Source organism: Saccostrea cucullata, unplaced genomic scaffold (genome assembly GCF_032062105.1).
Source record: "Saccostrea cucullata isolate Sc308-1 unplaced genomic scaffold, CSIRO_AGI_Scuc_v1 ctg3710, whole genome shotgun sequence".
Lineage (NCBI taxonomy): Eukaryota > Metazoa > Mollusca > Bivalvia > Ostreida > Ostreidae > Saccostrea > Saccostrea cuccullata.
Genome location: NW_026926020.1, coordinates 1 through 105,292, shown reverse-complemented (window position 1 = coordinate 105,292; position 105,292 = coordinate 1). Strand labels below are relative to the sequence as shown.

General features: G+C 34.3%; 4 protein-coding genes, 2 long non-coding RNA genes and 1 pseudogene across 6 annotated transcripts; 4 read left to right on the top strand and 3 right to left on the bottom strand.

Moving 5' to 3' along the window:
• Nucleotides 1-10,794: 10,794 nt before the first annotated feature.
• On the bottom strand, nucleotides 10,795-14,234 carry LOC134270403 (fibroleukin-like; the record flags this gene model as incomplete). The annotated part of the gene is made up of 5 exons (XM_062752633.1): nucleotides 14,231-14,234; nucleotides 13,714-13,847; nucleotides 13,440-13,536; nucleotides 12,606-12,773; nucleotides 10,795-11,036 (listed from the first exon to the last, which is right to left on the bottom strand). Coding segments are annotated over exons 1-5 (645 nt in total), but the record flags the coding sequence as incomplete, so codon positions are not given.
• Nucleotides 14,235-27,058: 12,824 nt separating this feature from the next.
• On the top strand, nucleotides 27,059-29,378 carry LOC134270401 (uncharacterized; annotated as a pseudogene).
• Nucleotides 29,379-36,461: 7,083 nt separating this feature from the next.
• Nucleotides 36,462-37,943, top strand: LOC134270400 (uncharacterized). Its single transcript, XM_062752632.1, has one exon. It carries the CDS (start codon nucleotides 36,462-36,464, stop codon nucleotides 37,941-37,943), a length of 1,482 nt encoding a protein of 493 aa, XP_062608616.1.
• Nucleotides 37,944-39,313: 1,370 nt separating this feature from the next.
• On the top strand, nucleotides 39,314-40,623 carry LOC134270406 (uncharacterized). The gene is made up of 2 exons (XR_009992816.1): nucleotides 39,314-39,713; nucleotides 40,324-40,623. It is a non-coding gene; the product is annotated as an uncharacterized LOC134270406 (long non-coding RNA).
• A 3,733-nt stretch (nucleotides 40,624-44,356) lies between these two features.
• On the top strand, nucleotides 44,357-67,113 carry LOC134270405 (uncharacterized). Its single transcript, XM_062752634.1, has 17 exons — nucleotides 44,357-44,647; nucleotides 45,681-45,725; nucleotides 45,843-45,905; nucleotides 47,067-47,185; nucleotides 47,854-48,134; nucleotides 53,684-53,722; nucleotides 54,124-54,174; nucleotides 54,316-54,372; nucleotides 55,084-55,137; nucleotides 56,070-56,105; nucleotides 56,641-56,694; nucleotides 58,948-59,001; nucleotides 59,107-59,142; nucleotides 60,037-60,066; nucleotides 65,000-65,125; nucleotides 66,268-66,447; nucleotides 67,050-67,113. The coding sequence occupies exons 5-17, from the start codon at nucleotides 48,129-48,131 to the stop codon at nucleotides 67,098-67,100; spliced, it is 774 nt and encodes a 257-aa protein (XP_062608618.1). The 5' UTR covers nucleotides 44,357-44,647; nucleotides 45,681-45,725; nucleotides 45,843-45,905; nucleotides 47,067-47,185; nucleotides 47,854-48,128; the 3' UTR covers nucleotides 67,101-67,113.
• A 7,916-nt stretch (nucleotides 67,114-75,029) lies between these two features.
• On the bottom strand, nucleotides 75,030-79,795 carry LOC134270404 (uncharacterized). The gene is made up of 4 exons (XR_009992815.1): nucleotides 79,774-79,795; nucleotides 79,087-79,152; nucleotides 77,696-77,861; nucleotides 75,030-75,621 (listed from the first exon to the last, which is right to left on the bottom strand). It is a non-coding gene; the product is annotated as an uncharacterized LOC134270404 (long non-coding RNA).
• Nucleotides 79,796-85,813: 6,018 nt separating this feature from the next.
• On the bottom strand, nucleotides 85,814-91,392 carry LOC134270408 (fibroleukin-like). The gene is made up of 5 exons (XM_062752635.1): nucleotides 91,260-91,392; nucleotides 87,615-87,745; nucleotides 87,366-87,462; nucleotides 86,421-86,588; nucleotides 85,814-86,070 (listed from the first exon to the last, which is right to left on the bottom strand). Exons 1-5 carry the CDS (start codon nucleotides 91,354-91,356, stop codon nucleotides 85,814-85,816), a joined length of 750 nt encoding a protein of 249 aa, XP_062608619.1. The 5' UTR covers nucleotides 91,357-91,392.
• Between the last annotated feature and the right edge of the window lie 13,900 nt (nucleotides 91,393-105,292).

Sequence of the window (105,292 nt, the reverse complement as noted above, 5' to 3'; positions counted from 1 at the left end):
TCGTAGAATAGCGGGAAAACATTGTATGATAGGAACGTATTTTATTGGAAATGCCTGTTTATGGTAGGTGTGGCCAAAGGAAGGCCAATGAGAAGGTGGTATTTTGTGAGGTGTTGGATCATTCTAAGCCAGTGCTCCGCAGAACACACACGTGTTTTTGTTTATATCTATATTCAAATTAATACGTTGATATATGTAATATATTATATATATATATATATATATAAGTAATATTGTCATATATTTTGATTCTGCTTTATTGTACATGTACATAAACGGTGTTTATGCATACCAAGTACTGCTCCGAATGCACGTCCGGCCTTCTCCCTTGAGGCATTATTTACATAGCGACGGACACAGGTTTTCCATAGTTACTCGTCTATGGTTTTTTCCTGGGCGGTTTTTAATGTCTTTGATAGGGGTATAATGCATAGCATGTAACGCATAGTTAACCAAAACATTGCAGTACTTCATTGATCACATACACAATAATGTATGCCTGTTTGTTATGAATTGTTATTAAATAAATGCCAGCTGCTCCCACTAAGCTAGCCTGGCTTACAGCTTAAGTGTTGTATTATTTGAGGTGTAGTCTGTCAAATAATGAGTGAAGATTATACACATTTAGAATTACAGGTAGAAACTTCTATAAAATTCTAGGTCATTACATTCTGACTTATTCGAGAGACTAATTCTTGAGTATTCATTCTCGTAACATACAGAACATTCTAGATTATACATGTAGATGTATCATCATCCAAATTCTAGAAAATACATTTAAATTGCGATAGTTCTCAACAACTGATGTTGAATACATAATTTAGAGATCAGTTAAAATTATCTAAATGACCAAAGGTATATGAAGCCACGTCTGACATAAGGGACGATTATATATACACTAAAGAACTCATTCAATTTTATTTCATGTAATTTTATTGCTGAAGAATTTTTTTTTCCTGATTAGAGATGTGCAACAAAGTTCCTTGAAAGTGAATTTTATGTTAAAGGAAGCTTTTACTGTGAATTCAATTTAACGGCTTCTACATTCTCCTTTGAAGTGAATTGCAGTAAAGATCGTCATTTTAAAGAAGACTAAAGTTTGTATTAATAATTTAACTTTTTAATACCATTGCCACATCATTCGAAATGTAAAGCAAAATGCAAGAATATTCTATTTCGCTTAGCTGAATGTATTCATTCAACGACTTATGCAGTCGGGAGCAATTTCTGATAACTTGTGTAGAAAACAAAGGGCGTACGCAGGGTACTTTTGATGTGGACGCCCAAGTAGGCAGGGTGATAAAAACGTACATATATCGCTAATGGGTCCCAAGGGGGCGAAACCAGAAGGCTTAAACATAAAATTCCTTGATAAATATTTGATATTTAATTACCGAAATCACTTAACGCAGTTAATTGCTTTTATCTTTTATCATTATTTTTAATGATAAATATTTGATATTTAATTACCGAAATCACTTAACGAAGTTGATTGCTTCTATAGCAAATTCTCTTCTATCATAAACAAACTAATTCAGAGAATTTGTGTCCCCCGCTTAAGGAAAAAGTAAAACATGCGCAGTTCGGGGGGAGGAAGGGGAGGGGGGAGAGTTGGATCCCTCTCACTGAATTTGTAGAAAGACGGACGGACGGACAAACCCAAATTAATATCCCCCACTTTTCAAGCGGGGGACAAAAAGTTATCTCAGAACGGTATTTCTTTTGACTTCCTCTAAGTTGCATGACAACGAAAAACTAACTTCACAACGCATTTAATTTGAAAATGCAGCTATGTTAAGGCTTTCAGAAGCTTTGAATTGCATGTCCTTAAATTTTCAACTCTTTTTTTTTTTTTTTTTACATCAAAATACATACCATGAACGTTTATATTATTAAATTGCACAAAGGTAATTACGTGCCCCTCTTGGTCACGTGACTGTGATTGTTGAACATAAGAAACAACTTTTAGTTACACTTTTTACTTATAATAAATACTGTATTCTTGTATTCCAGAAAGTGCTTTGGATTAATCACATTATCAGTAGTGTTAATGACACTGCTCGGTCGTCCTAAGACGACCAATTTTACGACATAACCATCATCTACGCCAGATCTTCCTATCAGTCATCAGTCAAGTCAAATATTTAATGAAAATTTCATTTTAGGGTGTATTTCTCTCATCGTACAAATAAATATATATATATATAAGCAGAGCGCTAACAAGTCGATTCGAAGGAAGATTCATTAAGAGAAAATTCTCTTCTTATGTTTTTCACAAAAATTTTCAAGTACCCTTCAAGCTTTATTTAAGTGAGTTGAATAATCTAACCACGGTTAGTCTAGTTATGCACCCGGATCGAATGTTGCTTTTGTTCTGTTGTGTAAATGAATATACAAGTAAAATATGAAAGCTTAAGTGGACTTGAGTGAGAAGTACTGACTTTTACAGTTGTTGGTTTACTTTGGCATTTTAACCTGCATTTGATACAAAAACTTTTTAAATGATCAAATGTATAATCTTAGGGGCACTACATGTAACATGTGAAGACCGGGGAGGATGGTTGTCGTTTTCTTGAAGAACAACTTATTTGTGCTTTGAAATAACCCGTTATTTTCATTTTTATTTAATGTTAAGGCAAATATTTCATAAAAGAGCTTCCATACATTGTGCTAGTGTAACTAAAAGTCACCTTTTTTTGCAAAAGTCTAGTATAAACCGCTCAAAAGTTATGACCAATGTTAATTATTTTGTAAAGATGAAATTGAATTCAAGGTTAAGGTAAAGATCTCACCTGACAAAACGCACTCGAATTGTCCAAAAGGTTTGGGGATGCATTTTTCATTTATTTGACAGGGTGAACCTGCACACGACTCTGAGAGGACCTGATAATAATATATAAAGACAAATTAGATAATTCTTGTTGAACAAATGAAAAATAATGAAATAATGAACCTGAAAATAATTGACGAAAATTGAAATAATTCTTGTTCAACAAATGAAAAGAAATGAAATTCTTCAAATGTACATAGGAGTCAATCTAACTTCAACCATAAAATAAAACTAAATGGTTACGACAAGGGAAAAGGGTTCTGCCTTGACGTGTACCGTACAACTTCACTTCTTAATGACATTTGTGCCATCATCTTTTGTCATTGGAGCATTTAAATTAAAATTCTGAGTAATAAATACACAGGTTAAATTGGATTTTAGATGTTAGAGCCTCTGCTCTATGAGTCGCGAAATAAGGAATCGATCCTAGCTTTCGTCGTGGTTTCGAATCCCACTGTGGGACGTGGAGACCGATCCTACGGATGAGACCATGTAAACCGAGGTTTCGTGTCGCCTTAGGTGCTGATACGAAAAAGATCCCTTCCTGCTTAATTGCCCTATTGCCGAATACAGGACAAAATTTGTAGCTCTCCATCGGCAAGTGGCGGCGTCTCCATATACCGGCAAGTGGCGGTGTCTCCATATACGTGAAAAAATCTTGAGAGGGATATTTAACTGCAATCAGTCAATCCTCGATTAGAAAAAAGTAAATGGTAACAAGGAGAAATGGCGGTAGTGAGTTAACATTAACATCTGAATAACATAAGGGTCAAAAGCTGTTGATATGGGAGCAAATAAATGAATTATTGGTAAAAAGTACACACATTCGAACTGATTTTTTTTCTAAATGTTAATGTTAAACTTATACTTAACAACTAGTTTTAAATTGAATTTATTGATTATAATAGAATGCGGAGTGTAGCATAAGAAATACACTATAGTTTAAAAAAAAATGTTATCTATTGTATAAAGTGTAAATTTTAATATGGAATTCAACCTCCTTTTCTTCCCATTGTTATGTAAATTTTGAATATACCGGGTGGCAGTAAATACAAAATTTACAATATGACAGAAAACTAGTATATCTTGTATATACTGTCACCTGGTTAACTCAAAATTTACGATGACATTTTTACCTATACATATTGTTTAGAATGAGAATTAGAAAAAAAAAATATTTACCTCATCCCAGTTCTCTATGTCAGTGTATAACCAGCCCGAGGCTCGTATGTAAAGTTCTGGTTGAGTTATGTTTCTTCTAAAATTTATTTCACAGAAGTTTGCGCCTTTGTGATAATTGACCGATGTACACCTTTTGGTTCTGAGACACTCTTCTACACAATCCAGAAGGCTATAGTTCACGTAAGATTCTATCATGCTATAAAGAAGTCTGTAGCCATATTGTATGGACGAATAGCCAGCTGTCAAATCTCCATGGCAACATATAATAACTTTAAGGATAATAATAACAGTTTTTAGATGTTGGAAGATTTTCATGACTCCGGCTTAGTAAAATTAACGTTTTAAATTGTATACGCAAGTTCTTGCTAATAATCCTTTTGGTTGAAATGAAGCATTAAGCCTCTAGATTTTCTTCTTTCAAATGCAGTGTTTGAGGATTTCTCCATATAATTTATCACTAGTATTTAATCAATACTCACAATATAACATATTCATCAATAAGAATTAAATATATTAACATCACCTGGAGAGGAATATTTGAACTATTTCCACCATTCTCCAGGTAAGTTTAGACTAGACTGCGTACAATGTCACTATGAAATATTTACAATGACTTTCAACAATAAACAAAATATACCAATAAATCGAATATATTTCAAAGAAAGAAGTCTTTGATGACCTAGAGAAAGGACATGCTCATTAACGAATTTTATCTTATTCTAAACAGGAAAAAAATGTGTTTGTTAAACACTGATGCCCCCGTATGAGAACGTAGCGAAGGTTAAGCTTTCTCCAAAGCAGATCAAATATGCTGGTACCTAATGTAAGGCCTTCTAACAAGAAATGCAAATGTGAATTATAAAACCCTAGTACAACCTGTTTAATGTTTTGACCAAGGTTAGCGTTTATAAAGCTAGGACAAACCCCGGGTTCAAGGTCAAAAGTTCAAGGTTGTTGGTTTCTAAAGAAATACCTTGTATGCAAGATTACGTATGGGAAGTATGAAAGTGCTGGCCCTTGCCGTTTAAACGCTATGGCCAAGGTTAAAGTGTTTAAAAAGTAGGTCAAACTTCAAGGTAAAGGTTGTTGATATCCAATGAAAGGTCTTGTCAGAAGGATTAAATATGTGAAGAATAAAAGTTCCATCACTAACTGTTCAAAACTTATGGTCAAGGTTAAAATTTCTAAAAAGTAAGTCAAAGTCCAAGATGAAGGTCAAAGTTGTTGATATCCAATGAAAGGTTTTCTCACAAGCATGACATATGTGAAGCATGAAAGCCCTAGCACTTACCGTTCAAAAGTTATGGTTAAAGATTTTTCGTAAGTACGAAAAAGTCCAAGGTCAAAAAGGTCAAAGTTGTTGGTTTCAGATGAAAGGTCTTTCCACAAAAAATTGATATTTTGAAAAATGAATTTCCTAGTATCGTTTAAAAAAAGTCATGTCACAAGGATTAAATATGTAAAGTATGAAAGCACTAGCCATAAACTTTAAAAGTTATGGTCAAGGTTTGCTTTTAAAAAGTACTCTTGTTTTTGCTATCCACTAAAGGGTCATTCACAAGGATTGCATATGTGAAGTATGAGAGCCCTATCCCTTATCGTTCAAAAGTAATGGCCAATGTTAAAATCTTTTTCACAAGTACGGAAATCGTCAAGGTCAAAAGGTCAAGGTTGTTGGTATACAATGAAAGGTCTTCAAACAAATAATATATATGTGAAGTATAAATGTATTCAAAAGATATAGTCAAAGTAAAAGTTAAAAAAAATGTGTAAAAGTGGGTAAAACTCCAAGATCAAGGTCAAATATGGTGGTACCCAAAGAAAGGTATTTTCAGATGAAATACACTGTGAAATATGAAAGCCAAAGCTCCACTAAATCAAAAGTTGTGGGCAAGGTTAAATATTTTGCAAACAGACAAATGGAAAGAGAGACAGACAGACGGACGGACACGACAAAAAGTATATACCCCCAACACTTCTTTACGGGGGCATAAAAAGAATGATTATTTTAAAGAGAAGTGATATTTATATTTAGAACAGAAAATGACACACACACACACACTCTCTCTCTCTCTCTCTCTTCGGGCAGCAGGAAAGAAAACCACACAAAGCCGTCATGGTTAAACAAGTATTCACCTGGCAAGACTGGAATTCTATTCGGAAGAACTTAGTCCTCTGCCAGGTATTCAGAAGTACCATTACCTTACTTCCGTTTCAGCACCCTTAAACTTAGTGTTGTGAAACATATGGAGATAATGCTTTAGGTTCATATTTGATTTTAGTTGTGATTGAAAAATAAATGCAATGGTTTAAAAGTAGATCAGGATTATAACTTCTTTTCAGGCGGACCTTCTTCGGAGAGACTACTGTACCTTTACAAAAGACGTGAGGTTTTATGTAAAGGATCATTTATAACAGGCGACATGTCCCACTCTCACCGAGAAAAAGTTGACGAAGACGATGATGTCAATTACCTTTATTTATTTATTCCCGAATATAATTATTGGTTGATAGTAAGTAACATATTTTAACGTATATATAATATATAAGGAAATCGGTTATAAACTGGACTTTGATTTATTTGATGTTGCTGACTTTATATGAAAATGTATAAGTATACAGATCTTACGGAAATAAGGAAATAGATTTACTGATGGACAGGTCAAAATATTAAACCCCAGACAAACAAGATGCATGGGTTTAATCTAATATAAGAGTTATCTCCAAATCTCGATAAATTGACAATTGAAAGTTATGTTAAGTATCTTTTTCAAACGTCTACAACAGGTTATTAATTAAAGGTTTCTCTCGGGATACCTATAATAGAAAGTGGATCATTCAGACATCATGACTCCCGGTGGTAGGGCCGGGCCACAGCTAACGATCAAAGATTTAGATAGGAATATATAGGAAATATCTTACAGAAAATCTTCTCAAGAACCACTGGGCCAGGAAAGATGAAACTTAAAAAGACGTTAATGGTAACCTAACAATCAAGCAATATGATAAACGTGACTCTATAGTGAACAACCCCTACTTATGCAGCAATATCTACACTACCCGAGGATGTTTTCACATGTTTTATGTTTCCTGGTCCAGTGATTCTTGAAAAGATTTTCAAATGATTTTTCCTATATAATCCTATGTAAATGTTTGATAGTCAGTTGTGGCCCGGCCTTACAACCGCGGGTCACGATTTCAACAATCTTGAATCTACACTACCTGAGGATGCTTCCATAAAAGTTTCATTTTTACTGGCCCAGTGGTTATGGAGAAGATTTTTAAAAAATCCTAGATATTCCTATGTTAAACTTTGATCAGCCATTGTGGCCCCGACCTATTCCCGGGTTCATGATTTGTAGAAACTTGAATCTACACTACCTGAGGATGCTTCCACATGAGTCATTTTTTTCTTACCTGGCCAAGTGGTTCTGGAGAAGAATATCTTTCCTATATATTCCAATGTAAACCTGTGATCGGCCATTGTGGCCCCGCCCTACCCCCAGGGGTCATGATTTAAAAAAAAATGAATCTCACTACCTGAGGATGCTTTCACATGAGTTTCATCTTTCCTGGCCCAATGGTTCTGGAGAAGATTTTTAAGAGATGCCATTAATTTTTCATAAATTCATAATTATCTCCCCTTGGAAAAGGGCTTGGCCCTTCATTTTTGAACAAACATGAATTCCCTTCACCCAACGATACTTTGTGGCAAGTTTGGTTGAAATTTGCCCACTGGTTATTGAGAAGATGAAAATTTGAAAAAATTGCGACGACGACGACGGAAAAATTTTGATCAGAAAAGCTCACTTGCGCCTTTAGCTCAGGTGAGCTAAAAAGGTGTTGGAACATATTTCTAATCTTTGTGTGCTCCAGTTGAATGTTGTTTACAAGTTTGAGCTAAAAATAAAAGTGGCGTTACCTTGACATACAACAACACGATAGATACTACCTTTTTTCCGGCACTTATATTGTGCAGTTTTCTTAATTGCAATTTGTCATATCTCAGCTATATTCTCTGATTGCTACTGATGTCTTAAAAGAAGCACAACAATTTTACTCATTGAGTGAGTTACTTTACATGTTGATGTACAACACTGTAATCGACAGAAGATTTAATCTGCCTCTAGTGCGTTTCTCGATTTGCGTGAACAGAACTCTTTAGGTAAGGGAAACAACTATCCTCTTTTTTTGTGCAGGTTTGTCCATATCGCAGTTTTTTTTAAATTAAAAAACAAGAATAAAGTATTTTAATCTCAATTTTATTGAAAACACTTTAATAAGTACAGACAGTTATCAAGAACAAGATGTGTTTTGAAACACTGGTGCCTCCGTAGAGCCCGTAAAGCCATAGCCCCATTCACTTAATAGTAAGATGTAGGTTAAATTTGACGACAGGACAAAATATACCCCCGTATTCTTTTAACAGGGAAGGGGCATAAAAATTACACGAAATCGATTAAATCAAAGAAAATTGTGTCTCTTGCAATACAGATGTAAAAGGTTTCTTTCATGGGAAAAGTTCTGAGATCCTTAAGTTTATGAAGTCCTTTTTAATCATCATCTGTGAGTGAAAGAGTAAATATAAAATACCTCTAAAGTATGCATCTTAAGCCCGTGTCACATGCACTGTCACGATTTATAGCTACGATTCACTACGAATTCAAAAATCGCAGGAAATCGGGATTTATCGCAGAAGTACTCGTAGCATATCTTCCTTAATCGTTTTGGATCGCAGCCAATCGCCAAACTTGGCGATCGTTTTGAGCATGTTCAAAACAATCGTGGTCACAGCATGCTTTTTCAATTATTCGTAGACAATCGCACAGCATCCGCACTGCACTCGTACTCATATTCGTAGTAAATCTTCGAAGTTCGTGCGACATTCGCAGAACTCCGTAGTACTCGCGACACTGCGAGAGTCCTGTGAGTTATTTCGAGTGTCCTTCGAGTTTGTGCGAGTGTCTCTCGAGTTACTGCGAGTGTCCTACGAGATACTGTGTGTCTTCTTCGAATTGATAAGAACATAGTACGACTTTCCCGCGAATATGATACGAAAAAGGACGATTGATGGCAAGTGCTGTACGAAAACTGTGCGACTGAACTACGAGTTTATACGATGTAAGCAGACGGTGTCTGATGTTAACACTGTCGAAATCAAAATACTGCCTGAAATAAAAGGAAAGAAGCTTAGAAAAGTAAAATAAACTGAAAATACATGTTTGACAGAAACTATAAACGCCGTGTACAACCAGAAGTCTCTGTCGAGACTGTAGCTCTACTGGTTTGTACTTATCAAAAACCATTGCACTATTTTATGTATCTTTGTGTAGTCTACCTGTGTGCCAACTTATTTTGAAATCAAACTAGAACTGTAGAAGGAGTAGCGATTTTAAGGAATTTCACAGAAAATTCTATTTTTAGTAACCATGGCAACACCGTTCATCGAAATCAAAAACCGATGCACTATTCTATGTATCTTAGTGTAGTCTACTTGTGTGCCAAGTTATATTGAAATCAGACCAAAACTGTAGAAGGAGTAGCGTTTTAAAGGAATTTCACAGAAAATTCTATTTTTAGTAACCATGGCAACACCGTTCATCGAAATTAAAAACCGATGCACTATTCTATGTATCTTAGTTTAGTCTACTTTTGTGCCAAGTTATATTGAAATCAGACCAAAACTGTAGAAGGAGTAGCGTTTTAAAGGAATTTCACAGAAAATTCTATTTATAGTAACCATGGCAACATCGTTCATCGAAATTAAAAACCGATGCACTATTCTATGTTTCTTAGTGTAGTCCACTTGTGTGCCAAGTTATATTAAAATCAGACCAAAGCTGTAGAAGGAGTAGCGGTTTTAAGGAATTTCACAGAAAATTCTATTTTTAGTAACCATGGCAACACCGTTCATTGAAATTAAAAACCGATGCACTATTCTATGTATCTTAGTGTAGTCTACTTGTGTGCCAAGTTATATTGAAATCAGACTAAACTTGTAGGAGGAGTAGCGTTTTGAAAAAATGTTTACAGACAGACGGACAGACAGACAGACGCCGGACGCATTACTATAGCATAAGCTCTTCTGGTCTCTGACCAGTAGAGCTAATAAACACATGAAGAGATTGAACATAATCAAAAGTTCCACACTGTAGTTTTTACCATGATCAACTAACATAAATATGATGTTTAATGATTTCAGAAAAATCTCCCTTTACTTTAAATATGCATTCCATTACATGTATATTCGTAAGAAATCGCCATTTGTCGTAGGAATATCGTGTATGTAACGTGGCATATCGTAGTCCTACGTACGGGCATCGTATGTAACCACGTTTGATCCTTCATAATCGTAGAAATATCGTAACCAGTTCGTAACGCTGTCGCCTCAGATCGTACTTAAATCGTGCAAACCTCGTACTTTGTCGCACAGACATCGCGGACACATCGTTCTAACAGCAAAATATTCCACACGCTGTAGAAAAATCGCAAGACAAACCTGGCGATGAACGGCGATTTTCAATTTTTATTAATTCGTGGGTAATCGTAGCATAAATCGTGACAGTGTGACACGGCCTTTAGAGAGGGGATATCAAAGCAATCAAACGCCTTATATATGAAAAACTAAACGTTAAAAATACAAAGACACAGTGGTAAATCAGATTAAATAAGATCACCATTAAATAAATCATTCACGTTTTAAGTAATCTGCCACTTTGAATCATAAATATAAAAGAAAGTTAAATATCAAAACGGAATATAGTTACCTAACGACGTCTGACCATCATCACCGTGCCTTTCACAGATGTCCCATCCGTAATTTTAGGAGTCCAAGGCCAAACCCAATCTGTAGTTGACCAGAGCCCGTTCAGGAAGGCGTTGTAGCACCCATTAAACCACCAGCCTCCTTTATGCTTAGTAGCACAGTTACCATCAGAGTACCTGTCGTTATCTCTGTCGTACGTAGTAAAGTACATACCAGACAACCGAAAGTTGGAATATGCAGTAGTTAACATACTGTCACCTATTACATGTAAATTATAGAAAACCTAAGTAAATTTAAACAGCTTCATTATTCAAATAAATACGTATTATATTCTACTCTGTTATACATTTGTTCATCCATTATAAATTCTTGGCATCTGAGTTGAGCAATTATCCCACCTATGGAAAGAGACACATTTATGGTTTTCATAACAGTTGAATCGTTTCTTATTTTTTAAGTGATTTTTACAGCATCACAAATCAGTAAAATTGAACTCGGACAACAGACAGAAAGTCACCATAAAATAGCCCCTCCTTTTAAAGAAATCAACTCAGAGTCGAAAAGGAATTTTGCAGAGAGATCAAAATTAGAATACCATAGAAAGCTTACAATTTGTAAACAGTTTGCAAATTTTATTTCGCATCATTTACACCACAAGTTGTAAATTATAGGCCAATAAGGCATCCAATTTTTCATTGTATCAACTGTCTTTAAGTAGTGAACGTGTATGTCAAACAGATTCTTAGTTGTATGTCCGTGGCAATGCCAGGGAGGAAGATGTTTCATGGACAGGCTTGGACAAAGGATTAACGTCTGACAGGTCATTGGCGGCATGATTTTGAGTCCCTTACATATAGTCTAATGACAAGTTAAAATGTCAGCCAAGGAATTGTCAAAAAAGAGATGGTGCTTGTTTAGCATTTTAAGTACATGTGTTGTCTAAATGTCGCAATTTTGACACTTTCAAGTAGGTTTGTTAGAACGTATTATTCCGAAATGATCAAGATTTCTATCACTCAATTTTAGTTTACTGTAAAACCACATCGTAGTTAGAGCTTCTGCTCTAGAATCGCGGGGTAAGGCGTTAATCCTTACGTCGCGGGTTCGAATCCCATTGTGCGGCGTGGAGACTGGTTCTTCGAATGAAGTTGTAGGTGTTGTCACGAAAAAATCCCTCTTAGTTCCGAGTAAAGGACAAAATTTTTAGCTCTCCGCCAGTACGTCGTGGCGTCGTAATATGAGTGAAAAAAGCGAGGGACGTTAAACAACAATCAAAATAATTTTCTTCGAGTCATATTTTTAAGGTTGGAGGCAATAATTGTTAGTAGGAATTTGATAAATTTAAAATATTGCTGAGTTGTAGTATTTGAAATTTATAATATAACATATGTAAATCTTAATCAAATGTGTACATTAGCTCAACGTTTAAGTGTAAATAAAGATTTTTTTTGTAAACACGTTTTACCCTAATAAAAAATACTATAGAAAACTAGTTTACTACAGTTAACTATAGTACCAAAGTTAAAATTTGAATCATTGACTTACTATTAGAAAAACTTTGGAACTTTGATTTACTATAAAAAAAACTTTCAATTGGAACTTTGATTTCCTATGGTGAAAACTTTGGAACTTTGATTTGCTATACTAAAAACTTTGGAACTTTGATTTACTATAGATAACTATAGTAAAGGTTAGTTAACTATAGTTTACTATATACACACGCACAGCCTCTCGTTTATTGTCCTTCGTTTTATTTCTTTTTAATTTATACATTTATGTGACAAATTTGGTAATATATCTCACTCTGTCTAACATTCTGTCACATACCTAATGTTCCCCGTGCAGGTCCCGCCAGAAATAGTTTATAATTCTCTGTTTCGTTAGAAATGGCGAACTTTTCGTACAACTCATACAGACCTGTACCATCCTGGAGAGTGATGGAGACATAAAGGGACGAGTTGTTTCCCTTTGTTAACTGATGAATTACGTCATTTCCTGTATAAAGATCAGTCAATGTATTGCAAGGCACATTGTTTAAAAGTACATTTTTATAATATTCTTCCCAAATCAGATTATATTCTTTATCAATTTTATCCAATTACTGTGGACTCATCATTGTTCGTGGGGACCAATGTTTGCGGATTTCGTGTTTCACCCTAACCAACAAATTAACATCCCCACGAAGGTTAATTTTGTAAACTTAATTTCATTGAACCATTATATTTACGAGTAACCCGCGAAATTACATTTCCACCAACAGGTCAAATTTGGTAACAAACGAACACTGACCCCTATGAATTTAAATGATTCCACAGTAGCTGACCGGTTATGAGGGGAGTTCACCATACTCAACAGGACATTTATTTTATTCTCCCCTTTCCCTAAAAAAAACTCATTTTTACATTGACTTTTCGATTGTTATTATCATGGAGATGGACAGAACGCAAACATTGCAATGCCCTAAAGTAAAATTATCTTTTTTTTCTCACATTTATGATTAGGAACAAATTTGAGAATAACCAAAACATGTAAATACATGTATAAACCTGTTAAATTCTGGCCTTCATTTCCTTTGTTCAATTGATATGTTCCTAAGTGGATCATTTGACAAATACGACATTGGAATAATGAGCTAATTTAAATCAAAGTATTTATATTTACCGATCCAAACATTCTGTTCTGGTGAACCAAAACCAATCTTATAAGTCTCCCAGTCCTTGTTAAAGCTCAGGGATCCATCCACTCGTTTTTGTATAACCTTCCAAAAGGAAAAAAATATTTATTCCGTTACTTTTGTGACGAATATTTCTTTGATAAGTAAAATCAAGATTCTGATTGTGAATGTTTTTGCCCTTTATCAAATGTCCTGCAAAACTGAATGAGAGAATCTAATGAACATTTCTTTTGCCAGTTTTAAGACTTAATTCCTAGATACCGTCCATCCGCCTCCCATTGTGGTCATGTCACAGTACACACTGAGTGGACGGGGGTCGTTATCATTAGGATAAATCTGGTAAACACCGGAATCAGTGTGACCATTCTCACGGAGATCCTTACAATCAGCACGAACTGAAAGAGAAAATATACAGATTTAATGATCTAGAAATATATGAAAGTTTGAGAAAGAAGACCCCCCCCCCCCCTAAAAAAAAAAATTCCTATTCACTTTTTATATATAGCTACGATGGTTGTTCGTTAACTACTGTCATATCTTTTTTATTTAACATCATATGCTATCCAAATTTAGTAGAATATTTATCATCGAATCCAAATGATTTCTACTGAAATTTCTAAATTATCGTGATTAATTTCAAACCTATCCAGAAATGAAAACTGCAAAAATTGGATCGCGGAACAGGTCAAAATTAGTAATCCACAAACAACATACAGAATAAATATAGCAATGGCTGTATACAGAGTGCCGAGCGCATGGCGAAAGAACAGTTGGCTACCCATTTTTAATCGACTTAGTTCACCGTCTGAAACAATGTATATTTCAGTGTGAGAATTGGGATTCCCTATTGTGGCCCTACCCGACCCTCAGAGGTCGTGATTTGAATATTTCAAAATCTACACAACACCAGGAAGCTTACACAAAAGTTTCAGCTTTTCTGGACCAGTGGATGTTAAGAAGATTTTTTTAATTAAATGACCCCACCCGATTTTCGTATTTTCTTTGTAATTTCCCCCATGAAAAGGAGCTTACCCCTTTATTTCAACTTTCCTTCATCTAGGGATGCTTTGTACCAGGATTGGTTAAAATTGGCCCATTGATTCTTGAGAAGTTGAAAATGTGGAAAGTTAACAGACGGGCGGATGGAAATACAGACGGAAGGCGGACATTGGGTTATCAAAAAAGCTCACTTTCAGCTCAAGTGAGTTAAAAAAACGTCATTTTTAGTTGTGGTGTGGAAACATTACCAGGGTCTTAATGAGGAAGTTTTACATTGAAATATGAAGAAAAAAGTATCTTAAGGAAGTTCGGAATTCTAGTTTAAATTTTTAAGCCAACCCCTGTGGTGCTAAATTTGACTGATTTCAACTTTGTTCTTTCAGCCAATGTGCTCGGGTGAGTTATGCTGCTCATGGGCCTCTTGTTCTAGAAGTAAGCATATACATTTTGTATTCGATAAAGATCTTTAAAACTTTCTTTAAAACGACAAATTTTTTTCCCCCGAAACCTTGACAAACCAAGTCTGTTATCCAGGTCCCATTTTTATGGCACACGATTATTCCGGATCCTCGCTGTTCAAAGGAATCCAAGCATTTGATGTGGGTCCGTTTTCTTATTCCTATTCCGTCCCAGTCTTGTACACTCCACGTTGTATTTGTTTCTTTACTGACAGGGATCCCGCAATCTAAGACAATTTCTGTTAAATTTACTAATCAAAACATTAGGTATACCGAAAGAAGTAAGATTGATTAATTGTATGTTGTTTAGCGTCCCTCTTTTGAGAACCTTTTACTTATACGGAGACGCAGCCACTTGAACTACAAATTTCGTCCTATACTCGGCACTTGAGACTATTGAGTTGTGATGAATATATATCGTGCCAGGACGTATTGCGACACGGGACCTTGGTTTGTGTTCGGTCTCATCCGAATGATGGTCTCAACTTCCACAGTGGGATTTGAACGCGCGACGTAAGGATCGACTCATTTCTTTGCTAGTGACGCTCTTATCACACAGGTTACATTACTAAAATAAATAAAAGAATGATATGGAGATAGCGAACAGTATTCGATCTCAAAGTCCATAAAACGATACAAAACAAGAGCAGAGCAAACACGGACCTCCGAAACATCAAAGGTGGGATCAGGTGCCATGGAGGGTTGAGCATCCCCTGCTGACCGGTCACACCCGCCGTGTGCTCCTTGTCTTGATCTGGTCATAACGGAAAAATCCGTCGTCAATTCAGTGTACAAAAAATTGACTAACTATTAGTATGAAAAACGTCCGTCAGCATTTGACTCAATGATAAATTGTATTTGCTGACAAGATCATTGTATCGACCGTTAAACTTACGAAATGATGACTTTACACGAGTCTTATGATATTCTTGTTTAATCAACTTGCTTGTCAATAATTTACCTTGTTTTAGAAATTGTTCATACGTAGAACATGCTCTTGCGTATCGAATCAACTGAGATTTATATACTCCGTATGCAGGTGATAAAGGTATATTGCTGCATACGCGTCTTTTTCAAGTAAAATATCCATGTATGAAACAGATGTGTCAGACTATCTGGTATCTTTCATCTCAATAGGATATATCGTATCGACGTAGGAATGGAAATTACCATTGTTAATTGACATACGTCGTCGATATACATGTATCTAAAAGTCGAGTTGAAGGCCACGGCAAGCAAGTGTTTTCTTCTTTTCACGCATAAGATTTTGCACAAATTCTGCTTCATATGAATATAAAGATAGGTCTGCTAATAACGTAATGCAATTGGTACCCATGGGCATTCCAATAAATTGTTGGAATACCTGGTCTCCAAAAACTACTTAAATATTGTTAATCAGAAACTCAAGCATTTCTTAGATGTCAACTTCAGAGTACTAGTGTGTGCAATCACAATAAATTTTAACAAAATAATTTTGCAAATGATATTAAAAAGCCTGGACTTTAATTTATCGTGGGGAATGATTGTGTACAAAGTTGAAAAGTCATAAGTTTTAATTATTTTAAAAGGCGTTTTAATTGTGAATGAAACGTGACGAAATTGAGCAGCAAAGATGCTTAAAATGTATTAATAAAACCCTTCTTAAGAAAAGTTCATACATGTAGCCGCCATGAATGAGAACTTAACGAGAGACTTGTATCAGCCATATTTGGCAGTTAACGTTTCAGCTCAAGTCTGCCTGTGTGCTTTAAACATCTACCTCAATTTTTTTGATAATTGTTATAAATTAACGCTGTAAAGCTGCATAAGATCCTAAATAGATTCCCGTACCATTAGCACCTTTCGGTTGAGCGTTCTTTCCACTATCGGGGGGTCGTGAGTTCAAATCTCGGCCACGGCTGACCTTAGCCGATTGTAAATGGGTAGCAACTGTTCCTTCGCCATACGCTCTCCACCATTCTTCTGATGCGACCTTAAAGATCGAGGTCCTGTGTCACACCAGGCGTTTACACGATAAGGATCCCACACTGCTCAAGGACCCTTAAGGGCCGGGCAAAGGTGAAAATCTGAAGACTGTCACAATTATATGGTAACGTCTACATGAGCAACAATTCTCGAAAAGGACGTAAAACAACATATACTCTACCGTTCCAGTCGCCTGCGTGGCGCAGTGGTAAGAGCGTCTGATCAGAAGTCGCGTAGTAAGGAGTCTCTCCTTACGTCACGGGTTCGAATCCCACTGTGGGACGTAGATACCGGTCCTTCGGATGAGACCGTGTAAACAGTGGTCCCGTGTCGCAGTAGGTGCTGGCACGAAAAGGATCCCTCCCTGCGCAATGGCCCTGAGTGCCGAGTGCAGTACAAAATTTGCAGTTCTCCACAAGCACGTGGTGGCGTCTCCATTTGAGTGAAAAATTCTCGAGAGGGACGTTAAGCATTATACAATTAATCTATCGTTCCATCACCACCAGTGACGCAGGAATATGATTATTCGGTTTCACTGGTAGAACCATGGCCTGTTAAAATGAATATAGAGGGTAAAATAGGAAAGCCCTAGTACCAACTGTTCAAAATTCATGACCAGCTTTAAATTTCTTTTCAACATAAAGTTAAACTCTTTGTCAAAATTGTTGGTACAAAATAAAAGGTCTTGCATGTCTCACAATGAATACAAATTAAATTTTAAAGTTAATCAAAAGTGGGTCCTACTCCAAAGTAATGAGGTGAGATGTGTATTTACTCAAAAGAAATCTTACCACAAGGAATACACTTGTGAAACATGAAAGTGAAAGCTCCAACCAATCAACAAGATGTGTTCGTGAAACACTATGCCCTCGGCGGCAACAAAGTTCGAAAAAACTATCTTTAACATATAGGTCACAGTCAAGGTCACTAGGGCATTGACCTTGATGTCATTTGAAAGAACTTGATTAGTGGAGTATGCATTCTAAATATGAAGTCTCTATCTTATATGGTTTAAAACTTACGGCGAAGGTTAAAGTTTGCAGAAAAACTATTTTTAGCATATAGCCCACAGTCAAGGTCACAAGGTCATTGACCTTGGTGTCATTTGAAAGAGCTTAATAAGTGGAGTATGCATAAAAAGTATAAAATCTCAATCTTTCATGGTTCAAAATTTATGGCGAAGGATAAAGTAAACAAAGGTAAACAAACAAACAAACAAACAGACATACAGGACAAAAACAATATACGCTCCGGATCTATCGATGCGGGCGCATAAAAATTTAAGACCAAGGTTGTAGTTTAAATTAATGTCCCCGTATCTTCAATTACCCGGGCATAAAATTATAATCAAAACATACATCTATAAATTACATTTTTTTAATTTAACTTTCAGCTTGTTGTAAAAGACGATTTTTTTTATCTCACCTGACAAAACGCACTCGAATTTTCCAAAAGGTTTAGGGATGCATTTTTGGTTCCCTCTACAGGGTTGCCCTGCACACGACCCCGCGAGAACCTAAAATCATAAACCAGGTACATAAAAGACACATAATTCTTGATCAACAGATTAAAAAAATGAAATTTGAAATCAAACGTTAGTGACGAAAAATGAAGATAGTAAAGTTGATCAACAGATGAAAAAAATCAAATTATGAACCTGAAAATTGTTTGCAAAAACTGGAGATGATAATTGTTTAACAGAAGTAAAAATAGTGAAATTTTGCCCCCCCCCCCCCAAAAAAAACGTCTTAATTCTACGATAAAGAACAAATGGTTACTGCAAGGGAAAACGCATGGGAGCTTTTATCATAATAAATGAGTTGTAGATAAAATGTACGATCCTCTGTCTTTTGCCTAATAACCCATATACAAGGAATATAAACGGTTTAAATGTTCAATGCTAACCTTGTACATCTAGTTTTTAATAATTGAAATAATTGATTATCAATTAATGAGTACTATCGCATAAGAATTACACCCATAGATTTCTGGAGAAATTACTAATCATACATGTTTATCGTAAAGTGTTTATTTGAATATTGAAATTCAATCCACTTCTCTCACTCTTTCTCTCTTTTCATCTGCATTACGTCAAGGGTTCGAATCCCACTGTGGCACTTGGAGACCGGTCCCTCGGATGAGACCGTATAAACCGAAGTTCCGTGTCGCAGTAAGTGGTGGCTCGCAAAAAAACCTTCCATGCTAAATGGTCCTACATGTAAGTGCCGAGTATAGAACTCTCCACCGGAAAGTGGTGACGTCTCCGTATGATTTAAACATTCTCGAGAGGGCGTTAAACAGTACACAATCATTTTCATCTCTCTTTCTCGCTAGATAGAGACAACAAAGATATTTACCTCATCCCAGTTCTCTATGTCTCACTCCTCCTCTCTCTTTAGATAGAGAATACAAAGATATTTACCTTATCCCAGTCCTGGACGTCAGTGTATAACCAGCCCGCGGCTTGTCTGTAGAGTTTTTGATTATTTTCTTTTCTTCTAAAATTTATTTCACAGAAGTTTGCGCCTTTGTAATAATTTACCGATCTGCACCTTTTGGTTCTGAGACACTCTTCAACACAGTCCAGTATGCTATAGTTCACGTAAGATTCTATCATTCTATGGAGAAATCTGTAGCCATATTCTATGGAAGAATATCCAGTTTTCAAATCTCCATGGCAACATGAAATAACATCAAGGATCATAAAAACTGGTTTTAGATGCTGGAAGATTTTCATGATTCCTGTTTAATAAAATCAACGCTTTAAATGTCATACATGTTGTTATTACCAGTAATCTTCTCGGTGGATATTTAAAAGCATTAGGCCTTTAAATTTTCTTTTTGTCAAATAAAGTGTTCAACGATTTTGCACATTTAATTTATACCTAGTATTTAATCAATATTAACCATATCACATATTCATAAATAACAAACAGATATATATTGATCACCTGAAGAGGAGTGGTTTAAAGTATTTGCATCGTTCTCTCTTGGTTTGCTTTAAACTAGACTGCGTATAATGTCACAGTGGGCGTGCTTGATTGGTAGCTTAAATTTTCGGAATTGGCGGAATTACAATCAAGTTCGCCGGAATTAATTCCCGCTCAGTTTTATCAATCCCGTGTTGAGAGGTGGTGTGAAAGAAATTAAAGATGGCGACTACTGTGTACATTTGCCGAAAGTGCCGATTAAAACATGTATGCATTTTCCCCTGTATTTGGACCCTAATACGGTCCTATAGACCTATATTTGCAAATTAAAATCTAATATTGTCCTCATAATATAATTCAAATCATGTTAATACTTTTGTTTAACCCACTTACGAGCAGCACACAGCAAACATCGTGATATTCTATTCATCACAGCATTCAATCACACTCTCATCCTCCATTGCGTCTTACAATAAATCATTTAATTATAGCAAGAAATTCTTTATATGTCGTGCTTCAGCCAAATTGTGAACTAATTCCGATTCCAGTTTTACTTGATTAGTAGAATTTTTGGAACTCTCGGAATTGAAATCTGACTTTACAATCAAGCACATCCAATGAAATATTTACAACAGATCTGTTTACCTATATCGATGTTTTTCAGTAATTTTGATGAAATTTGTCCGTGAGATTTGGCATTTGCCAGTGAAATTTCATTTTTCATTGATTTTACCTATATTTATGAAGAAAGACTAATTCTCTGATTACTAAGTCACCCGCGTGGCGCAGTAGTTAGAGCGTCTGCTCTAGAGTCGCGAAGTAAGGATTTGATCCTTACATCGAGGGTTCGGATCCCACTTCTGATGTTTCGGAGGTCCATGTTTGCTCTGCTCATACTTTGTATTGTTTTATGGACTTTGTTATTGAATACTGTTCGTTATATCCATCTCCTTCTTCATCCCACTGTGAGACATGGGGACCGGTCCTTCGGATGAGACCCTACAAACCGAGGTCCCGTGTCGCAGTAGGTGCTGGCACGAAAAAGATCCCTCCCCGCTCTATGGAGTAGAAGACAAAGTTTGCAGTTCTCCGCCGGCAATTGATGGTGTCCATATGAGTGAAAGACTCGAGAGAGGGACGTTAAACAACCTACAATCAATCTGATAACTAAAACGAACATAACGAAAACTAACTGAGAAATTCCAAACAAATGTATTTCCGACTTCCGTATTTTCATTACATCAAAACGTAAGACGTATTTTGTACTAAAAATCCGTATAAAATACGGCAAAATTGTTAAGAGTAAACAGGTCTGTTACAATAACATGAAATCTTAAACGAAATTTAGAAAGATAGCGAATATACAAAAAAGAGCTCATTGAAGAGTTTCATGTTATATTAGAAGGAAATAACAAATTCAGAAGAATGACAAGTGAATTTAAAGGTTTTTCATATTGTTGTTGTTAAAGCCATTTTCCCTGTGCAAATTTAAAAAAGATTATTTACTTTAAAAGCTTGATTTTATGTTAATTTATGTACACTGTACCTCATATAAATTAACTATTTTAAATTGTTCACATTTTATTTAAGGAATGAGTCTAATTCTTGGCCATATTATCGAGTATAATCTGGTTTGGGTCAGTTTACGCTTTATAATCCGCGAAGCGGATTATAAAAATGCGTAAACTGACCCAAACCAGATTATACTCGATAATATGGCCAAGAATTAAAGTCATTCCTTATAATTTAATTTTAAAATAATTAAACAACTTTTGATGTTAAATTGTGTTGCTTTTTATAAGTTCAAATTTACCGCGCAATAATGCAATTAACCGTAGTAACGGAAGTGATTTGAAGCAAGGGGAGGTAATAACTGATACATAGATCTAGCTGCCATGATGTTTGTTTACATGAGGTAAGAACGAGTAATTGTTTAAAGTTGAAGGTACATTTATTAAATCTGGAATTTCCCATGGATTCCGAGGATTGGAAATGAGGGGATTGCATGGGTATGATGATTAAGCTGGTCGTCAGGGGGGTGTCTCCATACCAAACCAGTTTATACAAAATGTTTTGCGTTCCTTTTTGGAAATCAACCAATGAGAGGCGAGAATACAAACAAAATTAAATTATTCATGTATAAATTTAATAAATACGAGAAGTATCCGTGCCCCACTAACACGGTTAAGTAAAACATACCTGAGCTACATGTATCAGGCCATAGAATGGTAAAACAGAGAGTTGCACATTTCAAACTTTGTATTCAGAAGAAGAAGAGGTTCAACGGTCACCTGAGTATAAAACTGTAAAAAATTCATAGAAGTCAAGGGGGGAGGGTGTATTAGATTTTACAAGACTTACACCCTTTCACACATAGATGCTATAGGCCAAAATTACTAGAAAATGGTTCACTTGTTCCAGAGAGAAGCTGAACATGTTTAATTGATTATGTTGGACGACTGACGAAAACAAAGTGCAATAGATATTAAAACAAATGGCCTCGTTAGCTCTACTGGTCAGAGACCAGAAGAGCTTATGCGAAAGTAATGCGTCCGGCGTCCGTCCGTCTGTCTGTCTGTCTGTCCGTCTGTCTGTAAACAATTTTTCAAAATGCTACTCCTCCTACAGTTTTGGTCTAATTTCAATATAACTTGGCACACAAGTAGACTACACTAAGATACATAATTCTGTGTATCGGTTTTTGATTTCGATGAACGGTGTTGCCGTGGTTACTAAAAATAGAAATTTCTGTGAAATTCATTCAAAATGCTACTCCTCCTACAGTTTTGGTCTGATTTCAGTATAACTTGGCACACAAGTAGACTACACTAAGATACATAATTCTGTGTATCGGTTTTTGATTTCGATGAATGGTGTTGCCGTGGTTACTAAAAATAGAAATTTCTGTGAAATTCTTTCAAAATGCTACTGTTTTGATCTGATTTCAGTATAAGTTGGCAAACAAGTAGAATACACTAAGATACATAATTCTGTGTATCGGTTTTTGATTTCGATGAACGGTGTTGCCGTGGTTACTAAAAATAGAAATTTCTGTGAAATTCTTTCAAAATGCTACTCCTCCTACAGTTTTGGTCTGATTTCAGTATTACTTGGCACACAAGTAGAATACACTAAGTTACATAATTCTGTGTATCGGTTTTTGATTTCGATGAACAGTGTTGCCGTGGTTACTAAAAATAGAAATTTCTGTAAAATTCTTTCAAAATGCTACTCCTCCTACAGTTTTGGTCTGATTTCAGTATACCTTGGCACACAAGTAGACTACACTAAGATACATAATTCTGTGCATCGGTTTTTGATTTCGATGAAGGGTGTTGCCATGGTTACTAAAAAAAGAAATTTCTTTGAAATTCTTTCAAAATGCTACTCCTCCTACAGTTTTGGTCTGATTTCAGTATAAGTTGGCAAACAAGTAGACTACACTAAGATACATAATTCTGTGTATCGGTTTTTGATTTCAATGAATGGTGTTGTCGTGTTACTAAAAATAGAAATATCTGTAAAATTGTTTCAAAATGCTACTCCTCCTACAGATTTGGTCTGATTTCAATATAACTTGGCACACAAGTAGAATACTCTAAGATACATAGTTCTGTTTATTGAATTTTAATTTTGATGAACGGTGTTGCCGTGGTTACTAAAAATAGAAATGTCTGTAAAATTGTTTCAAAATGCTACTCCTCCTACAGTTTTGGTCTGATTTCAGTATAACTTGGCACACAAGTAGACTACACTAAGAACATAAAGAGACTTTATCAACGATCATTATTCTATTTAATGCTTTTTATAAAGTTTCAAATCCCAGCTGCTTAAGTACTTTCTCTTCCTTTGCTATAAGTTCAAACCAGTAGAGCTTCAGTCTCGACAGAGACTTCTGGTTTTTAATTAAGTCATGTGTGTTCTCATAAATAAAGGATCCAAAGTCTTTAAATTATACCTAAGAATATTGAAAATATTGCTTTGAAAGAGCATAAAAAAGAAATAAATTTCGTTAATGGGCACAAATATACGAAATTAAACAAAGGACAAAATAAAGGGACATTCCCATTTCATCAGTCATGCGAGTTCAAATTATTCTAGCTTAACTCTGTCGTTTATTTTTTGTTAGCTCCCGGATTTATTAATTATTAGTTTTATTAAAAATTGATAGCATCAATAACTCCAAAGGGAACGTTTAGGACGGGTGCTGAAGGATTTCCTGCTTTGTTTGACGCCTATGTTGCTCTAAACTATTTCCTCTCTTTAAAATAAATATTTTACAAGTTTTATATTGATTTCATCTTTTACATATAATTTGTATAAGCCATTTAATAAGAAAGTGTCTATGTTATATACCCTCCAGGGATAGAAAACAATCGGTTATTCCAGTTGAATGTCTTTTCAAAAATGCTGCTGATTATGAATTATGCATTGACATGATATTGCTCATACTTGTTGATAGAGAGAAGAGTTCAGAACAATCGATCGTCACTCTATTACATGTAACCAATGGTGGCATTTTTGTTTAAAGTTCAAACTTAATTCACTGAACAAAGTATATACAGAGTATAATCTTAATTCACTGAATGAAGTTATATATTGTGTCCAAAAATGGACAAGTCAGTAAAGGCTCATTGTTTCTGTAAAGTTAAAATAAAAAAAAATCTCATTTAAGCAATAAAATCAAACCATAAAGTTCGTGAACTGAGGCCATAAAATTAGTACTATGTAGATGAGCTTACAGAATTTGTATGGAACATAAAACAACAAAAAATAAAAGAAATGTTGAAAGTTTTAGCTTGATACGTTCATTATCTTCAAATTTATTATAATATAAAAACGACAATGTATCATCAACCGGCGCCGTCGCCGTTTAGTTTTGTGATGTCCGACAACGTCCTTGTTAGCTCTACTGGTCAGAGACCAGAAGAGCTTATGCGATAGTAATGCGTCCGTCGTCCATCCCTCTGTCTGTCTGTCTGTAAACAATCTTTCAAAATGCTACTCCTCCAACAGTTTTGGTCTGATTTCAATATAACTTTGCACACAAGTAGACTACACTAAGATACATAATTCTGTGTATCGGTTTTTGATTTTGATTAACGGTGTTGCCGTTGTTTCTAAAAATTGAAATTTCTGTGAAATTCTTTCAAAATGCTACTTCTCCTACAGTTTTGGTCTGATTTCAATATAACTTAGCACACAAGTAGACTACACTAAAATACATAATTCTGTTTATCGATTTTTGATTTCGATGACCGGTGTTGCCGTTGTTGCTAAAAATAGAAATTTCTGTGAAATTCTTTCAAAATGCTACTCCTCCTACAGTTTTGGTCTGATTTCAATATAACTTGGCACACGAGTAGACTACACTAAGAAACATAATTCTGTGTATCGGTTTTTGATTTCGATTAACGATGTTGCCGTTGTTACTAAAAATAGAAATTTCTATGAAATTCTTTCAAAATGCTACTCCTCCTACAGTTTTGGTCTGATTTCAATATAACTTGGCATACAAGTAGACTACACTAAGATACATAATTCTGTTTATCAGTTTTTGATTTCGATGAACGGTGTTGCCGTTGTTGCTAAAAATAGAAATTTCTGTGAAATTCTTTCAAAATGCTACTCCTCCTACAGTTTTGGTCTGATTTCAATATAACTTGGCACACAAGTAGACTACACCAAGATACGTAATTCTGTATATTGGTTTTGATTTCGATGAACGGTGTTGCCATGGTAACTAAAAATAGAAATTTCTGTAAAAAAATCTCAAAATGCTACTCCTCCTGCAGTTTAAGTCTGATTATAATATAATGTGGCATGCAAGTAGACTATACACAGAACATAAAGAGACTTAATCAAGGATTTATTCTTTTTATTGCTGTGGTAAAGTTTCAATTCCCAACTTCTTAAGAACTTTTCTCTTCCTTTGCTATAAGTACAAACCAGTAGAGCTTCAGTCTCGACAGAGACTTCTGGTTTTTCAAAAGATACTTCATCTATCTCATACACTTATTTTGATGAGATTCCCTGGAGCTGAGATAGGATTTAAACCCGTCTTGTTTATATGATTTTAAAATGTCATGAATAGCGGCTTTTTATGCATATAATATTGAAAATGGATTTATACAATGGGAGAGATCCTCGCTTGATTGTGCCTGCATATTTTGCTTTTTGGAGTTCAATATCTACAGCACATGATCAACGTCATTTTTGACGTGATTGATTTTTCACCTCTTGACTACAAATCGACATTAACTGTACACTACTCCTTTTCTCTCCGAATCTACATGTATTTGGCATTAAAAAAATGAATATTCTGGATGCATATTATTTCCCCGTAGCCAGTTTACACATTTCTTTGGTCTATATCATTTTTTTTCAAGGGCAAAACTTTACAGAATGTTGGAAAAAGACACCCCTCCCCCCTTTTGACGTCATTTTCAAGCAATGTTTGTTTGAGTACTCCATGTAAAATTTACGATAAAATTTTATGTAACTTCTAGAATGAGGTAAAAATTCCATATTTTATGATGGAACAATAGTATCCCAACACATACCTGAATTAACGGGATTTTTGGATGTCAAATGTTAATATTAAAATAGTTTTTGTTCTCAGTTACACTTAGGTTGAAAAAAAAACGTCGTTTGCGAGGTTGCGCCGCCTGGACATGACATTGCTTACGAAAACATTACTTTTATTAAAAAATTAAAATTCATGATTTGTGATTTATTCTACAGATAGAAAAGATAATGCTATCTAGGTATTTCAGAATTCATTGATGTACCTAAAGCAGTTTTAATTTTATGGCGCTACTTTACGAACTTTTTGATATCCCCTCGTATTCTAAGAGGAATTCATTTTAAAACAGGAAGAGCATTATGGTGACATTTTTCGGCATGAAGCTCGTGGCGTCAGGCAATAAAAAAAAGATAAGGAGAACGTGCTTGGAGTACTTTACATCTTCAAAAAATAGATTATATACTTGTAGAAGCCATCTCTTAACTTAAGAAGAAATAAACTTGCGTTACAATATATGGATTAAAAGCAAAAACTTTCAATTCTGCTTATGACTGCGTTTTCCATCGACAAAATGCCATTTTTATGATAACCAGTAGTCTCTGTCGAGACTAGCTCTACTGGTTTCTACTCATAAGGAAGAGAATAGTATCATTTGGTACTTAAAATTTTACAAAAGCAATAAATCGTAGCATAATAATCATTGATTAAGTCTCTTTTTTTGTGGCAAGATGGCAATGAGACTAGAACGGTAGGAGTAACTTTTAATAAAATTTTACAGAATTTTCAATTTTAGTTACCATGGCAACTTCAATCATCAAAATCCAAAACACAAAACTGATAATAATGTTTCTCAGTGTATTCTATTTGCATGCCAAATTATATAACTGTAGATTGTAACTGTAGGAGGAGTAGTATTTTTGAAAGTATTGCACAGAAATTTCTATTCTTAGTAACCACGCGACAGCTTTCATCGAAATCAAAAACACAGTTATGTATCTTGATAATGAATTTCGATCTGCAATTTCAATCCGATGCTTTCCCCATATCCGCGTCGAATTGGATCCGCCCATTTCATTGTCTATCACTGAATGTTTTGATTGTAACAGATAGAAATGACGTAAGCTGTATATTTCCAATTTTGCCAGTTAATGTTCCGCGGTCTTATATTTTCATGTATTTTTTCGAGATTTATGAATGATATCCAATAATTAACCATACATTTAACTTCTGCTCCTAAATGATTATTTACCTTTTAACGGTCCAAAAAGGGCCGTTTATGGAAGTGGACGTAAAAATGGGAATCTTTATAACCGATATTCAAAATCCAAGGAGGACAGTTTCGGACCATCGAAAGGTTAATGTAGTATCAATATGGGAGTATGATATATATATTGATTAATTATCGGAAACCATTATAAGAGCGTAAAGAAGCATAAACTACAAGAAATAATACATGAAACTACAAGAAATAATACCTGAAGTGAGCGACAAAAACTCGGCGGCGTAAATCGAAGGTTTTAACAATGCATGAATCTGTAGCTCTTTGCTTCAGCTGTCCGAATTTTTTCAAGCAGAGAGCTATAGTTCTGCAGCTATATTGAAATCAGACCAAAATCTGTTGTTTCAGATTCTTTGGCTTGTGAAAAATCATCCTTTCCGCAACAAAACAATCTTCCTGGATCCTTTCAAGAGGCGAGTCACTTGATATCACCACTTCTTATGCCTCTCCAGAAGTATGACGCATGTATCAATGACTGTGTATTGTACAGAGATACCAAAGGAAAACAATTTATGACTCTACAAAAGCTGTCCTGTGTGCAATGAACCACGTACGAAAAATGGAATTACACAGAAACGCTTTACATATATGCCAGCTGGACCGAGACTAAGTAGATGGTTTGGAACGACAAATTTGTGCAAATTGTTATATGTTAATGGAACTGTCAAAGACTTTACTGATGGGAAATACACATTTCTTGGTTTCAGTCCGGTGGAGTTTTTGAAGGAGTACCAGAATCCCTAGCAATCCCACTGTCCTTATTCACTGATGGTGTTAATCTAAACAAACACAAGACAAGTTAGAAATCTATGTGGCCAATTATATTAATATGGATAAACTTGCCGATTGACATTCGTCAACTTTTAGGCCCCATGTTACTGGTAGGAGTCATTCCAAGTGGAATCAAGGGATCTAAGCCAAAATCATTGGAACCATACCTTGAACTTTTAATCTATGAACTATTGTCATTGACAGAATTCACAGTGTACAATCAATATGAAGCTGCACCGGTCACAGTCAAAGTTGCCCTTCTACTGTTCTTGTGTGACATACCTGCATTCTCCAAATTGTTCCATCTCTCAGGCCATGGAGCTTTGAGGTCATGCCCTTACTGCACAGAAGCTGGACAACACTGTAAACACCTCCATAAAACAATCCACAGCTCAAATAGACGGTTTTTGCTTGCACACGATTCCCTCAGGACCGCAGATGACTTTGGAAGTGTTTAACAAAGGAAAAAGTCCACACCCTTGTTGCCAGAAAACGAGATACAATTTAGGGAGAAATATGACCGGAAACCAAATAACACTCAGAAATCAAAGTTGCAAAAGGAGACAGATCTGAAAAGAAAGTACTCATTGCTTCGTCTACCCTACCACAACCGCATGCAACAGATGCAACCTGATGCAATGCATACTCTAGCTGACTTTATTGACCATCTTTTTTATGCGCTAACTGGCAATCATAGTACAACAAAAGTCTAAAAATGTGAGCAGTCATTTGGAAGGTTCAGTGATGTGTTGAACTCGTTTCCTGACTCTGCTGTGATCAAAGACAACAGACCAACGATGAAGAAGAAGACGACAAAGGTTACATCTACAGAGATACCCCATAGTGTTCCTTGGTCACTTAGTAAAGAACAGATAAAAGAGGCGACAGAAGAGCTTCAGCAAACTGCTACACTGATGTTAAAGATATAACTCCAGGACCCTAACTTCTCTAAACCCTGGACACTGAGAACAATGAATTCCAATTTGAAGGAAAACTAAAAACATGTATATAAAACGCCCTATAATATTTGACAGAAATTAACATTCATCAGCCCTTGCAGACGACATAGCCTGCATCGCATTATCCTCAGGCGCTATACAAACATTTGGGTATACCCATCAGTTCTAATACGAAATCCAAATCTCGAATTTCTCACGCATGCTCCAAAGGATGGAAATCCTTCTATGCTTTGTCAGACCTAGATATATCCCGTGTTAATCACTCACCTATACCGATCAGTAGTATTACCATCTGTTCTCTACGGGTGTGAAACCTGTAACCACATGACTAAAGAAGACGTAAGACGTCTTAACACTTTCCAACATGGAATCTGCAACCAGATCTTTAACCTACCAAAACTTACAAGATCGGATATCTGCGAACAATACATGAACATTCTACCAATCAATGCAGAAATCGATACTAGGAAACTCCTCTTTTTAGGAAGACTTTGCCGGATGAACCCTGACGTCCCCCCTAAAAAGATTTTTACCTCACGCCTGTTCTCCTTTCTGTACCATTTAAGTGAGACCCAGATGGGCTTATACCTGATGTCCTACATCTTCTCCAGACTTTCTAAATACTTGGCTTTCAGATGGATCTTTTCCGTCATAATCTGCCTGGAAATCGACAGTGCGCTCATCTGTCTACAAGTACCAAACTCTTCAACGCATTGAACCGGATTTTTTCGCTTTAATACTGTTTTCTTCACATCCAATCCAATTCTTATGTGGCAATACACCGATTTTTTCAGTGAAATTTACTTTCAAGCTCGTAGCTTCCAAAACCCTACAGACCCCGATAACCTGTATGTTGTAAGGACGCATTATTACCAATGTATTCGCGCATGCTACCATATCGTGTCCGGTACTTACAACACAGCACTCCAATTGGTGGAACTCTTTGTCCAGGTCCTTTCCCGTAAATCTGGAAGCGGAAATCATCCGCCTGCCGGAGGGTGACCTTTTCCTAATACTCTTAGGAAAACAAACACTAACTGCACTTACTAAAACAGAAGAAAATGAATTCAAACCACATAGTGACGTCCTGTGCAGTCTACAATAGACTCCTTGCGTAACATAATTTAACAGCTTCCATCAATGAATTTGTTTAAAACTTTTTCATATATTCAAAATATATGAAAATATTTTCCTTTCGATTAATTCATTTCTTCTCATTGCATTTATGTACATATATATCTCTACTTTTTTGTAACTTATTTGTAGTACGTTTGATTCTATTCTCCGTAATGGAGGTAATAAAAGATGAATGCATGAATGTATGAAATTCAAATTACTCTTTACAGTACATGCCCTGTCCATAAATATCAATGAAAAATTCAAAGTGCAATTAATTGAACAATAATTAATTAATTAAATGGTGCCACTGAAGTATGTTTCTTTTCTATCAACTTCAATTGGACTTCAATTGGCGCGCTATGATCGTTGTTTCTCCGTTTTCGAAAAAGAGTAGACTCAGTGGGGCCGTCAAAGAAACTCGATAAATTTCAAAACCATTTATACAGTACTTAAATTCATACATGTACCGCCGTAGTATTGCTGAATTCAAAGTTTTACATAGGAATATATAGGAAAAATCTTTTAAAATCTTCTCAAGAACCACTGGGCCAGGAAAGATGAAACTCATGTGGAATCATCCTCAGGTAAGGTAAATTCCAAGTTTTTTTTTTCAAATCATGACCCCCGGGGGTGGGGTGGGCCAAAATGGCCAATCAAAGTTTTACATAGGAATATATAGGATTTTTTTAAAAAAATCTTCTTCTCAAGAACCACTGGGCCAGGAAAGATGAAACTCGTTTCGGATCATCCTCAAGTAGTGTAGATTCAAGTTTGTTCAAATCATGACCCCAGGGGTAGGGTGGGGCCAAAATGGCCGACCAAAGTTTTTCATAGGAATATATAGGGAAATCTTTTAAAATCATCTTTCAAGTACTTCAAAGTTATGATTAGTAATATTTATATGGAATCATAATGGTAGTGTAGATTCTAGTTCGTTCAAATCATGATCCCCTGGGGGGGGGGGGGGTTAAAAATTCAAGCCCCTCTCCCAACCTCAGTAAATCTTGAGTTCTGATCTAATATGTACTTTTTCCAAGACGATGTGCTCAGGCGAGCGCTTTGGCCCCTGGGCCTCTTGTCATGTCTTTTGATCAACTGCGCAGTGCGCACCCTACTCAGAGTACTCAAAATTTGAGGGCAAGTAGTATCTCGAGATGGATGGATAGATAGTATATTTATAAAGGTTGCAAATACAGAACAAAATTACACAAAAAAAGGGACTAGGTATAGAATCACGTCCATGTCCTTGGGTCTAGAAACATGCATCATTTTAATGCATGGCTAAGAGTTCTACCAAAATAAAACTGGAAACAACCACATGCTTTTACTTACTTCGAATTATCTGACGTTTTCACGCTTTTTTTACGATTTTGATATTTTGGCTGCTTAGAAAACGTCAGAAACGATGCCATTACAAAACTGAGGATCATGCATGCAAAATGTACTAATTAACCAGGCTAAAACATGAAGCTCTGAAACTTTCTACGAACCTAAATATGAATATCCAACCACATATTATATCTATAAAGATGAGAACCACGATGATCCGAAGTTCATTATTATCTACAAGGCTTCCTCACACAGTAAAGGCTACAGGCAATGCAGAAGATTGTTGGTCGAAGGCACAGGCCAAAAATATAATAAAGCTTTAAGACATTTTAAGTACGGCTTGATGAGCTGCTTACATCTGGTTTATGACAGGTCGTACTGTAAATGACTAATGAGATGTTTGCATTGGAATGTCAACCCCTGAGAGGCAGGAGGAAAACTTGTAATTTAACGTACTGAGACTGCGGACACTAGGGCTTGGGGTATTCAACCATTTAGTGTGAATATGGAATCCCTCGAACAACTTAACTATCATTTTTGAACACTAGAAGTTGATGTACATTGTAAATATTGAGTATTGTACATGCGTAGATGGGGAAGTGTTTGTTAAGGCAAAGTCGAGTTTGGTGTATGATGGATGTTCCTAAAACTGTCTGACACGATTGATTGTTTCTACATACTTTACTTATAAAACATATTTTGGTTTGTTTCGATCATATGTATTTACTTACTTACTTAGGTTTTCTGATTCAGGGACTGGTTGGTTCCTCTGCATTAGACTCTACATCGAATTCTTCTCCACTTCCGCATATTGTTGCTTTGAACAGGTCCAGTACAATCTCTTTATTTAGCTATATAGCTTTAAAAAGCTATATAGCTTAATAAAGCTATTACAAATAGCTTTATTTAGCTATTTCCTGAGTATAAAATAAAAAAAAAATCATTAAAAATCGAAAACTTGAAAGCGCATTCTGAGTTGTTGTCATGTTATACCAGGGACCTATATACTAACGGGATAGGCAACTTCTACAGTTTCCTTTGCCTCTTTCACGAAATCACGTAAGGCGCGAGAAGAGAAGATTTCCAGCGACGCCATATTGAATTTTTTAAAAACTAGTGCTTCATTTTCAACAATAACGTCCCGAAATTAAAAGTTACACCGCCAATTTAGTCAGGTAAGTGTTTTATTATCTTCATTGATTACCACTGATGATAATACAAACACCCGCGATAAGGTGTTTACACAGTAATTAAGATAAGCGGTCAGGCGTGGAGCCTCGTGGCTATGTTTACAAACACAGCAGGTGTTAAAGAGGCATCAAAGGGCAATTATAACGGAAGCTTGATCTTAACTAAAATACAGTATATTTCAGCAAATACTAGAAAGATATTGTGGAATGTTTCATGATTACCGTCATTAATTGGTCAATTTCTGCAAACCCAAAAGCGTAAATGGGGACCTCAAGATTTTTCATAAAACTTCATCATTTGGAAAGAAAATTAAAAATTTTCGATTTCGAAAGTGAAAATAAGTATTAAATGATGGATTTACGCAGGTAGGTTAAGGTTACAACCAAATATTCTTCTTGCCTATATGATATGACGTCATAGTAAGCTATATGACGTGAAGTTTAGAGATAACAATTTCTTATAATCGTTATCTAAGATTGATTTTAGGTCCTGAAAATTAATCAAAATATGCAGAGGCATAATACAAACAGAATTTTGTCGTTTCTGGGTCTCTGTAGTTATCACAGGGCTTAAATACCAAACCCGTGACGTCATAACTGTTGATCATGCAGTAGCAGAGTGAAAGTGAAACGTAACGAGAATTCCTGTAAACAAACACAAGAAATCGGAGTTTAAAAGCATTTAGAATGAATATCATGTGTGATTCATGTGGGAATAAAGCTTATGAATAAGGTATGGTAATATACTTCAACAATTTCTTCGTAAAATTAAAGCAGGGAGGATGTTTACTTGCCGATCAGCCTTTCCTCTGTCATTCGAAACAAATAAGATTCAAAAGTTCAACACTACGCAGCACACTTTGAAACTAAATTTTTGTTTCTATCTAAAGTTCTTATTCTATTGTTTATGGAAAGTGCTGCTAGAATCGTATGGTTTACGGGAATTAATGCATTTTTTCGATGTTATGAACAAAATATAAAAATTTTGGGAAGGTTTCGTCAGAAAGTGTTGAATAGTTATTTCTGTGAAAGGACAGTAGGATTCTAGCAGCACTTTTCATGGTACAGAGATGTTTTTACATAATCATTATTACAAATTGAAATTAATTATCCCCGGGGTAGTGTTGAACTTTTCACTTTTTCATAAAGGCATATTTTCTAATTATAGACGTCACGTGATGACGTCGTGGTGAAGTGCTTCATGTAGTATAAGTCCCATTGAAGTCTATAGAATACATAATTATAACAAAAGTTTTATGCTTGATCTTTCCGATTTATTAGTGTTACATAATTATAAAAAAAGTCTTAATTCGCCGAATTTTGGTCCATGTGCTGCCTTAACATACCCGCGTATTTAAAAAATTGAATCTTCAAATATTTTATTAGTCGAAAGAACAAGTCTCAAAGATGGGCATTTTTCTGTTGCAGCCATGTTTTTTTTAATGAGAATGCAATGCCAAGGTGGTCTTCGAAATTTTTCTTAAAACTTGAAGTATGATGCATTGAAGTGAAAGAAAACTGGGTCAAATTGAGCAAAAATGAACAAGGAATGGATTTTTGATAAAAGAACTAAAAAATGATTTGCTCAATATTTTGTAAATTGTGGTGAAAGTGATGAATATTCCAATATTATATAAGAATGTATGCCGAGGTGACCGTGGGATTTTTTTTTTCTTCTAAAAACTTAAGTATATTGCCCTAAAGTTAGAGAAAGTTGGATCAAATTGCACTTAAATAAGAAAAGGATGGATTTTTGCTAAAAAAAAATTCAGTAATAATTTTACAATAATTTGTAATTCATTATTTTAAGTGATCATAATTCCCCCAAAATTAAAGTTATATCTACATGTATAACATCATTGATTCATATGAAAAAAGATGTATTCCTTCAGATTTTTTCTCATGTTTATTTTTTTTTTTCAAGTTTAGTTCATCATGTTTGCCTCTTAATACATTCTGAATGAATACCAATGCAGAAATTTTATCAATGTTGTTGTTTATACATAAAGCATTGGTGTGTGCTAGATTTATAGATATTTTATTCTAGGCGTTACCAGTCCTTCAAAGAATTATAATACAGGTAGTCCATAAAATTTCCCTTCTTGACCCCCTTGCATATTTAATCTACCTGTAGAAACTCCCCAGGTAATACAACCAGCCAATCAAAATGAAGCATTTCTATATCAGGCATTACAGTTAAAATCACAAAAATATTGAATATGGGTTTTTTAAATTGACAATTAAAATGCTTTTTTGAAATAAAAAATTGTTGTAAGGTCCACAGAGATTGTGTTCATAAACCTCATAAACCTGTTACAACTTATCTCTAACCATTTACTTTGAAATAGGGGAAAATTTGACTTATTCTCTAATTATCATGAATTATGACATATAGCATAATATAGCAGGCCAGAAATTTTATTTTCTTTTGAAAACAAGGATAATTATAGCTTAGTACATATGTATATTACACCAGGGACATACCGGTACAAGTTTACTAACTAATACCCAGCTGGAACGAGCTATTGTAATAGATGGCACATTGACCTTGATAGGCTAAGTCTGTCATGTTGAAATTAAAAATGATCCTTTTGACAGATCCCAGTTTTTTTTTTTTTTTTTAGTTTTATTGCTACACTGGAGCAGATGAAAGATCTAATATTTTAATTAGATTGATCCCGACTTAAGCAGTTAAGAAATTTTGTGTGGTTTGCACTGTTTGTAAGGGTTGATTGTCTTAACAAAGGGCTTTAAATTTCTAAGAGAATTGCTTCAAAATAGACAGATAAAATTATTGTTTAAAAAAGATTTTTTATTTTAAAATAAGAAGTTTAAAACTGAATGTTGACGTTTAATAAATGAGCAGATCTAACATCTAAACATCTAAAATAGATTGATATTTGAGTACCGTTCTGTGTAGGGGGCTATATATATATATATATTTCTTTTTTTTGAAAATCAGACAAAAACTATATATATAATAAAATAAAAGTAAATGGAAAATTAATGAAAATTTGTATATAAAAAAGATTCATCCCTCCCTCTGTCCCTCCCTCCTGGGTCTAAAAAACCTCTAGGTGGCAATTCCAAACAAACATTTTTTAAAGGATGATCTTAAAGAAACATTTCAGGGGCGTAGCAACCGGGGGGGGGGGGGGTAGTATTAGAATGGGTACTAAGAGTAGTTGACACTGAGAAAAAGTTTACCTACCCCACCCCCCCCCCCCACGAAATAGGATTTTCGACTTTGGGCAACTTTTTTTGTTTTTGTTTTTTTTTTTGCTTGTCAATTTTTTCATGTAATTAAAAAAAATTTTTTCTCTGGCTGGCCCCCCCCCCCTCCCCCACTTTCAAAAACGATGCTACGCCACTGTATTTTATATGACTGAGCAGAGGGTTTATGAACCTTGAAGCTATTGTAAAATTATACCTATAAATAGAATTCTTAAAATCCTATATATAATGCAAGCATTTTTGTTTCAGAATGCCTAGAAAGCGGCGGATTTCTGTGATGCAGCAGAAAAAGTACCACTACCAGAGGGCCCGAGACGAACAATCCTATGTACAGTTGGAACACAATTATGTCCGAAGTCACAGTGATGCTCCCGAAACGGAAGGAGACAGATCCCCTCGCTCAGACTGTGAATTTGATGGTGAAGACTCAAGTGCAGAGGAAATGGACATAGACAATTTGGATTTGAATGCAGGCATTCTTGTGGGAGAAAGTGTTGAAGTTGAGACAGAGGAAGTGACAGATCCATTTGAAATTTTACGATATGAGTTGACTGAAAACGTGCCTTCCCCGTATATTATGGACTTCAATGAAAAGCAACACAGTATTGAAATTCTCCAGCTCTACAGACGGGAACACAACACAGCCGTGAAGTTATCTCTTGTGATCGGAAAAGACTGCCATGTTCAGCTGTATGTTCATCGGACATTAGTTCCTGAAACCCATGATTTTTGGAGTGAGCTTTCAACACACGTCCAAAGTGCAAGTGATGTTTTCAAGATACTGGAAAAGCTTTTAGAGTATGGAGTGTGCATTGGAAACCCAGATCCAGAATTTCAGGAATTGACACCAGTTGGGTGTGGAATCTCGAGTGCCTCATCACCAGAAATTTTAGCCTACCGTGAAGGTGACTTTTGTGCTGTCCAAGGGAATCTGTCTTATTCATCTACCATCAGATCTTCCCAGTATGCTATGCTTGTTCTTGGTGCTAGATGTCCTCAGTGTTCAAGTTATCGTCGACAGTTGAAGGCACGGGAAATCCGACAGGAAGAAAAACAGGAAAAGACATTATCTTTGAGCAGCACATATAAACATAAGGACATGAACAGGGATATGCTGTTAAAGAAGTTAGAGCAACAAAAGGAACAAATCAAGTCCATACAGCACACGATTGATAAGATGAGAAGAGACTGTGATAAGGAGATCATAAGAAATGGCATTTCTATGAATTCCATCCAAAATCAGGAGGTAGAAGATTTGATGGCTACCTGTGAGGAAGAGATGGTGGCAGCCTATCCCGACTGCAATTCATTTCAACGCCTCTTTTGGGAACAACAGAAAAAGGCTATCAAACATGGAACAAATGGTATGCGTTGGCATCCGACAATTATAAGATGGTGTCTCTACCTCAGGCAGAAGTCATCAAAAGCTTATGATGCTCTTCGAGACTCAGGATTCATCACACTGCCAAGTTCAAGGACTCTCTTTGATTACACTCATTATCTGACCAGTGCCCTTGGGTTCCAGCCAGATGTTGTCAAGTTATTACGCGAGGAGTGTGAAAAAAGAGAGATGTTCCAGGAGGAATGGAAGAGCTACACCGGCATTTTGTTTGATGAGATAAAGATCAAGGAAGATTTAGTGTACGACAAGCACTCAGGAGAAATCAAAGGCTATGTGAAGCTAGGGGACATAGGAGATCAACTCTGTGCGTTATTTAGAGAGAAATGTTAGCGGAGTTGCAGGAAACTCTAGTGTAGCCAAATGTATTCTTGTTCTGATGGTGCGTGGAATTACGAGTGACCTTAAGTTTCCATTCGCAGCTTTTGCTACGACAGGGATAACAGCAGATTTCTTATATCCCATCATTTGGAGGGCTGTTGAATTTTTGGAGACTGGTGAAAGTTAAGGTGCTCTTTCTTACCTGCGATGGAGCATCACCTAATAGAAGATTTTTTAATTTGCACAGAGTTCATGAGGATGGGATTGTCCATTTCACTCTAAATCCACATGACCTGTCAAGAAAAATCTTCTTTATATCAGATGTACCTCATTTGGTTAAAACAACAAGAAATTGCTTCAGCAACTCGAATTCCCACTCAAATACCAGGAAATTATGGAAGGATGGAAAAGACATATCATGGCTACATGTACTGAGGCATTATGAGGAACATTGCGAGAGTAATCTGTATTCCACCTGCAAGTGTGAATACTTATATTTGGACCATAGCTGACAGCTAATAAATACCTTGAATTCCACACAAAAGACAGGAATACCCAAACCACCTTCCTTACTCTCCTTCACTTGAAAGGCCCTATCTTCAATAAGCTTCTCCCTGCTCAAATGGTTATGCCAAGTATTATCTTTCCCAAAAAATTGTAGCTATTTGTAGGTACATGAATTATGAAGAAATCAATTATCTTACTCATTACTGTTCCTTTCAATTTTTGCAGAAATATCTTTAATATGAAACATATTTAATAAGATTTAAATGATGCTTCTCACTGTATAAAAATCTTGGTTTTTGACACACTTACCACTCAGTAAAAAGTTTTTAGATTCTCTCAAAAATACAATGAAAACTTCAGCCAGTAGAATCACGAACTGAGAGTCTGTCACTGTCTGTATATGCGATTCGAAGACTGACCCCCAAAAAATCAACAAACGAGACTTTGTCATTAACTTCAATCATAAAATAATCTATTTTTTACTTACATTTATGGTCTCAAACTCTTTAATTCACTAGTTTTCTTTTAATAAGACACCAACTGCCTTTTGTGGCTTTACTACGGCTATCAAAGCACATTTTTCGTCATTACGGGAAGCAGAATTCAGTCGCCAAATGTAAAACCAAACCGGAACGGACATTCGGAATTCCGAATTGTTTGTTTTTTTCAAAGACGAATTTCTTCGAAACCTACGCGCGCAGGTGACGTTAAACATAGTTTTAATTTTAAACAGCCTAAGTATACTTCACACTGTACACTGTACATGTGTGTACATATTCTATACATATTTATCCCTTTAAACAATGTTTTCATGTCTTAAACTATAAACATTTTATTCTATTTAATATAAACAGAAATTGGGTGCGGAAAAAAAGAAGTAGTGTAGACAGAAGCTGGGGGGGGGGGTAATATTTACAAATACTGTGTCATATGATACAATCAGCTATCAATCAGCTCTAAGACTAAAACAATCATATGTATTATGCCTAAATCAGGTTGTTACTGTTATCATTTCCCAAATAAGGTCAGAAAATATTTTTTTTTTTCATTTCTGTGTAATTAATAATAAATGAATGTAGAATCATCATGACCATTTCTAATGCTTCTGCTTAAATGTTTAATGAGCTCACTCAGCAGTGCACTTAGATATTGTACATGTATGTATGATGTATTGTGAGTTATGAAACATAAGTTAATCTTTTCATTTTATTCATTACAGAAAATGGATTGTCTGCACTCATGCGCCATCGCAGTACGAGGATTTCAACCTAAGAAGTATGTAATTGTATGATTTTATTTTTATCATGTATTTTTACATGTTCATTAAAGTACATAAACATCATTATCTGAGTTGACGTGACATGTCTGCAGTTACTCGGAACAAGTGATTTTCTTCTTTTAAAAATATTGAGAGTAAAACTGAAAGAAATGTTGAATTTTTCTGGTCATCATGTTGTAGTATCATAGATTTTCATATTCAAATTTCAAGACCAAAAAAAAAAAAACAAAAAAAAAACAAAAAAAAACATTAAATAGATAAATACAAGCAGAAAATAGAGAAAAGTCACTAAAACAAATTTATTCATGCTTGTTAGCAAGTTGACAAGATAAAATGAATTATAATGTACAAGTAAATTACATTAAATAAGATTTTTTTTTAATTTTATATGACTGAGGTTGCAGTATAAGATTTTATTTTTCATGACTTCTAAATGCATTACTTTTGGGAAAGGAAAAGGTGAAATTAAAACCAATTGTACATGAAATGTGAAAGATAGTCACAATCAAAAACATTTTAAACATGTTAAATGTGTATGAAATGTGTATGACAAAATTTACAATCAACATGCCTATAATTTCATTTTATGTTTTGTTTTTTTTTCAGGAAACCCTGCACATTTGCAGCTGTACAGAATGCAATTCATGCCATATGCTGTTAGAGTAAATGATGAAAGATGATCATACCAGTGTCACGGAGTCTTAAGTCTGAAATCATGGTGTTTTTATTAGGGAGATCAGTGTGTTTTCTGTGCATTGTTGACATTTGAAGAACTGTTCGATTTATGACCATCTCTCTGACAATAACTCTGACATTTGAATTTCAATTTGAGCGACGGTTAAGAAAGCCAAATTTTATGCATGTAAAACATTATACAAGTGTAATAAAAACAATGATAAACTTTAATTTAAACAAAGTTCATGTACATGTATCTGTGATCTTTGCATTGAAATTAATAAATGCTGTACATGGATACTTTTAATGACTGTCTCATGGTAATGGAATATTCAATTGTTAAACATTGTTGAAGAATCACCCTGAATAAAAATATTGTGAACTTGATAAAGTATTTTTCCTCATTTAAACACTGAATATTTTAAGATCAAATGTCAGGGTCAAATACAAAGTTTACTCAAGAATGTGTAATAAATGCTGTAAGTACTGTGAATTCTTATGCATGTTTTATAAGATCTAAGGAACATGTGTGGAGCATTTTAATATTTCTCAATCTGACACTGATTAACATTCAAGATCAAATGCCAAGGTCAAATATAAACTTGTTTTACTCAAGAATGAGTTATACATGTTAATAATGTGAATTCTGAATTTCTCATGCATGTTTTAAAAGATCTTAGAAACATGTGTGACCTCACTACAATATTTATTAATGTCAATCTGTCAACCAATATCAAATTTAGAAAATATATTCTATTGAACATTAAATTATTAATTTTTTACACATAAAAAAAAATGAAAATTGAAATACATTTGTACGGTGTTGAGCTGACCATAAACTGAGGAGAAACTGAAGTGAGATGAAAAAAATTAACAATTAGATTATCTTGAATTTAGCAACTATATATTTTGCATGTTTGAAAAATATCACATACAATAGATGATGAACTGAAATTTAAAAAAAGAATAAATTATGAATTTAAATTAAAAAAAATCATACAATTAATATTGATATTATTAGACAATTTCACATTTAAAATGTTTAATATGTGAAAGTCAAGATATTCTAGATCTACATTTGACTTGTCTGTTTGGTTTATGGTCTAGTCATATCTTCTTTTTCAGAATTGCATACAGAAAAACCTGTTACACAGGCACAGTTAGACTAGATCTATACATGTACATGCATGTTATTTTCATGGTGCTCAGCTTAGGAAAAAATAAGATTTTACCTGGAACATACATGTATACTTAAACATTATTACCATATAGGCACATGATTTTTAAAAATAATTAAATATTACACGTCGGACGCAAGTCGCGATCCCGGGTCTCACGATCATTGTTAGTAGGAAAATTAAAACACTAAGTATATTTTTCTTTAATTTTTCTGGTAGGCCAATTTCTTTAAATATGTTTGCAAAATCAGTATTTGTCCACGTGTAATTACGATCTGTTTGTTAACATTATTTTTTAACATGGTTATGATAACCGTAAATTTAATTTGTGCGGTCAGTCGGGAATTATGGAATGCCGATCTCGATTATTTTTCTCCATTAAAATATATAACATTTAAATGAATACCATAACTATATCTGATTTTATTTTCTGGTAATTCCCTTTTATCGTTTTGTCAAATTAATTCCTAAATATTAAAAAACTGAGAATTGCAGGATAGGATAGGATAGGATTAGACTGAAATCACAGGATAGGATTGTGGATGCAGGATTCACGATAGGATAGGATAGAATTGTCAACTTATAGGATAGCAGCACTGTATAACTATTGTATTTCTTCAGGCGAAATCAAGAACTCTTTTGCAGTCGTTTCGGATTTTTTATGCAAAATTTCTTAAGTTATAAGTAAAGGTTTTTACCGCCCTAACCTGACCTTCATTTTTGACCTACTTTTATAAAATTTAAACATTACTTTGAACTGGCCATAACCTTTGAACAAGAAGAGATTGGACTTTCATATTAAAACGTGTATCATGACATTTCAAAATAGTTATTTCTTCCTCAAAATTTTTAACTGAAAGAAGACGAGACTTTCATATTTGACACGTTCATTACCTGTGACAATATATTTCCGCGCATGCTATGATTTCTGACCCTTTGACCTTAACAATTGACCTCATTTATAAATTTCAACTTCGGTGTTTATTTCTAAATGACATATGTCATAAAAAATGTCAAATCACCCACAAAGGTACCGAAAGCGGGAGACCGCAATTCTTTGCATTTGCTTGTAATGTTTAAAAATCTGGAAAGCAAAATGACTGACGATTTGTTTTGAAACAGAAAGTATTCTAAAAAAAACACAGATAACAATTGCAAATTTGATATCTTGCCGATAAACTTGTTTGATGATCAATACATAGTGTATCTGGGAAGCTGAATAATCCCAATCAGAATCAGGCGTCGGAACCGGGTGGAGGGGGAGCTTGCAAAATAAACAATCCCTCGGATACAATGCAAATGAAAAATTATACAATACAAATGGAAAATATAGAATACAAATAAAAAATTATACAATACAAATGATTTTTTTACAATATAAATGAAAAATTATACAATACAAATGATTTTTTTACAATATAAATGAAAAATTATACAATGCAAATGAAAAATTATACATTGCAAATGAAAATTATACAATGCAATTGGAAAATATAGAACACAAATGAAAAATTATACAAATGGAAAATTATACAATACAAATGGAAAATTATAGAATACAAATAAAAAATATACAAAACAAATGGAAAATTATACAATGCAAATGGAAAATTATACAATACAAATGAATCATTATACAATACAAATAGAAAATTTTACAATACAAATGAAAAAGATCGAATATTGCAACGTTTGACTTCCCATAGTTTTCATGATGATGTATGGAAAGCCACAGGGGACCCCCAGGGTCAGGGTCTATATATTCTATAGTTTTAACCCTGGCCACCCTTGATTTCTACACTGGCCTACCCATGTTCGAAGCCATAAGGGACTCCCAGGGTAAGGGTCTATATATTCTATAGTTTTAACCCTGGCCACCCTTGATGTACACCCTGGCCGTCCACCCTGGCCTTCCCATGTATGTAATCTATAGTTTTAACCCTGGCCACCGATGATGTACACCCTGGTATTCCACCCTGGCCTTCCCATGCTTGCATCCTGGACCTCCAAGGGTCAGAGTCTATGTAATCTATAGTTTAACCCTGGCCATCCATGATGTACACCCTGGCCACCCTTGATGTACACCCTGGCCGTCCACCCTGGCCTTCCCATGTATGCAATCTATAGTTTTAACCCTGGCCATCCATGATGTACACCCTGGCCTTCCCATGCTTGCATCCTGGAACTCCCAGGGTCAGGGTCTTTTAACCCTGGCATGCCCAGGCTAACCCTGGCCGTCCACCCTAGCCTGGCCATGTTTACATCTTTAACCCTGACTGTCCACCCTAGCCTGGCCAATCCATGTTTGCAGCATGCCAATCCCATGCTAGCCTGGCTTGCGTACCTGGCAGTTTAAACCCTGGCATGCCCAGGCTAACCCTGGCCATGGCCAGGATTTCGGTTGACCTCGATCATTCCCAAGCTTCTACGAGATAACCAGCCAAGATTCCAAGAGATAGAGATTTGATTTGGCCAAGATTCCCTATGACGCAGATGCACAGGCATCAACATCGTGGTCGTCAGCCGGCAGCTTGTAAAGTGTAGTATAGTGTAGATTCGAGGTAAGTAATAATAATATATCAATTAATATTATTTCTTGTAAGTTTTAGTATAAATAACTTACAAATAAAATCAGGAATTCTTGTTATTTAATGGAAGTTATACGTGAAAACAGTTTATCTTATAAACTGAAGGGAGTCTCATGATCGAGGAAATTCGAATGAAATCTTCATTTTTTAGTGAACCTCAATTAAAATTTAAATTCATAACTATTGATTTTGTTTCCCCATAAAATTATACTTGGTATCAAAAGAGTTATTATAACTGTCAAAAGATTTATAAAATAATATTTTTCATGTTTTCTCCATGTTCTCTGTGATAAATCTTTTATATTTAGGAGATTGTATTTTTTTCTTTTATGTTTGGAGCTAAATAGGCATATTAAGAATCATATTTAGAAAATCTATTGTTTAGATAATTTGTATACTGTTGTAGAATGTTCTGCATAGAATGTGGTAGCCACCTTGGACCCCTCAACAAGTTCTGTGGGGAATGTGGTGCTGCTGTGAACAAAGAAAGTAAGTATGGGGTTTTAAAAATAACAGAATTTTCTTCTTTTTTTTAAATTGTTTTTTTAAAAATATTTATTTTTACTGTGTTTTTTTTTATTCATACATTGTCTTAATAGAGGATATCATTCTACATAAGGAGATGTTTCTGTTTGTACATTTGTACAAATAAATGTTTGAAAACATAGACAAATTTTTGAAATATGAAACAATTTGAATGTTATAGTTAAAAGATGAAATTTATGTACAGTAACTGGCATATGTACATGTACTACATTTTTTTCATGTCTGCATGCCGATCTATTCTTGAAGTTGAGTGCAATTGAAGTCGAGGGAAATTCAGTTATATAATTGATTATACCTCTACTTAGAAGGAGAGGGGTTAACTGTTTTGCCCTTGTGTGTCTGACCGTCTTTCTTTCTGTCTAGCGTCCGTCCATGTGTCTGTAGGTATTATTATAAATTTTTTATTGCAGAATTTTCAACTACTACGCATCGCAGATGCTTGAAATTTTAGCAGAATCTTTGCTGAGGCATGCCATATGATGGGATTAATTTTTGTGCAAATTCGATGTCTACTTCCTATTTATTCATGCATCTGTCCATACATTCAATACATAACAAATTTCAGTCACAGTTTTCTCAGCAACTGCTCATAGCAGATGCTTGAAATTTTAGCACATTTTTTGCTGATGGATGCAATTAAGTAGGAATTATTTTTGCACAAATCCAATATCAACTTTCTGTTTATCTGCCATCTGTGCGTCTGTCCATACAATACATAACAAAGTTTCGTCACAGTTTTCTCAACAACTATAATCATGGCATATCTTTGAAATTTTTGCACATTTTTTGCTGAGGCATGCCATATGGTGCTAATGTTGAAATGCAAATCCGATTCAACCTCCTGTTTATCTGTGTGTCTGTCCATACCTGGACTTGAGTATATTGGTCATTTATGGCTCACAGACTTCTTGTTTGTGGTCGATACTGATGGCTGAAAATGTATTAATGAAATGGAGATTCTAAAATTTCTTTTTAGGCAGGATTAAAGATACTCATCATGCAGTGAAAGTACTAAGTGAAGGTAATTTTTAAAGATATTATGTAGATAGCTAGATAAATGGATAGATAATGGGCGGATGGTTAGTATGTAATCTGTCCTCTTAGATTGTAGAAAAATTACTTATTTGATATCATTTAGAAACCAAACAGAAACCGGATGGAATGGAGTCCACAGGCCCTTCAAAAAGGATTGAAGATGAAGGTAAATAAATTATATACCGGTATTCAATTGTGGACATACAACTATTCTGATATACTAAACAACAATGTAGTAAATAGAATTGTGATAAACTATGGCACAGGTAAAGATTAAAACATGTTCTCACTTAAAATATCCATATGTGATTCAGAATCTACTGCTACTAAACATATGCTCAAATCATATATAGGACAAAATGTTTGCCATTTACACTTAGTTAATAGTTAGCAATATAGCTAAATGCCAGTGTATAGAAATCAGGAAATTAATATATTTATGTAATTTTTTACCCATAATTTACACTTATACATGTAAATATAAATGAACTAAAAAGACTAACGACTAATAGTGCATATGAAAGCTAGTATATTTATATATAACTGATTTTTAAATTGAAATTTTTTTTAAACTCACCTGAGATGAAAGCTTAAGTGAGTTTTTCTGATCACCCGTTGTCAGTCGTCCGTCTGTAAACTTTTCACATTTTCCACAGAACAACTTGGGAAGATTTATTATTGACCCCACAATATTTATGTTTTTTTCTTGATTATCTTCCCTTGTAAGGGGAATCGCCCTTCATTTCAACAATTGAATTCCTCTTCTATTCCTGGTAAAATTTAATCATATATCAGTAACAGTTATGATATAAATTCTAAATAAAAATAAATTTAAATTATCCTCACGTTTTCGCAGCGGGCATTGCGCTTCATGACCTATATACTGTCTGCATAACACATGCCATTAACAGAGGAATGGTGGAAATTCAGATTAGGAAAAAAATCTTAGTTTTTGGAAGTAAACAAGTGAAGTAGAATAGCAAAATGGATAAAATTATGGATATTTACAAATAATAGATGCATGCTGCATTGAAAATTACATTATTTTATTGAAGACATCACAATAGATCCGAGTACAATAAACTAATGATGATAAACCCTCACACAATCGGTTACACGGACCTATACCATAGCGAATTTCATAGGACATTCTATCAGTGTTGCCAGTAGGACCGATGATTTTTGGAAACTCTGCCAAATCGTGACCTCTGGGGGTAGAACAGGGCCACAATAAGTATTACAAGGGGGAAATATGATAAAGAACTGCATGGCTAGATTTACTCATGTGAGCTATGTCGCCCATGGGCCTCTTTTTATGTTAGTAAAGGTTTGAAGTCTAAATTAGAGTTTTTGAGGAGAAAATTCAATGCCAGCCAACAGAAAATGCATGCTCAAAGAAATGGCCATACCGCTTCTGCCATCACCAAAGAGATTGAGAAACCAGAGGTAAGGACTTCTGATTAAAGACGAATTACTTATATATTGTATACAAATGCTATTTCACCATTTTTATTGGCATCATCTGTCTATTAGATTGAAAAATACTTGAACCTTGTATTTTTTTGTGAATGGGTTTTGGTTCACAAAGCATCAGGTGAAGGGTAACAAAAATTATGAATTTCATGATCTTTGCCTATCTCGGTCCAGAGAAGTGGAACCAAAACCAATCATATTAATGCAGTCTTAGTGTTACCCTACCCTAACTACTGAAATTAATCTAGTCTTAGTGTTACCCTATTTATAAGACAGTGTAGATTCAAGTTTGTGCAAATGATAACCTCCATGGTAGGGTGGGGTAACAATGGGCGATCTGAGTTTTACATATAAATATATGAAGGAAAAGGCTCTAAAGATTTTGTTTTAAGAACAGCAAAGTTATGATTTGTCTTATTGATCTGAAAGCATCCTCAGGGAGAGTAGATCCAACCCTTTATAATAAAGATTTAAAAATCTGCTCAAAAACAGCAAATCCTTTATGGATACTGATAGGAAACATTTCAAAAATGTTAAATTCAAGCCCATGTGTAAACTTTTATATGCTGAATTTATTAGTGCCTTTTCCTCCCTACTTTAACCTTCTATTTTGAAAAAAAAAATACTTTATTGAACACCAGAAATTGGAAATACGTTTCCTGGATCAAAAAGAAAAAAAGAATCCAGAGATTGTTTAATGGGGGAGAGGCTTCCCTGATCTTGACAGTGGAGAGAGATTCTACCATGGAGGCTTGGTTGCAGTGCATAAGAAAGAAATTCAAGACAGCCTTCACCATGAAGCCTATGAGGCTTGAGAATAAAACCTATGTAGAATTACCGGAGGATCTGCAATTGGAAGAATTAAAGAGAAGATCGAAGGGGAAGAAGAAGTATTATGGGTTTTATGTGAAAATTCATGCCAGTAAGTGTGTTTGTGTATCCATGAATGCTAAATTTATAAGTTATTATTTTTATAGTAGAGTCCTCTGAATAGCAGACTATCTAGTAACTGTAGTTACTGCCTGCATGAGCAATGTTTTTCTTTGAATATTATAGTTACATGCCTTCAAAAAATTTAAACCCTTTGGACTTCTGGTTTCTCACAAGGTTGAACTTTGAAGCGGCCAATACAAACTTCCAAAGATCATTAGTCCTTCAGTTGAGAGATATTCATCATGGTACATGTATTACATATCATATCCAACTGGTAATGTCCAAGGGGTGTTTGAAAGAAATGGTTTGACTTAATTTTGAATACAAAAAAAAGTTATTGCTGTTGATCCAATCATGAATGTATTTAAACCTGAACTGTTCGGGGAGCAAAATTAAAACATCAAAGGGATTATATGAAACAAACACTATAAAGGCAGTAATGAACCCCAAATAAATGTTGATAAAAACATTTTGTTTATTTTTCCACAAGTGGTGACTGCAAATAGCAAAGAAATGCACACACTTTCTAGATCTGATAAGACAATGGCTTCAATAGCAAAGGCATGATATTACTTAAGATAATGAAATTAAATTTTTCTGTTGCATGTTCAATTAATGAATTCTAAGAGAAGCTATATCTCTGGTCTTATTTATATCTTTTTACAGCAATCATTTACCTGTATCCAGTTACATTTAATGTTAAAAGGTGGAAAGCACTTGTTTTAATTTCGATTTGTGCACGTAGAAAATTTAAGAATTTTTGCTACATACTTGGGACATTATTAGTTTGTAGTTGGAAAATGAAGTCAATACTTATTTAAGTTTCAAACAATTTTAATTACAGCACGAGGAAATGTTGTAAAAAATGTCATAAAAGTAAGAATTATTTAGTTCCAGTTGATTGATTTTTATTATACCCCCCGCAAACGAATTTTAAGGGGGATTCCACCATGTTCGTCCATCCGTCTGTCTGTAGATGAGGTTTTGTCCAGACTATAACTCAGAAACTATTGCAAGGATTTGTCTGAAAATTTGTACACATCTTATTCACCATATGAAGGTGTACACCTGATATTTTCATCTTGATTGGATGATTATATTGAATTTTATAGGTCTTTTATAATTTTTCTTTTGTGGTTTTGTGTAGACAGTTTCTCAGAAATATTGCAAGGATTTATCTGAAAAGAGCAAGAGCCATCTTATGCATAAAATGGCCCTGTACTTATATAAATTTATTATCACCCTCTTTCCCAATTCATATATCAAAAAAAGAAGTAGACACTTGGTGCTTTCATTTTCTATAGTAAGATTTCGTTTTGAGAATCCAGATATTGAAAAACAGGTTGGAGAAATTGCAATGTTCTTGAAATTTGCAGAAAACATGCATATTTGACTACCTTCAGCAAGGAATTAAAATATGAGCACAGCACACGATCCAAAAAATAAAACTTGTTTTTTGATCTTCAGAAATAGAGCTTTCATTATGTAATTGCATTTTTTGGATCAGAGGTTGTGCTCTATATGAAATATTAAAATGCTCCAACTTTAGGTCATTTTTAAAGGAATTTTCAGGATATGAGGAAAATGACGCATTTTATGATGTCATAATACATTGACTAGATGGGAAATTACGTCACAATTAATAGATACGTGGTCACCAACACTCCAAGTGATAAATACTGCATTTGCAACCTAAACCGAGCGGTTTGATTTTTCAGAAATTCTCAGGGCCAAATAAGGCCCAAAGTGGCTCTTGCTCTTTCTACACTTATTATTCACTTTATGATGGTGTGCACCTGGAATTTTCAACTTTAATTGTCCATTTTCCTGCATTTCACAGGTTTTATTTTTTAGTTTCATTGACTTTGGGCTCATGTATAAGGTTTGAGACATAGAATGTAGAATATCTGTACAAAAATGTGAACTACAGCTTAAAACTACTCATTAAAACTAAAAAAAAAAAAAAAAGAAACATCATCAAGTGCTAAAAACGGTTTTTACATTACACAGAAGATAATGTAAATTCATTTGTTTCTTGGGAATAATGACTGGATATGCATCCAGTTAAAGATAAATTAATGAGTTTGGTGTGGGAAGTTGTTGAGGCATCTCTTATCAAGATCTCCTTGGAATTCGGCACAAGAATTATCTCTCTTCTCTTATTCTCTTAATTGTCATTTATTGTCTTTCAAAATACTTCATTACTGGATGACCAGCTCTTCATTTTCAAAATGAATTCGATATAAAGTTATCAAGATTAATTTGATTTTGTATAATATGATTTTTTTTTCAACAATCAGTATGCATAGTGACACATTGCAATATATTTTTTTAATGCAGAAATAAAAAAAAATGTTACAATGGAATTACAATATAGTAGTATTTATGTTTCATTCATTAAAGAAACATGATGAACAATTATATTTCACTGCAAATCAATCTGATTAAAATTAGATCCTTTACGCTCCTTGTATTTTGTTATGTCGCTGTAAGAATCCTTACAGCGACTTAACAAAATACAAGGAGCGTAAAGGATCTAATTTTAATTAGATTGACTGCAAATTTTTGTTTGTAAATTGTGAACACCTCTAGATCCATAAAGTATTTTTGAATTGGCACCTTCTCTGAAAAACCCAGCTGGGGGTATTTGTCCCTATTGGACAGTTCTAGTTCGTTTTAACTTTATATTTATAAATAAAGGATGACTGCACTTAATGGCCTAGCTGCTAAATTAGTGATAGAATAAACTGTTGAAACAGACGTTTTTCTTTTAATTTTAGGAACCGGCAACTTCTAATCTATAACTCTACATAATTACAATGAATATCTATATGTATTTTAACAAGCTAATTCAGAGAATTCGTGTCCCCCGCTTAGGGAAAAAGTCGGCTCCCCCTGACTGAATTTGTAGAATTATTAAATGTATACATGTATACTGAAGGGAATAAAATACATGTATGTCAATATGCATATAAAGATTTGATTGCTTATTCTTTATTATGTGTATAGAAGATTTTTTCATATGGAATATTTATCACACTGTAGTGATGATTTTATAACCTCATAAATTTTTCATTTCACATGCTGAATACTATCATTCAGTAAAAAAAAAAAGTATTTAAAAAAAAAAAAAAAAAAAAAAGAACGATGCAACCGAGACTCGATCCCGGGCCCTCTCACATTTGAAGCGAGAGACATAACCACTAGACCACGGAGTCGCTTCACTCAGAATGAAGTATATGCAGAACTGAAGTCACATACATGTATATAATTCATGTTTTCATGTTCGGTATTCTCAAAATTTTACACAATCCATGGTGTTTGATTTATTTAGCCTTTATTAAACAGTTCTAATAGATGTAATAAGAACATAAAGTCCGCCGAGAATCTGTTTTATACGCAATAACTCTCCTCATACTTCTGCGCTAAAAATAGCGACATGTAATACTATAAATACTAATAAAACAAACGGGGCGGGGCACTTTGAGAGGGGCGAGAGAGGTCCTAGGGAGTTTTGGTATAAAATTACATTGCATAAGCTCAAAATCTTCCTGAAATATCGCCCGGAAATGATAGTGTTACACACAGACAGAATGTGTAAATTTACGACCTTGAACTTTGACCTTTTGACCTCAAAATCAATAGGGGTCTTCTTTAGGCCACAGGGAGTTGTTATGTAAAATTTCATTGCAATAGCTCAAATGGTTCTAGAGATATCGTGTGGAAACGAAAGTGTTTTAACAGACAGAATTTGCTTATTTATGACCTTGACCTTTGACCTTTTGACCTCAAAATCAATAGGGGTCTTCTTTAGTCCACAGGGAGTTGCTATGCTAAATTTCATTGCAAAAGCTCAAAGGGTTCTTGAGATATCGTGTGGAAACGAAAGCGTTACAGACAGACAGAAAGACGGACGGACGGACGGACAGACGGACGGACGGACAAACCCAAATTAATATCCCCCACTTTTCAAGCGGGGGACAAAAAGTAAAAATCTGTTTTCTAAGGCGGGGTCATCACAATTTCTCCAATCTTCAAATGTATACAACTTGAAAATATACAAAATTGATTGTGATGTGAAAGGAGCAGAATTGATGGGAGAAGACCCAAAACATTGCATTAATTAAGTTCAGTCATTCTTTTTCTGATCAAAGATTAAGTTTGTCGTGCTGGTGTCTATGTATATTGAATATTAATCTCTAATTAAAGTATTCATGATATCAATTATCCTCAGTTGAGAGTTTTAAAAATAAAATTACTAGTATGTAGTACATGTAGTTGTAAAATAAAATTCTTGCGGGTAAAAGGTGATATATATAATATTATTAGTTCTAATCCCTTAAGGTAAAAACACAGTGAATGCTTACCTTTTTATGTTAATTTGTTATTTTCTTTCATTTTTAATTTATTAAATACTTTGTTTTTATGATACACGATTTTGTGTGTACGAAGATTTTGGATTCATTCATTTGTTTAAATGAAATGTTTGTTTATGGATTCTTTCACATGTAGCTTGCAAAGAGTGGAATACTGTAAAATCACTTAAATTTGTGGGAGTTACATATTTGTTGTTTTCAATGTTGTTTTCAAGGTTTGAATGGACCCACGATTTCATGTTCATCACAAAATGCAGAATGACATTTATACAAAAAACTACTTATGAATTCATCCATGAAATCAAATCCACATGTACCCATATTTTTCTTCTCAAAGCACGAAAATTGGTACGAAAATGATTCAACACTTTAATTTTTAACCTCTTATGACCAGCATTTTTTATATTTTTAGGGTGAAAACCCGCCGCTCAAGAATTTTAGGGGGAAAAAAAAGAAAAAAAGATTTTTTTCTTTCCGATGTAAAAATTTGAGTCGGGATCGAGATTTCATATTATGTAGATCAGCAAAGTAGATAGCAGCAACATAGCTTGGTTTATTGAAATAATTATGTAAAGGAGTGCCATTCAAAAAGTTTTACCCGTTCAGAGAACAAATAAAATGCTGACGACTTTGTTGCACAAACACATGTTGGTGAGGTAATCATAAAATAGCATTTCTTCCAGGGTGTGCTGAAAATCTTTTTGATGCAGTGATCATTTTCAACTTTGAACTCATCTGAAAACATAATTCTTGAAAAAATCACTCGAAGAAATGTCTTTTTCTGTACAATTTCAATCAAAGCTCTGAAAGTTTTGGGACTATACAACAGTTACTCCTTGAATGAAATAACAAAGAAGTCCAGTTCCGGTTAACATGATAATAGGTTGATAATTATTCAGCACAATGTCAAGTACTAACACTCCTCAACGCCTCATCGCATGCAAGATAGGGAACAGTTACCAAAACAATGGATTTACATGTTTTGCCTTAATGTGTTCAAACCTAGCAATGTTTATGGTTCATTGATACTCCGATAAAAGAATGACAATTAAGTTTGATACTGATATATGTTGTACATGTATACAGATTTCATGATCAGTCACAATTTTGAATGCTCATTAGAATGCTTCAAATGGTGCAGTTTTGTTCTTTTTTTTTAAAGGATCCAAGCAGTGAATCAGATAATGGAAGCAGCGTGAATGTAAGTAGCTGATTGAACAATGCTTTATACAGTATCAAAAGAACAGTTTTACAGTAATGCTTGGTTATACCGAAGTCACAGGGAGCTATGGAATTGCATCGTTTTATCAGCAAACCATTACATGTATCTCCATATACAGTCTGTACATGAAATAAGCCTAAGGAATGCGTTAAATTTATATATCTGGGGATCAAACATAACTTCTCTGTATCTGTGAATTCGCTATATCCGTGTTCCTACTAAACGAGTTTTGCTATATACAGTTTTATCTCAGATAACCACACAACATATGATTGATCCATACATCCAAATGGTTGCCAGATCTCTATAATTTCGGTGCAACACAAACCAATTACTTTTACAATTATGAATAACTGATTTTTTCCCTTTTTTTCTCACAGAAGCCAAATAGTCAGCTCATAGTGCTCTCTGAGGAGGAGTTTGAAGAACCTGTAAGTTGAGCACAAGTAATTTAAGGAAGTCTTAAAGAATATTGATCATTCATATGCAGGTAGCTGCATTAAAATTACTTTCTTATATTCAAATATTATTTTACAAAAAAATGTAATTTATAGAAATGATTATTCTTATAGGAAAAGAAACGACAGAAAGGCCCCAAAACAAGTACACCTGCCTCTTCACCTTCAACGGTATTATGATATTTTAATCTTGAACATATTTCTTGGTACATCAACCAATATTTTAGAATACCCAGATTACAGTTTTATTAGCTCACCTGAGCGGAAAGCTCAAGTTAGCTTTTCTGATCACCCATTGTCTGTCGCTAGACCATCTGCCTGTCTGTCTATAAACCTTTCAAATTGAACCAAACTTGGTCCAAAGCCTTCTTGGCTAAAGGAAAATTTAAGTTGTTAAAATGAATGGCCATGTCCTGTTACAAGTGGAGAAAATTAAGAAAAGACAAAATGGGGTGGGGTCATTAATGATTAAAAATGTTTTTCTCAAAAACCACTGGGTCACAAAAGTTGTAATGTATTTGAAAGCATCCGAACATTCATATTATTGATTCAAAATTGTTCAAATCATTACCCCCGGGGTTGGGACGGAGCAACAGTAGATATTACAAAGTGGAAATCTGGTAAAGTTACTCAGGTCTGGGATGTGGCCAATGGGCCTTTTGTTTTAACTGCACCGATAACGAAATTTAGATGATAGCTGGTGGTTATTAGGAAATGGGCAAACGATCAATATATACATGCATTATTGTAAAATGCATTGCATGTTCAGTGTTTTTAGGCCTTAGACCTTGTCAAATTGTTACATTTGGCGAACAGTGCAAGTTTAAATCTGATAAGAATTTACAATTTCAGGTTGATGTTTAATTTCGTATTTTAAAATAGGTACTTGTAGCATCTATAGACGATGAGTTACCCAGCCTTCAATCTCCTATCAAGGTAACAAAGTGTTTCATACGTACATTATATAATTCATATTAAAGTTATGTTCAATTAGACAGGTTTTAATTGTGTTTGTTTTATTGCGGTGTGACTGGTTTAATTTATAGATTTTTAGCTCTTCTGAGCCAAAGGCTCAGAGCTTATGCTATGGCCATTTGTGCGGTGTGCGTCGTGCGGTGTGCGTTAACTTTTAAGAATATTGACCATAACTCAAGAACCCCTTGGCCAATTATTGTCAAATTTGTCACAAGTATCCTTGGCCCAAGGGCTACCATTTATACTAAAACTAGGGGTGGGACCCTAAAACAAGGGGAGATAATCAGGAAAATAAAACCAAAAGTACTGGTTGCTAAAAAATCTTCTTCTCCAGAACCACCAGGCAGATTTTCACCAAACTTATATACAAGGGTCGGAATATGTTGAAGATTAGAAATTGTTCTAGTCATGACCCTGGGGCAAAGGGCGTGGTCTCAAGGTCACTTCAAAGTTGACCAAAATTTACACTTATTAAAAACGTTGATATTTTACTTACTATAAAGACTAGGATCATCAAATCTTGTAAGTTGATGCATCTCAGGACTTAACATCATGTTAATGCAAAAGTAGGTCACCATGACCTTTTTATAGAATTTTGTAGTTACATTTAAATATCTTCAGCCCTAACTGGCTAAGAATCATCAAACTTTGTCAGTTGATGCATCTTGGGTCTGAGGATAGATTATATGATTTATCAGAAGAGCGATTCAAGGCCCTTGGGCCTCTTGTATGTGATCCTTATTGATTTCCCTTGGTACTAAGATATTTTTTCAATTAAATTGAGACTTTTAGAAATATATAAAAAATAAATTTCATTCACAGATCTGCTGTACAAATACTTAATGAATGATATACTTTCACCGAGAGTTATCAAATTACTCCTTTGTTTACAGAGAGAAAAGAGAACATCCAGCCCTGGACAATCTTTAGTAAGATTACAAAACTCAGTCTCACTAAATTTGTTTTGGTTTAACAACCTTCACCCAACGCAATCCCCATAGTTTGAGTCAATTTTCAAGCAATTGTTTGTTTTTTCATTTATTTTATCTGAAAGTGTCAATAGTGTGACTCAGGGGTATGAAGTACTAAAGCTGTGATATAGGGAACTATAGATACCTTGTGTTATTATTATGTTATGGGTTAAAGATTTAAAAAATGAAAGAAGTGCCTGTGAGTATCATTCAATAAATTCTAAAACATTTACACTCATTTATGGTTTACAACAACAGCATATCACTAATATCCATCTTTGTAAAACATTAGGAAGATGTACCGGTACATTGTACTAATAGATTTGGGAAATTATATTTTATATTAATAAAAATTGGCTTAATGTAGGTCAATGGCACCCTCAGTAGATATACTCCATGTATTTTCTGTCAATAACTGTCATCAATGGTCATTATAAATGCTTATTGACCTACATTGAGTCCAATATTTGTATAATAATGTTTCTACTTGCAGATTAAGGAAGACAGTGAAGAGCTGCCAGATATTCCTTTACCTATGACCTCAAAGGTACATGTATGTCAGGGTTCTCCACAAGGGGTTTTACCATGGCGGCCCGCCATGGTTAAATTTATGTGCGCCATGGTTAAACGAGCTGTGCCATGGTTAAAATCGACAGCCACCATGATTAGATTCTATTGCATTTCAGTACGGACTCCTACTTTTTAATGACTTGAGTAGTTAATTGTGTTTATACTACGACTGCCATGCACTCGCACGCCTCGAAGGAAAGGGACTGTGCTAAACAAACACGTCGTTAATCGGTGACTATGCTGTGAAGCGTGACAATCAATGGAGAGTCAATCAGCTGATCAGATAACCAATATTTGAGAGTTTATTATCCTGTACACATGTAAATAATTTTGGGGAAGTCCGAACTTCAACATCTTTACTACATGATTAGACAACGGATTTATAGAAGATGACAATTACGAGCACAATAATCGTCATACATGTTGTGTCAGAAAAATAAATACTCTGAAAAAAATTCATATTCCTCTGTAGTTAATCAATTTCTCATGCTCTGTTTTCTTAGCTTTAACTTTATATCTTTTTGATAAAATAAGCATAGGACCTACGTCTCAATCGCCGTCTTAGCAGGCTTAGTAGTAATCGCCGGTTTAGTCGTAGTTTTTAGAGTTACTTCCCGTTGTTATGAAACGTCGCGTGGCGCTATTTTTAGCATTGGGCATGTGGAAAAGTAAACAAAACTTGGTAAAAAATGCAATATCTAGAAAAATAAAACGTTTAGAAAACAGGGATATCAGTCCAAATGTTCCTTTGTGTGTTAACTTACATACTACCCAGTCATCAGTTTTAGTTATATTTACACAAAACATTTCATACAACAGGCTTCAGTTCTTAAAATTAATGATTTAATTCTGAAAAATATTGCCATGGTTACTGACTTACTGTATCAACAATTTTTCTTTAAATTACTTCAGAAGGTTACTACAGTTTTGGGAAAATTTTAGTACATTTGTTAAGTAAGATACAAGATAATTCCTTTTCAATTTAATTATTTTTTTTAATTTTAAAAAGTGATAGTTGTTCCATTGTTTTGTGTTGCAGTGGTTAAGTTTAAAAATTGTAAAACCAATCATTGATTAATGAAGATTTGGAAGTCTAACACGTATTTGTGTTTTCGGCCACATTTCGCCTTCACGCAGCTTCCTCCATGGTTAAATTTTCAAATGTGGAGAACCCTGTATGTGTGTGTAGGTGACATTGTACATTTATTGACTGTCTTCTCTGGCAACATGTGTTCTGTTGGACCCAATAACAAAGTTGTTTGCCTGAGGCAATTTGGTTCCGATGGAGGGTTGACGAAACACATTCTGCTCGAGAACACAGTCAATAAATCTTTTTGTTTACTTTTTAGCTCACCTGAGCCGAAGGCTCAAGTGAGCTTTTCTGATCACATTTTGTCCGTCTTCCGTCTAGCTGTCTGTCTGTCTGTCTAGCTGTCAGTCTGTAAACTTTTCACATTTTCGGCTTCTTCTCAAGAACCAATGGGACAATTTTAACTAAACTTGGTACAAAGCATCCTTGGCTGAAGGGGAGTTTAAATTGTTTAAATCAAGGGCCAAGTCCTCTTACAAAGGGGAGATAATCAAGAAAAGACAATAATAGGGTTGGGTCATTAAAAATCTTCTCAAGAACCACTGGGCCAAAAAGATGAAACTTATGTGGAAGCATTGTTGTGAAGTGTAGATATTTAATCATGACCCTGGGGGGTAGGGCGGGGTCACAATAGGGAATCCAAGTTTTACATAGAAATGTATAGAACAAATCTTTAAATATCTTCTTCTCAAGAACCACTGGGCCAGGAAAGCTGAAACTTACGTGGAAGCATCCTTGGGTATTGCAGATATTAAAATCATGAGCCCCGGGGGTAGGGCGAGGTCATAATAGGGAACCCAAGTTACTGAGGTGAGCGATATGGCCCATGGGCCTCTTGTTTTTTTTGACAAATCTTAGAGTAAATTTTGTTTACCCGCACTTTAGTTCTGTTGAACTCCAATAAGATATTCCGGTACTTGATTCCCCCACTCTGTGATGTAAGCGGTCCAACAACTCATCAAAAGGTCGAACATCTCGCTCTCTGGTCATGCATTGATTTTTTTTATCCGCTCATTAAAACATAGGAAATATTAAGCTTATTTACGTATACAGTTGTAAAGGACAATTTTAAAGGTATAACAACATGTGATTTAATACATGTTTAATGTAATGTAATGCTGGATTTATTTGACAATTAAGGACACAGATGAAACAACAAATACAGACGATTGGACATCAGATATTGAAAATAAGGTAATGATTTCTGGCAGGTTTAATATTTGCTTATTTTAAAGACATGGAGTTAAACTGTATAATATATTGTGGTTATTTATTGTTAATGTATATTCATCTATACAGATGGATGAAGATGATGTATTGAAAGACTTTGAGGAGGTATGTATTGGTTACTATTCAGATACTCTGTGTGTGTGAGGGTGTTTGTTAGTGAGGTTATGGGTATCCATAGACAAAGATTCACAAACTACCTAGAAAAATGCAATACACATGTAATTGAACTCATCCGCCCCTGCCTAAGGTTGAACTCTAGATATGCATGTAACTTAGTTAAGGAATGGAAAGAGGAAGGAGAGTCTCAATAATTTTGGATAATTTCTTTTTATTAATAAGTACACTTTAACGTGCAAAATATACATGGAGCTCTATATTATTGTTAAACAAAATGCTTTTATTAGTACATTGTATTGTAATAAACAATAAAAGTAAGTTGTTTGGATCAATATTCATCATTAGAATTTTATTTACTGGAAGGGTCTGGGTACATCTAATGATAAACTACAAATTGTGTTGTCTGCCAGACTGTAAAATATTGATCTCACAACTTATGAGCCACACCACAATCTAGGCACGTCTGATCACAATGATGAATTAGATGTAGACATCTTCAAAATACATCTAGTTTATTTTTGTTCACTATATGATATCAAAAGCTTTTGGATGCATTGTCTAGAAATGAATTTTGACACACAATTACACACCTTCACACACTCAATGTAAAAAATTATGGCCTTAATCTTTGACCTTAAAATAACTAGTGCCTTCTTTAGGCCATGGGAAGCAGTTCTGTAAAATGACATTTTTTGAACATTCTTTGTGATTCCATCCCTCTTCATTGTGTTCAGATAAATTATATTAGCAAAATGCCAGTTTTTTTTATAACCATATGAATGCTTGGTGAGCTTACATGAACATTTATGAAATCCTTGTGGTAAATGTTTTCTGTCATTTAAAATTTTCCACTTAGATTTTGTTATTATATGTTTAATACAGATGATGCAGAAAAAGAGAGACAGACAGTCGGTAAGCATAGTTGTCTCACATTACAAGAGTACTCAATTACATGAATTTTCCATTTTGTATTTAATCATGAGAATGTGAAATTGTGAGAACCGACCATTTTTTTTTTTATACATGAACATGTAATTTCATGATAATTTACAAATGGCAGAAAAATAATTTCAAGACTAAAATCTATGAGGGGTACTTGTGGCATTTTTATGTTGATAATAATTCCTCACAATTAAATAGGAATCCACAGTATAGAAGTTACTAACATGCTATGCGAACAAAGCTTGTGTGAGATATCGTAATTGAATCCCCAAGTAAGCAGGTTAGAAAAATTAAGTCATATATGAAATACTTTTATTGTGTTTTTTTGTACCCGTTAAAAAGCACACAAGAGTTTCCTTCTCACAGAATTAACCCACTTTATCCTTAGTTTGTTGTAAAATGTTCCATTAAAAAAAACTATTAAATTCCATTTAGAATTTCTTGCCCAAGATCAAACCCAAAACAAATGGCAAAGAAAAAATATCATTGAACCACACTGAGTCTTCTACACTTAAAAAAACCCCTGCAACACACCCTCTCTACCCCTTTTTATATATTTTAGGTTACTCATAAAAGGAGACTTACACTTATCGAGGTCGTTGTGAATTTGATAAAAGAAAAGGATGAAAATAGTAGTATAACTAGAAACTCTTGTTGCTACAGCAACAAAGAAGGTCTTCCGTTCTCCTCTATTTATCTGTATGCAGGATGTTTTTTTCTATTCTAAAAAAGACAGACATATAATAAACTAGTAGACTAATTGTTCAGTGAACAATTATCGGCCTTTCTACCTTTTTATGCATTTCAATATCATTCGGGCTGAAAGAAGTAGAAAAAAAAGCAAGAAAATAAATAAAACAGGAAAATTCTCATTTCTCTACTAGGAGTTTAGATCGGGCTCGCAGTTGGTATGAATATACTCCAAACAGACTTCCTGGAGTATACGAGTCGACTCAGGGACAACCACGATTTCATTGATCACGCAAAGAGAGCACGTTCAAAACATTGTAACACGCTTCTAGGTGTATATATGAGCTTGAATGAGATTGTTTTCGAGTTAAGATGTAAGGGGTAGGGTCTGATTAAAATTACGATATACCTAATAATATGAATAACATGCATTTGATCTGCGCATGAAGGCGGAAGCGTAAGTGAAAACGTTGTGAAATGTCCCATGTGTACCTGCATCATATGTGCATTATACATGTATTAAAGAGATGTTTGAAAATATCCGATTTGAGTTGTTTTGTTTGAAATGGATGGCGATAAATTATTTAAGAGCATGTGAGAAACATAAGCGAGACATGCAAGGCAGTTTGTAATTATGGAAAAGGAAAACAGAGAATCGGGTTCGGGTTTTAACACTCCTGACCGACATAGGCATGAAATTTAATGTAAGTAGAATAAATAAAATTCGAAACATGTAATTCTAGATGGGAAACACAGGGAAGAAACGTGTATTTCTTTTAACTATGCTGAAAGTCGCTATTTCTTGGGATTGTGTTATTCTAGAAAAAAAAATCAAATTTCAAATGAAATCAAGATTCATTCTATTAATATTAAATCCGAATAAAATTGAAATAAATTCCATACACTAAAGAAAGCAAGAGTACTTGGTATTAAAATGTCGTAATAGAGCAGGAGAATCGAATGATATTAACAAACATTGCAAAAATAGCCAATACGGGCTTTAATTAATTTTTATGCTCAGCAATACAAAATTTCAGACAGAAAAAAAAATGCAGATTTTGCCGATTTTCCCTAGAATTTCATTATATTTTAGAGACTCACCTTAAAACTCTCAGGACACTTTCTTGGAGGTCTTTTCTTGCTTTTACTTCGAATCTTATGTCAATATATTGTGTCGTTTGACTTGTAGACATTTTCTCTATACTGCTGTTGATTTTTTTTTTAAGAAAGGGGGGGGGATATAAGCATTTGTTAGAGTAAGAGTTGCAAATACCTCAACGACATTAAACTTGATTGTGACCTTTGGATCAATAGGGGGTCATTTATCAAGGTCAAGGTCATCCAAAAAAAAAAGAGAGAGAGAGATAAACTTGAGATTAACACTTGAAGCTGAATCTAGATAAAGGTAATGAATATTTCTTTATTACTTTTTGAGTAAGGGGTCAAAGGTCAAGGTCAAATATCAAGGTCAAAGGTCAAGGTCATTTGGATTTTAAGCTTAAATCGACAATTTACCTAGTCTTCCAATGACCTTGACCTACTCTTCAAGATCAAAGGTCAAAACATCTCATGCAGTTGTGAGTCATGTACATTTTCTCTACACCACGCCGTTCAAAGCGAGGTAACTGCAGTTTTTCTAAGCTATCTAAATTGCGTAGAAATTGATTTGGTAGGGAAAAATCGTTATTTAATAGATTCCTTCAATTAATATTCAATGTAAATAAAATTGAAATAAACGCTACATACAAAGGAGATCAAGAATACTTGGTATTAAAATTTCGTATTTGAGCAGGAGAATCGAATGTTATTGACAAAAAGTTAAGAAATACCCAATACAAGCTTAAATTAATTTTCATGCTCATCAGCACCTAAATTTCAGACAGAAAAAAATGTAGTTGTTGCCGATACTCATTAGAATTGCATTATATACTTCAGAGACTCACTGCTAAACACTCAGGACACTTTCTTTGATGTGTCTTCTACTGCAATCCTTAAATTTCATGTCGATCTGTGGCGTCGTTTGAACCACAGGAGTCTGAAGTTTTAATCGTCAAAAAAAAAAAAAAATTCCGGAAAAAAATTTTCCTACCCTTAACTAAAAAAACCCCAGGTCATCCAAAAACCTTTTAAACTCGTCTTTAATACTTGAAGCTGTATCAAGCTAAATATAATAAAGAAAAAAATAGCTCTTGGGTAAGGGTCAAGGTCAAAGGTCAATCAAACATTAAACTCAAAGGTCAAGGTCATGTGGCATATATAAGCAATTTAAATACTTTTCCAATGACCTTGACCTTTTGACCTTCATGTAGTTTTATTTCTTATAATTGGAAGTTTTCGTTGTTTTTATTATTTTTTTTAATTTTTGGTGGAGCTGACATATCTCAAAACTACTAATTAGATGCAATAAAGTAACGAAAAATAAATTGGAAAGAAAAAAATTTGAATTTTCGATTTTTCAAATCACATCCTGTGACGACCAGAAGTGACGGCGGAGACATTAATCCCTATATCTGTTGTTCACTCTTCAAGGTTTATTATTCATATAAGATTAGTGTCTTGATGTGTTACCATAACCAAGATCTGGCTATGTTAACTACTCAGTTTGAGGACAGGAAATCATGAGACCGGAAGTCAATTTTTAACAGATATTTGTAGTTACTCTAGACATTTGCAGTCTGAATATCATGTTCTAAAATCATTTCAAATACTCTTTCTCTAAAAGATATTAATAGGATAGTATGATACTCAATATATGCAGTTTTTCTCTCATAACCGGAAGTTGCCGTTTTTGTTTCTGGTGGGACGGACATATATCAGAACAACCAATAAGATGCAATAATGTGATGCCGAGAAGTATTCCAAAAAGAAAAGTTGAAATTTCTGCTTTCTTTGACCACTTCCTGTGACGACCGGAAATGACGGCGAACGATCTTAACCCTTATGAGTTTCCTTACTTATCAAGATCTATTACTCATACAAGTTTGACGTCTCCATCTCTTACCGTTTCCGAGATCTCTTTGTGATAACTTCTCATATTGAGGACAGAAAATCACGCGACCGGAAGTGAATTTTAAAAAGATATTTGACGTTACTGAAGACATTAGCAGTCTATATAACATATATAAAACCATTACAAATACTTTATGTATAAAAAATATTTATGGGACAGAAAAATACTGAAAATATGCAGTTCTTCTCTTATAACCGGAAGTTGTCGTTTTTGTTTCCGGTGGGACTGACATATTTCGAAACTACACATAAGATGCTATAATGTGATGCAAAAAAAGTTTCATAAATGAAAAGTTGAAATTTTTTGATTTCTTTGATCACTTCCTATGACGACTGGAAGTGACGGCGGACGATCTTAACCCAAATGGATTTGCCTACTTATCAAGATCTATTACTCATATAAGTTTGGTGTCTTCATCTCTTACCATTTCTGAGATATGACTAGGACAAAACTTTTTTGAAAAAAGCGGAAATCGGACATATCTGACGACCGGAAGTGAATTTTGAAAAACTGAAAACTGCATTTGAAAGATATTTTTACTCTCTATCATCCTTGAAATTTTCATAAGACTCTGTCCAGTCATCTCTGAGAAATCGTCAAAAAAAAGAAATTTCAAAAGGGGGAAAAAAATAATAAAAAGAAACAGTAGAATCACTATAAGGCCTTCCGTCTGAAACGGAAGACCTTAATTAATCCCCTGGGATAAATTAACTTGCTTGCTGCAGAAAATTTAGAGGCTTATCTTAATCTGCCACATGAAAATTTATGAACATCTTTGTCTGCAACCAATGTTTGTTTTGAAGTTGATGTCAACCCTGGGTGATATCTGCATTCATTGCAAGATAGCATGTTATGAAAAAAAAAACCCTGTGTAAATCTCTCTAAAAAAAAACATTTAATGGAGTTATTATGAGATATGACATTTTCACTGTATTATGCAAATACAAGGTCACTATTTACATGTTATTGGAAATTCAAGAATTATCTTAAAATTTAAAAAATACAGTTGTTCCTTAAATTTTCCTATATTTTTTTTTAAAATTGAAATCAAGTAAAATTCTTAATTCTTAAGCTGCACCCTTATATTTATACCCCTCAGCAGGGCCCTAATGCTGACTGGTCAGCTTTCTAGTAAATTTTAGTTGTCTACCTTAAGTTAAATATACATGTATTTGGAATAAACACTAGGTTAAATTTTTTTAGTTTGCAGAAAACACCTTCATAGAGTTTCCAACCAAAGGAGATGCACAAAAAATGCTTTTTGTCGTGTATGAAAGCCATGGGGGTATTGCCATAAATAGACCTTTTAAGCATGGTGACACAGTCAAGGTGAGGAGAAGTTTATGAAGGAGATACTATTTTATTGAACATTTAAGTGATGAAAAGTATAACAAAATTCAAACTAAATTGTATGCATCAACTACCAAACAAGATTTTTTTAAACATAATTTTTATAAGGTAACCTGAGAAACTCATGTGACTTATTGATATTCTTGCACAGTAAAACTCAGTTATAACGAAGTCCTAGGGACCTTAGGGGATTTAATTCGTTATATCCGTAATTCGTTATATCCGTATAACGAATTCGTAAAACTATATAAAGCAAATTCGCAATATACTTGTTTTCCTTCAAGTATTACTACCAAATATGTTAGGGAAATAATTATTACAAAACATACCGTCGATAACTAAGGTTTTATTGTGAATTGAATTATACAGACAATTCCATGAACAAAAATAAGTCAGTTCAATTTATCAAATTTTGAGATCTTAGAAAGTTCGTTATAAAAGATGTAAATTTCATTATATTTAACTTCAACGGGACCCAAAATCAGTTCGCTATATCTGTAAATTCGTTATATCAGAGTTAGTTATAATCGTAAAATTTTACAAAGATTTGTTAAGAATTTTGCCGGGGACCCGGAAAAACTTTGCTATATCGTGAACTCGCTATATACGTGTTCGTACTAAACGAGTTTTACTGTATTGTCATCATGCGAGATGTGTTGTGTGTTAACATTTGTACATTACAGCTTCATTTATACCAATTTCAAACAATTTTGGCATCATTGGTGAAGGGGAACATAAATTTTTAAATTCATGACCCTTGCTCAACTTTGGCCTGAGATGTGGGGGTAAATCCACTAGAATTAATACAATCTTTTAAAAAATCCTATTCTTTACTCCTGGATATGAAAAAGACTGTAAGCATGATTGTTATATTGCATTAAATCATCTACCTAAATTGTGAAGTTTATGGCCTCTAGGATAAAACACATACCAAATTCAATTGTTGGAAAGTTACTAATTATGATACTAAGGTGACCTAAAGGCCTGTGAGCCTCTTATTTTCATATACATTTATAAAATATTTGTGCAGGTAATGAAGAACTTAATTTTATGAGTTACTTAAATTGCTCTAGTTAAGTGCAAGTTATGAAACACCTAATTATGTCATTATTATTTCTTAGAGTGTATACAGCTGGATAGTTCAAGAAATAGATCCTGAAATTCTACCCCCTGTGTTTCACCTGGAGTGTTTTGCTCCAACAATGTGCAAGGATAAAGGCTGCCCCCACATATATGAGTTAGGCAACTCCCATAAAGTAAAGGTTGAAGAGTTGCCGGATGTTCTATACCTTCGTGAAGGGGTAGGTATTTATATACCGTCTTTGATAATACAAAGAATTTTAGTATTGATGTCATAAAGTCAGTCTTTGTATTTCTATAGTAAGTTGTAAAGGTCAGACGAATATGTTTTGTATTTCTAGACTTGGTTTTTTATAAAAAAAAAAAATTATACATAATTGTCAGTCAATCTCATCTGATTTCTAAATTCTACATTGTTTTCTAAATTATTTCAAATACAACATGGATAAGTTCACCAAAAATTGTGATATAGGCCATTCAGAAGATTACCCAGAAGGGTTAAATAAGAAACATCACCCTTGTATCTTATCCAAATGTCTGGTAAAGAACCCTTATTTTTGTATGGATACTTGTTTAAGGGCCTAGACTACAATAACAAATTCTTGGGAGAAATTATGTATTTCATGATATAATATTTAATATATATTTTTGAGGAACATGTCGTTTGTCACCTTTACTGTGGTTAAATCTAGATTAAATCAATTTGATATTTAATTCACTCTAACACAACCAAGAATTTTAAAGTGATATAAAATGAAAACCCAAATATGTGAAAACAATTGAAAAGAATTGAATTTAGAAAAATTTATTTACACTTTTTCAGTGTTTTGCTGTAAATGATACATTTACTGGTCTGGGAGATGTCCTGATATGAATCTACACATGGACCCAAACTCGGCAGCAGCTTTGACAGTTTTCTTTGCTTTATACACTGGTATCATCTCATCTCATTATACCCCCCACAAACAGAGTTGGGGGAGGGGTTTATATAGGAATCATCTTGTCTATCTGTCTGTTTGTCTGTCTGTCAAGCTGTCTATGCAAACGTGTCCAGTCCATATCTTTTTTATGTATCAACTTGGTATGTTCTTGTTTTAATTACACAAAGATTTCTTATGTCTTGAGGGTATTGATCTACAGTCATTGTTGTAAACATGGATATATAATGCATCCATACTTTCCACTAGTGAAATATTTTAAAATTTGGTTGATTCATTTTTAGCTCACCTGAGCCGAAGGCTCAAGTGAGCTTTTCTGATCACATTTTGTCCGGCGTCTGTCTGTCCGTCTGTCTGTCTGTAAACTTTCACATTTTCGACTTCTTCTCAAGAACCCCTGGGCCAATTTCAACCAAACTTGCCACAAAGCATCCTTGGGTGAAGGGGATTCAAGTTTGTTCAAATGAAGGGCCACACCCTCATTCAAGGGGAGATAATCGGGAATTAATGATAATTTGGTTGTATGCTTTAAAAATCTTCTCCCCAAGAACCACTGTGCCAGGAAAGATGAAACTTATGGGGAAACATCCTCAGGTAGTGTAGATTCTAGTTTGTACAAATCATGACCCCCGGGGGTAGGGCGGGGCCAAAATGGCCGACCAAAGTTTTACATAGAAATATAAAGGAAAATTCTTTAAAAATCTTCTTCTCAAGAATGACAAAGCCATAATTCATCATATTTATAGGGAAACATCCTCAGGTAGTGTAGATTCAAATTTGTTCAAATCATGACCCCCGGGGGTAGGGCGGGGCCACAATGGCCGACCAAAGTTTTACATAAAAATATATAGGAAAATTATTTAAAAATCTTCTTCTCAAGAATGACAAAGCCATAATTCATCATATTTATGTGGAAGCATCCTCAGGTAGTGTAGATTCAGTTTTGTTCAAATCATGACCCCCGGGGGTAGGGCGGGGCCACAATGGCCGACCAAAGTGTTACATATGAATATATAGGAAAATTCTTTAAAAATCTTCCTCTCATGAACAGCCAAGCCATAATTGATCATATTTATATGGAAGCATCCTCAGGTAGTGTAGATTCAAATTTGTTCAAATCATAACCCCCGGGGGTAGGGCGAGGCCACAATGGCCGACCAAAGTTTTACATAGAAATATATAGGAAAATTCTTAAAAAATCTTCTTCTCAAGAAGAGCCAAGCCATACTTGATCATATTTATGTGGAATCATCCTCAGGTAGTGTAGATTCAAGTTTGTTCAAATCATGACCCCCGGGTGTAGGGCGGGGCCACAATGGCCGACCAAAGTGTTACATAGAAATATATAGGAAAATTCTTTAAAATCTTCTTCTCATGAACAGTCAAGCTATAATTGATCATATTTATATGGAAGAATTCTCAGGTAGTGTAGATTCAAGTTTGTTCAAATCATGACCCCCGGGTGTAGGGCAGGGCCACAATGGCCGACCAAAGTGTTACATAGAAATATATAGGAAAATTCTTTAAAAATCTTCTTCTCATGAACAGCCAACCTATAATTGATCATATTTATATGGAAGCATCCTCAGGTAGTGTAGATTCAAGTTTGTTTAAATCATGACCCCCCGGGGTAGGGCGGGGCCAAAATGGCCGACCAAAGTTTTACATAGAAATATATAGGAAAATTCTTCTCAAGAATAGCCTAGCCATGATTGATCATATTTATAGGGAAGCATCCTCAGGTAGTGTAAATTCAAGTTTGTTCAAATCATGACCCGGGGGTAGGGCGGGGCCACAATGGCCGACCAAAGGTGCTCAGGTGAGCGATGTGGCCCATGGGCCTCTTGTTTTGAGTATTTTGACTTCCGTGTCATTTTTGAATGCTGGAAACTGTTATGAAGGATTTATTTAGTACTGTGAATATCAACAAAGTATGTTATTGATCATGGTATGTAAAGAGACGATGTAAGAGGTACCAGCAACACCTTAAAAATTCCTGGTAAACATTGTTGTGTAAGCTTTGTAGATGGAGGTAGTGTAGCGAATGTAGATTTACTCCACTTAAGACTATATTTTTTTTCTTTGTGCATTGGTTTTTAAAAAGAAGCAAACAGCTTTAATTTTTTATACTCAATTATGTCATTCAATTTTGGGATTATGTCCCTTTTTCCATACGTTAATTATTGTTAAACTGTCATTTTTGAACAAGTGTTCAGTCACTTGTTACTTAAGAAGTGAATAGATTTACAAGAATGGAAACTGATAATTTCAGAATTGAAAGATATATTTCTGGGAACTTTAATCAAAAATTTGATGAATTGGTGAAATTTAACATGCAGGTTTTGTGCATCTAGTCAGTATTGATTTTGTTTTTCTTGAGCCAGATATTGTGTTTTTTCTTTTAATGAGCATGGAAATTTGTTAAATATTTTCTACTTTTTATTATTTTTTTGTTCATATTTGTTCATATTGAATGATTTCAGTGATGTCCTTTTTTCATCTGTTAAAAAACCCTTTCTACACTGCACGATAAAAAGTTCCGATTATTAAGTATTTCTCTGCAGTCAGACTGATCTCTCCTTAGATTTAAATACTAAAAATTAGAAATACAATATATTTAACACCATTTGTAATTAATTCAAGTATTCTTTAATAGGCAAGTTAAATCAAGAAGTGATTTCTATTACCGGTAACTGATACTATGTTGTCTTTGAACATATTCCCGGGGGTAAATGCCACACACCATATACTAGAAATTAAACAAGCACAATATTAACTCCTTTATTTTTTTCAATGTCCAAAAAAATTGCACTTGTGTAAAGAGGGTATTAATTCCTATGAAAAATGAAAAAAAAAATACACTCTTATTTTCACAAGCATACATTCATTTGGAACTTAAATTTGGTACTTATTTGAAGATTATATACTATTAAGTTTTGCAATTTGGTACTTTTTTGAACAATGTATACTATTAAGTTTTGATCCTTCTTTTGAGAATTTGATGTCTGATTAATAAATGTACTTATGTAAATAATTATTGTCGGAAAATTATCAAATAGGTTTTGTGCATGTTGGAACACCTTTTAACAAATTTTTTAAAACCAATTATTGATTTTTTTTATTAGTGCATTTAGATTTGTTTTATAACATTTTTGAGCAAACAAAAATGAAAACTTAAAATTTCAGAATGAAAAGTATCACTTCTGTACAGTAGTTTAATTATGTTTGTGAAAAATATAATTTGGATGAAGGTCTCATCAAGAACTGTAAATATGTTTGATACATTATATTCATAATTGAAATGCAACAGCTATCAACACATATTTTTATGTGATACATGTAATTCAGTTTTTGTTGTATTTCCGTATTTTAACAATTTAAAATGATTTATCACTGTACAATCTGCAAAATGACTTTGTATTGCTTTTTGGAAACAAAATTGTACTTCCACATTTTTCTGAACTTCATTAATAAAAATTTGTTTGTATTTCATTCCATTTTTTGTTGTCAATAGCAATGATCTGACATTTGAATCAGAACTTAAATCCACATTAAAATGTGACATTAATCATAAAAACACTTACGTTGGTTTATGGATGATAATTCAATTTGTTAACTATGTTATACATGATAGGATCTTTCTTTTGCAATCTTTGCCTTATCCATCCCAATCCTAGTTGTTTTCATTATTTCTAATGACTACAGTGGACCTTCAGATATCCAGACGCCAGATATCCGGATGCTTCAGTATCGCGACGATTTTTCATTGGAACGGAATTTTAAAATGTTATTATGTCCTGTTTAACTGGTGATTCAGGTATCCGGACACTTCACATATCCGGACAAATTGACTGGGAACCAAAGCGTCCGGATAAATGAGGCTCCACTGTACCTAAGTATGAATTTTATGTGGAATAAGGCACACTTGTCCAAAAATGTAATAAATTGGTGCAACCTTGAAGGCTTTTTCAGGTTGGAAGTAAGCTATGCATCCCATTCAATGTAATTAATACTGAAAGCCTTAAAGCTGAACACTTCTCATAAATAGGCACCTTCAGACGGGTATATAAACCGTTCGATTTCGTTACATTCAATTGCACACTCGAAACTCTTGGCCGACATGTAGCACTCCTTTCGTGCTCTTATATTTTTTGCGTTTATTTCTTATTTTTATGTGCATTTTCTGTGTGTAAATGATGTATTTACCCGTATTTTTCATGATACTTTTGTCCTATTGTTGAAAATATACGTAAAATTTGACAATTTCATCGAGATTGAGTAGGACGCTGTGCAAGGTGTACGTCTACACTCCTCGGATCTCTACAGTGAAATACATTGAATTGACAGGATAAATATTGATGCAAAGCATCAAATGAGCTGCAAACTGTTTGAGGAGACAAATTTCAGCACATTTTAATGAAGTAATACTATCTTACTTTTTTGACAGAGAAAAGTACTACATGTTGTATTTCTAGTAATAAAAAAAAATACCCGGTATCATAAAGCATTGTCATTTTTAGTTAGTGGCTAACTTTTTACCTCACCTGAACCGAAGGCTCAAGTGAGCTTTTCTGATCACATTTTGTCCGGCTTCCGTCTGTCTGTCTGTCTGTAAACTTTTCACATTTTCGACTTCTTCTCAAGATCTGCAGGACCAATTTCAACCAAACTTGCCACAAAGCATCCTTGGGTGAAGGGGATTTAAGTTTGTTCAAATGAAGGGCCACGCCCTCATTCAAGGAGAGATAATTAAGAATTTGTGAAATTTGGTGGTATGTTTAAAAAATCTTCTCAAGAACCACTGTGCCAGGAAAGATGAAACTTATGGGGAAATATCCTCAGGAAGTGTAGATTTAAGTTTGTTCAAATCATGCCCCCAGGGGTAGGGCAGGGCCACAATGGCCGACCAAAGTTTTAATAGAAATAATTATAGGAAAATTCTTCAAAAATCTTCTTCTCAAGAAAACAGCAAAGCCATAATTGCTCATATTAATATGGAAGCATCCCCATGTAGTGTAGATTCAAGTTTGTTCAAATCATGTTCCCCGGGGGTAGGGCGGGGCCACAATGGCTGACCAAAGTTTTAATAGAAATATATAGGAAAATTCTTTAAAAATCTTCTTCTCAAGAACAGCAAAGCCATAATTGCTCATATTTATATGGAAGCATCCCCAGGTAGTGTAGATTCAAATTTGTTCAAATCATGACCCCCGCGGGTAGGGCGGGATCACAATGGCCAACCAAAGTTTTATATAGAAATATATAGCAAAATTCTTCAAAAATCTTCTTCTCAAGAACAGTAAAGCCATATTTGCTCATATTTATATTGAAGCATCCCCAGGTAGAGTAGATTCAAGTTTGTTCAAATCATGACCACCAGGGGTAGGGCGGGACCACATTGTCATTGGCTGACCAAAGTTTTATATAGAAATATATAGGAAAATTCTTTAAAAATCTTCTTCTCAAGAACAGCAAAGCCATAATTGCTCATATTTATATGGACGCATGCTCAGGTAGTTTAGATTCCAGTTTGTTCAAATCATGACCCCCGGGGGTAGGGGGAGGGCACAATGGCGGAACAAAGTTTTTTTTAGTAATATATAGGAAAACTCTTTAAAAATCTTCTTCTCAAGAATAGCAAAGCCATAATTGCTCATATTTATATAGATGCATCCTCAGGTAATGTAGATTCAAGTTTGTTCAAATCATTACCCCCGGGGATAGGGTGGGGCCAAAGTTTTAGATTTAATCTTTTCAATAGTAAAGCAATTTCTACTTTTTCCTAGCCACAATGCTCAGGTGAGCGATGTGGCCCATGGTCCTCTTGTTTTTTTCACATTATTTTTTTTGATACAAATTTAAATATTGTAAAAGTGTGTACATAAAAAGTTTAGATTCAATTGTTTTTATTTGTGGGAAAATTTGTCATAAAATGTGTAAATAAAATGTTTAAAATTTTAATTGTTTGTTTATTTGTGGGAAAATCTGTAACATGAATATGTTTGAACCGTTATCAAACCGGTGAAGTTCTATATAGCATGATCAAGGTATTAGAAATACAATATATCGCAATACAAAATTTCTGGTCAAAACTCAGCCCTAGTATTACATATACCTCGATCAAAGTATTTTATGTAATGAAAATTTAAAAAAATTAAAAATTCAATACTCTAAGTCGTTTTCTGAGTTGTTGTCAGTAAATTCACTCATGCATGTTAACTTCTCAAACACAAAGAATTCAGTATAAAAGCATGTCGTATGAGGAGACGTTCTTTTATGCTGTCTTTTTGATACCTGAGTATTTTACATGCATGAGTGAATTTACTGACAACAACTGAGATCTCGACTTTGAGTATTATATAGTAAAAACATGTGTTTTATTTTCTTTGTAACTTTTTAAAAAATCTTTACTTCCAAAATATCTTTGACCACATGATAGAGCGATGTGTCAGATTAATATTCACATCCAGAAATAGGGGTGTTGAATGTGGAATTCCCTCGTTATTAACAAACTTCTGACGTCATGACCTCGGGATAGCTCTCGCTCGGCAAAAAAAGTGTAAACAAACCAAATGAATGCTCTTTTCAATTCATATTTCTAGGCATAATTTTCGCTTGAAATGCACCTTGCTGCATATCATTGTAAACTTGAGACACTATACTTTTATTCTATACCTAAAAAGTATCTAAAACATGTGAGCTATTTTTATGTTTAGCCTTGAAAGGGAGGTATATGAATTTCCTACATGTGCTACATTTTAGCCATTTGACCTTCACCCTTTAATTGTGGCCCGGATCTGGTTATCTCGTAGAAGCTTGGGAATGATCGAGGTCACCCGAAATCTTGGCAATGGCCCGGGTTAGCCTGGGCATGCCAGGGTATGCAAGCCAGGCTAGCATGGGATTGGCATGCTGCAAACATGGAATGGCCAGGTTGTGCAAGAAAAATATTCCTAAACTTTTTAGACTATGAAGAATACAATGGGTGTGTTTAACAGTGTAGCTGCTATGTAAAAGCTATGATCTTAAAGGAATTAGCATATCCGCTACATAAGGAGAGCTACCATAAGTAACAAAACCAGATGGTTTCATTAGATACAACTAATCCCTGTTGGCATTATGCTGGGCTAGATATTTGGACTGACGCCCAAAGAATCACTGGCCAACCATTAATCATTTATGTTTGGAAATTAAGTCACAACTTTGGCCGACTATAGCATTCACCTTGACCACACTGCCGTTCGCTTCAATTAAGTCATTTGGTTGTTTATTTAACTCTCTGTAACTATAATTTATTACATAGCTTACTGTTAAGTCATGTAAATCCCAAAATAAAATATTCACTGAAATCTCAATTCGAAATGTGACGAAAGAGTTCCCATAGTCTGTTTTTATCCTATGAGATGTTCAGTAGCCACAGTAGACTTGTTTCAGAATAACATACAGTAAAAAAGACTTTAAGAACTCTTTCATTCAGTCGAAATATCTAGCCTAGCAGATTCCAAACAGGAATTATAATTAAAATGTGACAAAACATATTTAGATTTTAACATTAAAAAATGGGGAATGATTTTGTTAGGGAATTAAATGTAAATTGAAATAATTGTTTTCGCATTAATTAAACTCTTATTTTTTAATATATTTTTATCCGAAATCTGACATTTATCGGCTAAGCTAGCAGTCTGTTATTCAAAGATATATTTTTTAACACCTAGCTGCTATGTTATCTACTTTGATCTTGAACACAGCCCTTAAAAGAACTATATCTACAAGACTTCATATAATATGACACAAATATATAACATTCATTAATTTATTCATTTCAATCAATAAATAAATAAGCAAAATTTTTCAATCGATTTCACTCTTGTACAGTTAACATAATAGAATTTTTATCAATCAGACTGAAACAACTATAATAATACAATAAAAGGGGAACAACTCAGGATTAAGTAAATAAATTTTCAATTTCAATAAAAGTTTATGACAATGAGGACTATGATGAAGAGGAAAATGGACAAACACTTGATCAGAATAGCTCAGGTTAGCTAAAAAGGAATGAATCTACATAAACACCGAAAAGTAAAAGGTCAAAAGGTCATAATTTTTCAATACAAAAAAGTAAATATAATCCTACTGTTCATGAATGCATAAAATTAAAATTAACTTCATTTTATATATTAACTGTTTTCTGTCAGTGACTTTGAACTTGTCAGACTACCAAAATTCACATATATGATCAATTATATATATACTGCTCCAATATATCTTTCAGTGAAATATACATTGCTTTGGCTTCATATATTGATGAAGGACGGTAATAGTTGCAGATAACATCAAATGCTTCCTTAATATCTTTATCGAAGTCATTTTCAAAACGGCACTGGCTCTTCAAAAACTTGAACTTCTCCTCATTCACATTGAGAGGATGGATGTAATTTTTACATTCTGGAGTACCTGAAAGAATTTAATCAAGAAATTGAAAATGTTCTTCATTATAATACCATTTAGATAAAGCTTTCAATGCAGCATTAGCCTTGAAAGTTAACAAAGAATTTCATTAGCTTTTGTGCCCTAAGGCCTTATCTGGCACTTAGCCATATATTAAACATTTATTTATTACAGGTACACTTAATTTTACACCTTACACCCAGTTTACACTTTTCCATAATTACCGGTAAGTGCAAAAGAGTTAATTTTAGGTTTACACTATTTACACCCTGTGCAGGGCATGTGTAGGGAATTGCAGCAAATATTCAATATGGCTGAAAATTGTACATACAGTAACACTTCAGATTTCTTTTCTCATATTTTATTTTACTGACAAGTATTTGATAAATTGATTGAGATGAATTGTGTTTAAGAATTTGGACTGTGTTTAGTGCATTTCAAGGAAAAATGAAACAATTGGTATTTTGTAAGATTTAAAATAAAGAAGTTCAGAAGATAAAGTCACTACATATTTTCAACTACATACTTTAAATTTGGGCTAGATACTTTGTTACTGAAGTTTTTGTGGGCGGTAATATATATATATCAATTTTTTTTTTATAAAATGATACTTGCCTTTCCATAAAATGTTTTATTATACATTTAGAAATTTGTTCATACACAAATCTATGAGGAAAGAAGTCTAAGATTTCTAATGTTTTGCTGAACGGGCATAAAAAAATTGATGTTGGGCTGTTGAGTGAGAAGTTGGACAGGTCGATAAGATGGACCATTTACGTCATGGAATGGGTAGAGCTTCACAGCCTCAGGCAGACAGTTTGGTTCTTGGGTCCGACAAAACGCATGTTGCACTCAAACTGAGTCAATAAATGTATATTGTTATACCCTTATAAATAGCTTTCTATATTATGTTTATTACTAATAAAAAGTCCAACAAAAGAAATGTTTATTACATTGGTCTAACAATTTCAAAGTTGACTGTCCTGCCAGTCCAACATAAGAATTGTACGACCGCAACGTCACTGCTACGTCACAATTAATTAATCATCGTTCAATATCGCCGACACGGAAATAGCCAAAGTTACAAGTAAAAACTGCAAAGCTTGTTGCTACTAGCAAGGTAAGGAAGAAGGGAAAAGATATGTTTAGTGATAAATAATTTATTTTTGTGATATAATAAAAATATGATTAATTTGGTTCTTTCTCACCTACTGTTTTATATTTCCTGATTAAGCCATAATTTTCCATATAAAGTAATTGATGAAATAGCATGTATTGATTAAATCTTAAGTGAGCTATAACAAAACATTTATAGACTGGGTATGAGGGCAACATATGATTTGTTGGACCTGAAGGTGAAAACGTTGCCCTTGGCCTGTGGCCTCAGGCAACATTTTCACCCTCAAGTCCAACAATTCATATGTTGCCTGATTACCCAGTCAATATTACTATATATTGTTTTTAAATGGATTTAAAAAATTGTTCAAAATTAAAGCCCATATCTTTTTCAAAAATTCTGCAAATATGATCCCCTCAGGTGGTTAAAATTTTAACATATGCTAACAGTAATGATTTGTATGTTGAAGACAATCAAGCGTGCCCATGATTGATAGTTCCCACCACTTACTCAGATAAAAATTTCCACTGCACATTTTTTTTCCTAATATCTTATTTTCTACATTGTATCAAAATGAATACATGAGAGACAATGAACATTTTATAAACCAGCTGTTAAGTATTCAAAAATCTTATCTCTTGTGATGTAAAATTTCAGTTCTTTTATTTGTAAATTTAGTTTATACAATTTTTTCACCAGCCTAATCTGGCCAATTTCTTTGGAATCATTATGATTTGGATTAGAAAAGCTTTACTGTTTTCCCATTAGATAGAAATGGACAACATATTTAGCTAATATATAGCTAACATATTTTCCTTTAAGTTTTCCTGGAATATTGTTAATAACTTCACAGTCATTAACATATTTTTGGGTGTATCTAAAATGAATGTTTTCAAATTTGTATATCTATTTAAATTTATGACAACTAATTTTTTAATTGTACATGTAACCATATCACATTACCAAAAATATCTGACCTAACATTTCTGGAACATGATAAAGTACTTCTGGAATTCCAGGAACAGTATCTCCCATTTTCTGGCTCCTGATGCGATGGTTATTCCACGAAAATTTAACTTCCTCCAATTCTGTCCTAATAATATCCATGTAACAATACTGAACTAAGGCCCTGAAAATAAACATGACAATCTCTTAAATTTACAGCCCCCAAATGCTCTATTTTAATTTGACACTATCAGTTTTCAATTTATACAAAATAAAACATTATGACACAAGTTACAGTGCTCAAATTTAAAAGTACTACACTTTAACTATTAAGATGATATAGCAAGCATCATTATACCCCCCGCTTGAAAAGCTGGAGGGTATATAGTAATCGTTAATTCCGTCCGTCCGTCCGTCTGTTACGCTTTGGGGTACCCATCTCTTATCCGTAACTCCTCTCATACCACTGAATAAAATTTGATGAAACTTTCACAGAATCTTTATTACATATTGCCATTGTGCACCTTCTATTTTACTTTTTGATCCGATACATATTTTGGGTTTCCCGGCCACAGGAAAACATGGACTTTTTCACCAGTTATAACCATATGGGAGGCGGGGGGGTATCATTTAGCGAGCTCATCGCTCACAGTACCTCTAGTTTTAATAACAGATATAATCAATCATTGAATTTTGATATATCCAAAAAGGACAACAACAACAATATTAAAATATCTGTAAACAAAGTGAGAAAAAATAAATAGAAGAAAACTTACCTATGTAATTTATCCCCAATTGTAAAATCGCCATTCTTTTCCAATTCCTGACAAAATGCAGATATAAATGAAGAAACATACCAAATATCTGAATCAAATATATGCCACTGCTGTTCAAAATTAATAGATGTAACATTTTTGTTTTTCAAATTCTTTACTCTTAGTAAAATATTGAAAACAAGATGTGTTAGTGAAACACTGATGCCTTGTATGACAGCTTATTGAAAAGGTTAAATTTTCTTAAATGTAAAGGTCAAGAGGAAAGAAACCACGCTGGTACTCAAAAAAACATTTTGGACACATAACTCCTTCGTAAAATACTCAAATATGTTGGTACTTATAGAAAGGTATTGATACATTAAAAAAACATAAACATGTCATAAAGTATGAAAGCCCTAGCTTCAGGAATTCAGAAACTAAGGTCAAGGTAAAAGATTTTGATGACAAATACACAGACAGACATAAGGACAGACCAACCAAACATATCTGTCTAAACTGTAGCTCTTACAATTCATAATAAAGGAAGAGAAAAGTAGCAGTATGAGTTGTATTTGAACAAAAATTGACCTTTGACCAGTGGAGCTAAGAATATTAAGCACGACACATATTCAATTAAAGGGCGATAAAAATTACCTTAAAGTGATTAATCCATCTATCTGTACACTTTCCTCTCAGAATTCCCCACCATCTTTCTATCCTCTACACCTACATGTATATGAAATTTGTCTTGTAAGCAGAATCATTACATTGCTGGGATGATATTTTGATGTATTGATTCTCTGTTTGGATAAGCCAACCATGTATTCACCATTATAAGTTCCATAACTTCTTTATCACTAGCTTAAAAAATGTATAATTGATATTTAATAATTATTTAAATTCAGAAAGTCCTTTAATTTTGGCATGCCATTGTACTTTGGGTAGGTTTAAATAGCTATGTAGCTATTAATACGTAGATAGAAATAGTCTTTGGACTGGACCTGGCCAACTTTAAAAGATTTATCATAGAGAAAACAAATAGAAATATTATTATATAAATCTATTGACAGTTATAATAACTCTTTTGATACCAAGTATAATTTTATGGGGAAACAAAATCTATAGTTATGAATTTAAATTTTGATAGAGGTTCAGTACAAAATGAAGATTCCATTCGAATTTCCTCGATCATGAGACTCCCTTCAGGTAAGGGAGAAAGAAAAATAAGATAAACTGGCTTTCACGTATAGCTTCCATCAAATAACAAGAATTCTTGATTTTCTTTGTAAGTTATTTACACTAAAACTTACAAGAAAGAATATTAATTGATATATTACTTACCTCGAATCTACGCTACACTACACTAGTCTACAGGCTGACGAACACGATCATGACGATGTTGATGCTGTGCGAATCCATCTGCGTCATTGGAAATCTTGGCCAAATCAAATCTCTATCTCTGGGAATCTTGGCCGGTTATCTCGTAGAAACTTGGGAATGATCGAGGTCACCCAAAATCTTGGCCATGGCCAGGGTTAGCCTGGGCATGCCAGGGTTTAAACTGCCAGGTACGCAAGCCAGGCCAGCATGGGATTGGCATGCTGCAAACATGGATTGGCCAGGCTAGGGTGGACGGCCAGGGTTAAAGATGTAAACATGGCCAGGCTAGGGTGGACGGCCAGGGCTAGCCTGGGCATGCCAGGGTTAAAAGACCCTGACCCTGGGAGTTCCAGGATGCAAGCATGGGAAGGCTAGGATGGACGGCCTGGGTGTACATGTATTATGGGTGGTCATGGTTAAAGCTATAGATTACATAGACCCTGACCCTGGGAGGTCCAGGATGCAAGCATGGGAAGGCCAGGGTGGACAGCCAGGGTGTACATCATGGGTGGCCAGGGTTAAAACTATTGATTACATAGACCCTGACCCTGGGAGGTCCAGGATGCAAGCATGGGAATGCAAGGGTGGACGGCCAGGGTTTACATCATGGGTGGCCAGGGTTAAAACTATTGATTACATAGACCCTGACCCTGGGAGTTCCAGGATGCAAGCATGGGAAGGCGAGGGTGGACGGCCAGGGTTTACATCATGGGTGGCCAGGGTTAAAACTATAGAATATATAGACCCCGACCCTGGGGGTCCCCTATGGCTTTCCATAATGATGAACTAGTTTGAAGTTTTTATATAGATCTATTCCATAGTATCAAATCAAAATTGCATAAATTTTGCATTTTTGGATGTACACATTTTGTCGGTTAATTGTGTGGCTTTGTCTTACTTAAAGACAACATTCGTTGAGATGAGCTCTGTACGTAATGTCTGATTACCTATGTTTACAACTTTAATGTGTCCTTTATTTCCACAATTCCAACATTCAACACTCTGATAGTTTGTTGCTCGTTTTACTGAATACATACATTTTCTCTCTGGTATTGTTTTTGAAAGGCGTTTAGATCTATAATGGTCGACCTTCATGGGTATATGGGTCTGTTAAGTACCCGAACTGATTTCGATTTCAGGTTTTGTTCAGCCATAGCACAGTTTATAGCTGCTTGCAAAGTTGCAGGGTTTTCACGCATGACCTTGAATTTCAATTTGTCTTGTAATAAGCCATCGACAAATATTCCGATCAATTGACGTTCAACTGAAGGTCCTTCTTCGAGACCTTTATATGCTTCTTCGGCCAATGACAATAATCTTTTGGCAAAAATCAGAACATTTTCTTCGGGTTTTTGGTGAACTTTTCGTAATAACATGAACGCATGCTGAGAATCTATTACTTCAGCAAATCGTGTGGATAATTCATTTTTCAAGGCCTTCCAGGTCCCCCTTGGGTTATTCGGGAGAATTCGTGACCTTTTCATCTGATAAATTGTTCATGAAAGAATATTTTTCAACTGATTTTATTGCCTGACGTCACGGCGTCAGGCTGTATAAGGATTGATATTTCCAAGATCCGAAAGTGTGCGATCATATCTAAAGAGCTAGATTTTGTGCAAGCTGATTTACATTGGCATTTTAAAAGAAACAGTTTTCAGAGAAAAGAATGATATTGCTGATGCAATTCACTGAAGTGTTTACTTCCTCTACTCTTTTGCAAGGAACAGATTTTTCCATGTAATTTGCCGTTTCAACATATCCGTGTATAGTTTTTTCTGCATTTCTATAATACTGGATCAGTCCATTTATATTCTACGAAAGGGGTGCATAGCTCTTTTTGCGCCAAATGTCACTAGTAAGCTCTTTGGATTGTTCTATTGTATGAATGGGTGTGCCAACTTCCAATGAAAACCTCATTCTAATGCCTCAAAAATTGTATCTACAAGTTTTATATCATTCTTTAAAACAACATATCGTATACATCAGTATATTGACATGCAACACTAAAGAAATGATTTTTCTAATTTGTTTCCCGATCCCGCGGTTGGTCTATTCCATAAATGGACTAGTCCAATAATAATAAACAACGCAGTTCAAGTCATCGTCTCCAGATGCATGATCTATTATATGTGTCTTTTCAGATACACAATAAATAAGAAAGCAGATTTTTAAGATTTCTCTTTACACCAGGCCTAAGGTGTAAAAAATGAATTTACTTATTTCATTCTCAATATATGATAGTGTCACTATAACCCCCCCCCCCCGTTAACAGGTCGAGGAAACTATTTTCTGTGACGTCGGAATAAATTTACATGTTAAGTGAGCAACCAACGTGACTGACAAATCGACCAATCAGCCCAACGAGTTGCAGTTTACTACAAAAATACTACACGTGTGTTTCTAAAAGGCCAATTTTTTAAATCGCTCTCGGAAAAACGTGATGCATTTTTCCGAGCATTTTACATACTTAACACAATATGAACATCATTATCTACTAATTCCATGCTCACATTTATATACAAATGATTTACAATGATAAAAATTAGGTTTTTCTCTACTCCATTGTACAAGTCCGTTTGTTGACAGTTTTCCCGTGACTATTCCTTGGTCCAAAAAACAATCAACTCTGAGGTGTGCTCACGTCGTATTGTCAATGTTTCCAACATATACAACTTCGAAATATATGCTACTCACGTTTTATGATCAATGTGCATGAGGGTTTATATAACAGGTAAATAATAATAAAAAAAAAGTGCAACTTAAGAATTCTTTTTCTTTTCTTTTTTTTTTTTTTGGGTTTATAAAATACAACTTTTAATCTCTGGTAACAAATAATAACCACGCAACAACTAATTTAACCAGTAACATGGCAAATTAACGAATATCGAGTTAAAAACTTGAGTCTTATTAACTTGTGAAGACTTTGTGAGTGATATTTCAACGTACTATGTAACAAGGAAAACTTACTTTGTTTGTTAATGTGAGCATGGGGAATCTTAATTAGTATCTAATCTTCGTATTTTTCATAACACATTTCAAAAAAATTGTTAGCTGACTTTGCAGCAGTCGTTTGAAATCGCGTCCTAAATTTCCTGACCCACGTGTTTGTAGTAAAAATAAACATGTAGTAGACTATCATGCTTTTCGGCTCGTTCACTGGATTGGATCATTGTTTGCTGTGAGCAGCTCTGTGCGCAATCGCAACAATATCCATATAAGATAGTTTCCTCGACCTGTTTAAGAAGATATCCTAGGTTATACAATGTAGCTTGAAATCAATTTAGATGCAAGGGAAGATCACTCCACTTGCAGACCCCCCCCCCCCCCCCACACACACAGAATAATAACTCTTTTGTATGCTGTGCAGAGATGATTCTTCTGCAAGTAAAATAAAACCAAGATTTCAATTACACAGGGTTCTCAAAATATAAAGTCATAGGATATGTTTTAAACCCATAAAGGTATTTATGCTCAAAAGGTTTATCACTCTTCATGCAGATAAATTGATTGATTTAGTCAGGCAAGCTTTTTAAAAAGCTGTTACTTGTACAATCTTTAAATTTGCCAGGATCCCCCTCATACGGTATTATTATGTTTGAAATCCTATTTGTACCAACTGCATTTGATAAACCTTTTTATTATATACCTAATGTGTATCACTCAATTTTACTGTTGATTTTACGCTATCACGTGACGTCGTGATCCGATTTTCCGGATCACCAACATGTTGTTTTCTGAATCCATATCACCACTCTCTGAAACTGATGACGTAGTACGCAGAAACGTGACGTTATTTTTCTTGCGCGTTAAAAAGTCCCTTGTTATTACGGTTTGTTTATTGGATAAATATTATAAAATTCATCTCTAAAGTTTTATTTTGCTAAATTTAGCTATTTATAAATGGGCATATAATAAATTTATCATTATAACAGTAACTTGATCCGAAGAGCCGTATCACGTCTCGTTGACAGGCGCGGATCATCAGATCAAACTCGACGCTTCGCGTCTCGTTTGATCTGACGATCCGCGCCTGTCAATTCGACGTGATACGACCCTTCGGATCAAGTTACTGTTATAATAATATATATAACTATAGAATCAAGACCGTCGAATTTAGTTTCTATTACAGTCGACAAGGTCGTAAAGGCACCTCCCAAGTCAAAACGGTTCAACATGTCTTGGTTGTCAATACTTTAAAATTAAGGTACAATAAAACAGTTACTTACAGTAGTCTTGAGTGTCTTTCGCTTTTCAGCGTGGAGAGATTTCCTGTTCTGGTCCTGGTCCATGGCACCAATTAATGCGTTATATATATAACATAATTAACAAATGTGTTTGGATTAAGAAGACCTTGTAAGTTTATATAGTCACAGCAAAGGCAAAAACAATGGTACATGAAAAGTTCAATAACAAAGATACTGGAGCCAAGATGGGGAAATCTAGAAGTTATTGTTTCACAAAGGTCTTAGAGCTAAGTTCGTCAAGACTCTCATAGTTCGTCTCGGAGCTAAGATGTTAAAAGCTCTCATAGTCCGTCTCGGAGCTATTGATACTCAGTGCACACGTCTTTTGTACAAGAAGCTGCATCATAGGGATCACGTATATGGTAATTGCAATTAGTAAGTCAGAGTGTCACTTCATTAATATTAATATAGTCTGCCCCTTACTGAAGCTCCGTCTCCAATCTGCTTATAGGGTACAGCAATGTCCACAGTTTACATTAACATTGTGTACCCTGCACATTCTTCAGTTAATTAGATGGCTGAAGCTTTGCACAAAGTCTGATTGGAAGTGTCTATGTTCGGGAACAACACATCGTAAAAACTAATAGTCCATCAAATGAAGACGCTCTCTTGTTATACCCAATCTCCCAGAGTTTGTAAACAAGTTGATTTCATACTAGAACAAGATGTGTTTGTGAAACACTATGCGCCCGGCGGCAACAAATTTAAAAAAACATATTTTTAGCGTAAAGGTCACAGTGAAGGTCATTGATCTTGGTGTCATTTGAAAGATCTTGATAAGTGAAATATGCATACCAAATATGAAGTCTCTATCTTTCATGGTTCAAAAGTTATGGTTAAAGTTCAAGAAAGCTATTTTTAGCATGTGACACAGTCAAGGTCACAAGGTCATTTACCTTGGTGTCGTGTGAAAGGGCTTCATTAGTGGAGAATGCATGCCAAATATTAAGTCTCTATTTTTCTTCGTTCAAAAGTAATGGCGAAGGTTAAAGTTTGCCGTCAAAAAAGCTATATTTAGCGTATAGCCCACAGTCAAGGTCACAAGGTCATTGACCGTGGTGTCTTTTAAAAGAGCTGAATAAGTGTTGTATGTATACCAAATATGAAGTCTTTATCATTTATGGTTCAAAAATTATGGCAAAGGTTAAAGTTTGCAAAATTCCTCTATTTTTAGCATACAGGTCACAGTTAAGTTCACAAGGTCATTGACCTTGATGTCATTTGAAAGAGCTTTATTAGTGGAGTAGGCATACCAAATATAAAGTATCTAATATTCATGGTTCAAAAGTTATGGCGAAGGTTAAAGTTTGCAGACAAACAGACAAAAAGACAGACAGACAGACAGGACAAAAACAATATATGCCTCGGATCTTTCGATCCGGGCGCATAAAAATTAAACCAAAAAGATTAAATTAGTGGACTAGGGTTTCTCGGTACAGATGTAGAGGCTATAATTTAAAGGACTATTTCATGGGAATAGTTCCGAGAGCTTTTATTAAGTCCCATCAAATCATCAGCTGTCAATGTAAGAAAATTAAATAAATGAAGACATTTTTAACTTCTCATACTCAGACAGTGTATAAAAACCACTGAACGCCAAATACAGTAGAAAGAATTTTACTTGTTTGAATTAAAAAGGCACCCTTGCAGACCAGACGCCATTTTACTGCATGGGAAGTAATAACCTTCGTATCAGATTATAAGCCACAGTGACATGAAATTATCAAGAAAATTTTGAATGTTTTATCACATGTCACCTAATGACGTCTGATCATCATTTGTGTTTCGCAGACAGATGTCCCGTTTGTAACTGTGGGATACCAAAGCCCACACCACGAGTCTAGAGACCAAGGACCGTTCAGGAAGGCGTGATAACACCTGTTGAACCACCAGCCTCCTCCCCAGTAAGCAGCACAGTTTCCATCAGTCCACCGATCGTTATCTCTGTCAGACGTCGAGAACTTCATGCCGGACAGATCGCTGTAAGGTGAGCCAGTGTGAAACATACTGTTACCTGAAAAATTATATTAAGCCTACTTTACAATAATGTTTGTTTTACATCTCTTCCAACTTGGTCTGAAAGTATTTGGTCGATAAATAGGTGAGGATATTTTTTTCTCAGAAAATATTATTTTCATTGACATTTGCATAGAAAAAAATGCTTCCTAGAGGTTACTAAATATTTGAGTCGAGCCATTTTAAGCCAGTCGAACGTATTAAGAGGGTAACCAAACGGTTTTTTAAATGGCCTTACAAAGCTACTTTATAAAGACATTCACGTTTTCTTTCATTTATAAGTTTAAAATCGTATAATTCTACACATCTCGCTCGATAATGAAGTGAAAATAATTTCTATTTAAGTACCTAGGGTTCCCGAGGCGTTCCCCGCAAGAAAGAGTTGATAGTTATCCGCTTCATTTGAAACTGAGAACTGATCGTACAATTCATACAGTCTACTCCCGTCCAACAGAGTAATGGAAATGTAGAGATTTGGGTCCTTTTCCTTTGTTAACTGATGGATTACGTCATTTCCTGAGTAACATAAATTAAAGTTAATAATGTGTAAACGGCATTATCCCGCTTCAGACAAATTTGTAGATTACTAACTGGATAAAAGCTAATCACATGACGCCATGAAATTTTCCGTATTACGTCGTCGTCAAGGAATAAAATGAAATTGGGCACGCGATTCCGTTCGAAGCGTTGTTATTGTATATAAAAATGGCGGCTAAGAAACGGTTTACGTAGGTAGTTTGATTACTTAAGATTCTTGTTACGATATTTTACGTTGATTGTTATCGAATTAAAAGTTGATATTTTCATGATATGCACAAAGATTTTTTTTTAATATTTAAGAAGGCCTTCAGCGGGATAAATTCGTAACACAGTCAGTTAGTGACCCAATACGGGGTCATACAGGTTGTGAAATGGAAATCCGTATTGGGACTCGGCTTCGCCTCGCCCAATACAGGTTTCCATTTCACACCCTGTATGACTCTGTATTAGGTCACTAACTGATTGTGTAACTGATAATACCATTAGTAGTAAATGATTATTAAACAAAGTTACATTTTAAGTGTATAGTCATGCTACCGGCGTTTTATTTTTGTATTGTCAAACTATTGTTCAGAATTCTATTTTGACGTTATCTCTGGTCTCCCTTTAAGAATTGACATACAGGAGAAAAATGAATATTGTTTGTAAAGTACTACACAATTTAAAAATCACCTGACCTTTGTTTTTCTCTTTCGACTGGAAGGAAATGGACGAGTTTGGATATTATTTTTTTATAATTTAATTAATAATTACCGATCCAGAAATCTTGCCCCGCGTCACCAAATCCATTTTTATAATCGTCCCATGTTCTATTAAAGCTCACGGATCCATTAACACGTTTTTGGATTACCTTTCAAAAAAAAAATATTAATCTAATAATATTTTTTTCAGCAATCCTTTTACATGATTGTGTGTGTCTATAACGGACAAAACAAGAACCAAAGGTATAAATCTGTACTCTAATGTAATGCGTCACTTTTTAATAAATAAAGGAATAAATACCGTCCAGCCTCCTCCCATCGTGATCATATCACAGTAGACTCTGACAGGGCGGGGGTCGGTACCAAAGGGATAAATCTCGTATACACCGGAATTAGTATGGTCATTTTCACGACGGCCCTTACAGTCTTTAGCTGAAACAAAAACAAATAATGGGAAAATGCATTTGATACAGGTTGTTTCTAAAATGATTTTGCAAGTGTATAACAGACACAAGTCATTTTTAAGTAGCGAATTAATCATAATTATATTATAGTTACATTGTAGTAAATATAATGATCCCATTCTTTGCTATAACATACTGAAAGTTAAAAATGGGCAATTTTTGCTCTTTAATTACATAATCGCAGGATTCTGTGGAAGTCTTCTTGTGGACAATCATCAACGCAAGGTAAATATAAAGATTTTGAAGAAAAAAACTATTAACAACAATGCCAATCGGAGAAAAACTTGCAAAATATAACAAATTTGACTTTTAAAGCCTTCCAAAGGCTTACAAATGCTATACTAATGCGTATGGAGGCTTTATTTTGTATCCGTATTCATTTTTGTTTACAAAAAGCACAATGAATATTCTCTGTTTCTATTTTAACAGAGTTTATTTAAAATGATTTACTAACCTGTCAAAAATTGTTATCAACCGAGTGTCCGATAACAACCGAGTAGCCGATAACGCGTTGAGCAGTGTGATTCCTGAGTTATTGAAATTGATATGTCGATACCCCCCAAAATTAAAATAAAAATCCTCATCCATCTCCCTTACGCATCAGTAACAGCCTTGATTTTCTTGTACATTGAGTTCACCAGAGCATTTATCTGTCTCATAGGATTATCATTCAAGCCTTCCGACGGTAGTCTTAATGGTTGAGAGTAGCTGTATTATTCCAAAGCCAACAAATCCCCCCGCCCAATGAATCCCACGAATTTTCGATTTAGGATAGAATTTACAGAATCCAGCTGATTTGGTACACGTGAATGTTTGTAAGGAAGTATCGCATAACACTAGCTACATTTTCCCACTGTGTGCATGCTAAAAACATTACGCATACCGCACGTACGTGCGCGTGTGATAGTAAAATCGACGTGAAGTTGCCAAGCTTGCGTACCAAATTAGAGCAGAGAGTTTCTGTCAGTATTAGGGTGAAAATATGAGTAGGATTGCCTGCTGTAAAAATATCGGTTTCAGTGATAATGACTTGACAATAACCGAGGTAGCATGATGAAAAGCCCTATCTTGATGTGACGTTGTTACGCGCCAACGTTATCCTCATGGTTGGTCGGAAACCTTTGAAGTTACTCTCTGACAACCGAAAAACTTTTCAACTATGGTTGAAAAGTTAAAAACAAACTGCAAAGCAACATGTTGTCTTTTTATTCACTTATGCAACTCAATTACTAGACCCAATGTAACTTCCGTCAGCCATGCCATGATTGCAGGAACTTTATACTGACCGCAAATATCGGAAAACGATGTCTATAACTCTAATGCATCTCTTGGCACTACAAAATGTGATCACAAAATTGTCATCAGCAGTATGCACGTGTATTTGGCATTTTATCACTTCCCCTACATGACACCATACATTTCATGGTTGAGTAATTTTGACCAGCGATTTTAGTGCACAGTAACCAAAATACACATCTGACCAATTTTCATAATTTTCGGCCACATTGTTAAATATTTTTCGCTATTATGCTATTATGCGTTTCTTTTTCCTTTCAGTATATTGATCAGAAATCCTTGAATATACCCTAAAGTACTGAAATCATACAGTACTTATTTCTCCCTTCCCTCGCGTATTATAGGCTTATAAAATTATTTCTTTTCAGAAAAATGTTGATATTTAATCCTTCATGATATATGTATAAAGTGACTGGCCGATAGTATTGATATAATACTGCTTCCGTGTATTATAGGCTTTAATTTCTTTTCAGAAAAATATTGATATTTAATCCTTCATCATATATGTATGAGGTGAATGGCCGATAGTATTCATTGATTGTATCATTATAATAAAGAATCCTGCAAACATTTTAACGCGTATGGTAAAAAAGAGATGACGGTATAATTATATCTGGCAACCATTTATTCAATTGGGAAGATAAGACATTTCAAAGTGAAAAAAACTATTATTTGTATCTTTTATTGTCATTACATATTCCGCTTTCCCTCCATTAAGTCATAATTAATTGTTTAATATTATTATATTATTTCAAATCATTATAATTACACAAAAATGATAATAATTTTGCAAAAATGATTATTTGCAATTTGCATGACTTTGCTTACTTCAATCATATTTTACTGGAAATAAAGAATTTCTCTGCATTTACTATCTTTGAGAGAATGTTCAATATTTTATTCAAAATGCAAGATATCAGATATGCTTACTTATGAAAATATTCCGAGGTAAAATATTAACTTCACTACATTATTATCCCAACAATTTTTCAGCAATTAGTTCCTCTCGGTCAGTGTATTGGCATCGGAAGCAAAATAAAATTCGGGGGGGGGGGATTAAACGGGAAATGTGTCCATTCTTCTACAAACACAAGAATCTTATTTCTTCCTTATTTCTGAGGAAGTAGCATCGAGCTTCTTTCAGCATCATTTTTGTCAATATACATGTACTACATGTACCAAGTATCCTATTTTGACCTAAACTGCAATGTGCTTCTTGAAAGTAGGGTGGGGGTGAGGAGTTTAACCTATAAGTCCCCCAATATTCAATTCCTACATTTCATCTACCTTTGAAAAAAAGTGCCCCCACGCCTGTTTTCGACACATATTCAATATATATTCAGATATGATGAGGATCCCAAGAGGAAGGGGGCCAGTATGTAGGATCAATGTTTTAATTATAATGTTAATACAGGGAGAAATCTCGAGAATTAAAAAGCCACGTTAAGCTATTGTGACATGGAAACATTCCCTGTTTTGGTAGATTCAGATTTAAGGTCAGACGACACGTTTCTCAAAAATACATAATTTTTCCTAATTAAGAATTCGTTATTAAAGACCATTATGGGTAATCTTCTGAATGGCCATATCACCAACTTTAATGTAACTGTATTTAAAAACATTTTAAAAATGCAGAAATCGGAAGAGAATGACATATCTGAATAATTGTTGATAAAATACCGGTACAGTTGTAGACACAAAACATACATTTGAGGAATGTGCCGTATGTCCTTAATCAGATTATGATCTCTCGGGATAAGGAAAGTCTTACTTAGGACTCAAAGTTTTACACTGAAATATGTAAAAAAAAAATTCTACAAACAGAAAGCCATGTTGACCCACATTGATTGGACCCATTCTTAGGTAGTAGATTGAAGTTGGTTCAATTTAGGATTCTCTCTCTAGGGAAGGGGCTACAATGGCGATTTTTGCAAAGGAATGTGTAGAAAAATCCTTTGTGTTAGAACAGCAGAGGCATTAGTTATATTAATGTAGAATTATTTTTAAGAACTTCCTTTAATTTAAGTTTTTTTCTTAGCCAATCTGCTCGGGTGAGTGATGTGGCTTTGGGCCTCTTGTTTTAGAGGTAACCATTTATATTTTATATTAGATAAGGACCTTGGAAATAAATCATTGAAAAAATAAATACTTAAAAAACGACAATATGAACATATTTTTTTTCAAACCTTGACAAACCAAGTCTGTTATCCAGGTCCCATTTTTATGGCACACGATCATTCCGGATCCTCGCTGTTCGAAGGAATTCATGCATTTAATGTGCATGCGTTTCCTTATCCCTATTCCTTCCCAGTCCCGTACATCCCACTTGGTATTCTTTATTTTATTGACAGGGATACCACAATCTGGCAACAAAAAATACTATCAAATTTACTCATCTAAACATTTACATAAACAAGAGGCCCACGGGCCTTATATGTCACCTGAGTATCCCGTAATCGAATTTGATTCGTGTTTTAAACCTGAGGACATGAATTTCACAATTTTTGAAGAGGCACCATTGCTTATCATAATTTTACACTTAGCATACTTACTTTGGTTACTTGATACCCAGAGGTAGATCAGATTAACAAAGAGAAAATCCATTTCCACTTTGTAACCACCCGTGCACCCCTCTCCACAGGAACCACTGACCCTGGGGCAACATATTTCAAAATTTTGGAAATTTTATCATGAATTTTATTTAATCATAAATTGTTGATTAATATCAAAGTGCAGATTTTAAAGCATTAATTTATATTCAGACTATGTATCCATCCCCCTCTTAATACCTCTGACCCATGGGCCCGGAAATAACCATTTTGGAAGAGGCAGATTTCTTCATAATAAATATGTACTTAGATCATTGGCATAATATTCAGGAGCAAAGGAAAAGATTTTCAAATAATTCATCCATTTTCATTATATAAACATTAGAGCCCCGCCCTGACCCAGGGGCCATGACATTCACAAATCTCAAAGAGGCATCCTTCCTCCTCATAACTATGTACATAGTCCATTGGTTTAATATCCAAGCGCAGAAAAGAAGATTTTTCAAAGAAATAATTCATTTTCCCAACCTAATCTTCATAGTCCCGCCCTAGCACTAACACCCCTGACCCTGGGGCAATGAAATTCACAATTTTGGAAGAGGCAGCCTTATTCAACTTAACTATGCTTTTGGTGAGTTTATTTAATGCCCATGAGCACAGACGAAAAATTTCAAAGAATTTATGCATTTTCTCTATATAATCTATATAGCCCCGCCCTAGCACTCGAACCCCTGACCCTGGGGCCATGAAATTCACAAATTTAGACGAGGCAGCCATATTCAACTTAACTATGGACTTATGTTATTCAATGCCCAGGAGCAGAAATGAAGAACTTCACAGAAAAAAAATCATTTTCAGTATGTAATCTATTTAGACCCGCCCTAGCCCTAGCACTGGAACCCCTGTGACAGGGGCCATGAATTTCACAATTTTTCTTCATAATTTCGTCGAGGACTAAATGCTTATTACAATCATACCAACAGTTTGACTGCTTGATGTCCAGGAGTAAAGAAGAAGATTTTTAAAGATTGCACTAATTTGAGAGGTTTTGGTCCCATCCCTCAGGCCCCAGTGGGGGGGGGGGGGGCGGGGGCATGGACCATGAAATTCACAATTTTTGTTCCCGCTAACCTATAGATGCTATGTGCCAAAATTGGTTGAAATTGGTTCAGCGGTTTCAGAGAAGAAACTGAAAATGTTCAAATGTTAACGCACGACGAAGAACGAAAATGGATAGCAATAGGTCACCTGAGTTTACTCAGGAGACCTAAAAAGCGTAACAGACAGACAGACTGGCGTACGGACGGACGGACATACCGATTACTATATACCCTCCCGCTTTTCAAGCGGGGGGTATAAAAAGTAAGATTGATTGATTATATGTTGTTTAGTGCCCCTCTCTTGAGAATTTTTCACTCATATTGAGACGCAACCACATATCGGTGTAGAGCTACAAATTTCGTCCTATACTCGGCACTTAGGGCCATTCGTCAGTGAGTGATCTTTATCGAGCCAGCACCTACTTCGATACAAAGACTCCGTTATATAAAACGGTCTCATACGAAAGACCGGACGTCATGTCCCACAGTAGTCAACCTTCGACGTTAGAATCGGTCCATTCGCGATCTGCGCTCTAACCATTGCGCCACGCGGGCATCATTTCTAAAATACGAAAAATACAAAACTTAAGGTGTTTTAAAAGTGGATGAAGTCTGACGAAATAGAGCAGCCTAATATACTGACGGTATGTGTACAGAAATTAGCGCATTCAAAATTTAATGCAATCATCCGGTATGGAGTGGTTGGTGTAGTGATAATTAGTGCTGCACATGTATTAAGTGAATTTGAAAACCAGAAGTCTCTGTCGAGACTGTAGCTCTACTGGTTTGCACTATTTTAAGTTTCTTTGTGTAGTCTACTTGTGTGCCAACTTATTTTGAAATCAAACTAAAACTGTAGAAGGAGTAGCATTTTAAAGGAATTTCACGGAAAATTCTATTTCTAGTAACCATGGCAACACCATTCATTGAAATCAAAAACTTATGCACTATTTTATGTATCTTACTGTAGTCTACTTGTGTTCCAAGTTAAATTGAAATCAGACCAAAACTGTAGAAGGAGTAGCGTTTTAAAGGAATTTCACAGAAAATTCTATTTTTAGTAACCATGGCAACACCGTTCACCGAAATCAAAAACCGATGCACTATTCTATGTACCTTAGTGTAGTCTACTTGTGTGCCAAGTTATATTGAAATCAGACCAAAACTGTAGAAGGAGTAGCGTTTTAAAAGAATTTCAAAGAAATTTCTATTTTTAGTAACCACGGCAACACCGTTCATCGAAATCAAAAACCGATGCACTATTCTATGTATCTTACTGTAGTCCACTTGTGTGCCAAGTTATACTGAAATCAGACCAAAACTGTAGAAGGAGTAGCGTTTTAAAGGAATTTCACAGAAAATTCTATTTTTAGTAACTATGGCAACACCGTTCATCGAAATCAAAAACCGATGCACTATTCTATGTATCTTAGTGTAGTCTACTTGTGTGCCAAGTTATATTGAAATCAGACCAAAACTGTAGAAGGAGTAGCCTTTTTAAGGAATTTCACAGAAAATTCTATTTTTAGTAACCATGGCAACACCGTTCATCGAAATCAAATATCGATGCAATATTTTATGTATCTTAGTGTAGTCTACTTGTGTGCCAAGTAATATTGAAATCAGACTAAAATTGTAGGAAGAGTAGCGTTTTGAAATATTGTTTACAGACAGACGGACGGACGCCGGACGCATTACTATCGCATAAGCTCTTCTGGTCTCTGACCAGTAGAGCTAAAAATCACATTCAACATGGAATTATATTTACATACATTTATATAGGTCTTTTGCCTATCGAAATTGATGAATAAATCGGGCTCGGTGTTTATGATCAAGACCTAATAAAATGGCAAATCAAAGCAAGTAAGTATAAAAAAAAACCCACATCTACTTGTATCAGACATATTTGAATAGTTATTTTTTCACCTTGGGTAAGAAAGTTTTTGTCTGACTGCGTGCTTGAAATCTCGAAAATAATTTTTTTGTAATTGTTAAAAATTAACGCTGTAAAGCTGCATTTAATCCTACAGAGATTTTCGTTCCATTACAACCATTCATTAGAGCGAAACTTCCATGATCGGAAGGTCGTGAGTTGTAATCTCGGCCGTGAGTGACAGCTGTTCCTTCGTCAAGCGCTCGGCACTTGAAGTGAAAGTTGCGGATCTTTCATGTGATACATTAAAAACCGATGTCCCGTGTCACGCCAAGCATTGGCACGATAAAGATCCCTCACTGCTTAATGACTTTTGAGTGCCGACCTTGTAGGTCACCTGAGTATCATGTACATTTGTAACAACTTTCCAACAAATGAATTTGGCTTTTGTTTTAAACCAGAGGCGATGAAATTAACAATATGTAAAGAGGCACCATTGCTTATCATAACTACACAATTATGTATGTACTAAGCAAACTTACTTGGCTTACCTACATGTAGTACCTAAAGGTAGATTAAAGTAACAAAAAGAAAATGCATTAAATCCTACTTTATAACCAGTTGTGCATCCCACCCCACAGGAACCACTGACCCGGGGGTCACATATTTCAAGATTTTGGAAATTTTATCATAAATTCTTTTTCATCATAAAAGGTTTATCAATACCAAAGAGGAGAATTCAAAGCATTTATTTTCGGACTCTGTTACCCCCATCCCCGGTAATCCTGATTCTGGGGCCCTGAAATTAACCATTTTGGAAGAAGCACCTTTCTCCATCATAAACATGTACGTAGGTCATTGCAATAAAATCATTAGAGCCCCGCCCTAACACCAGAACCCCTGACCTACGGGTTCTGAAATTCACAAATTTGAAAGAAGCATTCTTCCTCATCATAACTATGGACATAGTTCATTAGTTTATTACCCAGGTGTAGAGAATATTTTAGAAGGATTTATGCATTTTCACTAGATTATCAATAGAGCCAAAAAAAACCAAACCAGGGGCCATGAAATTTACAATTATGGAAGGCTCTGCATTATTCAACACAACTATGTACTTGGTTAATATGTTAAATACCGAGGAGCAGAGAAAATTTTCAACGAATTTGTGCATTTTCACTACGCAGTACAGTTAAGGCTACACATGAAAATAATATTGTAATAAGGTCATAATGAGGTTTTACGTCATGACAGTAGCTCCGCCCTGATTGATCCATAGAAGGAAATAAAGCTCAAAATAACTATTTACCGATATTTGCAAGAATTTCTAACAAACGGCAAGATTTTCTTTATTAAATAAATATTTATGAGTGATTTTCCCTGATGAATACAGTGGCTGCAACGTTATTGTTGACAACTCACACGCACGATCACGTTACACGAACGAATCTGCCCGATAAAACCTGTTACACGAACGTTCCTTCACGCACAATATTCTACACATTTCACGATCATACACGATTGCTAACGCAAACGCACGATTCTTCAAGCAAAATAATTCAAAATATTTGAGAATGAATATTCTCAAAACGAAAAAAGGCTTAATACCTATTTTAAGTTCAAATAATTATTTTTATTATTTCACTGAAAAAATAATATTAGATGGATTGTATTCCTAGAGCCATATTGGTGTATTATGCAATAAAAAGTAATTTATTTATCTGCTCAACACTAAGTATTAGACAGGATTTTTAAAGAGAATAAATGCATTTCCACTTCATTATTGCAGCAGAATTAAACATATATTAGTCTCTAACTATAACTCGACAGATCCCGTAAGGCAAAACAGGTACAATTTACGGCTCGATTTCATGCACACTTTTGGGGAGAATTTCTCCACTTTCCCTCATTGTTTAATCTCTCTACAAGTAATTAACTCGCTTGATTAAAATTATTTGTTGGATTGCTGAAAATTCATTCAAGCGAGTTTATCGCCTAGAGAGGCTGGGAGGTGTATAAAAAAAATACATTTTCATTTTTCAATGACATTTCTTCTATTTTACTTGCAAATTTTAATATTTAACGATTTCTTTAATATCTCACCTGACAAAACGCATTCGTATTCTCCAAAAGGTTTGTGGATGCATTTTTGGTAGATTTTACAGGGTGGTCCTGCACAAGATCCCGCGAGAACCTAAAACGTATATTCAAAAAAAAGAGATAATTCTTGTTCAACAGGAAAAACGGAAACTGAAAATTATTGACATAAATGGATGTTAGTAAGTTGTTAACCAGACAAAAATAATGAAACTATGAACCTGAAAATTGCTGACATAAATTGAGATAATTCCTGTTCAACAGATGAAAAGTAATGAAATTTTACAAATGTATGAGACGAACTTTTACGATAAAACAAGAACAAATGGTTTTGACATGAGAAAAGGATACTGCATTGACGTTAACCGTGATACTTCGCATCTTAATGACGTCAATGTCACCAGCTTTTGTCACTGGGGCAATTAATTATAAATGAAAACTAGTGCTAATTGTAACGGGGACCGTTACAGATGTTCCCCAAACGCTCCCCAAATCGCTTTTTGTGCCTAATTCCTGTAAGACATTTTTAAAAATATGATCAGTATCGAAGGATTTCATCAAAGAATTATAAAGGCTACAATGCTATCAACTATATGTCATTTAACGCATTGTACGCGCACGCACGTGTATGCACATGCAAGATGATTATGGCATGTTGTCCCATTAACATAACTTTATATCGTGAGAATCAATAAATAAATCAATTTATAAAAATATTTGGCGCCAAACGCCACGAATAAATATTTGCGCCTTTTCTTTGGAATGTTCTATTTGATAGGTGTGATAGCTTCAATGAAATAAAAAAATGTTCTTATAGCCTAAATTTCGAGGATTATAACGTATATCTAACACATTTAATTTTACAAATTCCATATCGTATGTAAGCAAGTAAGACTAAAGCAGTGAAACAGCTATGGATTTTTAACTTTTTTTATTTCCTGTTTATCCCCAAATTGAACTCTCCCGATTAGTTAAACTTTCACGAAAAGATTGTACTGTTTCGACGAAAATATGGCTCTCCTTTCGACGGTCAGGGAATTGGATACCATTGTTGCTCAATAACTTGAATCAGATCTTTGAGACAATAATTTTAATATAAACCCCATAAAACGATCTTTAAAAAATTGTTATCTTATTTTGTCTTTTCTTTTAGTTTAATATGACACAAGTTTTATACTTACTGTATTCATTGATATTCGTTCTTGAAAAACTATCACTTATAACTATGATTTAAGATTTGTTTTTCTGTGGTGCATATCAGAAGATATTAGGTATCGTATTTCATTTGCAAATTTTGTCTTTTCTTTTACTACTTTGAGAACCAGCCAAAACCAATTATAGAAGACGTTTAAGAAGAACTTACTTTGACACAGAATTGCAACGTAACTACGACGTGACAATCCAAGTATTCCTTTTCATTTCATTTGTCCTTATGTTACTTTCTTTCAAGCAAACGCTCGGCTGCCTCCGTAAACCCCTATTGCGAAATGTCGGAGTTGACAGAGACGGCCGCCATATTGGACCCGCTTCAGATTTTTGAATGCTAATATATAGAGTTTGGATTAATCAATTTACAAACAAATCATATAGTAAGCATTATAAGAAGGGTTACTGTTAGCATTCCAAAAAGAAATGAAAAATATTGGAAAACAAAAAAGTTAGAAAAAACGATTTTTTTGAATTCGCATCTGGTAACGACCGGAAGTACTGGCGGCGAACGAAAAGGTGATTCTGCAAACCAGAAAGTCATGATATATCGTCTCCAATAAGTCTCCATATCATATCCTTAGCCATTTTTGAAAAAAGGGGCGACAAAATCTCATTTTAAAATCAGGAAATCGTCCATAACCTGGCACCAGGATCGAATTTTTCCACATTTCCCTTCGGATGTAACAACTTCATATAATGACACATATTTTGTAAAAGTTTCATTAAAAACCGCTGAATAGTTTTCGAGAAATCGCCTGCACAAAATTTTGTCAAAAAAAAAGAATAAGAACTAGATGTGAATCTCGTTGCGAGCAACGAGTGGTCTTCCGTCCGATTCCGGAAAGAAAACGTAAAATCGAGCTGAAAAAGTATATAAAACAAATTGCACACAAGGGGAACTGAACCCAAGTCGCCAGCATGATATTTCAACGCGCTAAATATTACGCCATCGGGGTTTCTGCTCTAAATCTACTTGTATATATTTACGAATATGTGCTTCTGTGAAAAGTGGGTCACTATTCAAAATTTTGGGCAAAACGCTACGATTTAATCTTAGGAAATCTTAGGTGTGTTTGCTTCAAATTAATAAAGAACGTTCTTATAGCCTAAGATTGGACGTTTAAAAAGTATATTTAACTCGTTTTACAAATTCCATATCGTATACAGCGTATATGCATGTAACACTAAAGCGGTGAAACAGTTATGAATTTAAAACCTTTTTTTTCAATTTCTTGTTTATCCCCAAAATGAACTGTCTCGATTAGTTAATCGAAAAAGGTTAAAATGTTTCACCGAAAAACATGGCTTGCCCTACGACGGTGAAGGAATCAGATATCATTTATGCTCAATAACTTGAATCAGGTCCTTGAGACAAGAATGATAATATAAACTCCATCAAGCGATCTTAAAAAAACTCGGATTTCTTATTTTTGTCTTATTTATCAGTTTTATATGACACAAATGTGCATAGGAAAACAATGGTTAAGATTTATACTTACAATATTCATTGATATTCTTTTTTGAGAAAGTATTAATTATAACTATGATTTAAGATCTGTTTTTGCCGTGGTGCACAAAAGATATCAAGTATCTACGGAAGCGTATTGGTGTCACTTGCACACTTTACTTTTTTTTTATTTTTACACTTTAGTCTGTAAATTTTACACTTTAAAGTGTAAATTTTACACTTTAATCTGTAAAATTTAGACTTTAATCTGTAAATTTTACACTTTCATCTGTAAATTTTACACTTTAATCTATAAAATTTACACTTTAATCTGTAAAATTTACATTTTAATCTGTAAAATTTACCCTTTAATCTGTAAAATTTACACTTTAATCAGTAGATTTGACACTTTAAAGTGTAAATTTTACACTTTAACCTGTAAATTTTACACTTTAATCTGTAAATTTTACACTTTAAAGTATAACTTTTACACTTTAATATATAAAATTTACATTTTGAAGTGTAAATTTGACGCTTTAATCTGTAAAATTTACACTTTAATCTGTAAAATTTACACTTTAATCTGTAAATTTTACACTTTAAAGTGTACATTTTACACTTTAATCTAAAATTTACACTTTATTTTGAAAAACCTAAGCTCTTATCTACTGAAGCGTATTAGTGTCACTTGCACACTTAATTTTTTTTTAATTTTTACACTTTAATCTGTAAATTTTACACTTTAAAGTGTAAATTTTACCTTTAATCTGTAACATTTACACTTAAATCTGTAAATTTTACACTTTAATCTATAAAATTAACACTTTAATCTGTAATTTATGCTTTAATCAGTAAACTTTATACTTTAATCTGTAAACTTTACACTTTAATCTGTAAACTTTACACTTTAATGTATAAATTTTACACTTTAATCTATTAAATTTACAGATTAAGTGTAAACTTTACACTTTAAAGTGTAAATTTTACACTTTAATCTGTAAAATTTACACTTTAATCTGTAAAATTTACACTTTAATCTGTAAATTTTACACTTTAATCTGTAAATTTTACACTTTAAAGTGTAAATTTTACACTTTAATCTGTAAAATTTACACTTTATTTTGAACAACCTAAACTGTTAACGGTTATGATCGAAAGGTCGGTTTGTGATGTTTTACCTCTGAAAATTGAAAAAAAGTATTAAACTGGGATGTTTACAATTGTTTGCATATTTTTATTTTACATGTACTCGTACATGTCTATTAGTTTATGATAAACAAGGATGGACTTTTTCCTCATGGGTCTCGTAATTTTCCCCAGCATAAGAAATCAGGGATCTGCTTTTGTTTCAGTATATATACATGTGTTTCTTTAGTTTTACTATAGTGTAATGAACAGTAAACATAAATATTTCAAAGATTTTTTTTATTTGCAGTTCAGATTGATATTACAAGTTAATGGTTCTATGGTCATGATGAAATGATATATTAAAATTACGGTCATATTTTAACGTAGCATTAAAGAAACGTCATTGAATCAAAATATATAAAATTCATTGCCGTTCCAAAACTAATATAAACATACTTTGGTATCAATATCACATTCATCTAGAATATGTACATGTATGTTTGATACGCTCTTCATTTATATTTTAAGAAAAGTTTTACTTGTATCAGTAATACTAATTTGCTTATCATTTGCATTGATTGTGAAATGGAAAATCAGAATTAAATATTATCTTGCATGATTAACGGTCTGTTGGCTTTAAAATGCGTTACTAAGGATGTATGAATTTGCTAAATTGAGTATGTGAATAAACAAATAAAGTGTAAAATTTACAGATTAAAGTGTACAATTTACAGATTAAAGTGCAAAATTTACAGATTAAAGTGTAAAATTTACACATTAATGTGTAAAATTTACACTTTAAAGTGTAAAATTTACAGATTAAATTGAAAAATTTACAGATTAAAGTGTAAAATTTACAGAAGAAAGTGTACAATTTACACTTTAAAGTGTGTAAATTTTACAGATTAAAGTGTAAATTTTACAGATTAAAGTGTAAAATTTACAGATTAAAGTGTAAATTTTACAGGTTAAAGTGTAAATTTTACAGATTAAAGTGTAAATTTTACAGATTAAAGTGTAAATTTTACAGATTAAAGTGTAAAATTTACACTTTAAAGTGTAAAATTACAGATTAAAGTGTAGAAATTAAAAGAAAGTGAAGTGTCCAAGTGGCACTAATACGCTTCCGTAAGTATCAGATATCATTTGCACATTTAGTCTTTTCTTATTCTACTTTGAAAACCACCCAAAACCAATTATAGAAGACGTTAGTTTGACACAGAAATGCAACGTAACTACGACGTGACAATCCAAATTCATTTATCGTTATGTTACTTTCGTTCAAGCAAACGCTCGGCTGCCTCCGTACACCCTATTGCGAAATGTCGGAGTTGACAGAGAGAGCCTCCATTTTGGACCGGCTTCAGATTTTTGAATGCTAATATCTAGAGTTTTTATTGATCAACATTCAAACAAATTATATAGTAAGCATTATAAGAATGGTTACTATTAGCATGTCCAAAATAAATAAAAAATATTGGAAAACAAAAAAAGTTAGAAAATACGATTTTTCTAATTCGCAGCTCGCAAAGACCGGAAGTACTGACGACGCATAAAAAGGTGATTCTGCGAACTAGAAAGTCACGAGCTATCGTCTCTAATAAGTCTCCAATTCATGTCTTTAGCCATTTTCGACAAAAAGGGGCGACAAAATTGCATTTTAAAATCAGGAAATTGCCCATAACTTGGCACCAGAAGCGAATTTTCCAAATTTTTCTAAAGATTTAACAACTTCATATAATGACACATATTTTTTGAAAGTTTCATTGAAAAAGGCCGAATAGTTTTTGAGAAATCGCGTGCACAAAATTTTGTCAAAAAAAGAATAATAAGAAACAGTAGAATCACTATAATGTCTTCCGTGAAGACGGAAGACCTTAATAATAAGAAACAATACAATCACTATAAGGTCTTCCGTGATGACGGAAGACCTTAATAAGAAGCAAGAGTAAAAACAATATGTTCCCTTCGTTTGGGGAACATAATTATGTGTATAAAGTACACGTTTGAACTGGTTTTCAGACAGAGCGTGTGTTCAGACTCCGAAGTATGGAGTTGATCCTTTCCTCGCAGATTCGAATCCAACCTGTTGGACGTGGAGATCGGTCCTTCGGATAAGACCATATCAACCGAAGTATCCCATTGCAGTAGGTGCTGACAAAAAAAGATCCCTCACTGCTCAATGGCCCTGATTGCCGAGTAAAGGACAAAATTTGCAGCTCTCCACCGACAAGTGGTTGCGTCTCCATGAGTGAAGCAATTAGTGGGACGTCAAACGATATACTCTCAATCTATAAATCTTCCACGAAATAAAACAAAATGTAAGGACAAGGGGAAAGAGCTCTTATACATTTTCATTATCCGTGTAACTTCACATCTTTATAATCTATGGGTCATTAGCTATTGTCATAGTTCATTTGCTAAAGCCGATAACATCCTATCCGCTCTTCTTTGTATACCTTTTGATTTCATATCAACATTTTGTACTTATAAAAATATCTTTTAGTCAAATAGGTATTCATTTGATGCTGATAATCGCCCGTGTGTTTTCTACTTAATTACACAATAAAAGGAACTTTAACGTTTTAAATGTTCAATGCTAAACTTATATAACTAGTTTTCATTTAAACATTAAATTTAATGGTTATCATAAAATGTGGACTATCGCATAAGAAATACACTTAGATTCCTGAAGAAATTAGTGTATCGTAAAATGTTTATTTCAATATTGAAACTCAACCTCGTCCCCCCTCTGTATTTCATCTCTCTCTCTCTCTCTACTTAGAGAATACAAAGATATTTACCTCATCCCAGTCCCTAATGTCAGTGTATAACCAGCCCGGGGCTTGTCTGTAAAATGCTGGTCGAGTAATATTTCTTCTGAAGTTAAGTTCACAAAAGTTGGCGCCTTTATAATAATTGACGGATCTGCACCTTTTTGTTCTGAGACATTCTTCAATACAGTCCAGTATGCTATAGTTCACGTAAGATTCTATCATTCTATAGAGAAGTCTGTAGCCATATTGTATGGAAGAATATCCAGCTTTCAAATCTCCATGGCAACATAAAATAATATTCAGGATCATAAAAAGAGTTTTTAGATGTTTGAAGATTTTCATGACTTCTGGTTAATAAAATCGGCGTTTTAAATATCGTACAATGTACGAACGTTCTTGTCTATAATCCTCTCGGTGGATATAAAAGCACTAGGTCCTCAATTGTTTTATCAAATGCAGTGTTTAATGATTTTTCCATTTTATTCATACCTAGTATATAATCAATACTTATACTAACGATATAACATATTCATAAATAAAAAATAAATATATTGATAATCAGCTGAAGAGGAATGGTTGAAAAATTCTACACCATTCTCTTCGGGTTTGTTCTACACTAGACTGTGTAAAATGTCAAAATGAATATTTACAATTACAACATTTAACAAAATAAAGCAATATAGCGATCTATTTACAAAAGAAAAAAATAATGAGCAAGAAAAAGAGCATGCTTTAGAAGAGTTTTATCTCAAGTCTACAAGGGAGTAAATTCAGGAGCATGACAAGTGAATTAACATGTTCATCATATAGTTATTTTATTAGCTATTTTCCCGTGTGCATTTCCTTTTTAATGAATTTATTTACGTTTTAAGCTTAAATAACGTGACTTGTAGATAAACTAAGGATGAAAAGAATGTCTCATTTCTAGTGTCTAAACAACAACCAAAAAAAAAAAAAACCAATGAGGAGACAAACTAAAGTATACAAGATATTTCTTTTCCTTCACATTTAAGAAGGATTTATTTGTAAAAAGGAAATTTCGGTGTGGGATAAATAAAACAAATATTACGTAATGGGTGTATTTTGAGTTTGCCATTAATGAAAAAAAGATACTTTGCCGATGTAATGTACCGACTGTCAAACAAAGACAAACAAAAATCAAAGTATATTTAAGGTAGAACAAATCACCCTTAAATTCTATTCTATTTATTCTACTAATTTTCTTTCTTTCATTTTCAAAATGTTGTGGCTTGTTTTCGTCATATTTTGTGAAAAAAATCGCGACAACCTATATACATAAATATTTGTGGCTGGGAGTTTACATTTTTAGAGTGTCTTTATGCTGTCTAAATGCAAAAAGACACGCATAAAACAATCTTTGACTTTCTATCAATATTTCTTGATAAAATAATCAATCTTTCAAAGTTATTAAATGCAATGTAAGTTGTGTTTCATACATAATAAAGGAATTTTTGGACACGTATATATGGAGTATCCATTCTTTATGCACTGTAAAGGTCAAGGTCATATGAAGACGTTCAAGGTGAAATATGGAGATCCTCATCTGAAATTACTTAGTTTGGTTATTTAATGCCCATAGGCAGGGTAGGGGGACAAAAATACATTGAAACTAATTAGTTATATTCAGCAATAATCAGTACTGACCTTACCAGAAATGAAGCCCTGACCCTTTGTCCACATGTTTCACATTTTCGGAAAAGACACCCTTGCTAATCAAAATATTTGATTAATACCAAGAAACGTATTTCAAACAATTAATTCATTTGTATTATATAAGTAGAGTCCCCCTCCTGTATGGTACCCCTGACTCAGGGGCCTTGAAATTCATAATTCTGGCAGAATGCTTACCTTGCTTATCATAGCAATATAGGAAGTTCATCTGCTTAATACCCTGGAGCAGAGAAAAGATTTTTCAAACATTTAATGCATTTTCACTATATACATGTAATCAAAAGAGCCCGCCCAAATAGTTAGTTTATTAAAACAAGATTTCAAAGAATTTATGTATTTTCACTGTA

Excerpts from the sequence above, each read along its gene's own strand:
- LOC134270408 (XM_062752635.1), bottom strand. The coding sequence starts at position 91,356 with ATGCACATTAAATGCATGAATTCCTTCGAACAGCGAGGATCCGGAATG. Across the intron at positions 86,589-87,365 it reads GGGGCAAGATTTCTGGATCG|GAAATGACGTAATCCATCAG; the intron begins GTAATTATTAAT and ends TATGTTACTCAG. Across the intron at positions 86,071-86,420 it reads GAACGCCTCGGGAACCCTAG|GTAACAGTATGTTTCACACT; the intron begins GTACTTAAATAG and ends ATAATTTTTCAG.
- LOC134270405 (XM_062752634.1), top strand. Across the intron at positions 53,723-54,123 it reads ATAATGGAAGCAGCGTGAAT|AAGCCAAATAGTCAGCTCAT; the intron begins GTAAGTAGCTGA and ends TTTTTCTCACAG. Across the intron at positions 56,695-58,947 it reads CTTTACCTATGACCTCAAAG|GACACAGATGAAACAACAAA; the intron begins GTACATGTATGT and ends TTGACAATTAAG.
- LOC134270400 (XM_062752632.1), top strand. The coding sequence starts at position 36,462 with ATGCCTAGAAAGCGGCGGATTTCTGTGATGCAGCAGAAAAAGTACCAC.